Below are 144,179 nucleotides of genomic sequence, written 5' to 3'. Positions count from 1 at the left end.
TGGAAAATTTCTAAAACCTTTGTTGAAATATAAAGTGATGAATGGGAGGAAGTTTAATGTTCTTAAAGACATTTGGATGCTTGATAAATGTTTGGTAGCTTGGCCAACATTTGTGGACTGCATGGGATTGAAAGATGTAATGCTAGACCAATTTATATCTTTGAATGTTAGCTGGAACATGGAGAAACTTCATTAGTACTTTCATGAGGAACTTATATCTCTCATTTTGCAAACTCCCATCAACCACATTGCTGAAGCATGTTACATGGAAGAAATTCAGCAACATAGAGTTAAAACTATTACTGCTATGTCATATGAAAATGTTTTAAAAGGTGATATGGGAGAGAGAGATTTTGGTTTCTCGTCTTGGCTTAGGAAGGCAAAATTAAACCCTCGGGTGGAATTATTTTGGTGGAGGATGAGCAAGTTTGCTATCCCAACAAATGAGTTTCTCACATATAGGAAACTTACCAACTATGATCTATGTGCAAGGGGATGTCAACAACTTGAGAATATTGAGCATATATCTGTCCATTGTAAGTATTTAAAGTAAAAATTGTTAAAGATGCAAGGCTGGGGATTTATTATCCCAACTTTCATTCGTTGGAGGAATGCTTGATCTAACTAAGAAGGATTTTTGTTATATCCTCTAACACAATCAAGGTTTATTGTACCTCAATTTATGAATGCTAGAAAGATATAAACGGGAAAGTGCATGGCAAACCTACTCTATCCAGCTCAATGATTGTAGCCAATGTGTTATCTATTGCAATGACTCATGCTAATCCAATTCTAGATAGCTCGGGTGCTAATCTCCTTAGGGAGTTTCAAAAGGTTTGGCACCCTCCACCGCTAGATTGGATCAAAATTAACATTGATGCATCTCTGTTGAACTCTAATAGTGTGGGACTTGGTGGAGCTTTTAGAGATCACAAAGGAAGACTATTACTTGCTTTTGGGGAAAGAGGAGACCATTGGGATGTGGCACAGCTTGAAATGGAGGCTATTTTGTTGTTAAGGAAGTATATACAAAAGTGGATGTTAGATAGCAAAGGTATTATAATAGAAGGAGATAACTACAACATCATAAAGTTTATTCAAAATTCTTTGAATAAAAAGACGTGGCAAATTAGCAATTAGTATTACAAAGATTTTCTATTCTTGGCCAACTTCAATAAGGTAATTTTTTATCATGTTCATAGAGATTGTAACAAGGTAGCTGATCTTTGTGCTACTTTGGCTTTAGAGAATAATTTTTGTTTTGAGTATTTTTCTTTTGCTAACATACCTTCTTCTCTATCTAGTTTACTCAAGAAGGAATGTGAGCCTTTCCTTTAGCTTGTATCTAGTCTATTATTTTTTTTTCTTTTATAATGCATTTTGCAATTATCCAAAAAAATGAATTCACAAAAATGGAGTTCATCTCTTAGATGAAAATTCGATGCAATATTGCAACTTAAAATATTTTAGGAATTTGCACTACAAAGAATAGCTAAGTTAAAATTCTAATGATTAAAAAGAAAGACATAATATAATGCATTATTTAACAAAGGGAGAACGACCAGGGCTAATTAAATTCTAAAATACTACAATTCAATGAATTGGCATTTTACTTAAATTAATTTTGGATGGAAACATCCAAGATAACCTTATAAAATTTTGACAAAAGAAATGAGCCTACTGTATGAGTCAAAATGTAATGAAAATTTACACTCGGTATAGGCCTTTTGAAAAAAAAATGATAATATATCTTCGTTTTAATACCATATTTTTTAGTGCTTACAAAATTAACAAAGAAAATAGTCAAAAGTTTATTTAGTAGTACATAATTGGCAATTTCATAAATCACCTGTGATAAAACCGTAATCTAAATTCCTAATAAAACTCTTCTTGCCATTATTGAAACATAACAACTATTGAGGGACACAGACGATAATTATAAATTTACATAAAAAATAAACATCAAGTTCTTTAACTACAAAAATTAATCATATTCGTATCCAACAACATGAAATAAATAGCTCAACTTCATAGTAATGAGTTTATTCCACTATCAGCTATCAGATAATGATAAGTATTCGATTAGAAGATATCAAAAATAAAAATAGTAATACAGGAATCTAAAATTCATTAATTAGAATTAGAAATAGTACATATTCATATATCAACCCTAATAAAATCACAATATAAATGCCCAATAAAACTTTTTTTAACCTTTATTGAAAACCCACTTACTATTGAATGACTCATAAGATAAATAGAAATTTACATAAAAAATAAACATCAAATTCAATCAATTTTTTGTAAGTTATGAAGAAACCTATGACACACACACATGCGCGCACACGCGCACACACACACACACACACACAGATATATATATTTTTGAAATAAAATGTTACAATATGAAGAAAATTGCATAGAAGATAAAGATTTGATAATTTGCCAAATGCCATTTGAGCATGTGATTTATAAATTTAAAGAATGCAAAATTTATTATCAAATGATATTACTAGAAGATAAATTGACACATAGATGTTTATATTTTATTATCTTGAACATTTAAGACTAAATTAGTGTATAAACCAACTCATAACTTTTATATTTCAAATAAAATTGAAAAATGTCACAACAATAAAAGTTAATAAAATAAAAATTATATATATTTTTAAAATATGCTTAAAATGCTTTTGATGCTTGTGTACCAATGCCATAAGCACCTAGCTTTTTTCAATGATATAAAAGTAAAAAAAAAAATTAACTTTTGATAAAAATTGAATTATTTATTGAGTTTCTAATTGATGTTTTTTATACAAAAACAACATTAAGCTTTATCTCCCTACGTGGAGTTAGCTACATGAATCCTTTATTTTATATAATATAATCTACATAAATTGTAAGTGCACTAAGTACACATTGTGAAAAAAAAAAAAATTTGTCTGTTTATCTATTATGAGTAGAGAACATTGTAAGGAATAAAGAGAGACAAAGAGAGAGCGAGAAAGAATGAGACGTATGCAAGTTCTCCTAATTTTACTGTTGAATTTCTTAGTGTTGTGTAGCTCTGAGTCGTTTTCTGATTTCAAATTTTTCAACATTAAATCTTTAGTCTTATTATTTATTGCAAATTCTTTTTCTTATTTGTAGATGTTGTGAAGTTTATTTTCGTAACACAATCTTGTGAAGGGAAGTTTAACTTGAAACAAAAGTGCCTATTTATGTGAGAAAAGGTTAAGTGTAAATAGAAATTTTTATGGCACTTAGTGCAATTTATAAAAATGGAGTTTACCACATAGATGGAAATCTAATGCTATATTGTAACAAAAAATATTTTAGCTAAATTTTTAAAATAACAAATTGAAGAAGAGATTTGGGATAATTAGTTTTATCACACGTGTATTAAATGAACATGAATAAAAATTTAAATTTAAAAAACTATATTATCAAAATTTAAATTATATTTTCAGTGATAAAAAGTTAAAATTATTAATTTTATCCCACTAAGTAATTATAAATATTAATTATATTAGTGAAAAAAATATTTTTTTTAACTTTGATCAAAAGAAATGAGGGAGATATATTTCAAAAAAGAGAACGTATATTTTTTCTTTCTATTATAATATAAGTTAGTACTTACACAATCAATAGAGGAAAGAGTTGAAAGACTATTTAGTATCTCCATATTTTTTTTTGTAATAATGATCAGGCAAAATTAAGAAGTGAAAGTATCTGAATAAACAAATTCTTTTATTCAAATTACACATTACTCTATAATAAAAGATTAATACAATAGAATTCATCACTTTTGTACATTGGAATTCTATTATTGTCAATTTATTATATTAATTAAACATATAAATATGATCCACTTGTCAATTCATGTAATAACATACAAGCTAATCTCCTCATTAGTTCCTCTTTTGCAATGGGAAAATCATTATCAGAATGACTATACCTTTTTATGTTAACAAAAAAATATTTATCATGCCCATATGCAACAACATCAAAAAAATAGCTCGACTTTAGAATAATGAGTTGATTCTATTGTTAGCTATAAGCTAAAGAAAAAAAAAGGGTATTAATTCAGAAGATATCTAAATTAAATGTAGTATTACAAGAATCCAAAATTCATTAATTAGAATCATAAATAGTATAATTTCATAAATCTGTTGAATCTTGATTAGGTTGTTAAACCTAAGGTATTGTCCCAAGGAAAATCAAGACGGGGGGTGAATTGGTAATTTAAAAAAAAAATTCTTTTAGATTTTTTAAATTTGAAAACCTTTGATACTTAGTAGAAAGTTAATTAAGAATTTAAAAAATAAATTTTCAACCATAGTAAAAAATTTGCAGTAAATGAAATACAAAAATTAAAAGACATAAAAATTTATAATGGTTCAGTCAAAGACGACCTACATCCACTTCCTGAAGACTCCCTCTTTAGGTATTTCACTATCACCAAAGTGTATCTACTTTTTCCCCTACAACAAGGTGGAGAAGCCATTACAAATCCACTCTTTTACCAATCCCTGGTGCGATTGAGAATCGTCTTCCTTTCACACTCTCTATGTATCGGCAGAGAACATTCATCTTTTCATGCCCTCCTAGTGTCAGAAGAGAACCTTTGTCTATTCACACTCACAAAGTGTTGGCAGGGAACTATATTCTATTCACACCCTCCATGTTTCGGTAGAGTACCAGATCTTCTTTAAAGATCTTCTCACGAGCAACTAGAAATACAAGAAGAAGAGTGATAACCAAAATCACAAAGAGATCCTTATCTTTGAGTAACCTTGTGAACCTTTCACACTTCACTTACAATAAATCTCTCTCTCAAACACTCTCTCACACTCTCTCTTTTAATTTCTCTTAAAAAATTATGAAGACAAGACATTTTCACGTCAGTTTTAGTGGACCTTTTATACCAAAGACACAAAAAACCATCTAGAAAATTGAAATTTTCAATTTTGAGCATACACGATCATCCAGTACGAACATATGTTCATAAATATGAATAATTCCAAAACTGTTGAGTACAAACCAATTGTGAATCCGTAGCAAATAATTTGTACATGATCATCATCTTGTACAAACCTAGTTCGTACGATACAAATAGTTAGAAAACTTTTTATCTTCGTCAAGTGAAGAGGCAACCCATAATTTCATACCTTGCATGGCATATGAATGATGTTGACTTCGTACAATATGATCAATTCTAAAATTTTCAATTTCGTTGGGACAAAAAGGGACCCATTCAATTTGTACCCTGGATGGCTTACATATGATGATGACATCATACGGTACAAACTGTTAAGAAAATTTTCAAGTTCGTATGGACAAAAAGTCAGGATGAAAAAGGACATGTTAAATTCATACTCTGGAAGGTATGTATGAATGGTATTTCATACAGTACGATCTGTACTTAGAAAAGTTTTCTACTTTCTGTTTGTTTAATTTCTCATAGGGAAAATGACTGAACAAATCATCCAGTATGAGATGACTTCATACAGTATGATTAGTTTTAAAAAAATACAAATTTTAAATCCTCCTCCAATGTGTATGTGCACAATTACTTAATTACAATCACACTCTCTCAGACTCAATAAAATGAAAATTACAGACTTCATTTACAATAAATGTTAAACTGATCAGATTTGAAGTCTTTAAAAATCCATAGTATGATTTTTCTCAAATTTTAGTACAAAAAAAATAATGAAATAATGCATATAAAATATGTTAGGTGTAATAATAATCAAAGTAATATTATTTGGAATCATAAAAAATATAAATGTTGCAAAAATATCAACAGTCAAGAACTAAGTTACAAAAAGCGAGCCAACCACCGATGGTCTTAGGAAGAAACTTTTTGGAAGCAAAAAGAGGCTATCAAGCATTTGGTTGAAGTTGATAATAATACCAAGTACTTCCATGATTTGGTTAACAAGAACTGGGCTATTAATTGTATTCATAAAATTTCTCATGCGGATGGTTCTATTTCTGAGGATATTACTGAAATTGCTAATTTGGCTGTTAATCATTTTCAAAACAATCTTAATAAAAACTTTACTCCGTCAATTACCACCAATCCTTCTAACATCCCTAATATTATTTTTTAGGATATTACTGGATATTGATAAGGCTTATTTCATTTTATTTGGTTTTGATTATAATTTCAGCTCCCTCGTTAAGATTTGTATTGAAATACTTTTAATTCTATTACTATGAATGACAAGAGCCATGGTTTTCTTAAGGCTTCTCAGATAAGGGAATCCCATTTCCCATGCAGTTTTTATTATTGCTGCTGATTACCTTTCTAGGGGCCTTGTGTATCTTTTTGATAAATGTCCTAGTCTCTGCTTCAGAACTTTAGGTGGCATTAAAATCTCTCATTTATATTTTTCCTATGATTTCATTCATCTTTGAATGCTTAAATGAATAAGATTAATAAGATTGTGAGTTTCTTTGACTAGTTTGAGTCGGTTAGTTGTTTGGCTTTTAACTAGGACAAGTGTTGTTTTATCTCAGCTAAAAATATTCTTTGTGATCTTATTGTGGCTATTAAGAATGTTACTACCTTTACTCATTGTTTCTTTCTTTTAAAATACCTGGGTATTCCTCTTTATAATGGGAGAAAGAAGTCTTTTCTCTTTGATGACTTAATTGTTGTGGTGCATAACAAATAATCTCCTTAGGAGTCTAATTTTCTTAATTTTGGCTGCCATCTTACTCTTATTAAAAGTGTTATTTTCTCTATTCCATACTATAGCTTTCAAATCCTTCTCCTTGTTAAAACTGTGTGTTATAGAATTGATAAAATTATTAATAAATTCTTTTGGAAAGGCTCTGGGAACAACGCTAAGATTCATTGGTCACCTTGGGGTAAATGTTGTGTGACTTTGCAAGAAGGGGCTTTAGGGTACAAAACTATGTTTGATTTGGCTTCCGTTTTTTCTTTCAAACATTGGTACAACTTTAGGGCCAATATAAGTCTCTGAGCCAATTTTATGATGGCCAAGTATTATGGTGGTAAACACCCCACCTTGTGTAGTTCTAGTATTGGCCGCTCTAAAGATTGGTAATGGCTCTGTTCTGTTAAATTGGAGGTTGAGCATGCTCTTGAGTGGGGGCCTGGGTAATGGAAATATTTTCTTTTTACAAGATCGTTGGTTGAATGGGCAGTCAATTGATTCTTTATTGAATTCCTTTTCCATTACTAAGGTAAAGGTTAATTATTTCTTTTCTAATAATGGTTAGGACTTTAATAAACTTTCTGTTGTTCCCCCTAACTTTATTATTCAACTAATTTTAAAGATTCCTCTAAACATTACTTCTATGGATGTGTTTCTTTGTGCTTTCATTAAAGATCGTTTATTTAGTATTAAAGATGCTTGGCATTCATTTAGAGCTAAAAATATCTCTTCTAAGCTTTTTAAAATGATTTTGCATAAAATCTTCCACTCTTCAATTTCTATTTTTATTTGGATAATTTTACATAAATTTATTCCTTCGAATGAGAACTTCAGGCGTAGAGGTTTTATCTTTCCCTCTATGTACCAATGCTATTACCATGTTGACAATATGCATCATGTTGTCATCTCTAATCCCATTGCTATTAAAGTTTGGACTTATTTTAATGATATTTTTCATCCCAATTTCTTTAACGCTGGGATTTCTATTTATAATTTGCTTGATTATTGGTTTATCAAGTCTAAAGTCCATGTCAAAAATCTTATTCCTTCCCTTATCCTTTGGTTCCTTTGGTTGGAGAGAAATGATTCTCGTTTCAATGGGGTTAATATGAATTATCAAAGAATTATACATAAAATTAAGGATAAGGTGGTTGCCCTTTTCTCTGCTAATTTAGTCTCTATAAAGAATTTTAAGAATTTCTTTTTTACTTCCTCCAGTTTTGGCATTAACTTGGAGGTGAATTTTTGTCAAAGGGTTTCTAGGAGAAATAATTCGGTGAAGTCTAACACTAATTCCTTAAAGTTAAATGTGGCTTGTGCTAGTTTGGGCACTATTGTTGGCTATGGTTGTGTCATTAGAGATCATTATGGCATCTACTTGTTGGGTTTTGCTAGGCCGGTTGCTAATGGTGATGTTATTTATGCTATTTCTTATTCCATGCTTTACAGCTTAAATCTCTATGCTACCCTTCCTTTTTGTAATGTGGTGTTGGAGGTGGGCTGTTATTTTTATTACAATTTTATTAATTATAAGGAGGATAGGATTTTCCCTTCTGCTTTTTTTTTTTATATTCGGAGGGACATTAGGGATTTGTTGAACACCCTAAACTGATATTTTTTTGTCATTTTGGAGGATTGGAATGTGTGTACTCAATCTATTGTTAGTGTAGGTTGTGATTTAAATGGTATGACTGAGCTGGCTTTTTCTCAGCTTCCTTTTTTTGTTAAAGGCCTCCTTATAATGGACCAAATTGGTTTAGTTTATGTTAAGAATTTGTTGCTTTGTGTTCTAGTTGTGGTGGTTAAGGTGGCTCCCTTCTATTTTGTTCCATTCTTGTTGTTTTTGTTGTTTCTTTGTTTTTGTCCTATTTTTCTTGATGGGTGCCGTGGGGCACCTATGTTTCATTTTCTTCTCAACCCTTGATTGGTTTAATATATTTATTGGTTGTTATGTGGTTGTTATGTTGCTATGGATTTTCTTCTCCTCTTTGTTGGGTTGAGTCTTACTCTTTGTGTTTTTTTGCTGCTTTATTTACTGGTGGTGCTGTATTTGGTGGCCTTTTAATCGTTCTTGTCTTACCTACTCGTCATTCTGCTACTTTTTATTCAGTATCCTTGGGCCTTGGTTTGGTCTGCCAAGCTGTGGAAGGGGGTGCTCTTAGTCCTTTCGTGTTACTGCCTGACCGAGTGTTGGGGTACAGGTTTTTCAGTGTATCTTGGCTGTTGTCTTGGGTGTGGTTCCCTTATTTTCTGTGATCCTTAACTTACCTTTTGCCCTAGTTTTTTATGGTTGGGAGTTCTTTTGTTGGGGCCATGCTGGGTGTTCTGGGATAAGCAATGAATGTATTTTTTATTTAAAGCATAACATTTTTGTTGCTCTCCTTCCTCAGAACCATGTTGTGTTGATTTTTTTTGGTTGTGGGGACTTTGGGTTATTGGTTTTCTGGATAGGGTTGTTGTCTGGCCATTTGGTTGGTGGGATTGGTGGGATTGTGCTGAGGTTTTTTTGTTGTGGGGTTATTGTGTTGGTGGTGTTCTTGATGAGGTTGTTGTCCCTTTTCGGCCTGGTTGCTGGCCCTCTGGGCTTATTATGCAGGATTTCCTCTACTGGTTGTGTTGTTCTTTTTGATGGGTTGGATTTGGTGCTGGCTTTTGGGTGGTGCTTCCTTGATAGGTTTCGATTTGGCTTTATCAGGTGTTTTAGGGGGAGGTGCTGCTAGCTAGGGATTTTTGGTGGGATGGAGATAAGGTACTGCCTTGTGATTCTTATGATATTCTCTATAACCTAAGCTCTACTAGCCCATCCCCTCATTGCTTGTGCTGCTTCTCCTCTGGCTTGTGGATTGATGTTTGGTTCTCCACCTCCTTTGTTTCTTCTATGCAGGGTTTTTGGCTTTATTTTATTGCTATTGCTTTGCTCAGGAGCTGCTTCTTCCCATATACTATATATTAGGTTGTTTTTAGTTTGTTGGGATATTATATTTTCTTTTGTGTTGGCATTATTTATTTCCATTTGGTTTTTTGTACTATGGCCTATTATACTTGGAGAACTTTGGTGGTTCCTATTTTTTTGTAGTCCTTTGGTTGGTATATGATGTACTGGTGGTTCTCTTACCTCGTTTTGGGATTATTAGTTTTTGGATATATCTTGTGCTTTGCTTTCTCTTTTGGATGTTTCCATTTTATGAAGGTCTGTGCGCTTCTAATTTTTTTTGGACAGCAAGCTCGTGCTGAACATCATTTCTTTACTGCTCTCCTCTTTTGAGTGCCCTTGCTTGTGCACTGTAAATTGTACTTAAGTTGTTTTGTATTTCTAAGTAGTAGAGAACTTGAGCTCATAGGTTTTTTTTCTATTTTCCTTATAGTTCTTTAGAGTAGTAGTGTGCTCCAGGTCCCTTTAAGGACCTTAGAATTTTGTTTTTAATCAACGTGTAGGCCCCTTTGTGGGTTTCCCCTAAAGGAAAATAACTAAGTTGCAACTATCTCAACAAACTCCCCCTTTTTGATGATGGCAAAACAATTATTATTTGAGTAAAATTGACTACCCTATATTTCTCTTTAGCTCCCCCGAAAAGAATAAATATTTAAATATAAGGGAATTCTCTTAAGAACACACTTTTTTTTTTCATAAATGACAAAAACACAAATAAATTGACAAAAACACAAAAACCCTAAAAACTCTGAATGCTAAACAGAAAAACATCAAAAAAACAAAAACACAAAAAAAAAACCTTAAAACTCTAAATGCCAAACACAAAAATATCAAAACACATCAAACACAAAAAAACATCAAAACACATCAAACACGCATCAAACACCAAATAATATTACTCCACCTTTTGACAACAACAAAAATGGAACCATGTTGCGAATCTGATTTCAAGGAATATAATTTTAATGATAGCAAACATTTCTATTTTTCTACGACTGCCTTTCCTACTAACATTTCAGGTCCACAAGATCATATTTCAAATCAAACCAGTTCAACATTGGGTAGATTAGAACTAAGTCAATTTGTAATATAAATCAAGTGTCTTTTACCATTTCTTAATTCCATTGTAATATTATTGGTCCTGATGCTAAGTATCCTTACACATACATACTTAGAGGAAAATTTTTTGTCTGTTTCATTAGTGTTTTCTATTTTGATCACATAATCTGGGATGATCCCAAAATCGTCCGGGACTTAAAAATAGAAACCCTAATTAAGACATCCTAATAAAGGCGGGCTCAATTCAGCGCATCATCCTAGATGATTTTAGCATCGGCCATGACGATAGGCTCAAATCAAAAAGAATTAACCGCAAGATCTTCTTAGGCACCTTTTTGTTTTGAACATCGTCTAGGAGATCATTCTGGATGATGTAGTGCATTTATGCCAAAATTAATCTAGTAATTTTGAAAAATAAATAAGTTTTGATTACTCAATTATATCAGCATGGACGATTGCAGGATTGTCTAGAACGATCAGTTCACAAACCTTAATTCTTTCTGGATGATCAATAATTGACCTAGCTCCATTCCGGGTAATGCTCTGGATGATATGAACTGAATTGAACTAATCATATAGGGCGATCATGATATCGGCCTGGATTACTAAGTTATTTTTTCATCATCCAGACATCCATTCAGAGTGATATTCTGGATGATAATTATCATTTTGTTCTAATCTACTTGAGCGATCATGAGATTGTACTGGACGATCTAATTATTTTTCCATCATCCAGACATCCATTCAGGGTGATGGTCTGGACAGTATTCATCGAGTTGAACTAATCGTATAGGATGATATATTATTATCCTGGATGATATTTGATAATTAGTTACTAATTAGGGCTACCTAGGAGCCCTTGTGAAAAGAACTCTTATTTTCTCAAAAAAAAAATATTTTGTTGATGTCCTATCCTGAGAGAGCCAAGAGGAGAGGGAAAGCAAGGGACATAGAGATAGAAGATCTTGTGAGAGGGAGTTTATGAGGGGCTTCATAAAGGTTTCTCCAACAAAGGATTTGCATCGTCTTCTCTTATCGTCATACCTGGTTCCATGGGTGTTCTAGAGAGGTCTACTTCAGTAACTTATCTAGGTTCTTTGCCTGCTTGAGGAGGAAGAGAAAGGAGTTGGGTTCTGTTCTTGCTTCAGGAGGTACAAAAAGGAGTTGGGTTCTCTGCCTTCTTGTTGGTGGAATTTTGGAAAACAGGTTTTGAAAAATATTAGTTTTCTTTGGGGATTTTAAGATTAAGGTTGAGCTCTAATTCTAAGCTCGAATCAACTCGTTAGAAAGAGTATATCACCCCGGGGGACAAAGATAAACTTTCATAACGGTATTCAGACTTAGAAATATGTAAACTCATCTTGAATATTATGATCGGGTCCTAAAGAGAACTTCATATGGCCCCGAAGGAGCAAAGTAGAGTTCAACTAAATACCCAATTACAATATTCAAGAAGTATGATCGTCGCATTCACATCCAAAGCCTTATCGAAGAAGGATATATCTCCCCAAAGGGAAATGATAATACCATTCTACGATAATTCTTCTAATGCAACGACGACGATCATTCTTTAACTTTTCCCAAAGAAATCTAGTGAAGTTTTAAAATCAATTTTAAAATAAGGTGTGTGGGGTTCTAAATCTCCTACGAGCGCAAGCCCTCGTAGTTAATTACATCGCAGGGAGACAAAAATCTCCTACGAAAACTCCCGATTATTGTAATAATAATATTTAAATTATGTTTGCCTAAAAAGAATATGAGATTGATATCCTTAACTTGATTGAGTTATAAATTAACCTAAAACTTTTAAAAAATTAGATTTCATAATGAAATTAATTTTTGTATTACAGTTTAAATTATAACACTTTTTAGATCAATTAAAACAGGATTATCATATAAGCAAACTAGGATTATCATATAAGCAAACTTATATTTCAAATAATGATCAAAAGCAACTAAACAAAATAATACATTATTTGTTGATATAAATTTAAAGATCAAATACATTGAAACACTTTTGATATCAATTCTTAGTTGCAAAGAAAACATAACATCAATAACATCAACATAAAATCAAAAGAAAGATAGGTACACAAAGCATTGAAAACATCACTAAGATCATCACATCTGGAGAGGACAGCCAAAAATAACACAAAAGAAGTACATCTAGAACTCTAAGGGACCCTAGTCTAGAGGAGGAGGCTGGTTAAAGACAGAGAAATAGCTATTCATCATAGCTATGTCAGTATTCACCGAGTCGAATTGACCTCAGATCCAACGCATGTCTTCCTGGTACTATGCATTCTAGTGATTTAGGTGAGTCTGAATTTGATCAAAAGCATTGATCAAAATGACTCTTCAACTGGTTAAAGCGTTGGACCATTTCCTAAAAGTCTAGTCCATGAGTAGGAGTAGGTGCTCCCCCTTTTTCCTCAATATCTGCACTAGAATTGTCATTCTTCCAAAAACGTGCTCGAAAAGTGGCATCGGTAAAGTTGATTGGCAACTTAGTTGGACATCAGGATGAAAAAGATTGTACTTCTTTCTAAAATATAGGTCACTAGATATCCTAAAAAAATATTTTTCTTCCTCATATGAGAAATAAAACCAATTTCTGAAAGATTATGAATGTAATCTAGAATAAGTTAGGCTTCATCAATTGGTTGTCCAATTATGATCAGATAGGTAACTGTGGATAGAAGATGAGTAATGTTTATGTGATCACCAGCCTTAGGTAAGATTGAAGTTCTAAGGATATGTTGGATCATCCTGGAATTTTGATTTAAGGTATAAACCCTATCCAACTGACCAACATGAACAACAACTCTAAGAGTTTTGTTTATTTCTGACTATTCAAAGTCAGATTTGGAAGTCATAGTGTGTGCTATAATTCTATGAGTCCTAAATTGCAGAAAAGTTTCTAGATCTTCCTTAGTGACTTCTACCCATTTCTTTTGGACAAAAGATCTTATCCTACTTTCAACCTCACTAAAGCTCATGTTTGCTAAGAAGTGGTGAAAGGTCTCTTGATGATAGGACTAGATCAAAGTTAAAATAAAGGCAAATTGAGTTGAAGCAAAAAGGGGCATGACTTGAAAGTGGATATCTTCGTGAATTAAGGGTCTAGATAGAGTGATTTTTGCAGTGTTAAACCTATAAAATGAATCCTCATTTGCTCTAGATAGAAAGTTTTCATCTCCACTCATAGAAGAGGAACCCTTAGAGACTCTATCGCGCTTGCTAGATCTAGCCATTTCTAAGAGGAGAAGGATTGAAAGACGCTGTTGAAGTAAATGAAAAATGAATCCTAAAGCCTATATATCAAAATTGATTCATACAGTACGACGAGTATTTCATACATGATAAAAATATTTTCATTTGTACGAACAAATAAGTTCAAAATGAAAAGACTTTTCGTAATCATGCAAGTTACGAGGCATCCTTCGTACATACTTTTTGACCAAATAATCGTACAGACGAATAAGTGTTCCTCTGGGATGATTAGTTATTTAAGATTGTTTTAATGATGGTTAGGTTCATCTACCACATTGAATGACACATGGTTCATATGTCCGAAATAAAGTTTCGTACATACGATAAGTTATAATAATTGATTCTTCTCGGATAATCATCTACATGCGTAAAGACGAATGAATACAAATTATCCAGGATGATTTAAACTTCATATAGTATAATAAGTATTCGAAAAAGAAAACTTTACGCATTCAATCCAAAATAACGATTGACATGCTACAAAATTCATACGGGACGAAAGTAATTTTGTACAGTATGAATAAAACACTTTGTAAATTTAGTACAAAAGTTTAGAAATAGGAATTTCAATATGTGATAACATGTCAAAATCACACAAAACATAAAACAAAACAAAAATCTAAAAACACACACACAAAAAAAAACATTAAAAACCAAAAAAAGGAAAATACAGTGAAACATAACAAGTTTGTAGAGAATTTTGTTTAAGCATTTAGATCGATCACACCTAGCCTTGTTCTTAATGTGATAAACATATCAAAAGCTAGTGGTTTTGTAAAAATGTATACAAGTTAATTTTCAGTAGAAACATAGTTCAATTAAATTTCTCCGTTGGATATATGATCCCTAATGAAATGATTTCTTATATCTATATGTTTGATTCTAGAATGTTGAATAGGATTTTTTGAAATGCAAATGGTACTAGTGTTATCAAAATAAATTGGAATTGTGCCTATGGTAAATCCTAAATCAATCAACTATTATTTAAACCAAAGAACTTATGCCACTCTACTTCCTAAGGCAAAGTATTCAGCTTTAGCAGTAGATAGGGCTACAGAATTTTATTTTCTACTGGACCAAGAAACTAAAGAATTTTCTATAAATTGACAAGTTCCTGATGTACTCTTTTGATTAACCCTATAACCTATAAAGTCTAAATCTTAATATCCAATAATTTCAAATGAAGAGCAATATATAGGATACCAAATCTCTAAGTTTTGAGTTCCCAAGAGATATCTGAAAAATCCTTTTTACTACAATCAAATGTAATTCTCTTTTATCTGATTGAAATCTAGCATATAAATAATTACTTAACATATTATCAGGTCGGTTAGCTGTCAAATAAAGAAAAGATCCAATAATTCCTTTATATTTTTTTTTATAAGCAGATTTTGCCTTAGGGTCCTTATCCAACTGAACTGAGGAACTTATAGGTGTACTAATTATTTATCATTATCTATTTTATACTTCTTCAAGATGTCCTTAACTTATTTTGACTGACTAAGAATTATTCCCTCCTCAATTAACTTAATTCTAAAATCTAAAAAGTAACTAAGATCTCCCATTAGACTCATCTCAAATTTATTACTCATTGTTTTAGAAAAATTATCACAAATATTTTTATTTATAGATCCAAAAATGATATCATCAGCTTAAATTTATATAATAAGTGTTGAAACATGTTAATTATGAATTAGGTTATTAGACCTAAGCTTATGTCCCAACGGCAAACCAAGAGGGGGGGGTGAATTGGTAATTTAAAATTTTCCTCTTATTTTAAACTGATAAAAACTTATAATGAAATTTTTGAAAATGATTTTTCAACCACAGATCAAGAGAAGTAAAAAAATAAAAAGCAGCGGAAAATAAAAGACATAAGATTTATAGCGGTTCGATCAAATATGACCTACATCCACTCCCTAAAGTCTCCCACTTCAGGTATTGTATTATTACCACTAGTGTCTTTCGTTTTGCCTCTATAGCAAGGCGGAGAAGCCTTCACAAAAACTCTCTTCCACCACTATCAGGTGCGTAAGAGAACCATCCTCCTTTTACACCCTCCAAGTGTAGGCAGAGTTTCGTAGTCCTTTTACACCCTCCAAGTGTACGCAGAGTACCTCCTGCTATTTACACTCTCCAAGTGTAGGCAGAGAACATTTCGCTGTTCACACTCTCCAAGTGTAGGCAGAAAACCTTCCGTTGTTCACACTCTCCAAGTGTAGGTAGAAAACCTTCAGTTGTTCATACTCTCCAAGTGTAGGAAGGGAACCTTCTCCTGCTCACACTCCACGAGTGTCTACAGAGAACCAGATCTTCTTGAAAGATCTTCTCTCAAGAAATCATGAAGGACAAGAGAAAATAATGAAGTAATCACAATTCACAAATGGAGATTCTTACCTTTGAGTACCATGTGAACCCTTCAAGCTCCAGTAGTAAGAACTCTCTTTCAAACACTCTCTTTCACTCTTTCCTTCAATCTCCCTTCAGTTTGCACGAAGACCAACAGACAAAAAGATTGCATGACAGTCTTAAGTGGACCTTTTATATGAAAGACACAAAAAACCATAAAAAATTACAATTATTCAAATCTGTGCGTATATGATCATCCCGTATGATCAAATTTCATACGTTCGAATAGTATAAAAACTATTACATACGACCTTAATGTGCATGGGTATGAACTAATTTTTTACCCAATCATCATCCCATACGAACATAGTTTATCCGATATGAACAGTTATTTCCAAGGTCTGTTGGAAACAAAATGCAGGACTAATCACAGTTCAAAGAACAGAGGAGATCATCATGGGATGAAGGGGTCTATTCGCCTGGATGAACATAATAAATTGAAAATCCAGAGGAGATCATACAAGGATGAATAGGACTATTCGTCTGGATGAATAATTCAAACAAAAAATCTAGAGAAGATCCTCCAGGGAAAAATGAGACTATTCATCTAGACGAACAGTTCAAATTGAAAATCCAGAGGAGATTGTCCAAGGATTAATGAGACTATTCATCTGGACAAATAGTTCAAACTGAAAATCCAGAGGAGATCGTCTAGTGACGAATGAGACTACTCATCTGGACGAATAGTTCAAACTAAAAATCTAGAGGAGATCATCCAGGGATGAATGGAATTATTCGTCTGGATGAACATTTCAAAGTGAGAATCCAGAGAATATTGTCTAGGGATGAATGGGATAATTCGTCTGGACGATCAGGGCTTAAAAAAATTTCCTCTCTTTGTGTTCATTCCATTGCTTTCCGAGGAGTATAAAAATTGTGAATTTTTTAAACTCTCCCCCGGTGTGTGTGCTAAGTCACTTAATTATAATCACACTCTCTCAGGCTCAAGTAAAAATAAATAGACTCCAAATTACAAAATAACAAAAGAAAATCTTGATTTGAAGTCTTTCAACAATCTCGAGTATGATTTCTCTGAAATGTTAGTACTCGCAAGAGAAAAAAATAATTCTTTCCAAAATATGTTAGGAGAAGGTCATAATCAAAACAATAATATTTGGAATCGTAAGAACATACAAGTTGCAAGAATGTAAAATATGCAAAGCTAAGTACCACCTTTTTCCACAAACTCCCCCTTTTTTATGATGGCAAAATAATTATTGTTTGTATAAATTTCAAAGTCCTAAGTTTCTCCTAAACCCCCCCTAGATTAATAAACATGTGAGAATAAGGGACATTGTTGTTTAAACTTTTCATATTTTTGAATTTTAGTGTGCATCTTCTTACTTGTGTGCTTATTTTATGCCACTTTTTCAAATTGTAAACTATTGCGCATTCTTTTGATTTTCTGTACATTTGTACATTTTAAGTATATTCTTGATCTTTCCAAAATCGATAATTTAAAATTTTAAATTTCTCTAAGTATAACGATATTTATATTGAAAAGAGAAATAAAAATAAGAAAAGATCAAAATTGCAATAATAATATTAAAATTATGTTAGTCTAATAAGACACATGAGATTAACATTCTTAATTGGATCAAGTTAAAACACCACTTAAATTTTTTTAAAAAATAGATTTTTTAATGAATTCAATTTTTTATTGCAATTCAAAATATGGCACTTATAAGATCAATATTTTAGGTATTATCATATAGGCTAACACACATTTTTGAAAAGAGATCAAAAACTCTAAAAATAAGACATGATAACTTTTATTGATATCATGATAAAGGATATTACATTGATCACGATTGATATCAATAAGCATATTCTCAGAACTCATTACATAAAGAAAAATAAACAACACAATACATCACAAAAAACACAAACAACTATAACAAATTATAACATCCCATCACATCAAGTCATCACAGGTAGTTATTCATCATGGCTATATTAGTGTTGACCGATTCAAACTAATCTCTAACCCAACCCATATCCTACTGATATTAATAATCCTGCTGCTGAAGATGATTTTCAATTTGATAAAAATGACTCTCAAGACGATCAAATCATGAACCATATCCTAAAAATTTTGTCCACCAGCAGGTGCACGTGCATGTTGAGCTCTTCTTCTTTCCTCCTCAGAGTCACTACTTAATACATGTGGATCTCTATAAAAGATTGCTCAGAATGATCCATCATTGTAGTAGATAGGTTCTTATAGTTTTTGAACTGGATGGACTAGGCATACTTCTTCTCCAAAATGTAGGTTACAAGATGTCCTAAGGCAATATTCTTCTTTCTTTTGTAGGAGACATGGCCAATCTCAGAAAGTCTATAAATGTAGTCAATGATCAGTTTGGCTTGATCTATTGGTTGGCTTGTCATAATCAAATATATCACTATAGAAAGAAGAGGTGTAATATTTACTCGATCCCTAGCTTTACGAATAATGGAGGTTCTAAGAACATGATGGATGGTTCGAGCATTATGATTAAGAGTGGACACCTTAGGTAAATGAATTGCACCTCCAAATCCTCTAATAACATGTTTATAGCAATCCAGTCAAAGTTAGAGGAAGAAGTCAAAGTATGGGATCTAATCCCTTAAGTCCTTAAGTTTAAAAATATCCCCAAATCTGCTTTTATTATTTCAACATTCTTCTTAAAACATAAGACCTAATCACACATTGGTCAGAATTAAAAGACATGTTTACAAGAAAATAGTGAAATGTTTCCTTGTTGTAGAAGTGGACTAGACTCAGAATAAGCACAAATTGTGTAGAAGCGAAATGTTCCATGATTTTAAATGTGATTTGTTCTTTGATAAGGACTTTAGAAGGGGTGACCTTTGTGGATACGAACCTAGAGAAGGACTCCTCATTTTCTTTGGACAGAAAGTTTTCTCCTGAGTTTCTAGAATGGGGTCCCTTAACCAGTTCCTTTTGCCTGACTCTCTTGATTGAACTAGCCATGGAGAATATCTAGGAGAATAGAAGATTGAAAGGGTTTTAGAAGTGAATGAAGTTTGAGTTCTAAACCTTTCAATATAAAGAAAAAACAAACTTTCATTCAAACAAAAATAATTTTGTCTCGTACGATATTGTGTTCATCCGTCAAAAATTATTTCGTATGGACGAACCAATGAGTACAAAAATAAAACTACTTTTTGTAAACATGCAAGTTACTTGGCATCCTTTTATACAGACTTTTGACCATATAATCGTACATACGAACAGGTGTTCATCTGGGATGATCAGTTATTTAAGATTGTTTTAATGACAGTTTGAAACGCCCCCCATATTGAAGTGCCACATCTTCGTATGTACGAACTAAACATTCGTACGTACTATTAGAAATAAATAAACTAATCTTAACTGTATAACCATCTACATGTATACATAGGATTGCTTACACATCGTCCAAACGATAGTGACGATCGTACAGACGAAAGGTGGTATAAAAGAAAACTGAAATACTACATGCAAACCGTTCAAAATTAATTTCGTACAGACGATATTCACACAATTTTTCATATCAGGCTCAAAAATATGAATTTTGATGTGAAAAATATTTTAACATTAAAACAACAATATTTAAAAACAAAATACAAACAAATATATAACACATACGGAAAATCACAAACTTAAAAATAGATTTAACAAAAACACATATCAATGTTCCAGATACCTTTATTTAAGCATTCAAATCAGTCACACCAAGCCTTATTCTTAATGTACTGAAAGTATCAAAGACTAGTAGTTTGATAAAAATGACTGCAAGTTGATTTTTAGTTGTAACATGAATGATTTCAATTTCTCCTTTGGATACATGATCCCTTATGAAATGATGCCTGATGTCTATAAGTTTGGTTCTTGAATATTGAATAGGATTTTTAGAAATGTAAATAGCACTAGTGTTATCACAAGAAATGGGAATAGTGTCTATTGTTAATTCTAAATCAATCAACTGTTGTTTCAACCAAAGTACTTGTGCCACACAACTTTCTAAGGCAGACTATTCAACTTCAACAGTAGATATGGCTATGAAATTTAATTTACTACTGGACCAAGAGACTAAAGAATATCTAATAAATTGACATGTTTTAAAAGTGCTCTTTCTATCAACCCTATAATTTGCAAAGTTCAAATCTGAATATCCAATTATTTCAAATGAAGAGCTAAACTAAAGATACCAAATTCCTACATTATGAGTTCCCAACAGATACCTTAAAATCCTTTTCACTGTTATCAATTGTGATTCTTTTGGATCTAATTGAAATCTAGCACATAAACAAACACTAAACATAATATCGGGTCAGCTAGCTGTCAAGTAAAGAAAAGATACAATTATCCCCCTAAATTTCTTTTGATCAACAAATTTTTCCTTAGGGACCTTATCCAATTAAAATGAGGAACTCATAAGTGTACTAACATGTTTTGTATTGTCCATTTCATACTTTTTGAGGATGTTCTTAACTTATTTTGACTGACTAAGAAATGTACCCTTCTCAATTTGTTTAATGCTATAGCCTAAAAAGTAACTCAAATCTCCCATAAAAATCATCTCAAATTCACTACTCATTATTTTAGAAAAAATTATCATAAAGATTTTTATTTGTAGATCTATAGATGATATCATCAACAAAAATTTATACAATGAGTATATCCTCTCCTAATTTCTTCAAAAATAGAGTTGTGTCCACACTTTCTTTTTCAAATGATCTCTCAAGTAAGAAGGTGCTTAACCTCTTATACCAAGCCCTAGGTGCATGTTTCAATCCATTTAATGCCTTTTTCAATTTGAATATATGATTTGGGTGTTTAGAATTTTCAAAGCCTGGAGGTTGTTCTACAAAGACATCTTGTTGAATTACCCCATTTAAAAAGATACTTTTATCATCCATTGATACTATTTAGATACCATAAAACATGCAAAGGTTAACAAAACCTTAATTGCTTCAAGTCTAACTACAGGGACAAAAATCTCCTCAAAATTAATCCCTTCAATCTGATTATACCCCTTAGCCACCAATCTAGTCTTATTTCTAATTACTACTCCTGAGTCATTCATTTTATTCTTGAATACCCACTTAGTTCCAACTACACTTTGATTCCTTGGCCTTGCACTTAACTCTCAAACTTCATTTCTTACAAATTGATTTAATTCATCTTGCATAGCCAATATCCAAAATTCATCTGAAAGTGTTTGATCAATATTTGTGGGTTCTATCTTTGAAATAAAGGCTGAATGATCGACTTCTTTGTTTAGTCCACACATAGTCTTAACACCCTCACTAAGTTCACCTATAATCAATTTCTTTGGGTGGTTTTTAGAAAATCTCAAATCTCTAGGCTTCGAGTTTTCTATCTTTGAATTTTCTTCCAAATTTATTTTCTCAATCTTTTGGGAGTTAATCTCTATCTCATCCTCTTCAACAATTGGATCTTCCAAAATTCTAGATTTATCAAATACAATATGTGTGATCTTCTCAATTACTAAAGTTCTTTTATTGAATACTCTATAAGATATTTTAACACTTGAGTATCCTATAAAAATTCTTTCATCTGATTTTGGATCAAATTTTCTCTAAGGCAGATTTTCCATTGTTATGTATGAACAACTTACATCCAAAGACATGCAAATATGACAAATTAAGAGTTCTTCCCTTTAGTAACTCATAGGGTGTTTTATTTAAGTTTGATCTAACATTACCATATTCAGAACATAACATGTCGTGCTAACCGCCTCAGCCCAAAAATATTTAGGAAGTGAATATTCTGCCAACATGGCTTGAGAGGCTTCTATTAATGTTCTATTTTTCCTTTCAACTATCCCATTCTGGTGAGGGGTTCTAGGTGCAAAAAAATTATGATCAATTCTTTTCTCCTTACAAAAATCCTTAATTTTTTCATTCTCAAATTCTCCTCCATGATCACTTTGAATTGTAATTATCTCGCATCATAGTTTCCTTTGAATCCAAGTCAAAAAATTTCTAAATTCCTCAAATGATTCACTCTTATGATATAAAAATCTAAGCCATGTGAATCTAGAAAAATCATCCACAATCACAAATTCGTATATCTTCCCTCCTAGTCTGATAGTTCAAACTGGTCTAAAAAGATCCATAAGTAAAATCTCCAATGGTTTACTAGTTCTAATATCCTTATTGGATTGAAAAGAGGACTTTACCTATTTACCTAATTGACATGAATCGCAAAGGTGATCCATATTGAGGTCTAGTTTTGGTATACCTCTCACTAAGTTCTTTTGAGAAATTCTCCTAAGGTTTTTTTTGCTAGAGTGGTAAGGTCTCCTATGCCAAAGCCATGACTCATTAGAAATAGTTTTTAAATAAAAAGAAGTAGGAGTATTAATGCAATTCAAGTCTAGCATATATATATTATTTACCCGTATACCATTCAAAACAACATTTTCATTTATTTTTAATATGCAACTAGTAGAAAAAAATTTTACACAATAACCTTTATCACATAGCTGACTAATACTTAAAAGATTATGTTTCAAGCCTTCTACCAATAAAACATTTTATATAAAAAAGTTTTTTAAGTTTCTAATTATACCTGACCCTACCACCTTCCTTGTGGTGTTATCTCTAAATGTAACCCTGCCTCGACTCCTCTCTTCCAGCGATATGAATTGTGCAATACCTCCAATCATATACTTTGAGCAACTACTATCCAGGTACCATATGCTCTCATGAGGCCTTGTTTGAGAGTGAATTTGCAAAATCATCAAACGTTAGACCTGGGAACCCAAATAAGTTTGGATTCACCTTTTTGCAAATTACAAACATATGCATGTATGATATGTCTATGTTTATGCATCTTAGGTCTCCACACCAAGTGGATTTTCTTCTTCATTGTATAGGTGTGAGATATATATCCAAATAATCCATAATTATAACATTTGACTCCCGAAAATGGATTTCTTAGTTTTCTATAATTCTTCTTTCTATGTATGGATTGCATAAATTTATGATACAAAATAGGATTTGTGAAATCTTCATGTGTTGGGGGTATCCTATTATCCTCGAGAGCTTTTATTTTTAATTTAGACAAAGAATTCATATCTTCTAAGATATTTGTATAATTTATTCGATACAATTTTCTCTTTGATTCATCCTTACAAATTTTAAATTCTTTTTGAAGTTTTGTATAGGATGACTTTAAATTTTCATGGTTCTTATTCAAATCATTAAACTCATCAAACAATTTCATGTGGTTGTTATCAATTAATGCATGATATTTCCTATGGATATCTTGTTCTCTTTGTAGTTCCTCAAATTCGAAATTCAAACTAGCATGCATTTTCTTTAACTTTCTATATACATCATGTATGCGTTCTGACACATCTAAATGTTCATTATAAGTCAAGTCACATACCTCTTCTTGATCTTACTGATCAAAATTATTGGTCATTAAGAATAGATTGGTGACTTCCTCTTCCTTTTCAGTCTCCAATGAGTCTGAAGTTGAGTCTGCCAAGAAAGCTCTTTGAAATTTCTTTTTTCCCTTCTTCACTATTAGTTTCTCCTCTACCTTCTCCTTGCTATGAGTGGCTTTGAGTTTTGGGCAGTCTGAATTAATATGTCAAGGTTTCTTGCACTCATAACAAATAACATCATTTGAAACCTTAACATTTCTATTGAATTTACCTCTATTCCATTGTTGGCATCTCTTTTTTTTTCTCTTCAGAAAGCTTCTAAACTGTCTAATCATTAGTGCGATGTCATCTTCATCCTTAGGTTGTGAAAGATCACTCTCTGACACCTTCAATTTCAATGCTATGTTCTTCTCCCTTAATGGTTCACCTACATCAATCTTTCTTTGACTCACCCCTTGTTCATAAGCAATTAGTGATCCAAAAAGATTATCAATAGAGTAAATATTTAAATCTTTAAACTCTGTAATCATAGTTATTTTAGTATCATAACTAGTAGGTAAACAATGAAGTATTCTATTAATTATTTCAGCATTCGTTAGTTCCCTACCCAATGCATGTAAAGAGGTGACTATTTGTGTGAATCTTGTGTACATGTAAGAAATGGATTCATAATGTTTCATGCGAAATAGTTCATAGTCATGCAACAAGATATTAAGTCCAGATTGTTTAACTTCATTAGTTCTCACATAAGTTATACAAAGTCTATCATATATGTCCTTTCAACTCTTATAAGGGGAAACCCGCATATAATCTTTAGATTTAAGAGCACAAAAAAAAACTATTCATGCATTTAGTAATAAGTTATGCTAAGTCACATTCTTCTACTGTCCAGTCTACAAAGGGTGCTTCAACTCTTACTCCGTCAACTAATCTAGTTAGTTTTATATATCCTTCTTGTACTAAAAATACACATGCGATAATCAAGTAACTGTAAAAAAGTAGACATGCGTGTTTTCAAAAAATCAAAAGAGATATTATCAACCAAAGGAAGTCTAGTGATCAAATATCCTTCAAGTGCATTTCAATTTCACAAAGTAGCCAAGATTGTTAATCAAAAAGTAGTCTAAACTTATGATTTTGAAACTACGCTCTGGTACCACTTGTTGAAACTTATTAATTATCATTAGGTTGTTAGACCTAAGCTTATGTCCCAGCGGCTAACAAAGAGGGGTGGTTAATTGGTAATTTAAAATTTTCCTCTTATTTTAAAATGATAAAAACTTATAATGAAATTTTTTAAAATGATTTTTCAACCACAGATCAACATAAACATTAAAGTAAAAACAACGAAAATAAAAGATAATATTTATAGTGGTTTAGTCAAACACAACCTACATCCACTCCCTGAAGTCTCCCACTTTAGGTATTACACAATTACCACTAGTGTCTCTCCTTTTGCCCCCACAGCAAGGCAGAGAAGCCTTCAAAAAAACTCTCTTCCACCACTACCTGGTGCGGTAGAGAACCGTCATCCTTTTACACCCCCCAAGCGTAGGTAGAGTACCATCGTTCTTTTACACCCACCAAGTGTAGGCAGAGAACCTTCCAATGTTCACACTCTCCAAGTATAGGCAGAGAAACTGCAAGACTGATCATAGTTTAAAGAACAGAGGAGATCGTCCTGGGATGAAGGGGTCTATTTGTCTGGACGAATAGAACAAATTGAAAATCCATAGGAGATCATCCAGGGTCGAATAGGTCTATTCGTCTGGATGAGCAGTTCAAACTAATAATCTAGAGGAGATCGTCTAGGGACGAATGAAACTATTTGTCTGGATGAACAGTTCAAATTGAAAATCTAGAGGAGATTGTCTAGGGACGAATGAGATTATTTGTCTGGACGAACAGTTCAAACTCCAAATCTAGAGTAGATCATCTAGGGATGAATGAGACTATTTGTCTGGATGAACAGATCAAACTAAAAATGAAGAGGAGATTGCCCAGGGACAAATGAAACTATTCATCTGGATGAACAGTTCAAACTAAAAATTTAGAGGAGATCATCCAAGGACGAATGAGTCTATTTGTCTGGATGAATAATTCAAATTGAAAATCTAGAGGAGATCGTTCAAGGACTAATGGGACTATTCGTCAAGATGAACAGTTCAAAGTGACAATCCAAAGAATTTCTTCTAGGGACGAATGGGATAATTCGTCTGGACGTTCATGACTTAAAAAAAAAATTCTCACTTTTTATTCATTTCATTGCTCTCTAAGGAGTATAAAAATTATGAATTTTTTAAACTCTCCCCCGGTGTGTGTGCTAAGTCACTTAATTACAATCACACTCTCTCAGACTCAAGTAAAAATAAATAAACTCCAAATTACAAAATAAAAAAAACAAATCTTGATTTGAAGTCTTTCAATAATCTCGAGTATGATTTCTCTAAAATGTTAGTACATAAAAGAGCAAAAAATAATTCTTTCCAAAATGTGTTAGGAGAAGGTCATAATCAAAATAATAATATTTGGAATCATCAAAACATACAAGTTGCAAGAATGTAAAACATGCAAAGCTAAGTAGCAACTTTTTTCATAAACTCCCCCTTTTTGATGATGGCAAAACAATTATTCTTTGTATAAATTTCAAAGTCCTAAGTTTCTCCTAAACTCTCCCTGAATAAATAAACATATGAGAATAAGGGACATTGTTGTTTAAACATTTCATATTTTTGAATTTTAGTGTGCATCTTTTTACTTGTGGGCTTATTTTGAGCCACTTTTTCAAATTGTGAACTATTATGCATTCTTTTGATTTTTTGAACATTTGTATATTTTCAAGTTTATTCTTGATCTTTCTAAAATCGATAATCTAAAATTTCAAATTTCTCTAAGAATAACGATATTTATATTGAAAAGAGAAATAGAAATAAGAAAACATCAAAATTACAATAATAATATTAAAATTATATTAGTCTAATAAGACACATGAGATTAACATTCTTAACTGGATCAAGTTATAACACCACTTAAACATTTGAAAAAATATATTTTCTAATGAATTCAATTTTATATTGCAATTCAAAATATGACACTTATAAGATCAATATTTAAGGGATTATCATATAGGCTAACACACTTTTTTGAAAATAGATCAAAAACTCTAAAAACAAGATAGGATAACTTTTATTGATATCATGATAAAGGATATTACATTGATTATGATTAATATCAATAAACATATTCTCAAGTTGCAAGAATATAAAATATGTAAAGCTAAGTAAAAACTTTTTCAACAATGAATATATAATCTCCAATTTTTTTTAAAAAGAGAGTGGTGTCCACACTTTCTTTTTCAAAAGATCTCTCAAGTAGGAAGGCGTTCAACCTCTCATATCAAGCCCTATGTATTCGTTTCAATCCATATAATATCTTTTTCAATTAAAAAGCATGATTAAGATATTTTAAATGTTCAAAACCTAGAGATTGTTCAACATAAACTTCATCTTATATCACCCCATTTAAAAAAGAACTTTTAATCTCCATTTGATACAATTTAAATCCTCTAAAGCATGCAAAGACTAACAAAACCCTAATTTCTTCAAGTCTCACTACAGGGGAAAAAAGTATCCTGAAAATCAATGCCTTCAATTTGATTATACCCCTTAGCCACAAATCTTTCCTTATTTCTAACAACAACTCCTTAGTCATTCATTTTATTTTTAAATAGTCACTTAGTTCCAACTACACTTTGATCCTTTGGCCTTGCATTCAATTTCTAAACATCATTACTTACAAACTGATTTAATTTTTCTTGTGTTGTCAAAATTAAAAATTTATTCGAAAGTGCTTGATTTATATTTATGGGTTCTATTATTGAAATAAAGGAAGAATGATTGACATATTTGCTAAGTTCAAGACTAATCCTATCACCTATTTAGGTTCACCTAAAATTAATTACATAGTGTGATTTTTAGAAAATTTCAAATCTCTATGGAAAGGGTTTCTATCTAAAAATTTTCATCCAAATTAATTTTCTCAATCTTTTGGGAGTTATTTTCTATTCCATTCCCTTCCAAAATTCCATATTCATCAAATATATCATGTGTGGACTCCTCAACTGCCAAATTTCTTTTGTTAAATACTCTATATGATTTTCCAACACTAGAGTATCCAAGAAAAAATTCTTCAACTTATTTTGGATCAAATTTTCCTAAAGAAGATTTTCCATTATTATGTATAAACACTTTACATCTAAAAATATGCAAATGCAATAAATTATGTGTTCTCGCCATAAGAAGCTCATAGGATATTTTATTTAATTTCTATCTTATGTTCACCCTATTCAAAACATCATATGCAGTACTAACTGCTTCAGCCCAAAAATATTTGGGAAATGAATATTCAGCCAACATTACTCTAGCGGCTTCAGTTAATGTTATGTTCTTTCTTTTGATTACCCCATTATGGTGAGGGGTCCTAGGTGCAAAAAAATTATGATCAATTCCTTTTTCCTTACAGAAATCCTCAAAATTTTTATTTTCAAATTCTCTGTGATCACTCTGAATAGTTAAAATTTCACACCCTAGTTTCCTCTGAATCCAAGTTGAAAAATCTCTATACTCTTCAAATGATTCACTCTTATGAAATAAGAATTTAACACACGTGAATCTTGAAAAATCATCAACTATCACAAATATGTATACCTTCCCTCCTAGACTGACAGTGTTAATCGGTTCAATAAGATCCATATGAATAATCTTTGATGAATTTATAGTTTTAAGAACTTTATTGGAATGAAAAGAGAACTTCGCCTGTTTTCCTAATTGACATGCATCGCAAAAGTAATCCTTAGTAAAGTCTAGTTTTGGTATACTTCCAACTAAATCTTTTTGGATAATTTTTCATGCTAGCGTGACAAAGTCTCCCATGTCATAACCATGATTCATCAAAAATAGTTTTCAAACAAAATATATTAAGAGTTTTAATACAATTTAAGTCTAGCATATAAATATTATTTACTCATATTTCAAGAAAGACATCATTTCCATTTAGTCTTAATATGCAGTTAGTGAGAAACAAATTTGATATTATACCTTTATCACATAGCTGACTGATACTTAACAAATTATATTTTAAGCCTTCAATAAGCAAAACATTTTTTATGAAAAAATTTTGCAAGTTTTCGATCATACCTTTTCCAACAACTTTCTTAATGGTATTATCTCCTAGTGTAACCCTGCCACCATTCCTGGTTTCCAGCATTATGAATTATTTAGGATCTCCAGTAATATGCTTTGAACAATGCACTTTCTAGGTACCAGATTCTATCACAAGGCCTTGTATGAGAGCGTTCCTACAAATTAATTAAATGTTAAACTTGGGAACCCAAATAAATTTGGGTTCACCTTTTGGCAAAAAAAAACTAGATGCATGTGTGATATGACTAGGTTTATACATCTTAGGTCTTGACACTAATTGAGTTTCTTTTATCTAAAGTACAAGTGCGTGAAATATGTTCAATCATCCCATTAGAATAGCATTTAACTCTAGAAAATGGATTTCTCAATCTTGTATAATAAATTTATCTCTTCATAGGTTTTAAAAATTCTGACCTCAAAATAGGATTAGTAAAATCTTCAAGTGTTGGGGGTTTCCTTCTTTCTTCAAGAGCTTCCACTTTCAATTTAAGAAATGTGTTTAAATCTTCTAACATTTTCTTGTCAAAATTAAAATAGTGCTCTCTGCTTTCAGATTTATCCTTAAAATATTTGAATTCTTTTTCCAATTTAGCTTTGGATGATTTTAAATGATCATTATTTTTATTCAAGTCATCGAATTTATCAAGCAAGTTTATGTGGTTGTTATCTATCAATGCGTGATCAAGTGATTGTATTTAGTTGTGCTAAGTCATGTTCTTCTATAGTACAGTCAGCAAAGGGTGCTTCAACACTAATTCCATTAACTAATCAAGTTGGCCTAGTATACCCTTCTTCAATTAGGATCCACATGCGATAATCAAGTGATTGTAAAAAAGTAGACATGCTTGTTTTCCAAAATTTAAAAAGAATATTGTCAAATAATGGAGGTCTAGTGATCTAGTACCCTTCAAGTATGTTTAAATTTCCATAAGTAGCCATTCTAATTTTTTAAAAAGTATTCTAAACTTATGGTTTTGAAACAATGCTCTGATACCACTTGTTGAATCTTAATTAGGTTATTAAACCTAAGTTATTGTCCTAAGGAAAACCAAGAGGGGGTGAATTGGTAATTAAAAAAATCTCTTAGATTTTTTAAATTTGAAAACCGTTGATACTTAGCAGCAAGTTAATTAAGATTTTAAAAACTAAATTTTCAACCACATTAAATAACTTGCAATAAAAGAAATGCAAAAATTAAAAGACACAAAAACTTATTATGTTTCAGTCAAACACAACCTACATCCACTCCTTGAAGACTCCATTTTTAGGTATTGCACTATTACCAATCTGTCTCTCCTTTTTCCCCCACAGCAAGGAAAACAAGCCCTTACAAATCCTCTCTTCCACCAATCCCCAGTGCGGCATAGAACCATCATCCTTTCACACTCTCCAAGTGTCGACAGAGAACTGTCGTATGTTCACACCCTCCAAGTGTCGGTAGAGAACTGTCTTTTGTTCACACCCTCCAAGTGTAGGCAGAGTACCAGATCTTCTTCAATGATCTTCTCACGAGGAACTAGAAAGACAAGAAAAAGAGTGATAACCAAAATCATAAGGAAATCCTTACCTTTGAGTAACCTTGTGAACCCTTTACACTTCACTTGCAAGAAATCTCTCTTAAACACTATGTCACACTCTCTCTTTTAATTTCCCTTGAAAAATCATGAACATACGATATTTTCACATTAGTTTTAGTGGACCTTTTATACTAAATACACGAAAAACCGTCCAGAAAACTAAAATTTTCAATTTTGAGCATACACGATAATACAGTACGATCATATATTCGCCCGTATGAATAGTTAAAAAACTGTTGTGTACGAACTTTTCGTGAATTAATATAAAATAATTTGTACACGATCATCATCCTGTACAAACCTAGTTCGTACGGTACAAACAGTCAAAAAAATTTTCATCTTTGTCAGGATGAAAAGTCACCCTACAATTTCATACCTTATTTAGCGTACGTATGATATTGACATCATACGGTATGATCATTTATGAAATTTTCAAGTTTCTCGGGATCAAAAGGGACCTATCCAATTGATACCCTAGATGACATACGTATGATGAAGACATCGTATGGTATGAACCGTTCAGAAAATTTTCAAGTTCCTCCGGATGAAAAGTCGGGATGAAAAGGGACCCATTAAAATCATACTATGGAAGGGATGTATGAATGATATTTTGTACAGTAAGATCTGTACTTAGAAAAGTTTTCTACTTTTTGTCATTTGACTGTTCGTCGAAAAAATGACTGAACAAATCATTTCGTATGAAATGACTTCATACATTACAATTAGTTTTAAAAAATTGTAAATTTTAAACTCTCCCCCGACGTGTGTGTGCACAGTTACTCAGTTACAATTACACTCTCTTAGACTCAATAAAATGAAAATTACAGACTTCATTTACAATAAATGCTAAACTAATCTGATTTGAAGTCTTTAATAATCCGAAGTATGATTTTCATGAAATGTTGGTACACACAAAACAATAAAACAATGCATCAAAAATATTTTAGAAAAAATAATAATAATATTAATAATATTTGGAATCATCAAAAACATATATGTTGTAAGAATATCAACAATAAAGAACTAAGTTGCAACTATTTCAACAAAAAAAACTACAATGAAATCAAAATCTAAATGTCTCGTAAAACTATTCATTATATATATATATATATATAAGGGAAAATCACAGAGGGGCCTACATGTTAATCAGAAAAAAAATAATTTCATGATCCTAAAAAGGACTCAAGCTCACTAATGCTCAAAAGAGCTACGAAAAGAAAAAAAAAACTAAGATCTCGAGTTCCTTACTAATCAAAAATAGAAAAGAACCATGGTACCTTCTATGTTACACAACAATGAGCACCCAAAAAATGGCAAGCAACCAAAAATAATAGTCAGATCCAGCTTCCCCACAAATAAATCATCAGAACAATCACCTTCACTAGACACATTCTATATAACAGGAAAGTACACAAAAAAATAAGAACATAAATAATATTAATAGATAATAGGATGAAAATAGTAGTAATAAAGCCAATAAACACCAACCGATAGGCAACCAGGGTAAAGGGGAAACCACCCCATAATCCACCAATTCTGACAGCCCAAGCTAGTATTAAGAACAACCAAAGTACCAAGAAAAACCAGGCTCTAAACAAACCTAACAGCAACAGCACCCTAGCTCAAAGGACCCCAACAAAACCAACAAGGGTTAGTGATAACAGCTACCAACTAGTCCCAGATAAACAAATGAGCCACATCGTAGAACACCAGGATAAATAATTTTTAAAGTTCTTGACAGAAAGCAACATAGCTGAATAAAGAGCCCCAACCTTATCTTTAACTTTTTGGATAATTCTATGGTGGTTCATAACCCACCATTGAAATGAGAATTATTCCTATACAACCATAAATTCAAAAGGATAAGCGAAGGAATGACATTTCATATATGGCCTTTGGACATAAAAAAAAAGCAATAGTTAAGCAAAGCTTTAATAGAAGCATTAGCATTAAAGCAATTTAAATAAAAAATGTCATCAATGTAAGTGAAAGTTTTGATAGCTAAAGGACTACATAAAAAATCATGATGCATCTTATCCATATGATTAAAACTTTAGCACTTAGACAGAAGGATAAAGCCTCTTTTAGTCAAATTATCATCTGTGTGAATAAACTTGTGTAAACTTCTCCAAACAAAAATACAAACCATGGTGGGAATACTTTAATGCCAAATCATATTAAAAATCTTGGAAACCTCATGCTTAGGTCCAAAGGCGTGCAAAGCATCCTTTAATATATAGCTACCATCTTTAACAAAACACATAAGTAAACATCATTAGATTTAGTATTCAGTGGAGCTCCAAAATTTGTCAAATAATACAATCATCAAGAAAATCAGATAGTTTCTCAATATCCTAACAATTATAAGTTAAAAAAATATTTCACCTTCACAGTCACATGGGAGGAAGTATTAGTAATAAAGTCAATTGATTGGCCCCTAACCATTGATCTTTCCAAAAGAAAGTATTACCACCACCAAACCCACCCCCCCCCCCCCCCCCCAAAAAAAAAAAAAAACAAAGCTCAACAACCCATTTGACTTTGCAAACATCCTACCACAATTTAGAGTTACCTTTGTTAAAACAGAACATAGTGGGATCCGTCTCCCCATAATAATTGGCAACCATAAAATCAGCCCAAAGGCTTAAATTAGAACAAAAGTTGAACCATAACTTGAAAGAAAAAATATAGGCAAAATCATTCATAAAATTACAGCCCAAAGTCCCTTCATCCATAGCACCACAGCATTTGTCCCAAGAGAAACAGTGAATTTTAGAATTGCTACTAGCCCCATTCCAAAAAAAAATAACTTATTGAAAATCTTTTCAATCCTATTATACACAGCCCGGGTAGGAAGCATAGTTTGAAAATTTTAAACATGTATTAACAAAGAACACTTTTGATAAGAATTAAACAACCAACAAAACTCAAAAAATTAGAATCCCAAGAAATAATTCTCTTTTGCATAGCTGTAATTAAGTCATCAAAAAGAAAAGTTTCTTTTTAACCTTAAAAAGATGCACCCCAAGATACTTCAAAGGAAAAAATCCATGACTAAAACAAGTTAAATTCTTAATAGCCACAATAAGATCATTAGGGAATTTCTTAGCAAAAATAATGCAACACTTATGTATATTCAAAGCAAGACCACTAACCATTTCAAATTGGAGAAAAAACCTCAAAAGTTTATTAATCTTATTCATTAAAGCATTTGTAAAAATAATAAAATCATCAGCAAAGCATAAGGAAGATATATGAAAACAACCTAAAGTTCTATAATATCAACTAGGATACTTCTCAAAAAGATTGGTAAGACCTCTAGAAAGGTACTCAATGATAATAATGAAGAGAGCAGGAGAAATAGGATCACCCTATCTCAGCCCATGAGAGGCTTTAAAAAAGTCATTGCTCTTACCATTAACAATGATTGAAAACTATGGACTTTCAATGCAATGTTTAATAAGATTGATAAAATTTAAACCAAAGAAAAATAACTTCAAAATATTGAAATGGAAATTCTAATCCATGTTATCATAAGCCTTGGCAATATCAAGTTTCAAAATCATATAATCAATTCTAACCTAGACATCAAGATCATGATAAAATTCTTGAGCCAAAATGATATTTCAATAATAGCACACCCTTTAACAAACCCCATTTAAAAAGGGAAGATAAGTTTAGGCCAAAACACTGTTAAATGATTCATCATAATTTTAAAAAGCAATTTATAAAAAAAAATTGCACATACTAATTGGTCTAAGTTATTCCAAGTACTAACAAAGTTATTATTGGGAATAAACACAATAGAAGTAGATATAAGAAACTTAGGAATTGGATTACAAGAAAAGAAATCAATAACATAAGAAAAGAGATAATTACTAATATTAAACTAAGATTTTTGAAAAAACATTGTCGTGAAACCATCTGGCCGAGCAACCGAGTCACCATTCAAGCCAAAAACAGTCTCTTTAAACTCCTCAAAAGAAGGGTCTTTAGAAAGGAAGACATTATCATCATGAGAAATAAGGTTAGGAATGATAGATGGATTGTCAATAAGGACTAAAACCTTTATTAAGGTGATTATGAAATTGTTGAACTACTAAATTAGCAATTTCAATACCACCCTCAATGACAAAGCCATCCACATGATTAATTTTATGAATATAATTAATAGCATGTTTCCTCTTAACCAAAGTTTTAAAATAATTAGTAATGTTATCACCTTCAACCAGATATTTAATAGCAGCATTTTTCTTCAAAAAAACATTCCTCCTTAACTTGTAATTTGTAAAGGCAATCTTTAGCCTCTCTCAATAAACAAAAATTAGCTTCAGAAGGCACCAATTGACACCGAGTCTCACAAGAATTCACCTTATCTTCAACAATTAATATATTGGAGAAATGTTTCTTAAAAACAACATGATTCCACCATTTTAAAACTTTCTTAAGCCTTTTCAGCTTAAACAAAAGTCTTTGCATGCTAGAAATAGAATAATCGGGATTCAAAGGAGCATGCTAATTATCCTTACCCAAGCCAATTAAAGAATCACGAAGCAACAACATGTTTTGAAATCTAAATTGAGAAGAAAAATTAGAAGATATAGTCTTAATATTAATAAGAAGAGGAGAATGGTCATAGATGGTCCTACTCAGATACTCAACATTAATAAAGTCAAACAAATTAAGCCAACGATCATTAAATAACACCCTATCCAGCCTTTGCCATAAATGCCCACTATTCCAAGCGAAATCATTACAAAAAAGAAAAAAAAAACAATATCAATTAAGTTACAATCAATAATCATATTATTAAACTCTTCCATATATTGATATATAGGGAGCGAGCCCCCTATGCGTTCGGACGAGTAAAATATAGTATTGAAATCATCTCCAACAAGTAGTGGAAAGTTACAAATACAATGAAATTTAATGATTTGTTCCCATAACAACTTTATGGTATAATGGTAAGAATCATCATAAACAAAAGAGGCACAACAATGAAAGTTAGAAGTTTTAATATTACAATGCATAACTTGAGTAAAGTAACCAATAAGTTTTATCCAAACAAAATCTTTACAAAAATACCAAATTTTATTAGACACATTCGACATAGCATATTTAAAACCAAAATATTTAGCAGTACCAAGTAGCTTATAAGAAGAAATAAGAGGCTGAAGCAAAACCAGAATCAACACATTATAAATACGGCATAAGTTTTTAACTCGTAACTTAGTAGAAGGGCACCCAATGCCCCTAACATTCTAAATAATAGCATTAAACATAAAAACATAAGGTTAATAAGAAGTATACGAACAGGTATTTCTCAGAGGTTGTAAAATGAATCTCCTTTGCTTTCTACCTCTCTTACTACAACCATTGGTAAAACTAGTATCATTATCATCTCTTGAAAAACATTTAGCTAACATATCCATATCCTTCGTGTCAGTAAAAGCATCACTATAATATTAATCATTCAAAGGAAACTTATTTTCTTTAATCATACTTAACTGCCCTCTCAAGGAAGTCATTTCTCCTTCCTCATAGAAAAGACCATCTTCCATAATATATTTACCCTTGCCAACATTACCTTCAACCAGAACATCTTGCCCTTCCTCCTGAACAACAATAATAGATTGGTTAGTAACCATATTTGTAGAAATAGTATTAACAATCTTTGAATCCATATCAGTAAGTTATTGTTAGTAACATATAGATTAATATATGAATCTGAAATAATATTTTGATTAATATTACTATCCGATCTTTACTCTTCAATATCTTGACTCACAATGTACAAGGAAGAGGAAGAAGAATCTTCCTGATCACAATTAGGTTCAGAAATAGGAAGTTCTTTACGAATTACATCAAATTGTATAGATTTGTCAGCAACATCCTGCTCCTTATCAGCAGGACCCTCAATCACTTGAGGAATAATATTCTCAAAAGTATCCTGCAAATTAGAAATATTTCCCTTAACCATTAATTAGGGACCATATTATCAACCTCAACCGAATGACCATCATTTCAATGCATAACTTTGGTTGAAAGGAACCAAAATGTTTATGGTTAACAAAAAAATTCAAATCACACGTAAATTTGGCAGACAAAAAACAAACTTGCCAACTAAGGTGAGAGCTAAAGGCGCAGTAATCTACGACACCACAAAATCATCAAACATTAGGGCAGGATAACCCTTGAAGGAAGTATGCACGAAATAAATCTTAGCAGAAAATGAAGATGAACCCACCAAAATAACTTCAAAAGAGCAAGTTTTACCATCCGAGAATGAAGACAATGCTGGGATAGATGACATCAGGGATGTCATCTCCCATCACCCAAAAAACAAGAAAATATAAAGAGAGAGAGAGAGAGAGAGAGAAAGAGAATATCATCACAACTAATGATTGTTTTGATAAGCAAGACATACTTTTGATGTTTAATGTTACAATATTAAGGAAATTTCTTAGAAGTTAAGGATTTGAGAATTAGCCAAACACAAACTGAGCATGTGATTTATAAATTTAATGAAGGCAAAATTTATTATCAAATGATATTATTATAAGATTAATTGACCCCTACATGTTTATCTTATATTATCCCGAATCTTTTTGACTAAAATAGTGAATAAAAAAACAGATAACTTATAAAGTTCAAGTCAAGTGACTTAAATAGAAAAATGTCTCAACAACAAAAGTTGATAAAATAAAATATATTTATTTTTAAAATATGCTCCACATGCATTTAATGCTTAAGTGTAGCAATGCTACAAAACCCCTAGCTTTCTTCAATTGTATGAAAGTAAAAAATAAATTAACAATGTTTTTTTCTTTTTTCCTTTTTTTTTTTGGGGAAACCCTCAGAGGGGCCTACGCATTAATTAAATCCAAAATTACATGGTCGTTAAAGGGGCCTCGAGATCTCTATCGCTCCAAAGAGCTACAAGAAAAAAGTCAAAAAACCCTATGAGCTCAAGGTCCCTGCTACAGCAAAATACAATATAATCTAGATACATTCTATGGTGCACAAGATAGAGCACCCAAAAAGAGAGGAAGCAATCCCCATAAGCTTTCATCACAAGCTCTCCAATCAAAAAATGAAAAGTGCAAAGACCTGCAAAAAAAGGATCCTGCAAAATAGGGATGGAAGCACAATAAAAATTGCACCAAAATAACCAACAAAAATAAAACTAAAAGTTCCCAAATTGAATATTGTTACTATTATTCCAGCTCTAGTAATAGCTCAAACACCAAAGAGCAGAACAATTAAAGAAAAAACCTTTCACACAACCAGAAAACAGGAAAGCCTTCAAATTTTTGGTCCAACAAGAGGGAATAAAATAAGGAGAGCCCAAGAAGTAATAAGGCACCTCAACAAACTAGGATAAACCCTTAAACCGCACCTCCCAGCCTACAGTGACAATAAACAGAACCTCCAAACACTCCATGTAACAGCAGCAACCACAACTCTGATAGGTTAAAAACTCTCCAGCACCCAAACAAACGGAAAAAACCACACAACAATAAAACCCCAAGTAGGACAACAATTCACATGCAAAAAATGAAACCTTAGCCTATAACAGAAAAAGCTCCCTGAGCACACCTAAGGGAAAATCACCAAGAATCAAAGAAAGATCACAATAAACAAAAATCTGTCCACACAGATAAATGCAGCCATGTAAAGCCAAAAGGGAATGGGCTAGAAAAGCTCAGGAAAGAATTAAACACACCAACATCAAATAGAACCTGATGCCTCTCCATCCTACCCCAAGACCCTAGCACAACGCCACAACTGACAAGTACAGACAATGCCCCCCCAAAAGATCAACCACTTCCACCAGTAAACCACCCCCTCACAGCAACACAACCCCAAAAAATATAACCAGCCCAAGGAAACGAGCCACGAGCGTTGACAGAGTACCTAGATAACTCAAAAAAAAAAGGTTAGGGCCAACCAAACAGAAATTCCCAGAACACCAGACAACCAACCCAAGCAACCTAGGAAATAACCACATCTAAAAACCAAAGAAGCCAAGACTCCCACTACTCACAAAGTCTTTCTTATATAGAGCCAAATGGAAGAGAGCAAAAACCAGGCAACCCCTCAAAAGAGTGTTACAATCATTGCTCAACCCGAACACACCCCAACACACCCCACAAAAAAATAGAAAAAATAAAATAAGCAAGGCAACCCAGCATCAACAAAAAATACAGAATCTGACCAAACAACCAAAGCCAACCAGAGAAGCTATAAAACTAGAGCATAATAGAAAACTTGAAGAAAAAATTAAATTCTAACATAAGGAAAATAACCTTTTTCCAATCTTAAGAGACCTTTAAGAGGAGCAGGAGCATTGCCTTCCACAAGATATATAAAAATATCCTTCCCATCTCTAAAACGATCTAACCAGATAGCATAGCCATTGCAATCCTTATGGATATAAGAATTTTGGACATGATTAAAGATCATCAAATGCTTTATATTTCTAATAATATAAAAATACTTAGGGTGACAGAGCGAGTCCACATCATTAAATAAGCATTAAATATTAAAAGAAGGCTTAATCTCTATGGTAATATTGACAATATCAAGGGACATATAACTTTTTAACACATAAAGAATGGAAGAAAAAATAGCCATATGAGTATTACCATTAAAGGGACACATAAAACCAAGTAAAACATTATCATAGCCATCTCTGATGATGCCACCGCACCACATATTTTTATTCTCAAAATTAGCACTCACATTCATCTTGAAACCACCCACCTCCGCTTTAACCCAATAAACCAGACAAGAGGTAGTAGGAAACAAAGGCAACTGCAACCTGATACCTAAATCTAAAGCAACATTATAACTATTTTTTAATGGTTTCATAGAAAGTAAATTAACAGAAACCAAGCTGAGCAATTTATCCTTAACATTTTTAATAACCCTTAAAGAGTCCATTTTAATACCATTAAACAAAGAGTTGTTCCTTTCCAACCAAAGGAACCATAAAATAAGATAGTAGGTAACATTTGAAATGTGCCCTTTAGAGTTCACAAACCAAGCATTGAGAAGAGCATTAATGGACATATGCACATTATAAATATTTAAATTGAAGATATCATCAAAATAACATCAAGTTTTAACAACTATGAGCCCAAACACAAAAACATGATTCATATTTTGTAAATGAAAACAACATTGGCACTTAGAGGGAATAATGAAACCTTTTTTTATTAAATTATAATCCCTAGGAATAAATTTATGAAAAACTCTCGAAATTAAAGTAGAGATAGTAGAAGGGATGCTTTTGTACCAAATCTTCAAAAAAATGAAATTAACCTTAATCTTAGGTCTAAAATCATTCCAGGCATCTTTTAATCTAAACAAACCATCACTAGGAAACTTGCATAAAAGCACATCATTAGAGTCAAAATTGATAAGAAGAATGAGAATCTTCTGAATGATACAATCAGGAAGAACTTCAACAAGCTTATCATAATCCGAATATTTGTCATTTAATAAAATAACTATCCTTAACAATAGCAGTAGAAGTCAAATTAATAAGGGAGTCAATAGAGAAAGAGTTTAACCATTGATCCTGCTAGAAGAAGATATTGCCACCCCCAAGACATCAAGAGAGGTGAGGCTCCACTTCCCACTTCACCTTACATATCCTCTGCCAAACTTTAGAATCACCAATATTAAAAGCACAAAAAGAGGGATGCTTCCCCACACAATATTTAACAAACATAAATTTAGCCCACAAAAATAGTTTGGCATGGAAAGTAAACCATAACTTCTAAGAAAAAGCAAGGGCCAGACCAGCAATGCTTTTGGAACCAAGACCACCTTCTTTTAAAACCCCACAACATTTATCCCATGAAGCCCAAGAAATTTTAGTGTTACTACAAGTGCCTTTCCAAAAAAACTTGTTAAGGATAATATCAATTCTATTGCACACCAATATAGTAGGAAGCAATGTTTGAAATGAGTAGACAGGGAGAGAAGAGATAACACTTCTAATAAGTGTAAGTCTACCCCCAAAACTCAAAAAACTAGTCCCAAGATTGCAGTTTATTTTTAATTGAAGTAATTAAATAATCAAATAAAAAAGATTTCTTTCTACATTTAAATAAGGGGATGCTAAGATACTTAATAGGTAAATGACCATGCATGAATCCAGTAAGATCATTAATAGCCAAGATTCGATCAGTATGCTTATTATTCTAAACAAGGAAACATCATTTATGATTGTTTAAAGACAATCCACTAACAGATTTAAAATAATGAAAGAAATCCATCAGTTTATTAATGTTATTACGAGAAGCATTCTTAAAAATGAAAAAATTATGGGCAAAACACATATGAGATATAGGAAATTCATCACTAGTTTGATAATATAAACTAGGTTGATTTTCAAACATGTTAGCAATGCTTCTAGAAAGATAATAAATAGCAATAATAAATAGGGCAGGGGACATAGTGTCACATTGCCTTAAACCATGAGAGGATTTAAAGAAACCACAGCTCTTACCATTGATAATCTAAGAGAGAAAAGACCCTTCAATGCAATTTTTAATAAGATTGATAAAAATTAAGTTCAAACAAAATACATGCAATATGTTATAGATGAATTGCCAACTAACATTATCATAGGCTTTGGAAATATCCAGCTTTAGAATAGAATTACTACTCCCAACATTGACATCCAAATCACGGAAAAATTCCCGAGCCAGCAAAATATTATCAGAGATGGTATGCCCTTTAACAAATCTCATTTGAAAAGGAGAAATAATCTTAGGAAGAACATTAGTTAAATGAGACATAATAATTTTGGAAAGCAGTTTATTGAAAAAAGTGCAAAGGCTGATGAACTAGTGTTAATCTTCTTAGGAATAAGCACAATAGAAGTAGAAGAAAAAAACTTAGGCATACAATTACCAGCATAAAAATCCAAAACCGTAGCAAAAAGATCATCCTTAAAAATACTCCATGCTTTTTGAAAAAATTTAGTGGTGAAACCATCAGGGCTAGCCACATAGTTACCATTTATATTAAAAAAAAAAAAATTTTATTCCTCAATAGAAGAGGTACCAACAAGAAGATCATTATCCTCAATAGAGATGAGAGAAGGGAAAATGGGTTGATAATATTACCAGGGATGAACACCTTATTGAGCCTTATCCTGAAAGTGGTTAACAGCCATGTTGACCTTATTTTTGTATGAGGTCACTTGGACTTATCTTGACCTTAATTCAAATCCAAAATCCAGAATTTCTAAACTAAAATCCTAAGTCCAAAAGTCTTTTCCTAAAGGCCTTTTCTAAGGATTTTTCAAACACTTTGAAACCTAGTTAAATGACCTCCGATTCAGAGTCTGTCAGTTGCATACTGATGGGACATGTCTCTGGAGAAAACCCTCCAAATTTGAGCCCATTCTGAGGTCTCTAACCTAAGAAACTTAATAAAAATCCAAAGGCTGTAAAACCTTCAAATATTTACAGCCTATGCCACTGGATTTGCCATTAAGAAGATTCTGACCTTGGAGCCTTCACCAAAGCCTCTAGTCACTTCCAGACCTTTAATCTTGATATGTTGAACATTAAACTGTATTTTTCTGGGCCCACTTTGACCCCCAGTTGACCAGGGGTCAAAATGACCAAAATACCTCTATGGGGTTCAAATATTGATTTTCAACCAAATGAACTCCAAATTGAACGCAACCACTTCCAGCAAGTTTCAAATGTCATTTCAAACCTGTTGGACCCCAGCAAGTTTCAAATGTCATTTCAAATCTGTTGGACCCATTCCTGATCCTTGGGTCAACCTGGTTGACCAAGTCAACAGGTTTGACCCAAAAGGCCCTTTAAGGGTCCGAATAGATGTTTTGAACCAATTGATCTCCCCAGACCCTGGAACCGTACCCAATAGTCTATAAATATCATTTTGAATCTGTTGAACCCATTTCCAAACCCTGGACCTAACCGGTTGACCAAGTCAACCAATTTTGGCTTAAGGGCCCATTAAGGGCCCATTTAAGCCCTCTTGAACCATTTGACCCATTTGAACCATTCGAACTCTTAAACCATTTTCAAAGCATGATTGAAACTCATTCAAATTTATTTGAAGTTGATCCACCTTGATTTGCGTGGAGCCTAGTCTTGCGAGGATAGGCTGGAGTGTTTCTGAAGTGATTCAGAATCTCAAAACACTCCCTACCCTTCTTTCTTTGACTCCAGAAATAACTGTTCAGGCTTGATCCAATCCCGATTGAAAATTCCTACCCTTTTCTTCCTTTGATATCAATCTTTGAAAATCTTAAATAAAATTTTATACCGCTATTTTAATCGAGAGTTTTCGTAAGAAATTTTGATTTCCTACGATGTAATTAACTACGAGGGCTTGCGCTCGTAGGAGATTTAGAAACCCAGATCTAATTTTCAAAAATCAATTTTTTTAAAACCTTCAATTAATTCTCTTTGAGAATTCAAACAAAAATGGCGATCGTTATCTTCATATTAAAATAATCGATAATAGGTAATATCATCTTTCTTTGGGAAGATATATTATTTTATTATAGTTATTTTGATTATGAAATTAACGATCTCTTATCCGAATTATTATAGTTAAATAATTGATTGAACGTCATTTTGATCTTTCGAGGTCATATGCTGTTTCCCCTTGAGTTTTACTACGATAATTCAGATGAATTTAAAATTCTAAAATTTAAACCCATTAGGAAACGATACGATCACCTCCTGAGGTGATATATTGTTCATAATGACGTGTTTAATTTCAAAATTTAAAAATTTAATATTCTTAAAGAAAATTAATACATTTTCAAAAATAAATGATATTTTTTTAATCAAAACAAGCCAACATGGCAATCCCCTCACCATGCCCATTAACAATACCATCCTCACAAGTGATTTTATTGATCGAGTTCAAAGAACGTTTTCGTTTAACCAAGGCATCAAAGTACTTGGTATTATGATCACCTTCCAATAGATGCTTAGCAATAACCTTTTATTTCCAATAGGTTCCTTCTTCGGCATAAAGGTTAAACAGATTAGCCTTAGCCTCTCTAAGGGAAGCAAAATTGGCATCAGAAGGATCGCATAGCAGTTAGTCTCAATAGTGTTGACCATCTCTTCAGCAGCTAAAATATTAGTAAATATATTTTTAAAAATATTATGGTTCCACCAATTTAAAAGTTGCTTAAGTCTTTTTAACTTAAACCAAAGTTTATTCATACCCATAACAGAGTTATCAGGATGCAAACACACATTCCAATTATCTTGAACTACACTTAAAAAGGAATCATGCTGAAGACACATATTTTGAAACCAAAATTGAGGAAAAGCATTGACATGTATAATATTCAGAGCAAGTAATAAGGGAGAGTTATCAAAAAAAGTACGACTAACATGCCCAACATAAATGGAACTAAAGGAATTAATCCATTGATCATTAAATAAAATATGGTCCAACCTTTTCTATAAATGACCTCTTTTCCAGGTAAACTGGTTACCAGAAAAACCAATGTCAATGAGATTACAATCCATAATCATATTATTAAAATCGTCCATATAATGAAAATTAGGAGAGGATCCCCCAGAACGCCCAAAAAATTTAGCCGTAATAATTAAATTAGATATATTAACAAGGGGTTCAAATAAGACAAGAATAGAAATATCATGAATGCGACAAAGATTCTTAACCCGTGAACAAGATGAAGCAGACCCATTGTTCCTAACATTTCAAATAATATAATTAAACATAAAAAATTAAAAATTAATGAGTAGATTATGAATGGGTATTTCTACCCAATTGTAGAACAAGATTTTTACTTTTCCTACCACGTTTACCTTGAACTTTAACAGAGAAAATTTCGTTGTCATCTCTAGTAAAACATTTGGTAGAAAATTTTAATTCCTCATTATCAGTAAGAGCATCATAATCAAGATGAGAATAATAGGGGGACTTACAGTCAATATTCACAGCCTTCTCCATACCCTTAAGAGGAAGCTCACCTTCCTCCAACAATTCTTCTCCTTCAATCACAACATTATTTAAGCCAAGTCCAACATTTTTTGTTTCAACAAATTCCTTTTCACTAGGTCCAAATTATCGTCAATATTAATCCGGGCATTAGAAACAACAACTTCCTAATTAAGATTAGAGCAATGAACATCATCAACATTAACAGGTTTATTAGTATTTAAAGCACAATTCATAATGAATAAAGCATATGTATTATTTAGAGAAGTAGAGTCATTTAACCCTTGATTTTCCACAATGTCATCAACAGTCGGTGACGAAATCATTATAGTAATAATTTCAGGCTGTCCAATAGGAGAAATCTCCAAAGAGGGTGGGTCTGTTAGAGTAGGGGTCGAGTCACTCTGAACATTTAAAGAAACATCAACCACAGTTATTGGCTCATCACCAAACTTCAAATTATTTCCTTCAATCTCAACAAGATGCAAATTATCATAATCAGCTAGATCATCTTTCTATTAAGATTGTTTGCACACTAATTTTTCTTTTCTAAGGTGGAGATGCAACCTAAAACATTCATTAAATCCATGGTCATGCATTTTATAATGAGAATAGAAAATCGGTAAATTCTCAAATTCCACTTTTTGAAAATATGAATTTAGATCTGAACCAAACCACACCTCCCAGGCGCTTCTTCAAAACATCAAGTTCCACAAGAACCCGAGCTACAGATGAGCAAATTATAAAAGTAGTGGCTTGATCAGTTTGTAAGGGTCTTCCAAAACTCGAAGCAAGGCAAAAAAGAATTTGCTAGGTTAAAAAGTGATATATCAAATTAGGAAAAAGAAACCCAAATCGGTGCAATGGGTGATTCTTCCCTCACATCAAATTTTGGCGTCCACTTGAGAATACGCATTTGGCACCCTTGTATATAATATGATTTACGCGCAAAAATACAACTATAATCGTGATCATTCGTCAATTGAATAGCAACATGTAATGGATCTAGCAAACCAACATGAAATGCTCCATACAATTTTAAGCTAACAAAAAACTTACGGATAACATCCAAATTCAGATGTGGCAACAAAAATTAACCAACAAGAGTTAGGGAAAAAGGAACATCCTTTTTTTGAAATTTTATCAACATATCAAGCAATCCTGAGCTTTAAGCACACATTATAGCTTTCCAAATCTGTCTTCGTCTTCCTTGGAGAGATGACCTTAAGCTACTTTATTTGAATGCTCGCAGTCCTGTAATACTTCCACTTTCTTCTCACTTGTCTTATCAACTACGCCATACAGAGCTGAGGGCGGGCATCAAAAATTTTTTTTATCAATTTTTAAACGAGAAAGCTTATGATCATCCAGTCAAAAAGCGCCATACATACAAAAAACCAAGCAATCTACATTTACTCAATTAAGTCTCATTATCATTATATAAAGAAATAAATAAAACAATTAAAGCCCATATAAGAGTCCTCACTTCTTGGAACCCAGCCATTTGTTAGCTTTTCCGTGCACTTCTTAAAAAGCCTCCAGTGTCATAACGATGCAAAAATGTTGAGGATTCAACTACTAGAAACATTTAGCGTTCACTATAGCAAGTACGTCTCCACAACCGTTCTTCCAAACTTCTGCTGAATATCCTTGGGAGTTTCGATCTGCACAAGGACGGGTTCTTCACACCATTAGAAATTTGATACAAACAAAACTGCTCTTAGATTCATGAAAGCGGAATTGCATCATATCTCACAGCATTTAGTGCTATAAAAAGAGCCTTTATGACATTCAGCGGATTTCTTGAGCCAATAATCTGAAAATTGGATCATTAAATTAAGATGTATAACATAAAAATCACCATTACAAAGCAAGTTCTGTATCAGAAATAGGGCCTTCAGGCCATCCATGTTCAGATATGATCAGAATAGATTTTATGGGCATCAAAATAAATGGAATAAAGTCCGTCCTAATTAAATTTTAGTCAAAATATCTTGATCCAAAATTTAACAACGAATTGAATTCATTTGATACACTAACCTTAGACTTCACATTGCAAAAGCCTGCCAAATACAAGACAGTTTCAACCGTTTTGACAGCAGCTGACATCCCGCTTCTCCTTGGACCAGGCCAGAGGTATATCTAAGCAGTTCAAAAACAATTTATGAAAAAAGTGTGATTGTACCATAAAGTACATAAAAGAAGGGGAAGCTAAGATGTACCTTGGTTTTCCCATATTTGGACTGAATAGCATGAGCAATAGTATGTTCTTCATATCGCTCTACATAATGAAGATTCTGGAAACATTTCTCGTATGCCTATATTTCACAAATCAAATCTTTTCAAAATCTGCTTAAGCGCTTAATGTGATTATGACAGCATATAACTTGCCAATCCAACAAAATAAAATAAAATAAAATACCAAGCAGTTCCCACTTCATCCACAACCAAGCATCATATAATCCAGCTAATAACCATAAATAGCTTCTCAAATCCTTCGCCATGGAAGCCCAGTGCAATAAGTGAGTTAGATAACTTTTTATATAGCCACTTTAGTGATTTGACATAGTTGTAACCCAAAATATCATACTTAAATGAAACTTTTTATTTTCAAGAAAATGCGATTAAATTGGTCCATAAACTACCTAGTGCTTTCATTTTGACCCTGAATTTTCTTATTCTTCAATTTGCCAAGAGACATTGCGGGAACCAGAACAGAGACGGTGAAAAATCAAAAGAATCATATTTTGATGATTTGAGCGATCAAATTGAAGAGTAAGAGAATTTTGGTGTTAAAATGAAAACACCCAAAATAGTTGGAGACCGATATTACTCATCATATGTGATACTCGAAAGTAAAAGCCTTTCAAGAGAACATTATCACTTTTGACCAAATTCATTTACTTTGTTTATTGCAGCATGCAAAAGACAGTCGTCAAGCAACCATGCAATAATGTTAAGTTCATATTATGAACACAAATGAAATAGCGCAGTCACTAAAAAAAAAATCTATTTTTCTTCAAAAAAAAAAACATTATGGCCCATCAGTAATTAAGGAATCCTTCTGTTCATGCTATTAGCTACAACCAAGAATACCGTTAGGATTTTAATATTACTATAAGTTAACTACTAGTGATATTAACTTTTCCCCATGAAGCACGGTGCTGCTAGCCACCATAGACGCAACCGAGTTGAGATAGCCTCTGGAGACGCAACAGATTTGAGATTAAGAGGAAATGACTTAACACGCTCAACAGCAAAAATGTGATGTGCACAAAATTAAATATAGCTCTCAATTAGCGTTCAAGCTCTGCCCGTCGCAAGCTTGATGAGCTAGCAAAGATGATAAAAAGCTTATTTTATTTCTTAAATGAGCTTTGAGCCAAAAGGGCGCATGCCCATGTTAAAAAAAAAAATAGCTAATGGGACGTTTGATTAGCTCAAATAGGAATGCAAAATATATCAAATACATGGGATTTAAAAATTTTGATGTATGGTTTAATGAAAAAAAATGCCAAGTAAAATTTTGATGAATTCCATTTTCACTACATTGTTCATTTCTAATGAATTATAAACTCCAACATTTTTATTACAAGTTAACTCCGTTATCACCGTCAGCCACCACCCACCTGCCACCCACAGCCACCTGCCATTCATCATCACCCACGAACAACCGTCGCTACCACTTGCCCCAACTACTACCAACCACCCACCATCGATCGTCTGTCTTTGCTGGCTGCCCACACCTGCCATTGTGATAACGGTTGGATCGGTCCAGCCGACCGTCTGCTGGTCCGCATGCTCCCAATCCCGCCCCCCTTGGGTGGTCCACTGCCTAGGGCTAATTGTTTGAGGGTTGTTTAGTCCTTATATGTTATTTTGTATTTGCTTTAAGTATGAGTTTGTATTAGAGTTAGGGCATCTGATAATTGTGACTGAGTTTAATGTTCTTGGCGCTTGAAGTCTTGGGCTCTAGCCGCATTTAGGTATTGGGAGAGATAGATCCTCCTCTCGAATTGAGGATCAACTATATCTTGATATTTTCCTTTAGTTATCTTTGATTATTGCAATAAAATTGCTGTTTTTTTGTTTTTCCTCAGAGTTTTGTGGATATTCCCCCTGCTTTTTTTTTTCAAGATTGATAGGTCTTCACTTGAGATCTTCAAGTGTTTCCTATCACATTGCTTGCTGCCTTTCACCACTGCCCACTAGCCACCAACAACCACTATCATTGAGCTTTGCACGACACTAATTTTACTTCAAGCTAAACAAAAAAAAAATCTGAATTTCTTTTCCAGCAAACAAAATAACCACTTAATGTTAATTAAGCAAATAACCTACTTATAGACCAAAATGTTGTTCATAGTTCATAAAAATTTATGTCACTTAACATGTTCTAACCTTTTTGAAATCCCAATCACCACATAATCATTATGAATATTAAGATTTTAATTCAATAATTTCTTAAGACAAGCACAATAAAAACCACCACCCTAAACTCCTATAAATAAGAGTTCAAAAGATCAGACATTAATCATTATTGTGCACTGTAAGCCAAAAATAAGAAGCCAAATGGCAGAATATATTATTCATTGTTCTACACTTATAAGCATGCAAAACAAAAAAAACAAATTGTGAAATTATTTTCAAGCATTTGAGCATGAAAAGTAGTGACACAGCACAGATAGCTAATGGGGTTAATCACAAGGAGTCAAAGCACGAATAGGAGTGGACTCAGTGCCAAAATCATGATGAAGAGTTCGTACACTACAATGTTTTTTAGAGTTTGAGAAGTTTTATTTATATAATTTCCTTATTATAAGACTATGCTTGTTTTATTTTCATAAGAATATATGAATATGAAAATTTGAAAATTTAGATCAAATGGAATTTAAATTTTTAAGTTCAAATGGAAATTATCAAATCATGGAAAATTGGATTATGTGCATTTAATATAATTATTAATTATTAATTAATTAGAAATTAATTGCTCTAACAAAAGCCTATAGGGACCAACCAAGGAGAGAAAATTCCCTCAAACTCAAATAAGGGGCTGACCCCCTTCTCTACCTCTTCTTTGTTTATTTCATATTTTGCATTTAGGCTATATAATAGACATTTATATTTGCTTAAACGAAATGATTAATGTGAATGAATATATAATTTGGAGTTCTAATGGTATAGAGGCTTAGTGGCCAATACAAATAAGAGGAGACTTTGTAGTCTTTCTCAACCTACCTCTTTCGTGAGTGATAGTTTATATTTTATTTTTTTACTTTTTTCTTTACTTCTTGCTATGAAAATCTAAATCAACCATCCCTTCATTTCTCTAAAAATTCTATAATTATTTCTACAAAAAACTCTAACATAAATTCATCTTAATGTGGATGGCAAACCCTTATTCAAACATGAGTTAGTTTTGCCCCGCAAGTCTTTCGCTCTATCAAAACCCCTTGAAAATTTAAGATCAACTCTAGATCTAATCAAAACACATCTCTTCTACCGCTCATAAGAATTTTCCCAACATGTTCATAACTCAAACTCCTTCCCCAGAGCCAAAGATTTTCCTTAAGAATGTTGTTTAAATTGAGCTTGGCATGAACTAGTCATAGAATAAAATTTGAAAAACATATATTAAAAAATCTTCAAAAATTATTAATCTTTTTAGGACATAGACATGTCTCTAACATGTTTCCAACTAGTTTCAAATCTTAGAAGCACCTCCACAATTTATATTATAGGCCTAAAGTGAGATTTAGGGTTTTCTATCATGAATGCTATCCTCACATAGCAAAATATCTTATCGACCTTTGTTGAATATCCTCTTCTAAAAAAAATTATTTTTTTATCTTCATCCTTAATACACTTTATTTGACATAAATTTTTACTACTCTTATCTCTTAGTTTGGCTAATTTATACATACATCTTTCATCCGCTTTAGAATCTAATATATTATATAAATCACTAAAAGCTAAAATCTTTGCATCACAGATTGTTTTCTTAGACAACTTACGAAACTCTTTATATGTTTCCCAATTTTTAGAGTTTTTACATCTAAACCAATTATTATAACAAAGCTTCTTATTTTTTATATTTTCTTGCACATTTTAATTTCACCCTCAACTATTTTTATTATTAGGAGCATTTCCTTCTGAAACTTCAATCACATCCTTTGCAACATTCTTAACATTACTAACTACGTTTTTTCACATAACATTTGCTTCTTCAAGCACAGACAAAATCTTAAGATCTATAATCTTACTCTTAAAATATTTTTATTAGTGTTTTTTAAATGTCCTCGTTTAATCTTAGAACAATATTTATTATATTTTCATATTTTATCACTTAATCTTAAATTCCAAAACAAATAAGTCATATTGGGTACATAAACTTTCGCTAGGAATAACTTTAAAATTTTTGTAATCTAAACAATCTATTTTTCATAAAAGAAAAAAATCAATACGAGTTTTGTTATATTAATTCTTATAAGTGATAACATACTCATCTCTTTCTTTAAAAAATAATGGTAATTATAAAATCATAAGCTAGAGCAAAATTTAATATAATTTTATCACCTTCATTAATCACACCAGACCCATAGCCACATTAATGCCTTTAATTCTTCTATCACTCTACCAATATATCTATTTAAATCTCCTCCAATATAAACACTTATTTCAAGAGATATATTTTGAATTAATTATTCTAAATCGCTATATATTGTACAACTATCATATAAACACACCTAAATCATTTCTAGTACGACTTCTACCAGTATATCAAAATTTAAATCCTAAATAATCAATCTCCTTAGCCTTCTCTCTAACCCATTTAGTTTCTTGAATGCATAAAATATTTATCTTCCTATGAATCATACTATAAATTAATTTGCCTGTAAAAGAACCTACATTCCAAAATCTTATCTAAAATCTAATTTCATTGACTAGCCTCTTCGCCTACATCCATCCATGATGTGGGAACCCTTGCTTGTTTAACACTACAACCGAGTACCAATGCGGCAACCCATGTACATTTCTCACTATATTTAGGTCATACAGCATGTCACTTCCAGGAAACGTCATAACATTAACATAATATATTAAACAATTTATGTCATAATTATTCGACAAGTTTTATACTGGATGTCAATTACCTAACGCAATCTTCCACTTTTCTCATCTAGAACTTGGGACCTAATAATGACATTGTTAGATTTGATGCTTCGAAGGATGTTATTAAAGGTATAGTAACACTGGAATGGATTTTAGATAAGTGGATCTAGGATAAATAATAGTGGATCTAGGATAAATAAAAAGATTGGGGTCGATCAATTGATGACCAGCACCAAGGACAAAAAATCTTGTATTTGACTTCAGGCCTTTAGGGTGCTTGAAACCATTTAAAAACTTTAAGGAGATACATCGATTAATATTCTAGAAAGTTTAATAATATATTTTTTAAGATTTTATTCAAAGACTAGGTTATACAAAACCCAATCTAGACAATAGCCTGAAGGAGATGTTTGGCCTTACAGGAAAGGATTAGTGTTATATAAAGATTAAGACAACTACCATAAATGAGGGATATATTTAAATTAGATCTGGATTTGATCTCAATTTTTCAAGGGGTTTTAATGAACCCAAAGGCTTACAAAATAAAACTAAATCATGTTTGAGCAAGTGTTGGCCGACAACTTCAAGATGGATTTAGGTTTGGGTATTGTGCAGGAAAAAACATATGAATTTCATAGAAAGATAAATGGTTTGTTGATCAAAATTCTCATTACAAGAAATAAAATAAAAATAACAAACAAAAAAGATAAACTACTACTCACCAAAGAGATAGGTTGAGAAATGCCATCACGTCTGCTCATATTTGTGTTGACCGTCCACTAAATTTGTACTTGTGTTGGCCACCAAGCCTCAACACATTTGGAAGAACTCCAAAATTTTATTTTCAACAGCAATAATCCATTCATTCCAGCAAAACTACAAATATAAATATCCAATACAAACCCTAAATATAAAATAGGACACAAACAAAGATGGAAGAGGGGGAAGAGAGAGAGAGAGAGAGGGTTTAGCACTAAGGACTTATCCATCCATCCTTGATAAATTCTAGAGGCTTTAGGAAAAGTGATTAATTGCTAACTAGATAATAATTATCAATTATATTAATTGCACTAAATAACTATTTCCAAAATTTAATAATTTTCCTCTTAATTTAAAAATTTAAACTCTATTGCATTTAAATTTCCAAATCTTCTTCACATATTCTCATGAGAATAAAATACTTAAAGTCAAGTAAGAAAATTCACAAATAAAAATGCTCAAAATCAAGAAAAGTAATCAAATAAAAAGATTTTCATCATGTTCATGAAAATGGGTCCACTACTTCTCTTTCTTTGTCTTCTTATGATTGGTTCATTATGCATCAAGTAGAAGCTTAGTTTAGGACAAAATAATGAGGATTAAAGAGCCAAAAAGTATTTTTTTTTCTTTTATGTGATCATGGAATGCTATCTCAACTAGATGAAAGCACAACTGAACAAAAAAGTGTGTGAATAAAGATAAACACGCAGGATTGTATCATTGAGAAAATTTTTTAAAAAATTATATTCTTAATTAAGACTACTATTATTATAACTTTTTTAGTTATTATCTCATTTATTTATCATGAGAGTTTCAATCACCTTCAAGATAAATTACGTGTTCTTGGGTTTGGGAAAGAGTATTTTTTATGAGGACATCAGCAGGATTTTCTGACGCGTCTATCAGAGGAGGCATCATAGATCAACGGCTACGATTAGGAGTCTTTATTTGTGATGCATTTTATGTATTTCTTTTATTTATGTTCTATTTTTACCATTGTCCCTAAGAGGGATTAGTTCGTGTTGTAGCCCAAAGGGCAATTGACTCTTTGTGTCTTTTGTTCCTTGAGGCCTATATATGAAGGCCCTAGCTCTTGTATAAGATTGATGATGATTTTGAATGAAAATTTTAGTACTTGTTTTTTTTTCTCTTTGTGAGCTCTTGAGAGAGGAGAGAACCCTAAGAGAGGGCCAAGCAATTCCCGTCAGCCGGCGGTAGAGTCCGGGCTCGCGGTTTGTACCCGTTATTATTTCTAATTTCCTCTTCCTCTTTCTCTTACCGCTGGACTTGCCCACCATCTCCACCCGAACAATCGGCCTCCCTCCCAAATCCTCTCCAACCCACCAGCCAAAAGGACCCCTTCTTTCCCTCTTAGCCCCCACCACCTAGACCCCATCCTCCACCAACCCGCCGGTCGAACCCCACCCTAATTCTCTCCTAGCCGATGGCCAACCCCGTTCCCTTTGCCTCCAAATTCCAAACCCATCATTCAAGACTTTCCTTATTATAACCATCTTAAATTAGGAAGGTTTTCAAAATTAAAATTTAAATTCAATTTGAATTGAAAGTACTTTCCTGTAATAAGAAAGCATATCTGTAGTCGTGCAAAACAAAAAAGCTGTGCGGAACAGACGGATTGATGGAGATTGCAAATCAGAGTCAGCTAGTAAGATTTTTTATTGGAACAGATGAAGGAGGGGGCAGATTTGGTGGGCTCTGCGAGACAATTCGGCGGAAGCAGCAACTTCGACTTCGGGACAGATTCGACGGAAGCAGCGAATGCACCAAACAGAAAACAGAAAACCTTCGACTTCGTGACAGATTCAGCGACTTCGACTTCGAGAGTGCGAGATGTGTTCGGCGGATGCAGCAAACAGAAAATCTTTCGTGAAATTAGGGCAACGAACAGTCATTTATCTTAAAATATAAATATATTATTTTAAAAACAAAATAGATATAAAAAAATATTTATAAGAATAATGAAATATAAAAATAATTTGGCGCGTTATTTTGTGTCATGCGCCATGTGCCATGGCTCACATGTAGCACAAATAGCGCGCGCTATTTTAAACACATGTGCCGTGCCATGAAAATGGCGCCGTAGGTGCGTCATGCCGCACCGTGCGCTATGAATCGCGCTATTTTGCGCCATTGACAACTATGTTCATAGCCATCGGGTCTTAGATCCGGCAATGTTGCACTTCTCGCAGGCAGAGGGAATACTAGATTCAAGCTAGCAGGATACAACCTCGGTTGATCCTCAACCTCCCCAACAAATAACTCTTGAAAATCAACCAGAACAACGCCATATAGTCAAGAGACGCAAGACTAGTAGATGCTCGGAATCGTGGTTGCATTGCCTTGATGTTGAGGAGGGAGATGATTGGAGGCAACCCTTCATCGATTATTTCAAAGAAGGCACTCTTGATCGATAAATCTATAGCTGCACAAATCCGAAAAAATGGTGTTACGATACGCGTTTGTCAACGAAACGCTATATCGTCGAGTTTTTTTATCAAATATGGATGAGGTGCCTAGGGACCAAGGAAGCTGATAAAATGGTAGTTGAAGTTCATGAAGAACGTGGTAGTGAACATCAGTCATGTCTCAAGATGGCTGCTAAAATCAAAAGGATAGGTTATTATCGGCTGACCATGATAAGAGATTGTATTGACCAGGCCAAGAAGTGCCACGCGTATCAAATTCACGGTGATGTTATACATCAGCCGCCAAATCCACTGCACCCATTTGAATGCTGGGATACAGATATAATCAGGCCAATAGATACGTCGTCATCAGCAGGACATCGCTTCATTCTAGCCGCAACAGACTACTTTTCTAAGTTGGCAAAAACAGCCCCGTTCAGAGAAGTTACATCTGAGCATGTGATCAACTTCTTCACGTATAATGTCGTCTACAGATTTGGTGTACCACGCCGCATAATCTTAGAAAACGGTACTGCTTTAAAAAGTACCAAAATTTACAAGTTCGTTGATCGGCATAAGATCGATTGATGGTGCTCATCAATATATAACCCAAAAGCAAATAGCTTGGTAGAGGCCATCAACAAGACGGTGAAATTGTTGAAGAAGATCCTCAACAATAACAAAAAAGACTGGCATACGAAAATGACAGAAGCGCTATGGGCCTACCGTACAACCTACAAAACGCCAACCAAAGCTACTCCTTATTCACTGGTGTTCGACGTTGAAGCAGTATTGCCACTAGAAGTTGAACTACCATCACTCCAGGTAGCAATCCAGAATGATCTCACTCAAGAGCAAAATGCTCATCGAAAAATGGAAGAGCTCGACGCAATTGATGAACTCAGGTTACAAACTCAACAAAATATAGAAATCTACTACGAAAGAATGGAAAAATCATTTGATCAGATAGTGCATCCTCGGGCATTTCAAGAAGGGGAGTTGGTCCTGATGCTAAGAAGACCAATCAACCCACATCGAAAAAGTGGTGGCAAATTTGTATCTAACTGGGAGGGCCCCTTTGTCATTAAGAAGGTGAAGGAGGAGCTTATCAGTTAATCGATTTGGATGGTCAAATGCCTATGCAACCGATCAACAGTCAATATTTAAAGAAATATCAAGCATAAAAATTTCATTTTCGATGCAATATACGCTGAACAAAGTCTTATGTGCATATTTATCGATGCATGTTTATATCTACATTTTGAAATTCTCTTGTGTAGCAAGAATGCATTTCAAAATCCCTCATAAGAATAGGGATATTTTAAATATTTATTCGGGTCAACATCACGGTGCATACAGTGATCCCCAAATAAATATTTAAAATTATTAATACAAATATTCTTTCATGTTGAAGACAACGAATTCTTTTCAAAGTATATGCAGGTAATCTTTCAAAAGTCCGAGACATCACTTTCTCCAACATAACAAGGTTTAAAAGTCAAGAAATAGACTTTTGTGACTATGCACTCAAACAAGTCGAACCAGAACAGCTTGAAGTCTTTCAACAGCTCAAGCTTAAGGTTTGAATGGGTGTAAAAGGCCGAATCCAACACGCTCAAATATGGCCGGATTGCTGGCATATTCGTCTACTCAATACGCCATAAGAAAGACTGTAGTAGCGGAACCCCCACTTCGTCAACCCGTTAGTAGGGATTGTAGGAAGTATGAAGGTTAATTCGACTCGACAAATTCAAGTGATCGTATTCTACCAAATTTTCCTAATTGACAGGATAATCGAAATTTTGATGGAAAGGAAGAGTCACGAGCAACTAGCAAATTTGCGTAGGCTCTAAATTTGCAACCACAAAGGATGACTTCAAATCTACCAACTCCAGTAAAACCATCATTGGGAAACGTAATTCTCATATCTCAAGTATGAAGCCTGAATGAGTGTAAAAGGTCGGATCCAACATGCCCAAATATGATCAGATTGCTGGCAGCTCCATCTACTCAACACGCCATAAGAAAGGCATTAGTAGAGAAACTCCCATTTTAGCAACCAGAGGACGAAGAGTTATCAAATCCTAGCTCTCATAATCTGATGAACTCGAGTGACTCGGACTAAAGTATCCTCAACAAGATAAGGATCAAGATACTACCCAAATTTGATATTATCAACCGAATCTGAAACCTGCAATCCTTCAACAAATCCATAAAGCACAAAGTGAGGATCGAATGAATTTTTCTTCAACAAGTCCGCCAAAGCACAAAGCCAAGGACCAAAGAAATTATCCCAAAAGTTCATGAAAAGTTTAAAGTTGAACTAAGAGGATTTCATCATCAACAAGTCTACTATACACAAAGCTCTGAACTGATAACTTATTGTCACCGACCTAATATAAACCTAAAGGGTTTATATCACTGACATCTACCTCTTCATCAAGCCCGCCAAAATAAGAAATATAGGGAAGAAGGCATACAAATCTGCCGACAAGTTACTAAAGACAAATCACGTAATTCTCCATCAATGTCCGCAGCATAAAGCATAGGTCAGAAGAACGAAAATCTCAGTACTCAAGTTAAAATTACAAAAAAAAAAAGTATATTGGATGATATCTATAAGTGTCCCTAGAGAATGTGAGCATTTTAAATATTTATTTGGGTCGATATCATGATGTGTGTCGAGATCCCCAAATAAATATTTAAAATTTCTTGACAAAATGCAATTAAAGGAAGGAAGAATGGAAGACCCTCCGTAAACAGAATGTGTTGTCAACATATGATACAAGTTAAGCAAGATACAATCAGTTTATGAGGCAGCAAAGTCTCACCACTTGATGAATTTGCAAGAACTCAAATAAATCTCAAATAATATCAGCAATAGCCACAGAAATATTACATCTATATATGACAGAGGTAAATATAGATGTCAAGAAGTTATAAAAATGCTGAAAACCAACGAAATAGTGGTACAAAAGAAGGGCTTAAGATGACGATGCTACCTACTATCATCAATCCACGAAGTATAACTCTAGGGATCTGAATATAAAGTACTCTATCAATATCCCATAGATCTCAACAGTGTGACATCCAAATAAGCTTTTGGAGATCCGCTAAATGAAAACCTCTATGTGCATCAAGAGCAAATATCTGAATATTCACAGGATAAATCAGCATACAACAAACGTGAATCGCTCTAACCGCATATCACGTTTGTTTGGGGGCATTTGTTGACCACTGCAATGAGATAACAAAAAGAAATAAGGCTTAAATCAATATCTCGCCGAATCATGCAAAAATCCCATCGAATCTTGCCACAGCTACAGTAACAATCGCTCTACAAGCGACGTCGAAAGGTCACTTCAGCGACTTCCTGCGGCTTAGTCTCTCGCTCTAATTAAAATGGAAATGGATATGAAGCCTTCGGCTTCTTATACATTCACCTTCTCCTACCACGCAAGCTCCCAAAATCCTTCTGAGCTTCCCTCTTCAATTCATGACCACAAACCTTCCTCTGTACTCCTGCCTTAGCCGATTTATGCTCCTGCTACCGAATACCTCCCTCCGTCATTCCTTAACCATAAAGAAGTCGGACCCAATTCCACTCCAACCGAGAGTCCCACGCAAAACTTCCTCCTCTGCCTTCTTATTCCCTTCGATTTCTCTGACCTGACCGAACCCCTAGACATCTGCCCCTATTCAACCCGCAAATCAACGACATCCGACCTTCTCCCTAAGCTTGCCCAACTCCTCCATCCAACCAGACTCCTTTCCGACCCAACCGCCCTAGCTCCGACTTCTCTCCTTTGACTGCAACCCTTTTCGATCGGATCGGGAGTTATGACATTTTGAACCGAAGCAACGTTGGGAACTCGCTCACTTGGAAGTTGACTTTCTCCCTTCCCGTGAGCTTATTCGGTTCCGTTGTTGTTGTTCGACTCCGCCCCGTAAACGACTTTCCTTTCTATCGGGTCGAAAGTCACAGCATTTTGATCGGAAGGAAGAGAAGAAGCTCACTGACTGTGAAGGTAGCTTTCTTCCATTCGCACACTTCTTCGACCAAATCCCGTAGAGCCGCCGAGTGTAAGACGGAGGGTTTATTTTTATTATTATTTAGTTAATTATGATTAATTATATTATATATAATTAATTATAATTAATTTATGATTAATTATAAATTAAATATATCTGATTTATAATTAATTTTATATTGAATAAGATTAATTATATATTAAATTTAATTAATTATATTTAGTTTTAATTAATTATATGTCAAATCTTATTAGTTTATTATTAATTTTAAATGTGACGAGCCGAACAATCATTTATACACATTTTTTCTTACCGTGGTAGGAGGGAATCTGGTGCGACACATGCGACAAGGCAGGTAGGCCTAGTGCACGCTTTTCTTAGCATAGCCGAGACAACTTAAAGTACCCGTACGCGGCTCTATACCTGTGGGCGCGGCTCTATACCTGTGGGGAAACAACTGTGTTTTTTTTTTTTTTGCAATAGGTACAATTGAAGATACGTTTTTCTTAGCGTGGTGGGGGACGAAGATTTTACAGCCGCTGTGTCTGAGGACACCTATCATACACGCTTTTCTTAGCGTGGTGAAAAGGCCAAATTTTTTGTAGTTTCCCCTAAATAGGAGAGACACTGGGAGGCTACCAAAATTTTGGTGAACATGAGACCGTACCTAAACTTTATTGAACACATTTAAATAACAGAGGACTTTGACATTAAACTTGAACCCGAATCTACAATGAATTCAAATGAATTAAATCCAAACTTGAAGAAGATGCATTAAGAACTTATAATTAAATATGATAACAAGGACTTGTAGACTTGGGCTCGAATGAACAAGTTTTGGAAAATCAAACTCATGATCGCATTGGAAATGTAAAAGTGCTTACCAACAATCTTGATCGTCCAAACAAACATCAATGAACAAAACTTTGACCTAAACTTGATCTGAGGGGCAAGGAGTTATGCTTGAATGCAAATAACAAGATTTAAACTTGAACTGAATAGCATCATGCCAACTTGAACTCAACAAACGACAAAAGACTTGAATCAAATTCAACCAAGAAGAATTTGATTTAAATCCAAAGTGAGCTTCATTCAAACCATAGGAAACATGTTACAAGCCACTAAACGGAGAAGTGGATCTCAAAATGATAAATGCAATCATAATTTACAAAATAGTGAATTCCAAATCAAATGCAAATGAATGAGTTTGGGAATTGCATTTGAATAAAGGACGTCAAACATAACTTGCTTACATGCACTACTCATTCACAAGCAAATGCATCGATTTCTTGTGGAATATTTGAAAGCCAAAGCATAATAAATGGAGCAAATTATGAAATGACATGTAAAGAATGTAGCATGTCTATGAATAATGAGCTGTTACATGATATGTTCATTAACAGGGTATGAAAGTGGTGATTGACAAAGAGCAAGGATGAAATCAAAGGCTTGTCATAATACCATCCATCACCCTTCTAGCATATGTAAGAGGATCGTGAGAGATGCAATGCACAAGTAGATATAGGCGATAAGCAACAAATGTAATAACCTCTCCACTACATCAATTTGTAAACACCACAAAGAAAATTTTTTTCTCGAATGTGCTAATTCGTCAAAGAAATATTAAGTTGAAATTGAAATGTGACACTACTGCAGTCAAGGAATGTTGATTTGTATGTAAGTCCCTTGCAAAGCAATTAGGAGAGAGTTGTTGGTGTTGAGGAACAACAGTGAAATGCATACAAATGAATACAATAGCTTGCCAATGTAATGGACTTAAGGGTCATACAGTGAATAGTATGACGCTCCCTAATGTAAATAATGGTTTTGTGTCAAGCAAATGTATCAACCTCCCATAAACTGTCGTAGGAGAATCATCACATACAAGGGCATTTACAAACAGATGTAGGAGAAGTCTCTTTCATATAGAAGCCAATCAAATGTGATGATGAATGATATGCAGTGGATGTTAAACCATCTCATAATCAACAGTCACTTAATATCAGTCAAAAGCATTGATTCCCTAGAATCAGAAAGAATTCTCTATGGATACATTGACATTCTTATGAATAGAGGTAGAAGATGTGTGACAAATGCAATGACATTAACCAATGTGTTTGCAATCAAAATATGAAGCTTTCAGATAAACATTGGGAAACCTTCATGCCAACTAGAATGTGAATATCAACAAAATAATAATCACCTATAAGTGAGGAGTGATTGCAAGCAATGATCGAGGATGAATAAATTCTCTATTTCTCATCCATAAATAATAACCAACATGAATGAGATGAATGAAGGAGAGCTGAAATATGCAAGTTTCATATACATGAGCCGATATATCAGACTACAGCAAGCACACTACTGATGCCAACTAGTTTGTGAAAGTTATGTGTGATGCCTGCACATATGGAAGGGAGTATCCAACGAATGTGATTTATCTACAGTTACTAGAAAGATGGATGATGAACGAAGACAACAAATAAGTTGTAGATACAATGTCTACCTACGACTAATATTAACTGCCTTGGGGATGCATATGATAGTTCCCACAAGCACTAAAAGATACACATGCAAATTCAACAGTTCTCCAATCAGCGGAACACCTCCAGAAAATGTAAAGCACCTACAAGTTGTAACAAAGAACATGATATTACCCCTATAGTCAACTCCATCCAATGACAATTAAATACATCAATTATTTGCAAGTGGAAACAGATGATATGGAGCAAACAAAAATATGAATCTCTTGCATGCTATTGTAAGAGACCCGTAGTATATCTGTCAAATATCCAATGATACCCCCGCCCATGCACCATAGTTTTTATACACATAGGTACAAAAGGGGTAAGTGTAATCATGTACCTGCATGGGCCGCGGCGAGCGAATTATGGGTATACACGTTACGTCTAGTGATGTTGTGTGGGCTAAATGATGAATCTAAGTTCGAACCCGATCCTTCTCAACACGATTCGAACCATTAAATAAGTACGCGGTCGACAACTCAACATAGTCGATAAGGTTCAATCTACAAATAGAAATAACCCCATAATACCCTGATGATGGCCGTATTGAATTTTTATTTCAACCAAAAGGATTCACAAACACTTTCAAATGCGTCCCAAACGTCCAAATGCCCATAAAATTCAAATTTTGAAATCCCAAAAATCCAATGATATTTTAAATTGAAATCAACCACTAATTAAAGTAAAATTCATCCACCCTCCGCAATAGCTTGCAGAGGTAGACAAATTGAAATTTACTTCAGCTCACATAGAGCTAATGTCAAGTCGAAAATATCTTTAGAATCAATTCTTAAATAATCTACTCCCAATAAGAATGTGGCACTTATCTTCTAACCGGCAATTTTGACATCAAATGGCAACGCAGGATAAACGATTATGACCCGGGTCCCTCTGAACCTAGTGGTTTTGCCGCCAAATGGTACCATGAAATAGCAGTTATTGTCAGAGTCATTACGCTCCTTAACGACATCAAATCCTTGAGATATGAATCAATAGGATATAATCGATAGGGCACAAAACCCTCTATTAGCTAAGGTGGATTCAAAATTTTCCCTTTAGACAAACATTCACCCCAGGTCTACAAGATCCCCTTAGACGAAGCAAACCAAGGCTGCCGATAAGGATCCTTATATCAGGTTGGGTCGACTACCTCCTCTGACTATGTAAGCCAAGGATCACGATGTCTCAGGACGACGGAACCATGGGATCTTGATTGGGTTCATCATCCATCCCCCCACCATCCGCTTTAACTGCAAGAAGGTGAAATTTCTATCTTAAATATCAAGATTTCTGATACCTAAGTCCAGTGTTGCTACTATATGCCAGATTACACATATTTTCCATGCATCTAATTGACAACTAGCCTTAATCAAAAATTCTCTCTCGTTATCGGGAGGCATAATTAACTATAGGTGCTTGCACCTATAGGAAACCAGAACTCAGATCATAAAGTCCTCACAAAATGAGGGCGAAATCTCTCGGTAGTGTCTTATCTACAAACCCATCTGCCTTCCAAATTTTACCCCGGAACTTAATCCATTAAAATGCTCCCCATAGAAAAATAGCAGCGGGCGGAGGCCAGGGCCAAATTTACAGAGCCCACAGGTAGAAACTAAATTTTAAGAAGAAACTTGTCTTTGAGAACTTTCAGACATGCAAGATACAACTTCTTAGGAGATTGAACTTCATAAATTTTGTAAGGATATTTTAGTCATCATAAAGAGAAGAGAGATAAAGTGAACCATATGTTCAATAAGAGGTCAAAACATAAGAATTATTATTCATTATCATGCACAAATTAGCATGGAGAGAGAAGTAAAATGCACTTAATTTTGTCATGCTAGCGGCTTAAGAAGTGAAGGCTTGAAGACTAGTTTGGAAGAAAACATAAAAATTAAAGAGAGAAGAAGAGGAGAAACATGAGAATTAAGAAGAAAAAAATTTAAGTGAGCATGTAGTGTTATCTAGACATCATGCACACAAGATTGAGCTATGTGGGCTCCAAAATTTGTAGGCCAACTCTGCTAAGAGAGTTTAAGTATTTTGCGGGTAAAATTTTCATAATGCATATAAGATTCTACTTACAGATTTCACCCAATTTCTGAAAACTTTTGATCTGGTTCTATGTTTTCCATAGCCGCAAGCCTATATGATTAGTTACCTACCTTAATGATGAAAATGATGAAAGAGAACTTTATATTAAAACTGGCCATTATAAATTAAATGCTTAGCATATAGTAGCAACAAATTTAGTACAAATTTAAATTTAAAACTTTATATTTAAAACGGATGATGAGGGGAATTATGATAAACCCGATAAAGATCCATGATTTTATCATCCTGAATGTTATAGATCTTATTTTACTTAATTGGAAGAGGTGGTCAATTCAACCTAACTAAAAGATGTCTGCTAAAAACCATGTGTTGCTTCATCAAAGTGAACCTTATAGACTTCAGATTTATATTTATTTAAGGGGAGAAATTTAAGTTGAAATTAGCTAACAAAGGACTTTTATCATATCAAGTACATTTAAGATTCATTACTCAAGATTTTTAGCCATTAAAAAACTTGCCGGCTCTAGCCATGATGGTTATTTAATGGTATAATTTTGCAGTAAAATTATCTGCTCAAAGGCTAACAATTTATTTGTGGAGCTATTTGGGTGTAAAATCATTGGTTAGAATTCAGTATTTATTTTACAAACTAATAAACTATCATACGAGCAGTAAACTAAATAGTTTGTATTTTATAATGAAATTTCTTTATAAAAGGCATTAAAAACCTAATGTGAACATAATATTAAAAAACATTGTGGATTTTGTATATGTACATTAATTTGTGAGAATATGATTTATGTTGCACCATTTAAAACATACTACTCATACATCATGTGGTTCAAGTCTCGTCTTACTCCAATACTTACAAGGAGGATCAGGCATAAATTGTAGGACTCATGACTCTACCCTATAAGCAAAGTCCAACTCATGCATATAATATTGATAATTTGGTATTTAAAATTTAAAAGAGTTTAAATTTTCTGACATAATTATAGAATTTTAAAATATTTGCATGTATTTAAAGCAAAGAAAATCTAAATTTATTTCAGTTAACTTGTGTAGCCTTCTCAGACCTAGGATTTATAAATTCAATGAATTTGTCAGAGCATATGTGGGTGCAATTATTTTAAGTACTTCGATATATCACACACACTCTTTGATGTATTTGTAAAGCATATATGTACATTTTACAATGTGTTTGCATAGCACATTTGCATATTTCATGTTGTACTTGCACTACCCACTTGAATCTTTCTTAATGCACTCACATGATGCACTTGCATGCTTGCATGATCTTCGGTGCATATACATAAAGCATGTGCACATTCATTAATATGTTAACATTTTTCTTTGTGCACTTGCAATGCACAATGCATTTGCATGTTTTCAGTATATTTACTCTATGTATTTGGATAATGTGCAGATACAATTGCTTTCTATGATTTAATGCATCATGCACACTTTGTCAAAACAAGAATGCTGCAAGTAACACGTAAAAGTGTACTACTTTGTCTCATTTGGAAGATTTTGTTCAGAAGGTGTACTGCTTATTGACGAGATATATACAAATCTCCCTTTTAGTAATTAATGTATACATCGCCTAGGGCACTCATACACCCATTAAATGCAATATGGCACTCATAGAACCATTGCATGCAAGAGATTGGATTATTCCGTCTTGTTTTAAAACCATTCATGTGAATCCAATCATTTGATATGTCCAATGGTCTAACATAACGGTTGTTCACATAAATGCATTGTCATTGGAGCATTTTTTGTGGCCTTGAATTTTAAATATATCATTGCTGGCATTCTATCCCCTTAAGCGTATATTCCAGACCCAGTTGCGAATATCATGGGTTGGAATCTTTTGTATGTATTCTCAAATGAATAGAATTTATATGCGCAACTTGTACTTCACCTGAATAGAATTTATATGTGCAACTTGTACTTCACCTGGATGGACCCCACATGACATCAATATTCTTGTTACAAATGGAGGAAGCTCATTCACTTCATTTAAGCTCTCATTAGCATCACACTACATAGTCATGTGTGTTCAGTTGAAGTTATGGAGTTCTATCCTTGCACTGGAAAATTTTCAAATTTGTTGTATATGCCCAATGAGTTCATTCAATATTCATTTATTCACATACCTTCTTTTTTTTTTTTTTTTACAATTTGCATATACTCAGTTTATCCATTTTATGGGTTCTGCTTGTCAAGTCGAACACGTCCCGCTTGAGATTTTGAGGATCATCAAATTTATACCTCCAGGGAATATGATGATGAGGAAATGAAGAGGCAATGAAATTTGTAAGGCAAATATGCAAAAGTAATTAATTTTTTTCTCTGACTTTACCTCTTTAGAGGAAAAGGGGAGAGAGAAAGAGAGGGAGAAGAGAGATGGAAAGATAAAGAGAGAAAGAAAGAGAAAAGATAAAGAAAGGGAAAAGGGAGAGAAATAGAGAGGAGAGAGAGAGAGAGAGAGAGAGAGAGAGAGAACATGTGAAAGAGAGGGTGGAGAGGTCGACGATATGGTGCGTAAGAGAGATGATTAGAGGAAGTGATGGTCAGAGAGTGAGGGAGATCGAGAGATAGATACAAAGGGGTGACATACTAAGCTCAACGTGGAGAGAGGGGCTATATGAGATTTTATCTTTTTTATCTTATAAAATAGGTCAACAAACTAGAAATTTTGCAATGAATTCTTAAGAATGCCATAAGTTATCCTTTATAGAAACTTTTTAGAGGGTTATTTAAGATATGTAGTTAAATCTTGTTCATTTATTATTCCATTTGAATTATTCTTTCTTTGACATGAGAGATTTGCCCCTTTTTTGTGAGAGTAGGTAGACTATAGGTTTGGATAAGACCTTTTTATATTCTTTTTATGCATAAACCTATGGCTTCTCTATACTAGATTAGATTCTATTTTCTCTCTTGCTGGCATAAGTGTGCTTTAGTCAAATCACATAAATCTTGATATCTTTGTATAACACTTTATCTCTTTATTATAATGATTTGTTTATTGTATTCACTCCTCATAATTGCTTCAATAAAAACATTAAGTGCTTTTTTTTTATTGACAACGATTTCTCATTTTCAAATTATTTTTATTGCATGTTGTAGTCTTCAAAATCATTTCGAATAATTTCCATTCAATTAAAGTATTTTTCTTATAAGCCACTAAAATCATTATTTTAATATAATCATCAATTCATCAATCATTCCTAGTTTCTCCACACATTCATCATAACATTCTCATTAATATCATGCTTAACTATCAATTAATCTTTTATTCGGCAATGCTCAAATCCATATAACATCGTTGGTCTAATGACAATTTTATAAAATTTAGCTACAAATTTCTATAATATCTTCTTATAACACTTTAAGAACACATGTCTATTTTAACCTCCCAAATTTAACTCCAGAAGCTATATTCCCATTTATAACTCATTCTTCTTTATATTAACTCTATGATGTATAAAGCTATCTCACAAGTTTCAGTTTATCTTCTAATAATAATAGTGAATAATTGTTCTTAGCATGCCCACTAAAATTATATATCATATACCTGATTTCTACACTACAAATTCTAACCCCACTATGTTCTAAGCATTTTCTCTATTACTACAACTTTTCACTTTTTAAACGAGTGTCTTACCGAGTAAGAATATGTCATTTGCAAAGCATTCATCAACGTATGTCACTTCGAATATCCTTAAGAAACATCCGCATAACAAATACAAAAAGAAAAATGCACTCAATAATATTCCTTGTCATAATTCTATTATAATTTTTTTAAAAAAATGGTCACTCTACAACTACTTAAAATAGTATGACCCCCTTATACATGTTTTTATTATCTTTAACATACCTTCAGCATAAAAATTTCTTCATTAATGCGCATCAAATGAAATATCATAGTCGTTTCTTAAGATAAATAAAAATCATATGAAGATCCTTTTTATGCTCTCTATATATTTTCATGAATTGCCTTAACATAAAACTTTCTTTCAAAGTAGATCTTTATAAATCTCTTGCATAACTTCATTATATGACAAATAAGATTCCTCTATAATTACCTAAATTCAGTAGTTTATGACTATTATCAAGATAAAAGTAATGAACAACATTAAGATTAAATTTTCTAAAAATAGCACTTGAATATTTAAACATAGCATCAAAAAATATTATTCTATAATAAAGAACATGTCAAAATACAGTACTTTACAAGCAACAGAAATTGAGAAATCAAAATTTCAATAATAACAATAACAACATCATCAAGCCTTTGTATCACTACGTGGAGTCGGCTACATGAATCCTTTTTCACCATTGTGTCCTATTAAAAGTCAAATCCTCATTTAGATTTAATAAAGAAAAATCATTTCTAATATTTTCTAACCAAGTCTTTTTAGGTCAACCTCTACCTTTCTTAATATAAGTCAAATCTAATACCTCAACTTTCCTAACCGGGTCATCGGAAGGCCTCCGTTTAATGTGACCAAACCATCTAAGGCGACTCTCTCTAATTTTATGTTCCACTGGAGCTACTCCAACCTTTTCACGTATATGCTCATTTTGTATCCTATCTCTAAGGGTAAAGCCGCTCATCCACCCAAACATCCTCATCTCTGCCACACTTAATTTAGTATTATGCTTCCCTTTTAATGGCCAACATTCGGCACCATAAAGCATCGTAGGTCTCACCACCATCTTATAGAATTTTTCCTTAAGTTTGAGGGGGGCTTTTCTATCGCACAACCAGCCCGATGCATTCCTCCACTTCAACCATCCAACTTGAATTATGCTGATAATATCCAGATATATTTCACCATCACTCTGAACAATAGATTCAAGATATCTAAAACTTGTACTCTTATTAATGACTTGATTGCCCAAAGTCACAATCCCTTCATTAGGTCTATTACTACTAAAATTTCACTCCATATATTCAGTTTTAGATCTACTCAAATGAAAACCTTTAGACTCTAAGGTTGACCTCCATAATTCAAGTTTACGTTCAACTCCCTCTCTAGTCTTATCAAGAAGAAGAATATCATAAGCAAAAAGCATACACCAAGGTACATCCTATTGCAAATGTTTAGTGAGAACATCCATGACTAAAGCAAAAAGATATGGGCTTAAGGTTGACCGTCGATGTAATTCAACCGAAATAGGAAAATACTTGGTCAAACTACCTTGTATTTGAACACAAGTAATAGCTCCAGCATACATATCTTTAATGATTTGAACATAAAATAAATGGAGAACATAAATATTTAATCAATATATGATTAAACTATAGCTGAAAAAAAGTAAAAACTATAACAACAACAAGAAAAAGAAGAAGCTTATATCCCACTATGTGGGGTCAGCTACATGAATCTTTTTTGTCCATTGTGTCCTGTTAAGAGTCAAATTCTCATCTAAATCTAATAAAGAAATGTCATTTATAATATTTTCTAACCAAGTCATTTTAAGTCTACCTCTATCTAGCTTAACATAAGTCATATCTAATGCATCTACTTTCCTAACCGAGTCATCGAGGGCCACAGTTTTAAGAAAAACGTAAAAAAACAATAATAAGAAAAAAAAAACAAACAAACAAATCACAAAATGTTACAGAATAGCAACATGAAAATAGCTTGTATGCTTGAAGCGTATGTTGTGAACTCCTTGTGCTTTAGAAGAGAAGTGTGCACGTTGCCACTTAAAATTATGCTTTAGCTATTTTCAAGCTTTTGGCAAAATAAAACACTTGTGCTTCAAATCTTCAGTTCTAAAGCACGCACTTCATTTTGCTTCAAACAAAACTAGTGAAAAATTAGAATTGAGAAATATTTTAAAAGATGTAAGCTTAGGGTTAGCTGAATGGATATCCACTTTAATGTCATTTTACTAAATGTGAATAGTTTATAATTATCACTAAATGTGAGAAATATTTTACGAAGTGATGCATGGGTGTGTAGAAGTGATGCATGGACATAGATTAGAAGACCTACTTTATAAAGTTAAAATTGAGTGATTAAAATAAAGAAGAGCTTTAAATGCTTATGAGATAAAAAATATCGTTTATAGAATTCAATAAGAATTGAAATGTTATATGACAACAAATTCAACAATAGCCAAGTTATGCACAGCAAAAATAAGAATGTAATAAATAGGTGCAATAGCTTTAATGAGTTGGATTTATCGTGTAAAAAAAATAAGAAATAGAATAGAAGTCGGTTTTAAAATTAAAGGTGATTAAAATGAATAAATAGATGTATTATGGCATAAAAATATATCATGTATAGAATAAAATAAGACATGGAAAGCTATATAGATCAAGTATTGGGCAACTAAAAAGCTATTAAAAGTCCAATTGTGGCAAAAATAACAATATCAGATAGATATATGATAAATTTAGAAATGACGTAGAAAGGAACGAGTATCTTAGAGAGAAATCATGGTGGCATATCATTAAAATATTAGTAAAAATAAACTCAAGTGATAAGAAAATGTACAAAAATGTCCAAAATGCACCAATAAAGCAATTAGATAGAATTCATATGTAGAGATAAAAAAGGAAAAGAAAGACCAGAAGTAGCATAGCTAGAAATTATGCAAAAAGGACTTGCACCAAACAGAGAAAGCATTTAAATATAATAGCATACGAAAGAATAGGTAAGGATTATAAAGTTGTTCCCAAATAGTTAGGATGGAGGAAATAATAATGATGAATGCACTTCATCAAGGAATAACAAACAATGTTCAATCAACATGCACTTCAAGATGCCTTACTTAAAAAAAGCTCCAAACATGTTTAAGTGCATACCTTCTGAATGGCGATTTTAGCAGTTGGACCTTTAGCTTTTGCAAAACCAATGACCCCATGGAAGTTCCCTGTAGCTAGCAGTGCCATATACTTTACAATTTGACCTCCCTGAACTTGGAAAGAGGTTAAACTTATTTACATAACAAACTAAATTACATGAAAAAGTGTCACATGTAAACAGAATAGGCACCTACCTTCGTGACTTTACATGTCCGATTGACATCAATTACCTTTACATCAAAACCCTGTTAAGAATGATTCAAAAATCAAAGACAAGGAACGGTGCTTAATCAGTAAATTTTGAATGAGAATTCGAAACTATTCATATATTTGTTTTCAGAACCATACGAGAATAACAAAGATTTAAACTACAAATATGTTTGGATTTACATGCATATTTCTTCATTGAACAATAATTCCTAACAGAGACCACTTCAACACTGCAAAATATCCCTAACAGAAATTGATGCAGTACTAAATATGCTTTGAGATGAATGCAATAAAAACTTGCACAATTTGAAAGGAACAAATAATAATTAAAACTATTAGCTACTAAACGAAAATAGAAAACGTAAAAGGGGCCACTACGCTTAGGCCAAATCACATTCTAAGCACTTGAATTATCAAAACAACTTAGAATTTCAACAACATGCGAATTGAGTAATCATTCAACAAAATCCCTAATCTAACAATGAGATAAACAACATAGATAGTACACTCAAATTCTACGTTTACTAATCGGAGGCTGAGGGCAAGCACGATTCCTTGTGAATTGATCACCACCTACAAGATTAGTGGGTCGGGAAAATAAGTGAAAAGGAGAAGAAGTTCACCCTTGTGGTTGTCCGGAAACAATTTTCCATTGGACATTGGCGAGTTGTTCGTCGATGCCTTCTGAAAGTGTGAAGATGATGCGGTCCACGTACTCTTCAACATAATTATCGATTTCCGGATTGAAGTCAAAGAAGGTGGAGTGGAGGAAGTTGACATTCCCTTGCTCGCCGTAAGCGATTCCGTAGTCAAGCTTTGGATCAGCTATTCATTGGCTTTCGAAGATTGATGTGTAGCCGACGACCGTTGTTGCTCCCTTGAAGACTCCACTAGAGAGAATGAAGTTCCTCTCAAAAGTTGAAGTGGAGAAGGGGGAGATGGCCGGCCAATGAAGGAGGCAATGGGAAGACTTTGGGCTCAGTTTTCGTGGAGGAAAATTTAGTTCAAACAACTCAATTAATCCTTTGATTGCAAGGAATTAATGAAGGGGAAGAGAGAGAAGGGGCAGCGGGCAAGAGAGAGGGGAAGGGATTTATTTTAATTCCAATAGGGGAGACTCTCTCTTGGAAAGAAATTAAATAGGTGGGGGATTTCGGCCAAGAGAGTAAGTTGGGATTTGGAAATAATTCCTAATGCTATTCCATAGGGGGCCACCGGCAATAGAGAGAGGGAGGGGTTTAATGAAGCATTCAATGCTTTTCTAAATTAATAAGTTAAATTTGGAATGAAAGATTGCATCCCAATTTAATTCCAAATTTAAATAGGTTATGAATTAGTAAGTTTCGTAAAATAGGATTATAAATTATGTAGCTATTTCAAATTCAAATAGATTTGAATTTGATCATTAATAGAGTTACCAAAAATATGAAATCAAACTTAGGAAAGACTTGATGGCAAGTGGAGATGGGAGGAAGCCAAGGGGACGGGCCGGCGGTGTGGAAGTTGGTCGTGGATGGTGGTGGGTATTGGATCTAGTCGACGGGTGGTGTGCGGGGAGAAGTTAGGTGGTCGGCGGCTTAGGAGTTTGGAAGGACCTTAGGCCGGCGGCTAGGGGATTAAGGGAAAAGGAAAAGAGAGAGAGAAAAAGAACCACGAATCCGGACACTTCCAAGGTTAGTGGGTGATATGTTTCCCTCTACACGAGACTTCACTCCAAGCTCTCTCAAGCTCTCACAAGACCTCAAACATGAGGGGAATTTTTATCATCTATTCATTAAGCATGAAAAGAAAACATAAGGGCTATATATAGCCTCATACAAATGACTCAAAAATAAGAGACGACAAAGCCCTTTGGGTAAACACATGACCTCCCTCAAGGGGTAAAACTGAAAAATAACAAAAGCAAAGACATGCATAAAATAATAAAAGACAAATATAATACGACTCAAAAATACATCGACTCAATTGTGGTTGTAGATCAACGGCCACATCTCTGATAGACCTTCCAAGCTCTGATGTCTCCATCAGAAATTGTCACCTATGACTACTAATTTTAAAAATGTCAAGAGGCACAAAGAAAGAAATGCTTGAAAAGCATCTTTTTTGTAACAAGGCCATTACATACATAATTAAATAGCAAAATAGTGAAAAAGAAAGAAGGCAAGTATTTATAAGAGAAAACAATAAAATGATAGGGGTGTCAATTCGGGTCAACAGGTCGAGTTCGACCGACCTAGGTGTAAACGGGTCAACCCAAACGCAACCCATTTTTGCAAACGGGTCAGGTATTTCAATCCAGACCCGACCCGTACGGGTTATCAAGTTCATCCGACCCAACCCGTGGACCCATTTGAATAAAACAATGGGCGAGTGCTTGAGCATTTGACGGGTTGAGACGTGAGGGGCAAATCAATTTCTCTTATGGAGATTTTTCTTGCTTTTTTGCAACTAATCCCACACAATTCTTCAAGCCATCTGATCGCTCTTCAGCAACGTGCTTGACGGGTGAAAGATCCCAGACCTGAAGAGAAACTAAGATGAAAAATATGCAATATTGGCAACATCTTTTGAGGAAACATAAAGAAAGAAATGTTGGACACACTCACCAACTTCTCTTACTCAATTTATTCCTCTTAGCGCACCAAAGGCGTCGCTGCTCAAAGAAGATAAGCTTGCCGCCATAGGTTTTCAATTAATTCAGATAAGAAGATTGAGGAGGGAGGAATGTTTGAAAGAAATGATCCAGGAGGGCAAAAAGTAGGCTGTTGCATTTATCTTTATTGAGAAAATTCAAGCATAAGGAAGATGTCGTCTGCAGGAATGCAATTAGCTACTTTAGGGTGGATTAGGTTCTCTCCCGAGTTTAGACGTCCGGGGGAGTTCACCGGCCAAGCGCCAGTGCCAGCATGCCGGGCTGCTGGCGGGGTCGAATTGCACTCGAGCGAGTCGAGGTGCGAAGGGGAAATGCGGACCACGGAACACGGAGGGCTTACCAGCTTACGCAGACAGTTCAAAATCGGGTTGATTTCATGTTGTTGGGTCAACCTGAATTCGACCCAATTTTTAAACGAGTCAGAATTTTGAACCCGAACCTGACCTGTACAACAAACAGGTTGATCCGAACCCTAAATTTTCCTCTCGTAATACATGAGATATAGGCAAAAGCGGCCATAAAAAATAATATGGGTTGAATGTGGACGTTAAATGAATGCCTTATAAACAACTAGAAGATAGCTACAATAGAAAATAAGCTATAAGTTAATTGTACTTTCAGATTTCTAGGCCAACTTAAAAAAACTATCCCCTTCCTCTCATAAAGGTTTTCCTTCTATTAAACCGTTACTTTCTTTCATACTTTCAAATAGCAACAAATGGTATTTTTGAAATTCATGAAACTTATAATGCTAAGAGATGAGAGTACAAAATAAAAAATTTTATGACAGTTTTATTCACTTGGTGTGTTAAGAAAATAAAAAGTTGTGTATAAATAAATTGACAAACAGCTATCTCAAAAAGGAAACAGATTTGAAAACTAGCTTCAATTATGGAATTTATAGTTAACAATAGAATAGAAATGGAATGTTGCAATTCAAAACTTCTTGGATGGTTGTAGATAAAGATCACAAATTGTTGGATTGTTGTAGATAGAAAGTTAGTATCCACATATTGTTCAAATGTTGTAGATGAAAAGCTATTGCCCAGTGAACATTGTAGATGAAAAGTAATTATCAATAGATTTTTTATCATTGTAGATGGAAGAATGTTGGCCATAAATTTAGGATTATATCAATAATACTCAGCAAATTGGATTATATATGTTGATCATGTTAAACTGATTGATAAGATTATGAAACGTCATTCTAGAAAAACCTTGGTTAGGATAATTACAATTTGGGAGTTGTTAAAACATATTTTTGAAGGACTAGTCCATTTTTTAAATTTTTCTATGCAGAAGTGTTACTATCTCTTAATAAGTTAAGTCCTGTCTTAGTTTTTGCAATACTTATAGCAACCTAGTTGTCACAATACAATTTTTTTTTCACTTAATAATTTAGTTTTCAAAAAATCATTCTTACCACATTCCTTCACAAATACCAAATGCCACTATCATATAGCAAACTTCAATATTATTTTTGAAAGCAATTGACGCCGGAGCGTCACATACATGTATTTCTTATAGATTGCTTTGTTCAATTTCTTCCTGTAGCTTGCTCTGTTTCGGCCCTTGGTCATGTATATATATACTAGTCTATTGTTGGAATAGAGACAGAGAAGTTAGATCCTTTTTAATTTTCCTGTTCGTATGAGAATTTGTTTTCTGTATCCTGGATCCTTTTGAATCAGGTGGTGATCTACTCTCTTCCGTGCCTCCTGACAAGGAAGCGAAAGCCCACTTCTCCGGTCAAGCAAGGTAGGTGTGCCGTTTGTGTGATCTGCTCGGCAAGCTGGGTCAGAGGTGGTATCAGAGCTTAGCAAGATGCCGCCTAGGAAAAATCCACAAAAATCAGTACAAGCAATCCTCATTGAAGATCTTCAACGAGAAATCCAATAGCTGCAACAACGATTAGCCTTATTTAAACAAAAAAGATACCGCTGAACGGCAAGAAGATGATGAGGAATTCAATCCTTTTCACCAAGATCGCTCTAGTGACGATGAGGTGATTAGGAGACATCAAGATCCAGTTCGAAAAGGCTCGCGCGATGATTGTGGAGTCAAAATTGACCTTTCGGAGTTTGCTGGTCGGCTGGATCCTGACGAATTCTTGAACTGGCTTCACACGGTGGAGCACGTGATCGAATTCAAAGAAATACCCCATGATCGTATCGTTAAATTAGTTGCAATCAAGCTCAAGAAAAGCGCATCCCTCTGGTGGGAGAATGTCAAAAGAACCAGGAATCGGGAAGGATGTAGTAAAATTACTAGTTGGGCCAAGATGAAGCGAGAACTCCAACGAAAATACTTGACGAATCATTACCGACATGTTCTTTTTTTGAAATATCATCGAATCTGCCAAAATCAGTTGTCAGTCGAAGAGTATGTACCTGAGTTTGAACAGTTATCGCTCAAATGCGATCTTGTGGAACCTGAAGAAAATACCATTGTGTGATTTTTGGGAGGCTTAAACCCTTCCATCGCCAATGTCGTTCAACTACAACCTTATTGGACGTTTCAAGGCGTTGTCAGTCTTTCCCTTAAAGTAGAAAAGCAGCAGAGATTTGGAAAATCTGGACCTACCAGAGTGATCGGCCGGGATTCTGTAGAAGAAAAGACTGAATTCAAGAAAAATCCTCCAACCACTCCAAACTACAAAGAAGTTGACCGCCAAGCAAGTAGCAGTCGGAGTCCTTCAGGTCCTACTAGCTACCCAGCGCGAAAATGCTTCAAGTGCTAAGGCTTTGGCCACATTGCGTCGAGATGTCCAAATCGTAGATTTATTACGCTTATGGAGGAACAAGACCAAGAAGTGGAACAATCGATTGAACCCAAAGCTAACAATCAAAATGAATTCAAAACAACAACCACCATCATTCCACCTGATGATGGGCCCCTGCTGGTTCTTTGCCGCTTATTGAATTCTCATAAAAAAGAGCCGTTACAACGGCATAGTCTTTTCAAAACCCGTTGTACTGTTAATGGTCGTGTTTGTCAATTAATCATTGATAGCGGGAGTTGTGAGAACGTAGCCTCTACCACTATGATCGAACAACTCAATTTGCCGACCGAGGAGCATCCGAATCCGTATAAATTATCGTGGATTCAAAAAGGAAATGAGGTAGATGTTTCAAAACGCTGTTTAGTTCATTTCTCAATTGGGAAATTTGAGGAAGAGGCCTGGTGTGATGTGGTTCCTATGGACGCATGTCACCTACTATTGGGGAGACCGTGGAAATACGACCGCAAATCAATCCATGATGGGGCTGCAAATACTTACTCTTTTGTCCACAAAGGGGAGCAAATGACGTTACTTCCACTACAGGATTCCTATCCAGATTGCAAAAATGGGTTGTTAGTATTAAAGCAATCTTTATTTCTGAAGGAATTAAATAAAGCACACAGAGGTTATGTGCTGGTCATGATTGAAGCCAATGAAGGTATAACCAAAGTGCATGAAGATGACAGACCTTTGCTCCAAGAATTTAAAGATGTGGCTGTTGAAGACATTCCTGTCGGTCTACCGCCTTTGAGGGAGATACAGCACGACATAGATTTAGTGCCTTGATCTACCATTCCTAACCGCCCTCCCTACCGCCTGCGACCGTATGAACATGAGGAACTAAAGTGACAGATAGAAGCACTTATGGTCAAGGGATTCATATGACCCAAGGTTAGCCCAAGCGCAGTACCGGCTCTACTAGTACCTAAGAAGATGGGTCATATCAAATGTGCATTGACAGTCGAGCTATCAATAAAATTACAATCAAGTATCGGTTTCCCATTCCTCTCTTAGATGATATTTTTGATCATATTCATGGCACCAAAGTCTTCTCAAAAATTGACTTAAGGAGTGGCTACCATCAAATTTGTATGCGCGACGGCGATGAATGGAAAATTGCGTTCAAAACGCGCGATGGGCCTTACAAGTGGACGGTGATGCCGTTTGGTTTGTCCAATGCTCCTAGCACCTTCATGAGGCTCATGACGCATATTTTCCAACCTTTGTTATACAAATTTGTCGTCGCCTAGTTTGACGACATCTTGATATACAGTCAACATAAAAAGGAGCACCTGCACCATCTTAGACAAATTTTTAATATACTTCAAGAACAGAGATTGTTTATCAATTTGTCCAAATGTCAATTCCTGGTCCCACGCATCTCCTTCTTAGGATATATTATATCAGCTAAGGGAATTGAAGCAGATCCAAGCAAAGTGGAGGCAATTCTCAGGTGGCCTGTACCTCAATCTTTTACAGACATCCGAAGGTTTCATGGGCTTGCATCTTTTTATAGACGTTTCATACGAAACTTTAGTACGGTGGCTGCTCCCATTACTGAAACCCTGCGAACTGAACCTTTTCTTTGGACGGATGCCGCCCAAAACAGCTTTGAGCTTCTAAAACAAACTATTGCTACAGCCCTGGTACTAGCTCTTCCAAATTTTCATCAAGCCTTTGAAGTAGAGTGTGATGCTTCCAACGTGGGTATTGGAGCAATTTTAAGCCAAGGAGGACATCTGATCGCCTTTTTTCGGTGAAAAACTGAATGACTCAAGACAAAAGTATTCGACCTACGACAAGGAATTCTATGCCCTTGTGCGAGCATTACATCACTGAATTCACTACCTCCTATCCAGTGAATTCATCCTATTTTCGGATCATGAAGCTTTACGGTATATCAATAATCAAAAGAAATTAAAAAGTCGTCATGCATCCTGGGTTGAATCAATGGCAGCGTACCACTATGTTCTCAAATACAAGTCGGGACAGCAAAATAAAGTGGCGGATGCGCTAAGCCGGACACCCCTGCTATTACAGGCATTACAAACTCAGGTAATTTGTTTTGAAATTCTAAAAGAATTATATGTTAATGATGCAGAATTCAAGAGCATTTGGGTGCAATGCCAATCGGGACCTCATCAACTGTTTCATATAGAAGAGGGCTATCTTTTCTGAAGCTTCCAACTGTGCGTGCCACAATGTTCTCTTCGGCTGGCACTTATGGTCGAATGTCATGCAGGTGGCCTTGCTGGTCATTTTGGTCGCGACAAAACACTGGCTTTGATCAAAGAATTTCTTCTAGCCCACAATCAAACGAGACGTAGAGAGATACATTCGAAGCTGTTGTGTCTGTCGGGTGGCCAAAACACAGGGCACTAACGCCGGACTTTATACACCACTTCCGGTACCTGAATCTCCATGGGTTGACATTAGCATTGATTTTGTTCTGGGTTTACTCCGCACACAAAGAAGTAAAGATTCTATCATGGTGGTGGTAGACCAGTTCTCAAAATGGCGCACTTCGTTCCCTGTACAAAGACGCTTGATGCGACCCATGTAGCTGATCTTTTCTTCCGAGAGATAGTCTGTTTACATGGTCTTCCTAGGACTATCACATCTGATCGAGTGTAAAATTTTTAAGCCACTTTAGAAGACTCTCTGGAGTAAATTGGGAACTTGTCTACATTTCAGTTCAGCCGCCCACCCACAAACGGATGGGCAAACTGAGACCGTTAACCGCAGCTTGGAAAATATGCTCAATTGCTTCGTTGAATAAAATATTCGGCAATGGGATTTAGTCTCCGCAAGTTGAATTTGCCTTTAATCAATCACCTAAACAAGCCACCAACCGAAGCCCATTTAAGGTCGTTTATGGATGTAATCCCCTTACCCCTGTTGATTTAATTCCTATAAATCAGTCAACTACGTTTAGTGCAGATGGAGCTAAACGGGGAGAAGAAATTCAAAGACTACATCGTAAAGTAAAAGAAGCCATTGCTAAACAAAATTGCAAATATCAAACAAAGGCTAACAAGACCAGAAAAAAAGTTGTATTCAAAGAAGGTGATCTTGTATGGATCAGGCTATGTAAGGAAAGATTTCCTCAAGGAGCTTTTGGAAAGCTTAAGCCACGAGCAGACGGCCCATTTCGTATCAAACGAAAAATTAATGATAATGCATATCAAATCGACCTCCCATGTGATTATCAAATTTCTGCAACTTTTAACGTAGCCGACCTCACTCCCTTTTATGAAGAAGACGTTCCTCCTACCCCAGGGGAATGACGCCGAACCGTCACATACATGTATTTCTTATAAATTGCTTTGTTCGATTTCTTCCTGTAGCTTGCTCTGTTTCGGCCCTTGGCCATGTATATATATACTAGTCTATTGTTGGAATAAAGACAGAGAAGTCAGTTCCTTTTTAATTTTCCTGTTCGTATGGGAATTTGTTTTTTGTATCCTGGATCCTTTTGATTCAGGTGGTGATCTGCTCTCTTCCGTGCCTCCTGGCAAGGAAGCGAAAGCCCAGCTTCTCCGATCAAGCAAGGTAGGTGTGCCGTTTGTGTGATCTTGCTCGGCTAGCTGGGTCAGCAATATTATTTCTTATCCATGTAAACTAGGTCTCCATAGACAAAAGTATAATAGCATAAGGTGGATATTCAGTTTGATGTATTTCAAACACAATCAGCATATGTAAAAATTTTGATTTATTTATTGAATGACTTTTTATTCAACCGGCAATTTCCTAGTGTCATCTTGAGATGCCAATAATGTAATAAATAGCTTCTCATATGGTCTCTGATAGGGTTGTTCGTGTATTTGCCTACAACTCTAATACTCAATATTAGAATAGGTTAGAAAGTCGTTGATGAGTTTTTCTAAAAGATGTTGATACCAACATTTATCAACAAGCGTATTATTAATGATGATCCCAATTTTATTTGTTAGATCTGTTGGAGTTTCTGTGGACTTGCATCCAAGGAATACCTTTCTTGAACTAGATTAAGAATAAATTTTATTTGGAAAACAATGATACATTGTTTTGATCATACCATTTCAATATAAAAAATGATAATTTAGATTTCTCAAGTCTTTAATCTTAAATTTTATTGCTAGAAATACTATTAATCTTAATATAATATAATCAGCATGCACAATTAGAATAATTTTTTTAGGGGAGCATTTGAAGAGATAGTGATTAACATGGCATACAATATACCTATACTTCTTAGCATATTTAAAGAATCTATATATTAGGCTTTAAATTTATGCACACATTCATCTACTTAATAATTGATTGTAAAGACCCATTAAAATTCAACAGATTTTCCCGGATGGAACTTCAAAAATTTGCATTCTTTTCTAAGGACTAAATTTCTTCTATTACAGCTTTTTCTAATCTTTGGTTTTGAGAACTTCATGAATATTATTTGAAATCAATATTATATCAGGAGAAGGGACAAAAGCATAAAATCTAGGTGAAAGTTGTTTATAAATCATGAAATCATTGATTGGGTGTTTAGCACATGAACTAAACCCCTTCATTAAAGAAATGAGATAGTGGAGATATGTATCACCATCTATGGATTTATTCTCACTAGTTTTTATTTCATTGATCACTGAATAAATTTAACTTCTTGGGAATGCTAGAGATACATTGATTACACTCTTTAATTTTTATTTTCCCTTCTAGTATAAACATGAAGCTCATTCTATATATATTGGGTGCAGGTGCATTGACAATGTGATGAGGGAGTCTTTAGTCCTAGTGAGTCTTAAGTAGTTTGGATATAATATTAAAGTGATGAGGGAGTTTGCAAATTTTGTGAGCCTATAGTAGATTGAATGAGTAATGAGAATTGTTCATAATCTATGGATTTGATGAGAGACGATCGTAGATGACTAAATAAGTTATGACCAACAAATTCTTATTTTTTTTAATTTCCTCTCCGTGAACTTCAGGCTAGTAGTATTAAGGTTGTGGTTCAAATAATATTTCATACATGAAATTACAACTTCTTTTAGTTACCTGAGAATAACAGTTATATCCTTTTTAAATTGAGAAGTATCCAATTAAAATATATTTGATAGATTTAGGGCTTAATTTTCTCATGTGCTAAGATGAATGTGAATGAAGACCAAAAACCCAAATATTTTTTGGTAAACAAAAGAGAAGATTTTGATGTTGAAAAATGAATAGAGGACTTAAAAAAGGGTTTGAAATTTAAGAACACTTGAAGGCATTCTATTGAATGAGATATGTAAACATTATGATAGCATGCCCATAAATATTTAGGAGCAATTGTGGAAAATATTAGTGATAGAGCCACCTCCAGGAGATTTATACTTTTTCTTTTAATAACCTCATTTTATTGAGAGGTATAGGCATAGGGGTTTTGGTGAATAATGATGTGAAACCACATAAGAATTGCACGTAGAAATTTATAATGATTTAATTAGGCGTCGCAACTTAAACTTAATGTTTCACTTTGAAAAGATTTTACGAATTTAAAATTGTTTAAATTGATATGGCAAGTAACCACACAATAACAGACAAGATCTCAAAATAATATCAAGATTATAATGAAAACAAGTAGTGTAACAAACAAACAATCCACCACATAACAAAGAGAGAATTCACCTCAAGTTTTCCTCACTCGCACTCTTTAAGGGTTAGCGGAAGAAGAATCGCCACAATCCGGAAGATGCCACCATGAAGGAGAGGAAGCCGGGGTAGAGATCCAACGAAAGTTAGCTGAAGGAGGGGCTATGTGTAGACGACCAGTGATCCACCAATGTCCGAAGGGAAAATGCTTGACTTGTTTTCTTGCAAGAGAGCTCATGGGATGAGAGGAATTCCAAGGAGGTGGGCAAGCAAGAGGACTGGCCAAGTGTGGAGGTAATTAGGGTTTGTGGGGTCTAGATTTGGGGTTATCGAAAGAACATTAAATCTATAATTAATTTCAGATTTAATTAAATGAGGGAAAAGAATTTTAAATTCAAATTCAAATTCAAATATAGGTTAGGAGAATTAGGATTATTAAATCCTCTGTAGAATTAATTACCAAGGAAAGTAATCACATTAAGAGAATTAATTGAGGGTGGAGGGAATGATTAGAATTCAAATTTTGAATTCAATTGGTCGGATGCTTAGGAAGAGAGGAGATGGCCGGCGGTGGTGGGAGGGAAGATAAGGTGGCAGGTGATAAGGAAAGGAAAACGAAGAACCGCGAGTCCCGAAATCTACCGGTGGCTTACGAGTGTTGCAAGGCCTTCTCCTAGGATTTCTCCTCTCAAGAACTCACAAAGAGATCAAGCAAGAAAATTTGAAATTTCATTTCATAATCATCATCCAAATACAAGACCAATGACCTAAGATATAGGCCTCATAGAGAAAGAAGATAAATGACTAAAATACCCATAGGGCTACAACTCAACTCAATAGACAAGCAAGGGTACAAACTTAAATAAAGAAAATATGAACTAATAAATAAAATATCAAATATATATAAGCTCCTCATCGTAGCCATCGATCTATGATGCTTCCGGCGGTAGACATTCTGGAATCTCCTACTGATGTCCTCATCAAATAATTTATTAAAGGAGATAATTTCCTAAAATGAATTCAAAATATTCTTTCATGTTATCGCTTTTAGGAATTGGATTTTAAACTGAAATTGAGTATAGATCACGATGTTAAAATGTTTAAAATGTATCCCCCTTCAGATTTTTCTTTCATAAAGAAAAACTAAGTGAGACAAGTATGAGCATTGATGAAGAAAATAAATCATCTAGCTCTAAAGATAATTTTCATCTAGCAACATATATATTTTTTTACTCTTGATGATCTCTTAACATCATTATGTACTAAAACAAAAGGTTGGTAAGGTTTATAACTTTAACTGTATAAAAACTATCAGTATGTTTAGCTAGATGGTAAATTTCACACTAAAATTCTTTTGACTTTTTGTTGATGAATAGAAAATGAATTAATTTTGTAAGGCAAGTTCGGTGTATTAGGAGATAGTGCCAAAAGGCCCAAAACCAAGTATCACTACCATTATTTAAATGTGTTTAAAATTCAAGTAGATTTTTGGTTGGTTCGCAAACCTTTTATTTTAGCTCATACCTTAGTTGAGAGATCATTCTTTAGAAGTTATCTCCATTCTACCAATCACCCACCCTGAGAGAGAGTAGGTCTTCTCTTTTTTCTTTAAGAATAGGGTGGTATCTACACTACCCTTAATAAAAGCTCTATCTAAAAGGAATGTGCTCAGCCTTTCATACTAGGATCTAGGTGCTTTCAACCCATACAAAGTCTTCTTTAGTTTGAATACATTATTAGGGAATTTAGAGTTCTCAATGCCTAGGGGTTGCTTAATATAAACATCATCTTAAATTGCTCCATTTAAAAAAGCACTTTAACATTGCTTTGATATAACTTAAATCCTTTAACACAAGCAAAGGCTAAGAGCACTCTAATGGCTTCAAGTCTAATTACTAGGGCAAAAGTTTCTTCAAAGTTTATCACTTCAATCTGATTGTACCGCTTAGCTACTAATTTAGCCTTATTTCTCATTATTATGCCAAAGTCATTCATTTTATTCTTAAAACCCCATTTGGTTCCTACAAAACTCTTGTCATTAGATCTACTCACTAACTCCCAGACATCATTTTGATATGAAATACTTGAGTTCGCAAGTAACCCTAGTGGGAAATACTTGAGTTCGCAAGCAAACCTAACAATAATCAATAAAACAGCAAGAAAACTGAAGAAAATATGGTGAAAGAACAATCAAATGATAAATAATCTCATATAAAGCTAAGCAAAACAAGATCGAAGAAAAGATACAATTGATCCTCAATTCGAGAGGAGGATCGTTCTCTCCCAATCTCTAGAAAAGAAGCCTAGAGCCCAAGTAGCCATGAAAACCCTAATTCCAATCAATCAAGATATAATCTCCCCCTAATCCTCTCATGCTCTTTAATACAAAAGCTTTCCAAAACTAATTTCCCTCCCCAAGCCTAGCCGCCCCCTCCTTTTCAATTTGAATTCTATTTGGACAAGTGGGACCCTCACTAGGGCCAATCAAAGCCAAGGGAGACGGATTGTTTTTGCCTCCTGGAATACAACTGAGCCGGTCCTTGGGCCGGTTCATGGTGAACCATCCTAACAATATCGCCCTCCCAAAGAATCACCTTGTCCTCAATGTAAAAATTAGGAAACTGATGTTTCACTCTCTCGAACGGCTCCTACGTGGCCTCATAGTCATGAAGGTTCTTCCACTTGATCAACACTTCCTTAGTTCCATCTTCTTTTCAGCGAACCCCCATCAGCTCTAAGGGCCTGAAAATCATCTTCCTACTTGATCAACGGCTCCTACGTGGAACAATCATCTTCCTTGTTGTAGACTAGGATGTCATCGAAGAATAACATTACAAATCGTTTGAGATAAAGATTAAAAACCTTATTCATAAGGGCCTGAAAAGTGGCTGGAGCATTGATGAGGCCAAAAGGCATCACCAGGAACTCATAGTGTCCCTCATAAGTTTTGAAGGCAGTCTTGGGCACATCCTCCTTCATTCAGATCTGATGGCATCCTGATTTCAAATCTATCTTGTTGAAGATCATTGTTCCACTCATTTCATCTAACAGCTCGTCAATCACTGGTATAAAAAGCGCTGGCTGTATAATCATCAATGGACCTTCTCAGCTGAGATACATAAAAAATCGGATGTATAGTAGTTGTTGGTGGTAATTTCATCCGATATGTTACTGCTCCGACCTTAGCACTTCATAAGATCCAAAGTACCTTGGAGCAAGCTTTTCATTCCTCCTGTTGGCGACTGTATTCTGTATGTATGGTTGGAGCTTCAAGAACACCCTTTCCCCCACTTCAAAATGGATGTTCTTCGTATGTCCATCAACTTGTTTCTTCATAATTTGTTGGGCCCTCAGTAGATGTCTCTTCAACTCCTCTAACACTCTATCTGTCTCCTCGAAGTACTCCATTACTGAAAAAATTGGTGTATTGCTACTCCTAAAGTACACCAAGTGGGGAGGATCTTGTCCATACAACACCTTGAAAGGGGTCATCTGAGAAGCAGAATGAAAAGATATATTGTCCCAGTATTCAGCCCAGGAGAGCCACTTGGCCCATAGCTTGGGTGTCTCTAACACAAAGCATTTCAGATAAGCCTCCAAGCTTCTATTGACCACTTCTGTTTGGCCATCCGTCTATGGGTGGTAAGCTATGCTCCTCTTCAGAACTGTCCCTTATAATCTAAACAACTCCCTCCAAAAGTGGTTGAGCACCTTATCTCTATCTGATAGTATCGCCTCTAGTACCCCATGCAATCTGACCACCTCTGATGAAAACTGAAGCCACTGTCACTGCGGTGTAAGGGTGTCGAAGGGGGAAGATGTGAGCATACTTGCTCAATATGTCCACCACCAATAGAATCACCATTAAACCTTCTAAACGGGATAGCCCATCTATGAAGTTCATGGATATCTCCTCCCATACTCGTCCCGGTAGAGCCAACGGCTATAGTAATCCTCTTGGTGACATAGCCAAGTATTTGTTCCTTAAACATACCTCACATCTGACCACACCATCTCCTCTACATCTTTATGCATTCCCTTCCAGTAAAGCTCTGAAGCAAGCCTCCTATATATTTTATGCACTCCTGAATGGCCCTCAATAGCGCTTCCATGAAACTCCTGGAGTAAGTTTGGGATGTGGATCGAAGTCCGGGGCATTACAAACCTCCCCTAATATAGCAGTCTGCCACCCTCCAATGAGTACCCTGGGTGGCTACCCTCTTCGTCATTAAATCTACCCTGATCTTCCCCATATCCTCATCCCTAGTACTTTCCTCTATGATGGCCTCCCAATCTAACGTCAAAGGTACATATAGTTTCACTATCTGCAGCTCCCTCATATATCTGGACAAGGCGTCTGCCGCCTTGTTCTCTACTCCTGACCTGTACAAAATCTCAAAATCATACCCCAGCAACTTGGACAACCACCTTTGATACTCCTCTGTCACCGTCCGCTATTCTAGCAAGTATTTCAAGCCCCGCTGATATGTCCTGACAATAAAATGCCTCCCAAGTAAGTAGGGCCACCACTTCTGGATGGCCAAAATGATGACCATTAACTCTCTCTCTCGTAGACTGACTTTAGCCTGGGTCTAGTAGTCAATACCTAGCTGAAATAGGCAATGGGCCTATGACTCTGCATAAGCACTGCACCCAACCCACACCAGGACGCATCTATCTCCACTATGAAAATCTGAGTGAAATCGGGTAAAGCTAGGACCAATACCATTGTTATAGCCTTCTTCAAGCTCTAAAATGCTAATGTGGCCGCCTCCCCCCATAGGAAACTATCCTTCAATTGCTCTATGAATGGTCATGCTATGGTGTTGTATCCCTTAACAAAAATTCTATAGTAACCTGTCAGTCCTAAGAATCCCTCAACTCCACCAGATTTTTAGGCACTGGCCATTTTAGCATTGCCTCAATTTTGGATTGATCTACTGCCACCCCTTCTTTTGATACAACATGGCCCAAGTAATCTATATTGGCTTGTGCGAAGCAACACTTCTTCAAGTTGGCTCTCGGCTGGTGCTCATGCAACACCTCTAACACCCTTTTTAAATGTTCCTAGTGCTCCTCTTTTGTCTTGTTGTAGACTAGGATGTCATCGAAGAATACCATTACAAATCGTTTGAGATAAGGATTAAAAACCTTATTTATAAGGGCCTGAAAAGTGGCTGGAGCATTGATGAGGCCAAAAGGCATCACCAGGAACTCATAGTGTCCCTCATAAGTTTTGAAGGCAGTCTTGGGCACATCCTCCTTCATTCAGATCTGATGGCATCCTGATTTCAAATCTATCTTGTTGAAGATCATTGTTCCACTCAATTATCTAACAGCTCGTCAATCACTAGTATAAAAAACTTGTCAGATACAGTTTTCTTGTAGAGTGCCCTGTAGTACACACAGAATCACCAACTACCATCTTTCTTCTTCAATAATAAAACTAGACTGGAGAAGGGATTGACGCTAGGTCTGATGATTCTTGCCTCCAGCATCTCTCTAATTAACTTTTTAATTCATCTTTCTAAAACTGAGGGTAGCGATAAGGCCGTATGCTAATGGGTGACACCCCCTCCTTCAAAATGATTGTGTGGTCCTGCTTCCTCTGCGATGGCAATCCTTGAGGTGGCTAAAACACCTCTTGGAATTACTGAATCAATGGTTGTATGGAGAGTGGTATATCCCCACCCTCTTCCACTCTATCCCCCTTCAAACTGTGTATCTCCACCAAGTATCCTCCACCTGCTAATTGTATATCCCTCACCATAGTTTTAAAAGAAACTATGAATTTGGATAGCCCTGCATCTCCCATAATCATCATTTTCCTTCCATCTACCATCAACTCCATCGTGAGTGCTCCCTAATTCACATTGGTGTCTCCCAAAGTTTGCAGTCATTTCATCCCCAGGATGACATATGTACTCCCTAATTTCAGTGGAAGAAAATCTTTCCTCACCTGAATTCCCTGGATAGTCAGTATCAATCCTCTACAGATAACCCTGTAACAATCGGTGTCCACAAATCTCACTCTCAATTGGTCAAAGACTTGAGTGGAAATGAAATTGTGAGTAGATCCACTATCAATCAGCACCACCACCTCCTTATCCTCTATCTCCCCCTTCACCTTCATGGTATTATTCGTAGTGAATCCTACCAACGAGTTCAGGGAAACCTCGGCCAGATCCAAATGCAGATTCTCTTGCATCTCCTCCTCACCTCCCTCCTCAGTTTCCTTGTCATCGCAGATGGTGAGAACCTGAAGAGTTCGATCCTTGCACCGATGCCTGGCATATACATCTCATCGCACCTAAAGCACAACCTCTTAGCCCTTTTTCCTACATCTCTTTCACTGTCAGCCGCTTAAAATTTTCCTCACTCCCTCCTCCTACTGTCTTCCCTATTGGCCTCCCAAGTTCCTCCTGTTGCAGAACCTTTAGGTGCTAGGTGGGTGGCCATCATCCTGTAAGTGCCCCCTATACTGCTACTCTAGCTCCCCTCTCCAGATTTCTCTGATTTTAAACTATATGGGACAACTTCATGGCCTCCCCCAAGTCATGAGGAATCAGAACCTTCACTGTTGCTCGGATCTCTGCCTTCAACCCCTTAATGAAATTTCCCTCCAATACCATATCTAATAATCGCTCCACCCTACTGGCTAGGTGCTCAAATCGCTTCCGGTAGTCTGTTACTGATTTCTTGCGCCAAAGCAAAGAATTGTTCATAGAAATCTCCTGCCAGCTCAGTTTAGAAGCGTTCTATTATACAGTCCTTGAATACCCTCCAGTTCATGAAAGGACTCCTCAGGTCTCTCCACTGATACCATGACATAGCCTTTAATTTCAAGCAAAAGCCTGCCGCTATCAAATTCTCCTCCGTCAACCCATTGATGGCGAAGTATCTCTCCACCTTATAAATCCGCCCATACGCATCCTCTCCTTCAAATATGGGCATCTTCAGCTTCATAACCTTCTGATCGCCACCATTCCCCCTTATTCTTCAATAACCTCCCCTCTCCCAAGTGCTTGGCCCTGCCCACGTCTCCCAATCTCCCCTTGCCCTTCCATAGCACAAACCTCCTTCGAATCCCCCCTTCTTTCTTCAAAATCAGCACCTCAACAGCCATAGCATCCCTCCTGGCATTCCCCATATCCACCTCCTCTTTCTTCCCTCTAGACAAGCTTCAGATGGGGTCTTCTTCTTTCTCCTTCCATGATTTCGACCTCATCTTCCTCTATGAATTTCAGAATTTGTGCTTTTCCCTTCCACACCTTTTGCCACGGAAGCCACCATTTAGTTTTGGATTTCCAACATTTTCTTTATCATGTCCTGGAGATCATCTACTTATCCATCAGTGGAGGAAATCCTTTCCTCAACCGTTGTCTTGATTTGATTCATCTCCCTTCAAGTCTTTCTTCCAAAGCATCCACCTTATTGGCTGTCATCACTATCAAGAGTTCGTAGATTCACAAAATCTGAGTTTGGGTCTTCAAAAACAACAAATTCCCTCTTTTCCGGACCAAAAAGCAACTATTGAAATTTGTCAAAAATAGCGCTCCACCGGCCTCAACACTTGCTCTGATACTAATTTGATAGGAAATACTTGAGTTTGCAAGCAAACCTAACAATAATCAGTAAAATAGCGAGAAAATTGAAGAAAATATGGTGGAAAAATAATCAAATGATAAATAATCTTATAGAAAGCAAAGTGAAACAAGATCGAAGCAAATATACAATTGATCCTCAATTCAAGAGGAGGATCATTCTCTCCCAGTCTCTAGACAAGAAGCCTAAAGCCCAAGTAGCCAAGAAAACACTAATTCTAATCAATTAAAACATAATATCCCCTAATCCTCTCATCCTCTTTAATACAACAGCTTTTCTAATCTAATTTCCCTCCCAAGCCCTAGCTGCCCCTCCTCAATTTGAATTCTATTTGGACAAGTAGGGCCGACCAAAGACAAGGGAGACGGACTATTTCCGCCTCCTGTAATACAACTGAGCCGGCCCTTGGGCCTATTGGGCCAATTCAGGGTGAACTGGGCTAACACATTCCTAACAAACTGATTTAATTCTTCTTGCATTGGTAGAATCCAGATTTCATCTGCTAGGGCTTGATCTATGTTGGTGGGTTCTATCATGGAGATAAATGTAGAATGACTAATCTCCTTTCTAAGTCCATGCCAAATTTTAATACCTTCAGATGGGTCTACTAAGATCAATTCTTTAATATGACTAGATGAGTATTTCCATTCTTTAGGCAGGGGCACCTGAGGTTCTACTCTATCTCCTAGGTTAATAACTTCTACCCTTGAATTACCTCTACTTCTTATTCTTCTTCTAGTTTAGATTCAGAGGTCCTATATGATTCATCAAACACAACATGGGTAGACTTTTCTACTACTAAGGTCCTCTTGTTGAAGATTTTATAGGTCTTATCTACAAATGAATAACCTAAGAAAACTATATCAGAATTGGGATCAAATTTTTCAAAGGATGATTTACCATTGATCAAGACAAAAATCTACACCCAAAGATATTTAAGTGAGAAATATTGGGTGTACTAAAAGAAGTTCATAGCATGTCTTATGTAACTTGAATAGAACATTTACCCTATTTAAAACATAACAAACAGTATTTACTGTTTCTGCCCAAAAGTTTCTACGAATAGAATATTCAAGCTAGCATGGCCCTAGCAGCTTCTACCAAAGTTCTACTTTTCCTTTCAACTATTACATTCTGCTGAGGGGTTCTAGGGGTAGAAAAATTATGTTCTATCCCTATCTCTTACAAAAAAAATTTAAAATTTCTCATTTTTAAATTCTCCGCCATGATCACTATAAATGGTTGATATTTGACATCCTTATTTTTTTGTATCCAGGTGGAGAAGGTTCTAGACTCCTCAAATGATTTACTTTTCTGTGCTAGGAATCTAACCCAAGTGAATTTAGAATAGCCATCCACTATTACAAATTTATATATTTTTCCTCTTAAGCTGGCTGTACTAACTAGTCCAAATAGGTCCATATAGAAAATTTCTAATGGCCTAGAGGTGTTGATGTCTTTGATTGAATGAAATGAAGGCCTAACTTGTTTTCAGGCATCGCATAAGTGACCTTACTGAAGTCTAACTTAGGTATGGCTCTAACTATATTTTTCTGGGTAATGCTACTAAGCTTCTTCATGCTTGCATAAGATAGTCTCCTATACCATAGCAAGGATTCATCAATTATAATTTTCAAACACATGGAATCATAATATTTAATTCAATTCAAATCAAGTATATAAACATTATTTACCTTATTTCATTCTAAAACAAATTTGTCATTTAAGCTAATCATATATTTTATAAATAAAAATTGTACGTCAAAACCCTTGTCACACAATTGATTAATGCTCAGTAGGTTATGCTTTAGGCCATGAACTAATAAAAATATTTTTAATGATAAAATTTTTAGAATTGACAATTAAACTTGAGCCAACTACTCTTCTAGTGGTGTTGTCCCCTAATGTGACCTTGCCTCTTGACCATGCCTCCAGTGTGATAAACTGCTACAAATCAACAATCATGTGCCTCGAGCATCCACTGTCTAGGTATCACATTCTCTCACTAGGTCTTTTGTGATAGCTTCCCTACAAAAATATTAAACATTAAATATGAGAACGCAAGTGAGATTGGGTTTCACCTTATGCATTAATGAATGAGATGTTTATATACTATGCATTGATGGAAGTAGGTTTGGCCTTCACACTAGATGTGTCCTATGATGGATAGTGAAAATACAAGCTATGTGTCCTAGCATGATACAAGAGTAACATATAATATAAGGAAAATGATTTACTAATTTATATGGATTATGGTGCCTCTTCCTAGGGATATATGATGCATGCTGTGATAAGTTATGCCAATATGCCAGAGTAGTTGATGGTCTTTGTGTTGAAGTGCATTTATTTTTTTTCTTGTAGGAGTTTATTTGAACTTTCTAGAATGGATACTTATATTTTTAACGCATTCTCACCATCATCTATCTCTGTTGCACATACCTCTAGTTTCTTGAATGAATTGTCTAGTTCAAAGTACGATATTTTCAAGGAATAACATGCACTAGATTAATTAATATGCTTCTTATTTAACGCATTATATTAATCAAGTAAAGTCATGTGATCATTATCTAAATTCGAATGCTCGACAAGCTCTTTTTGCAAATTAGAAAATTCAGTATTCAAGTTAGCATACAACTTCTTTAGTATTTTATACGAATCATGAATTTTTTTTTTAAATAATAAACAATTCATTAAAGGAAAGTTGGCATATCTCATATTAATCTGATTGATCAAGATTATCATTAGACATAAAATACAGGTTTACTACCTCCTATCAAGCTTCTAGTTCTGATGATTTTGAGGTGGAGTCGGCCCAAAACGCCTTCTATGTCTTGTTCTTCACCTTCCCGAATTTCTCATTTTTTTACCCTTTTCCTTGATCAGGTGAGTCTTCAAGTTGGGCTTTCTATTTGGAGATGTCCTGCTTTCCTGCATTCAAAACATATTGTTTCAAAAGACGCTTTGAAATTTCTATCACTTTTACCTTTGTTCCATTGTTGTTGATGACACCTTTGCTTCCTCTTTAGAAAACTTTTGAATTGATGGGTCATCAACGCAATGTCGTCATCCTCCTCCGCTACAAAAATGTCACTGTCTCAATCATTTTCTTTTAGAGCAACAGTCTTCTCCTTCCTTGTATCACTTGCATCATTTAGTCTTTGACTCACAACTTGCTCGTAGGTAATGAGCAACCCAAGCAAGATACCAATAGAGCACACATTCAAAGCTTTCGACTCATAAATATCAGTAACTTTAGCATCATAAAAACTAGATAGGCATCATAAAATCTTATTAACTTTTCCAGAATTAGAAAGTTCACTACCTAGTGCATGCAAAGATGTCATTATTTGGATAAACCTAGTGTACATTTCAGACACAATCTCATTAGATTTCATGTGAAAAAGTTCGTAGTCATATAGTAAGATGTTTAGCCTATACTATTTAATTCCACTAGTTCCCTCATATTTAATGCACAATCTATCTCACATCTCCTTTCCCATAATACAGGTAGATACTCGAATATAATCCTCAGATTTCAAAGTACAGAAAAAAATATTTTAAATATTTAACATTTAATTATGTGAGTTCTCTATCCTCATAACTCCATGCAGTAAAGGGAATACCAATTTTGATACTATTAACTTCATGCGAGTTCTCTAGCCTAAGATGGTCCCGATTATCCCCAGTCCTCCAATTATTGGTAAGGGAAAACAAATTGCTGAGGCTCATTCCTCCATAACTCAATTGTTAGAAAAATTTAAATTGAATGATTGTGAAGCTTCTTCTGTATCTAGTATGAATTTGATTGTGAATAGATTTGGTAATTCAATGCCAAAAATTACTCTAATTTCATAGGGAGGTCCTTCGGTTCAAAACATTGGTGATGGTACATCAACTGCTTGCGATTTTGTTCATAAAAAAATTCCAGAAGCTGAGGTTCAGGAAAATTTAAGTAAAGAAGCTGGCGTTCAGAGAGGAATATATGGAGATAATCATTGGTCGAAGATGCCTCATATTAAAATCAATTTATCTAAAGAAGAATCTTTTCTGACTGATGATGGGATAGCTGTTAAATTACATAATCCAAATGTGACTGCCAATTCTGAAAAACTTCAATTTGTTGTGGTTGTAAAGGTATTTGGCAAAGATGTCCCTGTCCATTTGGTTGCAGGAGAGTTACGACAGCAATGGTCTCATTTGGGTAAATTTCATCTCAACGTACTTGGTATGGGTTGGGTATTATGTTCTTTCTCATCATTGGAGACAATGGAAAATGTGCTATCGGGGGGACCTTGGTTTGTGAATGGACATATAGTCGGTCTTGATAAATGGAGCTCAAAATTTTCTCCTACATTGAAAGGCTTAACATCGCCGGTGTGGGTGAGAATGCCTAACCTTCCTCTTTATTGTTGAGATAAGATCAATGTAGCTAGGCTTGCTTCTTTGTTGGGTACTCCTCTTATTCTAGATGGTAACATGTTTCAATGGGGGAGGGGATTTTGCAAGGATATGTGATCGTATGGAGCTTGATAAGCAATTGACTTTGGGTGTATGGGTGGAAGGTTTGGAAGGTCGTTTTTTTCAGAAGGTGAAGTATGAAAAAATTTCCTCTTTTTGCTATAAATGCGGGAAGATTGGTCATTTGAATTATGCTTGTTCAAAGAAGGAGACGGATGGTGGTGATACAAGTAGAGAGAATGTTGTCATTCCAAAGAATTTTTCACACAATCATGGTTTTGTGGATAAGGCTCAACTAACAAAGGATTCAAATGAAGATTTATCTTATGGACCTTGGGTCCATCTCAATTACAGCAAGAAAACAAAGTTTTTGGCATTCCGTAAGAAGAATATTTATGTCCCTAAATTTGTTCCTGTTCACACAGCAACTTCCATACCAGAAGTTTCAATTGGCAAAGCTGTAGTGAAGGAAGTTGTTGGCAATGCAGTCGAGATGCAAGAAGAAGATGTCCCCTTATCAAATTATAATGTGATTGAGGAACAAGGAGTAAAAGAACGTAAGACTCTTCCTGGTGACCAGGGATTTCGGTCGTGTGGAAGCAACAGCCAAAGCCTTCATCTCCTTAGGTATTTAACGTCGCGAAAGGCGTCTAGTTGGCACGCGATTTGGGCAGAGTTTCTGGAGAAGCAGCGCAGCGGCGCCGAGCTACAGGAATTCAGCGGGATTTCTTGCTGGATTTCGGGAGGGATTACGGGATCCATCGGGCAAGGTATGATTTTGAGCTCATTTTTTTGTTTTCCTTTGGATATGGTATGCAGGTCAACAAAGAAGAAGATGTCCCCTTATCAAATTATAATGTGATTGAGGAACAAGGAGTAAAAGAACGTAAGACTCTTCCTGGTGACCAGGGATTTCACATGGAATCTAGTAAGACTGATCTCTTTTCTGGTTGTTTAGAAAATAATAAGTTCAGTTTGCTTATCTCCTTAGGTGAGGATGGAGAAGACTTTAATAAAACTATAGTCCCCATGTTGGATGGAGGAGATATAGAGGAGGGTGAGATTGTGATTCCTGCGGATGATCATGCTTCTGTGGAAAAATCCTTAACTGCTCATAAGGTTAATGCTACTGATGCAAGGGCTGAGGTTGTTGAGACTGTGTTTAACTCCACTTCAGGAAGTTCCAAACCTAAACTGTCGAAGGAGTTGAAGTCCCTTGGTCCGTTGGACCATTCTTTGAAGAGCAGGAAGATGGAAGGTGTGAATAAGAGTGGGGGTCCTTCCCCCTCTGTGGCTAAATGGCTTCCATTGCTTTTAGACCTGTAGAGAGGCAAATAAGAAGGAAGCCTCTCGTTATTTGAAATAAGTTGTGAAAGATTGGGAGATTTTTTAATTGGCATTGTGGAGACTAAAATCTCTTTTGTTGGTAAGAGAGATTTTTGCGAATTCATGGGTAAGGAATGGGATTTCTTTATTTACCCCACTGATGAGTTGTCAGGTGGAATAATGGTTTTGTGGAATTCTAAGCTGGCTTCTTTCTCTGTTCGGAATAGCTCTCCTCAATGTGTCATTGGTGAATTGAATTGTGCTAAGGATAATAGATCTCCACGGTATATGGCAGCAGAGATGTGTACAATGGGAGGTTGTGGGAAAGTTTGGAATTGTATTCTAACTCAAGCCTTCCTTCAGTCATAAGAGGGGATTTCAATTGTATCTTGTCTCAAGAGGACAAGAGGGGAGGAAAGAAGTTCAAATTTTCAATTGGTCCTCAATAAATGAAATCATTTATGAATAATAATTATTTCCATGATGTGGGATTGGTTGGTCCCAAGTTTACTTGGTGTAATAAAAAAGTTCGAAGTGCTCATATTTTGGAAAGGCTTAATAGGTGTTTATTGAACTCCAAAGCACTTCTGCTGATTCAGTAAGCAACCACGAGGCAATTAGTAAGAATTGCATCTGACAATTGCCCAATAGTGTTGAATATCTTTAATTCTGGTTTGCAGAAGAGTAGGCTTTTCAGGTTTGAGGATATTTGGATATCTTACCCAGCTTCTGCTGCAATTGTGCAGAGGTCTTGGATTAAATCGTCGGATGGCAATCCAATGGAATTTCTGAACAGGAAATCTCACAGAGCTTTGAGATCATTATACTTCTGGAGTAAAGCAAAAGTTAAAGATTTATCTAGTCTTAAGGATAAATTGAAAATGGAGATAGCGGATCTGCAGCTGGAAGAGTATAATGATGGCTGTTTACCTGATGATAAGCTATTCGTTCTGAGGTGCAAAGTTAATGAATTTAATACAACTCTAGCTCGATTGAACACCTGGTGGAGACAAAGGGCAAAGGTAAAATGGTTAGAAGATGGTGATAAAAATTCCTAGTTCTTTCATGCAATTGTAAATGGAAGGAATTCCAATTTCATTAATCAAGTGAAAGATGAAGAGGGTAATTTGGTTGATGATCAAAGACTATTGAAGATATCTATTTCAAATTCTTCTCAAATAAATGGAGGGAGAGGGAAGGGTTGCTGAGAGGTTGGTCACCATTCCATAACAAATTATGTCAGGAAGATTGTAATCTTCTAGATGCCGATATCTCCTTTCACGAAGTGGAATCTGTGATTAATTGCTTAGGTAAGAACATTTCTCCTGGAATTGATGGCATCACATATTCGTTTCTCAAAGCTTATTGGAATATTATTAGTCAAAATGTTTGGCTTGCTATACTTCGTTTTTTTTCTTCGGGGGAAATGTGTGCTAAGTGGAAGAAACACTTGTTATTCTAATACCCAAGATTAAAAAACCTGCTCTTCCTTCCCACTTTCGTCCGATTAGTTTGTGTTTATCTATTATAAGGTCGTGGCAAAGGTTTTATTAAATAGATTTATGAATGTTATTCATATGTAAAAGTGGCATTCATTAAAGGAAGAACTCTTTTGGATAATATTCTTCTTATTCAAGAACTCTTCAAAAAGTTTAGACATTCTAAATCTAAAAAGGGTTTGGTGGCGAATAAAATCGATATGGAGCAAGCTTATGATAGCATGGCTTGGTCAACCCTCAAGCAAGTTTTGGAATCTTTCGGTTTTCCAACTTGGTTTTCAAATCTTGTGATAAAATGCGTAGTTGATCCTCGATTCTCTGTTCTTATTAATGGTAATAAATCTAAATAGATTGAAGCAAAAAGTGGATTCAGGCAAGGATGTCCACTTTTGTCATATCTATTTATTCTTTGTTCACAACTTCTATCAAATGCATTTATTCACAAGGGAAGTCATTTGGGAATAAAAGCAGCTCCTAATTCTCCTAAAATCAGTCATTTGATGTATGAAGATGATATTCTCATATTCTCTGAAGCCAAAGTAGTTTATGTGAAGAGAATCAGGAGAATTATTGTTGATTACTGTCTATGGACGGGCAGGTTGTCAACATACAAAAATCAAGCATTATTTTTGGGAAATCTATCAATCGGATCAATAAAAGGGCTATTTTGAACTTGGTGAATTGCAAGGAGGTCAAAGAAATGGTTTATTTGGGTATTAAAATGGCATTAAGAAGAATGTTATCTGCTGATTTCTTATTTCTATTCAAAAAAACTGCTAACAAGTTGAGTGTTTGGGGGAACACATATTTCTTTAGCAGGGATACTGATTTTGATCAGATTAGTTATCCTATCTATACCGGTTTTCTTTGCTTCACACTCTCCGGTACCTATTAGCATCCTGAAAAAGGTGGATAAGATGTGTAGGGAATTTTTGTAGAATAAACAAGAAGGCAACCATGGGTTACATTATGTGGCTTGGAATGAGCTTTGTAAATCGGTGGATCTGGGAGGTCGTGGATTGCATTCAGCTGAATCTATTGTTGGCCCTCTACAAGCAAAGTTTGCGTGGAATTACTTGAAATATCCTGATTCTCTTTTAAACAGAACACTGGAAGCGAAGTATGGGGATTTCTGGGATGCTGAATATCGGAGAAATAATTCCAATACCTGTAAAGTAATTTCAAGTGGGATGAGAGCTCTCCAGCCGGTGGTTAGATGGAATGTGGCTTCAGGTTCATCTATAAACGTTCTAAAGGATGTGTGGATCTTCGATAAAAGCTTGGTTAGATCACCAACCTTTATAGCTGTGTTGGATGAGGATTTCCAGTCTCTTGAGACGTTCATCGTTGATGGATGTTGGAATAAAGCTGAGTTACAGAAATGGTTTGGTTTAGCTTGATTGAGGTTATAGCTCAAATAAAATTATTTCCAGAGAATTCTCAAGATAATTTGGAGTTTATTTATAAATTTTCTAGTAAATCCATTGCTTCCTTAGTCACTAGAACAAAGTTGGTGAATATGGAGAAAGCGGATTATGGGAGATGGATGAAAAAACTGCACTTATGTTGACCTCTGTTAAGTAAAAGAAAACAAAAAAAAAAATCAAGTCAAATCCTTACCTGCTCTGCCCTTCATCCCGCACGTCGCATGTTGTAGCCACGCCGTTCGCACATCGGCGCCATTCCTCTGTTCGCACGTCATCGCACGACTCACCCTTGTCAATAAAAGGGGGACGAAACGGGCCTTCGGCCTCCACACACTCGCTCGGCTCTCTCGCGCGAATCCTTTGCCTCCCGCTCCCCTTGCTCTGCTCGGTCCAACCCAGAGAGAGAGGAAGAAGAAGAGAGGGCTTTCTCTCTACCCGACCTCTCTTCCTCGCGACTAATCTCTCCCGCTCTCTCCCTTCCTGTGGCTTCTTCAGTCTCCTCGCTGTAGCTCGACTTCGCTTCTCCAGCAACATTCCCTGCCTGTAGAATCGGAAGTTACGGGAGTTTGATCAGAAGCATCCATGGGAGCTCGCATGCTGTCGAGGCAACTTTCTCCCTTCCCACACCTCTTCGGTCGAATCCCGTGAAAGAGAGAGAGAGAGAGAGAGAGAGAGAGAGAGAAGTTGCAAAGATCCCCTCTCCTTACCTCGATCAATGATCACTCCTCCCCTTGCCTTGGTCCACGAGCCTCTGCCGCCGGTCCCCGGGTCCCCAAGGTATAATCTAAACTTAGATTTCTGTTCTCGACGTTCATGTTGGGCCAACAGACCACCTATGCACGCCTTTATTGAGCGTGGTAGGAGAGAATCCGGTGCGACGCCTACGACGAGACGGACAGTCGCCTAAAATGCCTCTTACCTCGACGTTCGTGTCGGGCCGGCAGACCAGCTAAGCAAGCCTTTGTTGAGCGTGATAGGAGGGACTCCGGTGCGAGACCTACAACGAGGTAAGCGAGCGACCCCTCACCATCCTGCCTCGTCTTGCGTGTCGAGCCAGTAAACCACCTATGCACGCCTTTGTTGAGCGTGGTAGGAGGAAACCCGGTGCGACGCACACGACGAGGCAAGGTAAGCATGGTGCACTCTTTTCTTGGCATTGCCGGAACAATTCATAAGTACCCCCGAGCGGGGGGAAAGCAAACTGCTCTTTTCTTATAACAGGTGCCGTCAAAGACCCCATGCACGCCTTTGTTGAGCGTAGTGGGAAGAAAGATCACGACCGCAGTGTCCTCGAAAGAGGGCACCTACCATGAACGCCATTATTGCGCGTAGTGGGAAAGGCTCAGTTTTTTCAGTAGTTTTCCCCTAAATGGGGGAGACGCCGGGAGGCTGCTGAAATTTCAGGTGAAATATTACTCTACTCGGGACCTATTTTGAACTCAAAAGGATAAGAGCCTAAACTCAAATAAGAACGAGCAGAGGACTTGTGGACTTGAACCTTAACAAAACCTAAATGATTTCTAAAGTTCAAATTCAAATAAAATAAAATCAGACTGAAGCCGAATTCAAATCAATTTGAACTTATAATTGAACACTTGAACTTGCAAATACTCCAGAAGACTTTCAACAATCAACTTGAACATGTACTCTGAGCTCGTACTTGAACTCGAGCTATACGACATTAAGTGGGGACTTGTAAACTTGATGAATTCAAGTTTGAATGAAACTGAATTTGGATTCAAACACATGTAAAGAACAAAACTTGAATCACACAAGAGGAAACTCAAACTACAAGACCTCAATGCTTGCAAGCAAAGAATGTAGTGGACTCTTACAACAGTCTCTACGAGATCGGGTGCATCGTACCTGCAAGAATGAAATGCATGGGCGTCCCTCCTATATGCACTATTGAAACATCCAACACAAGTATCAATGTCGGTAGATTGAGATGGCAATACTGGAGACCAGCAATCAAAGGACCACCCTTACAAGAAAATAGAATCACCGAACCACCTGAGATTAGTGAAAGGTGGACATGGTGCAAGGACAATGGTTCTTCTACAAATACTTCCAGGAGGTCATAGTGGATACAGTGATTCCCTGCAAATGAATGCTTATGGATAACAACTGTGGGTATATTGCAGATACAACGAACCACTGTGAGCACAAGTACATATATCACCTATGACAATGGTGATTAAGACCTTCAAGTACGTCGAGTACAAGGGAGACTATATGTACGAAAAGGAAACCTCCTGGTAGAATGGAAGAGATGTTTGAGCAAACTCGAACTAAACTTCCCGATGTTCCAAACTTCCTTCTTGATCCTATACTCAGGAACAAACCAATTCTGATATCTACAAATATCAGAGACAACAAGTCCACTACACTAAAGAACCTGAAAATAGCTCTTTTCAAGGCAGCAGTCACTGATTTCAAAGTTCAGAAGAACTTCCCCGGTGAATGAGAAAGGGGGAGTCTACAATCTACAACGCACCGCACCGGATCCGCAATACCCATACTAGTGGACATAAGGCATGTATAGGCTCTCAAATGAAATTGTGTGCATCCAAACGATAGTCATATACACGCCTACAATTATTTCAAAATACCCCTGCACGTGCAATGTAATTTGTATACACATAGATACAGTAAAGGGGAAAATACAATCTCGACCCGCATGGGCTCCGGCGAGCGTGTTATTGGTACACACGTGACATCTAGGGATGCTGCGCGGGTTGATAAGTGAATTCAAGTTCGAACCCGATCCTTCTATGCAGATCAATAGGAGTTGACAGGGTTCAAACCTTCAGACAAATACACAGTTGTGGCGACCGGTGTATTTGTTTTAATACATTCATATTAGGCCGGCAAGGCCTATAATCAAGAGAATTCACTAACAAAGTCACGAAGCCTACGAAACTCAATCCTCTTAAGCAGGTAAATGACCCGGAGCCCTCTGAACATAGTGGTTTTACCGCCAAATGGCACCACGAAATACCAGTTATTGCCAGAGCCAATACGTTCCTTAGTGGCATCAAAACCTTGAGATATGAATCAATAGGATATGATCGACAGGGCACAAAGCCCTTTGTTAGATAAGGTGGATTCAAATTTGTCCCCTTAGGCAAATATTCTCCTGAGGTCTACAAGGTCCCCTTGGACGAAGCAACCCATGGCTGCCGACAAGGATCCTTCTATCAGTTGGGTCGACTACCTTCTCTGACTAAGTAGACCAGGAACCACGATGGCCCGGGACGACAGAACCATGGGATCTTGATCAAGTCCATCATCCATCCCCCCACCATCTGCTTTAAGTAAAAGATGGTGCAATTTCTATTTTAAATATCAATTTTCAAAATCTCCAAATTCCCAACTTCCAAATTTCATACCCAATGCTGCTACTATATGCCAGATAATACATATCTCTACTTATCTGATTGATGACTAGCCTTAATCGAATGTTCTCTCTCGTTATCGGGAGGGGTAATTAACTATAGGAGCTAGGGCCTATAGGAAACCAGAACTCAGATCATAAAGTCCTCATAAAATGAGGGTGAAATCTCTGGGTAGTGTCTTATCTACAAACCCATCTGCCTTCCAAAATTTACCCCGGAACTTATTCCGTTAAAATTCCCTCGCAAAAGTAAAAGCACAAACACAGTCAGCGCGGCGGGGAGGCCGGGGCCAAATTTTTGGAGCCCACAACTTATCTCCAAAGGTGGATTGTTTTTTTGTGGCGGGAATTTAAGAATGCCATTCCTACAAATGATTTTTTACTAAATAGAAGATTGGTGGATTAAAATTCTTGTTCAAGAGGCTGCAATGAAGTTAAAAATTTAGATCATATTGTGGTTAATTGCTCTATGGTTAAACAAGCTATTGTGTTGTTGAACAGGTGGGGATTTCTTCTTTCGACTTTCTCATCATTCGTGGAGTGTAAGAGAAGATTGGAGGAATTTTCATAATGCAATCAATTTATCTGTATTGTTCTTTGGTTTTTCTTTTGTGGGGAAATAGGAACCGTATGAAGCATATAGATAAGGAATTTGGGTTGGGCTATAATGCATTATAGGCTATTAGCATTGCTTCAATTTCATTGAACTTTAAGCTATTTTCATATCACTGGGGTGTTAACCAGCTCAGGCTGTCTTTGAATTCTTGGCACCCTCCTCCCGAATGAATTAAAGTGGATATTGATGCGACTCTTTTACAATCTCATAAAGATGGTATTGGCGGTGTTTTTAGGGATCACAAGGGCAGGTTCTTAGCTGCTTTCGAATACAAATGTACTCATTGGGATGTTGGGTATCTAAAATTGTTAGTTTTTTGTTCCTTGAAGGAGGTCATTAAAGATTGGATGATGGAAGCTAAAGGTATAATAATTGAGGGGGATAATTACAATGTTATGAAGTATTTGCATGAATCGGTTGGCAAAACTTCTTCGGAAATAAATAAGGAAGAAATGGAGGACTTGTCTTTTTCGAAAGATTTTGATATTTTTTTATTTCATTTCATATCTAGGAATTGTAATAAGTTAGCGGATTGTTGTGCTAACTTAGCTTTAGAAGGTGATTTCTTTTGAGATGAGCTAGATTGTAAAAAGATTCCTCCTATTTTTCTTGATTTGTTAAAGGAGGATTGTGATAGTTATTCTATCATTTAGTAGTTTGAATTAGGCTTCTCTTTTCAATTTCAATGCTATTGGCATTTCTCAAAAAAAAAAAAAGAAGATTTCAAAATTTAAATTTCAAGACTCGCTCTGATACCAATTGAAAGTTTGATAAGAATGTTAAGCCTAAATGAACTTGTCCCTAGGAAAACCAAGAGGGGGTGAATTAGTGAATTTAAAAACCAATTGCTTAATTTAAAAACAACGACAATATTTTTGGATTTTTCAATATTTGAAAAAAAAACTAACAATTGTCACTTAATGCGAAAGTGATAGTGCGAAAGTGATAATATTTATCAAAGCATCTAAGCAATGATGATGATATTTTAATCAGTAGGAGGAAGCACTGAGCATGATTTTCACCAAGTAGTAATAACGAAATTAAAATGCAAAAAAGTGAAAATGCGAGAATAAAAATCAGAACGAACACATCAGAGATTTATAATGGTTCGGTCAAACAATGACCTACATCCACTCATTGGAGTCATCTCCGACTATTGGACTCATATTAGTACGGTACAAAGAGCTAGATGTTGTACGATCAGTTCAAAGAATTGAGCTGATTGTCCAGGACAATTTAGAGCATCGTCCAGTATGATTAGTTCAAATGACTTGGAATATGGAGAAAGATGGGCTTACCATGTTCCATCAATAGCACCTAACCTATGCCGATTTTGGCGGACCGTGCTCCACCCCGGTGAACTCATGCGGTTCCGACGTGCCCAGAGGCCAGAGGCGAATCCGTTCACGGTCCGTAGGACCAACACCATTCGAAGGTGGATGGCCCGCCCAGAATAGGAATCTTTGACTGGGCTTACACACATTCGCTCACTTACGCTGTCCCCCCTCAGCTCACCCTAGCCCCGGGTACGTCGTCTCCAAGGCTTCACACAAAATATTCACTGACAACATATGCATGCTTTAGTAGGGTCAGGCAGAACCGTTGTTGCCTGATGGGAACTTCCCCCATATTGCTATCAATGTCTTCATGTCGCACGACCTCTTAACATTACACCACTGAATCCCCAATCCTTTGCTTGCTGTGCAGTGACAGATTGGCGACGATAAATTATTGTCCCATGAAGGAATCGGGTCGTATAGTGCAATTGGTCAAATCGTCCTATATGATCTGACTGGATAAATTAACCTAAAATTGTTCCCTAATCACAAGATTAATTTAGGCAAAATTTAATTACATCGTACAGAATGATAAGTAAAAAATTTGAATTTTAAAATATTTTTTAAATTGTGACTTGTGGCTGGAATCTTGATTTCAACTTATCATCCTGGGCGATATTCATCTTATAGTACAAATAATTCATCTTGCATTAATTATCACACTTAGCCATTTTAAAGTTTTTTTATCAGCTAATCGTATAGTACGATTAGTTTAAAAAATTCAACTTTTGATATTATCACCAACTCACTCCCTTGAGTGTGTATTCATGGTTATCAAGCTTAGTATTCACCAGATATATGATTTATCTAAAGAAAGGTAAAAATACATAAGAATTAAAAATACAGACATTTCACGACATACTTAACCCTAGTCTACCCAATCTTGAGTTGATTAAATATAAGGCCTCACAAAAAGCCCTAAATTCAATTCTGGCGACTCTGATCATACAGTACAATCATGAATCATCTAGTACGATTAGTTAAAAGTACTCATGTTAGCATTATACCAAGAGATAAATCATGTACGATCAATTCAAAGAATTGAGTTGGTATTCCAGTAGGATGATTTAGAGCTTTGTACAATATGATTAGTTCAAACGATTTGAATTATCATCCCGTATGATTGACGATGATAAATAATAATCCCATGCAATAATCGGGTCATATGATTGGTCAATTTTTCTTGTACGATATGACTGGATGAATTAATATAAAATCATTCCCTAATCATAGGACTATTTTAGGCAAGATTTAATTAAATCGTATAGTATGATGAGTACAAAATTTGAAATTCAAAATATTTTATAAATTGTGATTGGCGACTGGGATATTGTTTTCAACTGATCGTCCTGTATGATATTCATTGTACAATACGATTTCAAAATACTACAACACTGAAAGTTAAAGAGTGAAAGTTAGAGAGAGAACGTCTGAGTAAATCGTTGGGATTTCACGGAATTTTCAAATTTTCTTCTTCGCAGGAGTTGCGGAGAACCCATGGTGGCGGATGTTCGCCGGCATCCTATGGCCGGCGGAACACAGGAGGATAGTCGCTCTTCTTCTAGGGCTCTGGCTGCCCCAGCTCTTCTGTTGTCTTCATCGCCGCCTACAATCGGAGATGGAAAGTCTGGGCTGAATCAAATCATCAAAACTAAAGGAAGATTTGGTATGCCCTAGTTCTCAATGAAGGTGGTTTTATACCAAAGAAAGAACCGGAATTTTTTGGCAAAGGGAAGAATGTAATTATTGAAGGCAAGTTTAAGAAGTTCAAATCTGGAGTGGCATTGACGCCGAAGGAAGGGTTTGAGGCATCCCCTACCTCAAGACCACTGATTGAGAAAATTATTCCAGTTAATGGAATTCCTGCTTGCAGGAAGATGGATATAGCAATTCCAAGCTCTGCTGAAGTTTCCAGCCCGGATGAAGAAAATGTAACAGGGAAACTAGAAGAGATTTCAAACAATGTGGAAAAGTTACAGGAACATGTCCTACAGAAAAAAATGTTGTTTTCGAATCTACTGATTACAGTATAACTTAGGACGAAAACGGCTTCACCAATATTTTACAATCAACTTTCTTCGATGTGAATCCAAGGATTGATCATACCGTTGAGGACTACTTGGAGCGTATTCTGGACACCTCGGTGGAAGCAATCGACGAGCACTTCGTAGGCGTCGAGTGGAGGATCTCCACCACTCCTTGACGAGAGGTTCTCTTTTCTCCTTTTTTATTATATTTCTCTAATCTAACTCTATCTTGTGCTTGTTTGTAGTCACAAAGGACGACTCTCTCTGCTACTGCTAAGCTTAGTAAACATAGGATTTTGGAGCGTGCCTTTAAGCTTACTACTTTTCATTGTTAGATTAGGGATTATTTTGAAACTACTGCTACGGCGTTAAGTGATTTACTAATTATTTTGAAAGCTTTTCCCACTCTCTGGATATGTAATTTAGCCTAAGCGGGTGTGGTCCCTTATTTGTTTTGATTCGTTGTTTTGAACTGCTACTAATCTTGTTCTATGATTATTCTAATCAAGAGTTGCGCAAATTTCATATGAATTAAGTGCATTCATATTTAGTGCTGCATCAACGTTGTTCTGGGAACAATGAATAAATCTGATACATCAAAAACTTTTGATGTTTCAGATTCTAACATCCTAGATCCTGATGCAAATGGAGTTGAAACATCACGGGCTGTCAGCAATGCTTCTCCTAAGGTTTTTGTACTGGATAGGAGGGAGAGTATTAATATTCCATTAATTGAGAACAGAAACAATGTACTAAGTGACCCGGTTGAAGATGGGAAAATTATTCAGAGCAATGGAGATGATAGGATTATTAAGGAAGTACCACTTGAGGAGAATAAAAGTGAAATCTTGACCCAAAGTGCAGATTATGCGGCTAGATGCAAAGAGGATGATTCCAATCTTGCCAAAAAGAAGAAGTCAAAGAAATTGAAGGACCTTTGGCCAATCAACAACAACCCGAGGAGTAGAAGAAAGGAGATGGAGATGAAAGGTACAATGGGGAATTCTTCCCCTCTTCTACACCAATGAATTCTTTAGCATTTTGGAATTGTAGAGGAGCAAGAAAGAAAGGTGTTTCTCTATTCATTAAAGAGTTTGTTAAGTTGCGTAGTGTTCTCTTTTTGGGGTTGTTAGAGACTAAATTGTCTTCCTTTGATATTAAAGAAGTCAACTTGCTTATTGGTGTGATTGGGAGTATGTTATGGTACCTTCGGATGGGTTATCAGGTGATATTATAGTCTTACAGAATTCTAATTTGGCTGACTTTTCTATGGTTGATTCTTCTTCCCAATGTATCATTAGTGATCTATCAAATATCAGTAAAGGCAAATGGAGGGTTGCTTCGGTATATGGAAATAAAGACATGCGTAAAAGAAGAGAGCTTTGGGAGATTTTGGAATTGCATTCTACAGAAGATTATCCCATGGTGGTAGGAGGAGATTTCAATTGTCTCACTTCCAAGGAAGACAAAAGAGGTGGGAGAAGGTTTCTATTTGCTCAAGGGCCGAAAGAAATGAAGGCTTTCTTTGCTAACAATGGTTATCATGAGGTAGGATTTATTGGCCCTCAGTTTACTTGGTATAATAACAAATCTGGAGGGGCTCGTATCCTGGAAAGATTGGACAGGTGCTTCCTTAACTCTATGGCTTTAAACTCTTCTTCTCATTTGGTTGTTAGACACCTGGCTAGAATAGCTTTTGATCATAGTCCAGTTATTCTTAACTTCCTCGACTTCAAACCACCTTCTAAGAAGATCATTAAATTTCAAGATGTTTGGGCATCATATCTGCCCTCTTTATCTATGGTAAGGAAGGAGTGGAACAAATATTATGTGGGTAATTATTCCCAAATATTGTATTCTAAGTTTAAAAGAGCATTAAAATCTCTTTCTTCTGGAGTAAGACAAAGCTGAAATTTTTGAATCTTCTGAAAGAAAGCTTAATGGAAGACATTTTGAATTTGCAAAAAAAGGAATCTGATATGGGATGGCTAACGGATGAGGAGTGTTGGATAGTGAAAGCCAAGGTGATTAAGCTCAAGTCTACCATGGCTCGATTGAATAAATGGTGGAAACAAAGAGCAAAGGTCAAATGGATAATTGATGGTGATAGCAATTTAAAGTTATTTCACTCATTTGCTAGTGCAAGAAGGAGCTCGAATAATATTGTTAAAATAAAGGATGATAATGATAATGTGTTAGAGGAGCTGGATCAAATTGAAGAAGTCCTTCGATTTTTCAACCAAAAATGGAGACAAAGGAACTATACAACGGAAGGGTGGCCTTTGCCGGGGAACACTTTGAATGATTATGATAGAAGATGACTAACAAGGGAGTTCTCGGTGGAGTAGATTGAGGTAGTTCTTAATCAATTGGGGGTGACATTGCCACTGATTGTGATGGCATTACTTATTCATTCATCAAAGCATATTGGAACATTATCAAGGTTGATTTTGTAAATGCTATTAATCAATTTCTTTTATTGGTGAGATGGATAAATATTGGAAGAACACTTTAATTGTTCTCATTCCAAAAGTCTCAAATCTTTTGCTTCCTTCAAATTGTAGACCAATTAGCTTGTGCAATTCAATATACAAGGTGGCAGCAAAATTGATTTTGAACTGATTAATTTCAGTTATCCCTCAACTCATCTCGGAAGAACAGGTGGCTTTTATCAAAGGCAGATCTATCTCATATCATGTGTTAGTGGCTCAAGAGTTGTTCCACAAATTCAGGTATTCTAAATCAACCAAAGGACTTGTTTCTTTTAAAATCGATATGGAGCAAGCATATGACTCAATGAGTTGGGTTACTCTTAAAGGTGTTTTAGATTATTTTGGATTCCCTGCTATGTTCTCAAAGCTTATATTGGAATGTGTGGTAGAACCAAGATTTTCTTTGATCATTAATGGTAAATTATCTGGATGGATAAAAGCTAAGAGTGGCTTCCGTCAAGGATGTCCCTTGTCACCTCTTCTATTCATACTTTGCTCTCAACTCCTGTCTAATGCTTTTGCTCAAACTTCTATTGGGATTAGCATTTGCCCGAATGGTCCACGGGTATCACATCCATTATATGCAGATGACGTTATGATTTTCTCTGAAGCTAATAAAAAGGTGGCAATTGAGATCAAGGGCATTCTCTCCAATTTCAGCAAATGGATTGGGCAATGTATCAACATTAACAAATCTTCCATTCTTTTTGGTAAGATTGTTAATAGAAGGAAAAGGAAAACTATTACTCGCATTATGGGGTTCAAAGAAGTAAAAGAGTTTTCTTATCTTAGTATAAAGATAGCCTTAAGGAGATTGGTGGCCACTGATTTTTATTTTATCATTGATAAAGCTTTAAGGATGCTCAATATATGGGCAAGCAAATTTTTATCATTGGCTGGCAAGTTAACCTTGATTAAATCGATCATTTTATCATATTCGAATTTCTACAGTACACATTCTCTTGTTCCTATCCGTGTTCTTAAAGATATTGACAAATTATGTAGAAGTTTTCTATGGAATAAGTCAAATGGAAGGGTGGGAATTCATTATGTTAGTTGGGGTGAATTATGCAAGCCGTTAAATTGGGGAGGATGTGGTTTGCATTCGGCTAAATCTAAAGTGGCACCTCTTAGAGCTAGATTGACTTGGAGGTTTTTGCAAAATAAAGGTTCACTCCTACATAAAGTGCTGGCTTCTAAATATGGCAATATGGTTGGAATTGAAAACAATAAGAAAAGTTCCTCTTCATCATGGAAATTAATCTGTGATGGGGGAAAAGTTCTTATTCCATTTTTAAAATAGAGCATTGCAAATGGATCATCTATTGATGTCTAAAGAGACAAGTGGATTTTGGATAGAAGCATCAATGAATGGCCAACTTTTGTAGTGCCTCAATGTGATGAGGTTTTAATGTTGGACAGATTTATTGAAAATAGAGAATGGAATGTTGTTGAATTGATGAAGATGTCTGGGAAGGAATTGGTGGAACTTATACTACAGATTAATATTTAATTAAATCAACGGGATGACGAGCAGGAGCTAATTTTCTAGAATTCATGAAGGACTATTTCTGGAATGATTTTTATATCAATGCAACAACCTCGAGGTGATTCCAAATTTTGGGAATGTATAAAAAAAGCAAAAGTTATTCCTTGGGTAGAGGTTTTTTGCTGGAGACTATTTAAAAATGCTATCCCAACATATCAATTCTTAGCTCATAGAAGATTGCAAGTTAATGAAATATGTCCAAGATGCTCATTTGGCATTGAGGATGTGGATTATATAATTGTCAAATGTACCAAATTAAAAGATGTGATTTCATCGTTAAACAAGCGGGGATTTGAAGTTCCTGTGTTCAAAAGTTTTGAAGATTGCTGCTCATGGATGGAGTCAAGTGCAAAACATAATGGTATGCTTCTAAACTTATTTTGCAATGTTATGTATCTTTCATGGAAGGCTAGGAAACAATTGTTACATGATGGAATGGTAGAAAGTGCAAATTCAGTTGCTGCAAATGTTGTCAGCCTTTCATCATTTTCCAAATTGGTTTTTAACTCAACTTCGGAAAGATGGGATGTTAATCAATCTTTTAGGCTGTCTAATATTTGGCATCCCCCTCCACCCGATTGGTTAAAGATCAATGTAGATGCTTCACTTGGTTCTTCGTACAGAGCTTATTGGAGGTGTGATCCGAGACTGCAAAGGAAGGTTCTTGTTGGCTTTCGGCAAATCTTGCATTCACTGGGATATTTCTCAGAGCTTTTAGCCATCAAGTCTTTGAAATGAGTCATCAAAGATTGGATGTTCAAATATAAGGGAGCAATCATTGAAGGTGATAATTCAAATGTAATAAGGATTCTTCATCATGCTATGCTTGGCGGCTTCAAGGAGATGGAAGACTTTGAGTTCTTTAATGATTTTAATTATGTGATCTTCAAATGTATAGATAGAGGTAGTAATAAATTAGCTGATATATGTGCTAATCTTGCTCTTGTTAGTAATTTTATTTGGGAGGATTTGCGTTTAAATAAGATTCCTACTTCTTTTGTTAGGTTGTTGAAGGAGGAATCAAAATTGTAGTTTGCTTCTTTTTATTCTAATAATGCATTTATCGCTCTTTTCAAAAAAATTGTACAATACAATTAATTAATCTTGCATTAATTATCACAATTAGCAATTTTAATATTTTTTTGATTAGCTAATCGTATAGTATGATATTGATCGTACATAATGATTAATTATGAAAATTCAACTTCTGATATTATCACTAACTCAATCATTTGAGTGTGTGTGCATGGTCATCAAGCTTAGTATCCATCAGATACATGATTTGTCTCAAGAAAAGTAAAAGTACATAATAATTAAAAATACAGACATTTCACGACATATTTAACCCTAGTCTACACAATCTTGAGCTGATCAAACTTGCACGTGTACGATGGACCTGAAATATTAGTGTATAGGAAAAAGCAAATATGCAATAAAAGCAGTTACCAGGAGATTACATAGTAAAGAATAAAGTAATGTTTATTATCATCAAAATCATCAGAATTTTGATTCCATATTTGCAAAATTTTTCACACTTCATTTTCTTTAAATCATCTCTAACTTTAGTTTTACTAATACGCCGATAAAAACAAAAAAAAAAAAATTTCATTTAATGTGCTAAGGTTACTAAAGTCAATCGTATTCTCATAATCTTCAGTAAAAAGTTTAACAAAATATCTGATCCACCATTGTTGAAGATCATCATCTAATAAAAGTACTTTTTGTCTTTTTGATCTTCATCCTCAATACATTTCACATGAATTAAATCCTTACTACTCCTATCTCTTTGTTTGAGTAACTCATACATATATGTTTCAACTAAACAACAAAAAAATGTATTCTCAGAAAGCCTTAGCATTAACACAATATAATAAATGATTTATGTAATGATTGTTTAATAAATTTTACCTTGGTTGTCGACTACCTAATGCAACTCTCCACTTTTTCTATTTTGAAATAAAAAGAAAGAGTAAAAATATGAGATTTTATGATTAAATTGTATTCCCTTATTCAAATTAAAAAAAATATGAAGTTGTACATAATTAGGTGGAGAAACAACTACCTCAAAAAAAACAAATATAAAACCAATTCTAAATTTTGTCATCTAAATCCAACTAAACAACAAAAAAGGAATGTTATTGTTCACAAATTTTTGGATTGTTGTAAATAGAATGTTGTAGTCCATGAATAGTTAGATTGTTATGAAGAGAAAGTTGTTATCCACATATTGTTGGGTTAATGTAAATGGACAGATTTTGTCTATAAATTATTAGATATTTGTAGATAGAAAATTAATGACCGTAAAATTAAGAAACAAATTGAATGTATGCTACATTTTTGTCACGATAATACAATCACATGACATTAATAGAAAGAAAATAACTTATCATGGAAAAAAAAGAAAATCAGAGAACGACTCCAAAACCACTATAGTTAGAGAAATATAGGGAAAAATATGACCTGAAAAAATATAATAAAGGAAATATATGCAAAGTGGCCATGGATTACATTTCAATCATTATTGCTAGACAAGAAATTTATAGTAGAAAAGGAACAAACTAGAAGAATAGATCTAAACAGGAGCAATCAGTTAGGCAAAACAAAACATAAATTGAATGCATTAAGGGATCTTTTACTTGGAATAAAAAATATTAAAATGGTTGGCTGTCTGATCTCACAAAGATGATTGTGATTACCTTCCTATAGAGAGGTCTTCTTTTCTTCTCAGTTAGAGCATTTCTCTCCTCCACTAGCTCCCTAATTTCCTCTTCCAAAACTCTACCCTTCTTACCAAAGGCATGGTCAAGCTGTGCTAACTTCTCTTCAAGTTTCTTTTCAATGATGTTAAGTTTCTCTGTATAAGCATCATCTTGCTCCTTTGATTCACTAAAATCTTTTTCATCTTCATCCAGACCAGAACCTTGGATCATTTGCCTCTCTTTCTCAAAGCCAGCACTATCTACAAGATCATCAGGTGAACCAACTTGCTGGTGTTTTATGAGTCCAAAGTTTGCAGGATTGTTCGGGTCATAGGCTTCCTTGATTTCCATCAACTTCACAGCCCGATTTAGCTTTTGAAGCAGAATGAATCTTTCCTTTCCCATGGATTCCTTCAAACGGTTCATCATATCTCCTATAACCCTATATTCCAATGGCAATTTCAAATGTCTCTCCTCAAATTTGTCAATTTTAGTCATCCACTTATGTGCATCATCAAGCGTTTCTGTAGCAGGTAATAAAGAGATAATTTTCATAATGAAAGCAAACAGCTCATAACATAAAATGCTCTTTTACAAGTTGGAGAGGACTAAGAACATGTAATAGTACGATAAAATAAATTTCAGTGTCTCTAATAATTTCAAAATGCCCTAATCTTGAATTGCAAATGCAGTGAATTGTCAGTACAGTTATATTTCAAAAGAGATTGGAGAGAAATGGAAACAAAGCATAACGATTGCTATTTTGAGGAAACATGAACTGATCGTAATGCTGGCTTCGTTTGGAATGACTTTCTTTTTACTTCTTAAAGCAGCTTTCTAGTATAAAAATTTCACCCCCAACCATGCTTTTTATTAAAGCAATACAGGCAGTACTTAAATCTAAAATAACCAATAATTCAAGCTATCAACTTTAAACCGGAAATGCTAATAATGAAAATAAGAATTCCAAATGTATCTTACTGAAAATGAGGAGGTATAACAAAGAAGAAAAAAAAATTTAAAAGAAAGGTACAAAGAATTAAGCTCCAAAGAAAACGGATATTGCACAAGCATTCATTCTAAGATGTTTAAGGCTGTGAAGTCTTGAATATATCAGGAATTAAAAGATCCAATAACCATGATTCCACACTATCAAAGCAATAATAAATACCAGCTTATGTAAAATGAAGCTTTACCAGCTTCAGCGAAGTTCTTGAGCAACTCAGCGTGCCGCTTGCACTTTTTTTCGAAAATATCTACGTTCCTCTGTAGCTCTTCCGGGGAGTACCGCTCATCGTCCTCGTCGCTGTCGGAATCAGTGGGCTCCCAGAACTGTTCGATGTTTTCGAGTTCTTTGGTCTTCCTTCTCTCGAGCTTTTCTATGAGAGGCCCGACCCCCATGTAATCCTCATTTTCATCATCCAAGGGCTCCAATCCCTTCTTTCTCCGCTCCTCCCTCTCGAGCTGCTTCTCTCTCTCCACCTCAGCAAGAAGCTCTTGGACGATTCGATCTCCCATGATGGGATTAGCAGAAAAAGTGCGAGAGAGGAACGGGAAATCGAGATTGGGAAGCGAGAAGAGTTTGACGGAGTGGATAATTCGTGGTTTGGGGCCGAGAGAGGTGAAGAGATTTCTCGTAGGGTAGCGGGAAAGAGAGAGGAGATAAGCCCACCGAGCCTTTGATGGGAAAAATACAGCCGCCATTGGCGGCAGCAAAGCCGAATGCTGATGAAAGAAAGGACAGGGAGGCAAGTAAAGAAAGAAGGAGATTTCAGTTATGAGATTATCCCAACAAGTACGCCGTTCCTCTCTCGGACGCTGTTTCGGGCCAAGGATGCCGGTCGGCGGTTGGCGGTCACCATAGTAAGGAGTTTATGATTGGGTTTTGTATTTATATCTTTTTTCAATATTAACCTAATTTGGGGTGTCAATTTTTGACACGACTCGAAACACAATCCGAATCTGACCCGGAAAAATCCAGGTTAGGGTCAACCTGGATCCGAAACGGGTCGGGTTCTGGTTCGACAAATCAACCCGTTTTAAAAATCGGGTCGGGTTCGGGTTGACCCAGCAACCCGAAATTGACCCAAAAATGACCCGAAATTGACACGAAAACTCTTATTTGACCCGAAAACCTGAGATTGACCCATTTTTTTCATCCGATTTTAACCCGAAAAATCGGAGATTGACCCGATTTTGACCCGAAAACTAGCAATTTTAGGTCAACTTCGGGTCATTCGTGCCGGGACGGGTTGACCCGGACCCGAATCGGGTCGGGTTGACCTGGACCCGAATCGGGTCGGGTTCGGGTTGACCCAAACAGTGTCGGGTCAATTTCGGGTTCGACCCGAACCAGACCCATTGATCCGAATTGACACCCCTAAACCTAATTAAGATTAATATATTATTATACTAATTAAGGATCAAATATTATATATATATATATCATAATTTGGATTATTATAACTCTTATATTTTATAAGACCAAATATACTTAATTTTATTTTAGAAACAAAATATCATTATATTAAAATGTTACGTCCTATTCTTGTTAATCTTCAAACTATCTTCATGCGCAATTCTTTTACTTGAAACTTCCTAGAGCCACCGATGCCATTGAGACTTTCTAGAGCTCGGTGGCTTAAATCTCATGTTTTTCCTTCCAACACTAAAAAAATGAGTTTTAATATTTCTATTTATGTTAGATCCATTTATCATCCCTTACAACACAAAAAGTCTAACATTGCTACCATTTATTGTAAAAGAAAAAAAGAATAAGAGCGTTGAACTCCTAGTTAGAACCCTAGGTTCAAAAATAAACTTTAAACTAGTTCACAAAAAGGTTATATTGTGGTTTGAAGAAAAGTTTGAACTTGATTTGAACGCACACAAAACTTGGTTTGAATTTTATTTGAATCTAGTTGAAATCATAGTTTAGGTTCAAAACTAATATCATATTGTATGTGATAACCAAGTTCAAAATTATGTTAAAAAAGAAAAAAAAAGATTCAAAATTATGTTTCAACTTAAAGTTCCTCATATTATCACTGAAAAAGGGCTTCGAATTTTTGTTCAAACTAGTTTCATAGCTTGTTTTAACCCTACATTGTAGATTCAAATCAAGTTTAAACCTAATTTGAACTTCTATTTTGAACCTAAGGATTGAAGGAAAGCTTCAAAATAGAGGTTGAAAATTAGGTTCTAATTAGATAATCAAACAAAGTATTATTGTGTGGTTCAAACACATTTATCTTGCATTGACTTGCATTCATAAACTTTAAACTAGTTCACAAAAAGGTTATGTTGTGGTTTGAAGAAAAGTTTGAACTTGATTTGAATGCACACAAAACTTGGTTTGAATTTTATTTGAATCTAGTTGAAATCATAGTTTAGGTTCAAAACTAATATCATATTGTATGTGATAACCAAGTTCAAAATTATGTTTCAACTTAAAGTTCCCAGATTTTCACTGAAAAAGAGCTTCGAATTTTGGTTCAAACTAGTTTCATAGCTTGTTTTAACCCTACATTGTAGATTCAAATCAAGTTTAAACCTAATTTGAACTTCTATTTTGAACCTAAGGATTGAAGGATAGCTTCAAAATAGAGGTTGAAAATTAGGTTCTAATTAGATAATCAAACAAAGTATTATTGTGTGGTTCAAACACATTTATCTTGCATTGACTTGCATTCATTTTATTTAATTTGCTATTAATGCTTATATCCTTATTTATTAGTTCTATGGAGAGGAATTACATTGCCCATATCACATATAAAGTTGTGGTGCTATGGAAAACATTAACAAATAGTTTGAAAGCTATGATCTATTTGAGAGGGCTAAGCAATTTCCCTTTAAGTAATTTTTTCATGGTCACGAACTACGATTTTCTGGGAACTTGATTCATCGGCTCTTTTTAATGAAGGTTTATGATTCATAAAATGTTGATTAGTTCATTTTGTTATGTATTATCGATAAGAATATGAGATCTATAAATTTTAATTAGTTTTGATAACTATGTTAAACATTTGTGATTATCTTACTAATGAGAAACTGAGCATATAGTTGAACACAAAAAGCTAATTAATAATTATCTATATGGTAACAATAACTTCAATAATGCTAATCTTAAAGAATGCTTTTATTAAGTGTATCATATTAGATGATGTATGAAAGATGGGTTCATTTTCATTAATGATGGACTGTTGCTCAATCATAAGAAGAAATGTACTATTTTTATTGTGATGTGATAAATCAATGATGATTTTTTTTAATATCCATAAATGAAATTGTCATGTGAGAAAGAAGTAAATGTGCTCCTTATGATATGGTACACATTGAGAGAATGTCTAGAAGTTAGAGAAGAAGTGGTGTGGACTAGGGTTAGTCCTTTAAGAGGTCCTTGATTTGGCCTTGGAAGACTTATAAAAGATGTTAAGGATAGTATATAATCCCCTAGAAAGGTTTGAGAGTAGTGTTATTAAATTCCAATGCAAAATAAGTAGGTTATGAAAGGAAGAAGGGAATTTAGTAGAATTCTACTACTTCGACTTTAGGCTTTAAGAGTTTCAAATTTTGGGAATTTCAGGCCTTAAAAACTCTTGAAAAATGAAGAGGAGTGTGTCTAAATAAACTCTAAATTGTTTTATAAATTAATTGATGTGGGTTCAAAAAATTCAACCTTGCTTTTATTCGGTGGATTTTTAACGGAATTAAGTTCCGCAGTAAATTTTGGGAAAGCAGATAAATTTGTAGATGAGACACTGCCAGGATATTTTGCCATCATTTTACGAGGACTTTATGATCTAAGTTTTGGTTTCTTATAGGCTCAAGCCCCTATAGTTAATTACCCCTCCCAATAACGAGAGAGAAATTTCGATTAAGGTTAATCATCAATCATATACGTAGAGATACATAGTATCTGGCATATAGTAGCATCATAGGTTTGAAAATTTGAAATTTTGATATTTAAAATATAAATTTCACCATCTTCCACTTAAATCTGATGGTGGGGGGATGGATGATAGACCCGATCAAAATCACCATGGTTCCGTCGTCCCGAGCCATCGTGGTCTCTGATCTACTTAGTCATTGGAGGTAATCGACCCAACCTGACAGAAGGATCCTTGTCAGTAGCCATGGGTTTCTTCGTCCAAGAGTACCTAGTAGACTTGGGATGGGCATTTATTTAAGGGGTAATTTTGACTCCACCTTAGCTAATAGAGGGCTTTATGCCCTATCGATTATATCTTATTGATTTATATCTCAAGGATTTGAAGCCACTAAGGAATGTATTTGCTCTAGTCATAACCATAATTTAATAGTGCCATTTGGTGGCAAAACCACTTGGTTCAGAGGGCCATATGTTATAACTCTTTATCCTGCAGTGTCATTTGACGGCAATACCTCTGGTTAGAGAACACGTATCATGTTCTTACTAGAAGGAGATTATTTGAGAATAGATCCGAGTAATATTCTTAACCAGACATTAGCTTTTTGTGAGCTGAGGTTATTTTCAACTTTGTCTACCTTGGTAAATTATTATGGAGGGTGGAAGGGTTTTGTACTTTAAGTATTTTAATGATTAATTTCAATTTTAAATATCTAGACTTTGGAATAATTTTTAGATTCTTTAGAGCTTTAAATTTCGTAGGTATTTAGGTAGCATTTTGAGTTTTTGAAATTAACCCTTTCGATTGAGATTTTCAATTCAATACATCCATCATTATGGTGTTTGGGGATCATTTTCATTTGTGGATTGAACCTTATCGACTTTATCGAGTTGTCAATAATGGATCAAATTTTGTAAGCTTTATATTTTGTTAATGAATTTCTTTATTAGAGATCTTGAAGGCCTTATATGAATGTATAAAATAGATATTTTGGTTAATACATTCATCATATATCTATTTATTTGTTCAAGCTATGCCGACTCATATCCATCCATATAAAAGGATCGGGCATGAATTGTAGTTCATTTATTAACTTGTGCATTATCCCCAAACATTATGTGTGTACTATAACACACTAGTCGAGGGCCATGCAGGTGTTTGGGGGAATTTTATAATTATTTGTTGAACCTTGTCGACTCATACTTATCTGCTTATGAGGATTAAGTTTAAATTTATTGGCCCACACAACATCCTTAGACGTTACATGTATTCCTACAATATGCTTGCCGAAGACTATGTAGGTATTTGGGATTATACTTTCCCTTTTTGGTGTACATATGTGTATACATATTATAGTATATATGCGGGGGCATTCTTGGAAACAACATTCTATTTCGATGCTTGTACACTCCTTCTGTCTGCTTGTAAGAATATTGCAGCTCCGGTGGTGTGGCATTGTACTATGATGATTTGTCTATTTTGTATAAGTAGACTGTCATGCACTACTTAGTGCTTTCTACAGATGGGTTGTAGTGCACTAATGAATCTCCTGCTATGCATTTATAGATGCTTGTAGATGGATCATTTCGTGTATAATGGACCTTCTACAGTCACTTGTAGGCACATTATAATTTCTTCTAGCAACTATAATTTTTCATTAGTATTTGCACATAGATGTAGTAGGAGCTATGATGTTTTCTTGCGTGAGTGATATGAAGATTGATGTCAATTCCAATTTCTTTACTTGTAAGGTTGAATGTATCTACTTGTATTTTAATGTTTCTTATGGAGCATTATTATAGAAATATGCACTACAATCCTATGTCTTAATCGATAGGTGCATTCATAATGTTCATTGCTTGCAAGTAGGCTATCATACTCATTTACAAGTTACTTAACATCGACCATAGTAGGTTGTATTCATTGCACACCTTCCTATATTCGTAGGAGTTTCGATGTATACTTATAAGATAACTAATTGAAGGGATTTCATCACACTTGTAGCTCAACTACTATTGTATGGTTCAATTATCATTGTCATTTGCAGATAGAGTATCACATTTTTGCCATTCTTATTGGCTGCCAATTATAAATGAATCATGTTTCTATGATTCTATGATCAATCTATGTCTTCTAAAATTACATCTAAAAATTCTTCATCCTCTTAGGTTCGTTGCAACATATATATAGATGATTAGCTTGGCACTGTTAATGTTAATATTTGCGATCCAATTGAAGGGATGAGGCATGTTTAACATTGTGAGTGGGTTATCATGATTTAAAGGCAACTATAGCTCTATGATCAAGCTCTTTCTCCCATGACCTTCTTTACTTAAAGATCACATCATACTTACAACATGTATGATGAACTTGGGAATATCCATGTTGATGCTTGCTTGCAAACCCACCATTATATGTATCAACTTCTATTATTTGCAAGAGGGCAATCTTGTTTGCTTGTATGATTGCTATATGCATCAATTATCATCATCTTTATATAATTCATGAGATGTTCTTTTGAAATCATTTACATGATTATAACTTTTGACTTCTTCATTTATATCATGATTTTATCAATAAAAAGTCCAATACTCCATTAATTGTTTGAATTCAAGTCCAATTCTTCATTATATTCAAGCTTGCAAGTTTTCTTTTTAAGTTGCTCAAGTTCAAGTTCAACATGCAAGTTCAATCCAAGTCCAAGTTCAAGCCAAGTTCTTCTTGGTTGAGTTTGATTCAGGTCTATTGTTCTGATGTTCATGCTCAAGTCCCATTTATTTCGAATTTTGGACCCTTGCTTATTCGTTGATCTATGTTGAAGTTCTTTCAAGTCACATTAAATCTTTTGTTATTTACTTAAGTTCAAATTCATTTTAAATTTTAGTTCATTTTTAGTCAATTGTATCCAATTTAAGTCGAAGCTCACAAGTCCCCAGTTGTCCTTTTCATTAATATCAAGTCTCATATTCTTTGTTCATTTGAGTTCAAATTTGGTCCTCTGTTTGTCCAAGTCCTTTGCATTTTCAGTCAAATTTTTGGCGGTCTCCCGATGTCTCCCCTATTTAGGTGAAAACTATGGGAGTCTGGGCCCTCCAATCATAATAATAAAATCGTGTATGGTAGGTGTCCTTAGACACCGCAGTCCTAGTATTCATTCTCACCATGCGCAATAATGACATGTATGGGGTCTTTCAACAGTACTTGTCTGAAAATGCAGTTGGCTTTTATTGAAACTTGTTCAATATGAATTAGGCTGTTAAACCTAAGCTTATGTCCCAGTGGCTAACAAAGAGGGGGGAGGGGTGAATTGGTAATTAAAATTTAATCCCTCTTTTAAAATTTAAAACCGAGAAAATTAACTTTAGTGAATTTTATAAAAATATTTTTCAATCACAATTTTGAAACAGTAAAATAAAAAAATAAAAAGCAGCAAAAAAATAAAAGACAGGAGATTTATAGTGGTTTGGTCAAACTTGACCTACATCCACTACTCGGAGACACCCACTAAGTATTACACTAATACCACTAGTGACTCTCCTTTTGCACCCACAGCAAGGCAGAGAAGCCTTTACAAAACTCTATTCCACCACTACCCGGTGCGGCTGAGAACTGTCTTCCTTTTACACTCTTCCTAGTGTTGGCAGAGAACTGTCTGTCCTTTCACACTCTCCCGATGTAGGCAGAGAACCCTTCATCCTTTCACCATCTCCTAGTGTGGGCAGAGAACCCTTCATCCTTTCACACTCTCCTAGTGTGGGCAGAGAACCCTTCTTCATTTCACACTCTCCAAGTGTGGACAGAGAACCCTTCATCCTTCCACACTCTCCTAGTGTCGGCAGAGAACCAGATCTTCTCAACAGATCTCCTTCACAAGAAATCTAGAAGGAAGAGAGAAAAGAGTGAAATAAACATAAATCAAAAGTAAAGATTATTACCTTTGAACACCAAATGAAGCCTTCATGCTCCAGTAGTAAGAATCCTCCTTCGAACACTCTCTCACACTCTATTGACTCTTCTTTCAATAGGCACGAAGATCAGTAGGCAAAAAGATCAAGTGACAGTTTGAATTGGACAATTTATATGAAAGATAAGAAAAACTGTCCTTAAACTGTAAATTTTCAAGTCAACTTGAAGTTGATCGTCCCATATGATCGTGGATCGTCTTGGACGATTTTACTTAAATGTGTGGAAATGAACCAAATGTATACTGGTACAAACTGAAATCATACCCGAGCATCGTCCCATACAAACTAGGTTTGTTCAGTACGAACAGTTATACCAAAAATAGCAGGACATCGCCAAAATTTAAAGAGTCGGTTCAGTTCGTCCTGGGAAGAATATGAGTTCGTCCAGACAAAATTTTTACAGAGAACATTTCATCCTGGGATGATTTTGCATTCGTCTGGACGAAAATTTTCCACAGAGAATTTCGTCTTAACACGAATATGAATTTCGTCTGAATGAAAATTTTCCAGAGGACATTTCATCCTGGGATGAATTTGAGTTTATCTGGATGAAAATTTTCCAGAGACTATTTCGTCGTAGCACGAATATGAATTTCATCTGAACGAAAATTTTTTAGAGAACATTTCGTCCTAAGACGATTAAATATTCGTACTAGATGATCAGGACTTAGAAAAATTTTCTTCAACTCCTGTTAGTTCCATTGCTCTTTAGAGGAGATAACTGACTTAATCATCCCGTACGAACTATTTTTGTCCCGTACGATCAATATAAATTTTTAAATATCTCCTTAAGTGTGTATGTGTGTGTGTGTTTATTCACTCAATTACAATTACTCCCTCCCAAACTTAATTCAAAGAAAAGTACAAGCTTCAATTCACAAAATCTCTCATGCTAAATTTGACTTGAAGTCTTCAGTAGTCTGGAGTTTGATTTTCCTGAAATGTTAGTTCACGCAAGAGGAAAAATACATCTTCCAAAAAGTGTTAGGAGATATCAATACATAAAATAATAATATTTAGAATTATCAAAACATACAAGTTACAAGAATGTAAAACATGCAAATAACAACTCTCTTAATAATCTCCCCCTTTTTGATGATGGCAAAATAATTATTATTTGTATAATTTCAAATTCTAAGAATCTCCTAATTAAACTCCCCCTGAAATGATGAACATGTGAAAAATAAGAGGCATTTGAATCATAATTTTTTTGTTTTCAAAATTTTTAGAGATACAAAATAAAACAAACACACATACGATACGATAAAACAAATACAAAATAAAGCAAACACACATACGATACGATAGAACAAAAAATTTCTCCCCCTTTTTAACCACATCAAAAAGTGAAGAAGAAAAAGACTTGAAATGTAAGCAGTCTTATGAAAATCATTTGATAATTGAACCTTGAAAGTGATTGAAATAAGTTTTGCAAATAAAATCAAAACATTAGATAAATCATAGTAATTCATAGAATTTAAGAAAAGAGATATAACATAGATAATAAAAAAGTATTTATAAAAAACATGAGTTAATTTAGACACTAAGATAGAGAAAATCATTGCAAAAAGGATGAATATAAAATTTATATATTTCAAATTTCAACACGGAATATAAATGTATAGAAGATCAATTTAAGTTAAGAGATTAAAAGATAATGGAAAGAAATAACTACCACAAGTGGCGCTTTGCGCATCTTTTTCAAATTTGTAGTATATTTTTGTGCATCTTTTTACTTGTGGAATTATTTTGTGCCTCTTTTTCAACTTGAAAATCATTGTGCATTCCTTTTGATTTTTGTACATTTGTACATTTTTTCAAGAATAATTTTGATCTTTCCAAAATCAATAATAAAAAATTTTAAATTTTATAAGTACATAAATATTTATTAATAAGTGAAATACAAAATAAGAAAACATCACAGTTGCAATAATAATATTAGACATTAATGTAGTTTAAATAAGAGAAATGAAATTTACAATCTTAATTACATCAAGTTATAAGCAATAATTAAATTTAAAAAAAATAGATTTTCTAATGAATTTAATTTTAACTTGTATTTCAAAAGTATAACACTTTTAAGATAAAAAAATTATAACGATTGTCATATAGATTAACACACATTTCAAAAACAAGATTAAAACCAAAACAGGATAACTTATATTGATATCAAAATAAAAGATATTATAATCTAAGAATATGATATCAATACATCATAAGATTTAAAAACAAAACATCTAAGGAAAAGAAAGTACAACACATTTTCCTAACCCACAAAAACGAAAACAACAACTAAAGAAACACATAAAATCTTGTACGAGTGTCACTCAAAAGGACCCTGATCTGGAGAAGGAGGAGCATCACCAAAGATGTTAAAATAAGTACTCATCATAAGCACGTTGGGACTAATATCATTCATTTGTTCTCTCATAAACCCCATGTCTTGAGCATGCTGTACATCCTGTTGCTGCATATGAGCTTCAATTTGATCAAACCTTTGATCAAAGTGAGTCTCTAAACAATCAAATCTTTGAACCAAATCCTGATAATTTGGTTCATTAGGAGGTGCAGGTACAGCTTCATGTTCTTCCTTAGTATCACTAGTGACATGTGTTTTACTTGGTTCATCTTTATTGAAGATTGCTCTAAATGATCTGTCGTTGTAGTAGAGTGGTTCATCAAACTCTTGATCAAGATGAACCAAATTGTATTTCTTCTCCAGAATGTAGGCAACTACATGTCCTAAAGCGATGTTCTTCTTTCTTTTATGCTCGACATGACCAATTTCAGAAAGTCCATAAAGATAGTCAAGGATTAGTTGGGCTTCATCTATAGGTTCTTTTGTCATGATAAAAAAGGTTACCATAAAAAGAAGAGGAGTAATGTTTATTCTATCACCAGCTTTAGGAATTATAGAAGTTCTAATAACATGCTGGATGATACGAGCATTACGAACGAGACCAGATACTTTAAGCATATGCTCGTTAAAATTGATTCCTCTAATCACAGCATTAATTTCATATCATTCATAATTAGAAGTGGTGATCAAGGTATGTGCTTTAGCTCCCTCAGTCCTTAAGTTTAAAAAGGCTCCTAAGTCAGCCTTGGTGATTTCAACTTTTTTCTTAAAGACATAGGAATGGATTATAGAATGATCAGTGTTAAAAGACATGTTTGTAAGGAAATAGTGGAAGGTTTCTTTGTTGTAGAGATAAACTAGGGTGAGGATAAAGCCAAACTGAGTTGAGGCAAACAAGTTCATTACCTGAAAAGTTAGTTGTTCCTGGATAAGAATTCTAGAGGGTGTGATCTTGGTGGAGACAAACCTAGGAAAGAATTCTTCATTGGCTTTAGAAAGGAAGTTCTTAAAAGAATTCTTAGGTGGACCCTTGGCTATAATCTTTTGACGCTTGCTTCAACTTGCCATTGATAGGATCTAAGGAAAGAGAAGATTTGAAAGTGAAGTGAGAGTGTGACTTTTGAGTTCAAAAGCCCATCTATTTATTGAAAAAATGATTGTTCGTACCAAATGAAATCACTTTCATCCCGTAAGAATTTTAGTTTGTCCCGTACGAAAAAATTTTGTTTGGACGAACTAATGATTCCAAAATAAAAAGGGTTTTAGTAATCACACAACTTATGAAGAGTCCTTTTGTACAGACTTTTGACCAAACTAATAGTACAGACGAACTCGTATTTATCCCTGGACAATCAGAACTTATGATTTTTTTAATGACAGTTGAATTCGTCCCCCACATCGAACCGACATGTGTTTGTCCGGACGAACCAAAGGTTTTTACGTACAAAATATAACATTAAAAACTACCTTATCCGTTTAACTGACATTCAATCGTCCCAGCATTTGAAAAAAAAGTTTGTCCTGAATGATCATACAGATGAAGTGAAAATTAAAAATTAAAAATTGCACGCTAACAGTTCAAAATCTGACAGTTTGGCACACTACACAATTCGTCCCGTATGACAAAATTTCATCCCGGATGATTATCACTCAAAATTTTTAAATCATGCACCCAATCAAAACTAAAACACAAACACAACAAAAAATGCATAAAATCATAAAAAAAATCAAATATAGAAAATCACAAACAAAAGATAAAAAACTCATAAAAAACACACAAAATATTAACAAGAAACACATATCAATATTGCAGAAAATATTTTTAATTAAACATTCAAATCAATCACTACAAGCCTTTTTCTTAATGCACTGAAAGTATCAAAGGCTAAAGGTTTTGTAAAAATATTTGCAAGTTGATTTTAGTAGAAACATGAGTGAGTTCAATTTCTCCTTTGGATACATGATCCCTTATGAAATGATGTCTTATGTCTATATGTTTGTTCTTGAATTTTGAATAGGATTTTTAGAAATATAAATAACACTAGTGTTATCACAATAAATTGGAATGGTGCCTATAGTTAGTCCTAAATCATTCAACTGTTGTTTCATCCAAAGTACTTATGCCACACAACTTCCTAATGCAATGTATTCAACTTCGGCAGTAGATAGGGCTACTGAATTTTATTTTCTACTAGACTAAGAGACTAAAGAATTTCCAATAAACTGACATGTTCCAGAAGTGCTCTTTCTATCCACCCTACAACCTGCAAAGTCAAAATCTGAATAACCAATTATTTCAAATAATAAGTTAAACTTAGGATATCAAATTCCTAAGTTCTGAGTTCCTAAAAGATATCTTAGAATCCTTTTTACTGCTGTCAAATGTGATTCTTTTGGATCTGATTGAAATCTAGCACACAAATAAACACTAAACATGATATCGAGCTGGCTAGCTGTCAAGTAAAGTAAAGATCCAATTATCCCTCTAAATTTCTTTTGATCAACAAATTTTCCCTTAGGGCCCTTATCCAACTGAACTGAGGAACTCATAGGTATACTAATGGGTTTAGCATTATCCATTTCATAATTTTTGAGGATATCCTTAATATACTTTGACTGACTAAGAAATGTACCTTCCTTAATTTGCTTAATGCTAAATCCTAGAAAGTAACTTAAATCTCCAATTAGACTCATCTCAAATTCACTACTCATTATTTTAGAAAAATCATCACAAAAATTTTTATTTGAAGATCCAAAGATGATGTCATCCACATATATTTATACAATGAGTATATCCTTTCCAAATCTCTTCAAAAAGAGTGTTGTATCCACACTTCTTTTTTCAAATGATCTTTCAAGTTGGAAGGTGTTCAACCTCTCATACCAAGCTTTAGGTGCCTATTTCAAACCATATAATGCCTTTTTCAACTTTAAAATATGATTTGGGTATTTAGAATTTTGAAATCCTGGTGGTTGTTCTATAAAAATATCTTCTTGAATTACCCCATTTAAAAAGACACTTTTTACATACATTAGGTATAATTTAAATCCTCTAAAACAGGCAAAACTTAGCAAAACTCTTATTGTTTCAAGTCTAGCTACAGGGATAAAAGTCTCCTCAAAATCAATCCCTCCAATCTGATTATATCCCTTAGCAACTAATTTAGCCTTATTTTTAATGACCACTCCGGAGTCATTCATTTTAACTTTGAATACCAACTTAGTTCCAACTACACTTTGATCCTTTGGCCTTGTAGTTAATTCCCAAACTTTATTTCTTATAAATTGATTTAACTCTTCTTGCATGGCCAAACTCTAAAATTCATTCAAAAGTACTTGAACAATATTAGTGGGTTCAATTGTTGAAATAAAGGATGATGATTGACTTCTTTATTTAATTCACGCATAGTCCTTACACCCTTACTAGGTTCATCAATTATCAACTCCTTTGGGTGGTTTTTAGAAAATCTCAAATCTCTTGACAAAGGGTTTTCTGTCTCCAAATTTTCTTCCACATTTTCTTCCAAATTCTCTTCCAAATTTATTGTATCAATCCTTTAGGAGCTATCCTCTATCTCATCTTCTACAATATTTAGCTCTTCCAAATTTCTAGATTCATCAAATACAATATGCTTGGTCTCCTCAATTACCAATGTTCTTCTATTGAATACTCTATAAGATTTTCTTACACTTGAGTATCTAATAAAAATTTCTTCATCTGATTTTGGATCAAATTTTTCTAAGGCAGATTTTTCATTGTTATGTATAAATACCTTGCAACTAAAAACATGCAAATGTGACAAATTAGGTGTTCTTCCTTTTAGCAATTCATAGGGTGTTTTATTTAAACAAGATCTCACATTTACCCTATTCAGAACATAATATGTAGTGCTAACTACCTCAACCCAAAAATATTTAGGAAGTGAGTATTCTGCCAACATTGCTCAGGCGCCTTATATTAATGTTCTATTTTTCCTTTCGACTACCCCATTTTGTTGAGGGGTTCTAGATGCAGAAAAATTATGATCAATTCCTTTCTCCTTACAAAAATCCTCAAATCTTTCATTTTCAAATTCTCCTTCATGATCACTTTGTATAGTCATGATTTCACACCCAAGTTTTTTTTGAGTCCAAGTCAAAAAATTTCTAAATTCCTCAAATGATTCATTCTTATGAAATAGAAATCTAACCCATGTAAATCTAGAGCAATCATCCACAATCACAAATCCGTATACCTTCCCTCCTAGACTTATAGTTCCAACTGGTCCAAAAAGATCCATATGCAAAATCTCTAATTGTTTACTAGTTCTAAATCCTTATTGGACTGAAAAGAGGACTTCACTTATTTTCCTAATTGACATACATCACAAAGGTGGTCCTTAGTAAAGTCTAGTTTTGGTACACCTCTCATTAAGTTCTTTTGGGTAATCCTTCTAAGGTTTTTCATGCTAGAATGATAAAGTCTCCTATGCCAAAGCCATGACTCATCAGATATAGTTTTCAAACAAAAAACAGTAGGACTTTGAATGTTATTCAAGTCTAGCATATAAATATTATTAACCCTTTTACCATTCAAAACATCTTTACCATTTTGGCTTAATATACAGCTAGTAGGAAAAAAATTTCACACATTATTTTTTATCACATAGCTGGCTTATACTTAATAGGTTATGCTTTAAGCCTTCTACCAAAAACACATTTTCAATGTAAATTTCCTTAAGATTTCCAATCATATATGTCCCAACCATCTTCCTTGTGATGTTATCTCCAAGTGTAACCTTGCCTCCACTCCTAGCTTCCAGCAATATGAATTGTGAAGTATCTCCAGTCATATACTTTGAACATCCGCTGTCCAGGTACCATATGCTCTCGCAAGGTCTTACGTGAGAGAGACCCCTGCAAAATTATCAAACGTTAGAACTGGGAACCCAAACAAGTTTGGATTCTGATTTTGACAATTTATAAAGAGATGCATGCATGATATGTCTAGGTTTATGAATCTTAGGTTTCCACACCAAAAAAGTTTTCTTCTTCAAAGTACAGGTGTGAGCTATGTGTCTAACCAATCCATAATTGTTACATTTGACTTTTGGATAAGGATTCCTAATTCTTCTACCATTCATCTGTCTTTGTAGGGATTAAAAAAATTTAGGATACAAAATAGGATTAGTAAAATCTCCAAGTTTTAGAGGTATCCTATTATCCTCGAGAGCTTTTATCTTCAAAATATAAAATAAATTCATATCTTTCAAAATTCAATTTGTATAATTAGATCTATAAAGTTTGTTGTCCGATTCATCCTTAAAATTCTTAAATTCTATTTCTAGTTTTGTATAAGATGATTTTAAATTTTTATGATTTTTATTCAAGTCATCAAACTCATCAAGTAATTTCATGTGGTTGTTATCAATCAAAGTATGATCTTTCCTAAAGATTTCATGATTATTTTGTAGTTCTTTAAATTCTATACTTAGACTAGCATGCATTTTTTTCATTTTCCAATATGCATTATCCATGTGTTCAGAAACTTCAAAAAGTTCATCATAACTTAAGTCACATACCTCTTCTTGATCTGACTGATCAAGACTATCGACCATTAAGCAAAGATTAGTGACTTCCTCTTCTTTTTCTATCTCTAACGAGTCCGAAGCTGAATCTGCCCAAAAAACTCGTTGTGCCCTTCTTCACAAAAGGTTTCTCCTCTACCTTCTTCTTACTAGGAGTGGCTTTGAGTTTTTGGCAATCTATCTTTATGTTTTCAGGTTTCTTGCACTCATAGCAAATAACTTCATTTGAAACCTTGGCATTTCTATTAAATTTACCTATATTCCATTGCTGACATCTCTTCTTCTTCCTATTTAGAAAACTTCTGAATTGTCTAGTCATCAATGCGATGTCGTCTTCATCCTCAGGTTGTGAGTGTTCACTCTCAGACTCTTTCACTTTCAGTACTATGTTCTTCTCCTTTCGTGTTTCACCTACATCAATATTTCTTTGACTAAATCCTTGCTAGTAAGTAATAAGCGAACCAAGAAGATTATCAATAGAGTAAATGTTTAAATCTTTATACTCTATAATTGCAGTAATTTTAGCATCATAAGCAGTAGATAAATAACGAAGAATCTTATTAACCATTTCAGCATTCGTTAGTTCCCTACCCAATGAATGTAAAGAGGTGACTATTTGTGTGAATCTTGTGTACATATCAGAACTGGATTCATTAGGTTTCATGCAAAATAGTTCATAATCATACAACAATATGTTAAGTCTATATTGCTTAACCTCATTAGTCCCCTCATAAGTTATATAAAGTCTATCCCATATGTCCTTTCTACTCTTGCAAGTAGAAACCTGTATGTAGTCTTCTAATTTTAAAGCAAAAAAGAAACTATTCAAGCATTTGAATTTTAGTTATACTAATTCACGTTCTTCTACTGTCCAATCCATAGGGGGGGGGGTGAATTGGTAATTAAAATTTAATCCCTCTTTTAAAATTTAAAATCAAGAAAATTATTTTTAGTGAATTTTATAAAAAATAATTTTCAACCACAATTTTGAAACAATAAAATAGAAAAATAAAAAGCAGCGGAAACATAAAAGATACGAGGTTTATAGTGGTTCAGTCTAACTTGACCTACATCCACTCCCAGAGGCACCCTCCGAGTTTTGCACTAATACCACTAGTGAATCTCCTTTTGCACCCATAACAAGGCGGAGAAGCCTTTATAAAACTCTCTTCAACCACTACCCGTTGCGGTAGAGAACTGTTGTCCTTTTACACTCTTCCTAGTATTGGCAGTGAATCGTCCATAATTTCACACTCTCCTAGTGTAGGCAGAGAACCCTTCATCCTTTCACACTCTCCTAGTGTGGGAAGAGAACCCTTCATCCTTTCATACTCTCCTAGTATGGGTAGAGAACCCTTCATCCTTTCACACTCTCCTAGTGTGGGCAGAGAACTCTTCATCCTTTCACACTCTCCTAGTGTCGACAGAGAACTAGTTCTCCTTGATAGATTTTCTTCACAAGAAATTTAGAAGGAAGAGAGAAAAGAGTGAAGTAAATATAAATCAAAAGTAAAGATTCTTACCTTTGAACACCAAGTGAAGCTTTCATGCTCCAGTAGTAAGAATCTTCCTTCGAACACTCTCTCACACTCTCTCCTTGACTTTTCTTTTAATAGGCACGAAGATCAGTAGGAAAAAAGATCAAGTGACAATCTAAATTGGACTAATTATATGAAAGATAAGAAAAATGTCCAAAAACTGTAAATTTTCAAGTCAACACAAAGTTGATCGTCCCGTACAATCGTGCATCGTCCTGGACGATTTTACTTAAATGTGTGGAAATGAACCAAATGGATATTGGTATGAACTGAAATCGTACCCAAGCATCATCCCGTATGATCTAGGTTTGTCCGATATGAACAGTTATACCATAGGTCGGTTCCCAAAAACTGCAGGACGTCGCCAAAATTTGAAGAGTCAGTTCACTTCGTCCTGGGACGAATATGAGTTCATCAGAATGAAATTTTTACATAGAATATTTTGTCCTGGTACAAATTTGTGTTTGTCTGGATGAAAATTTTCCAGAGAGCATTTCGTCCTAGCACGAATATGAATTTCGTCTGAACAAAAATTTTCCATAAGACATTTCCTCCTGGGATGAATTTGAGTTCGTTTGGACAAATTTTTTCTAGAGAGCATTTTATCCTGGCATGAATATGAATTTCATCTGAACAAAATATTTCCATAGAACATTTTGTCATGGGATGATTAAATATTCGTCCTAGACGATCAGGACTTAGAAAAATTTTCTTCAACTCCTATTCGTTCCATTGCTCTTTAGAGGAGATAACTAACTTGATCGTCCCATATGAACTATGTTCGTTCCGTACGATTAGTATAAATTTTTAAAGATTTCCTTAAGTGTGTGTGTGTGTGTGTGTGTGTGTTTATTCACTCAATTACAATCACACTCTCTAAAACTTAATTCAAAGAAAAGTGCAAGCTTCAATTCACAAAATCTCTCATGATAAATTTGATTTGAAGTCTTCAGTAGTCTGGAAATTGATTTTCCTGAAATGTTAGTTCACACAAAGCAAAAAAAATCCTCCAAAAAGTGTTAGGAGATATCAATACATAAAACAATAATATTTGGAATCATCAAAACTATACAAGTTGCAAGAATGTAAAACATGCAAATAGCAACTCTTAATAGCTTTTCCCTGCTCAAAGGTACTTAAGAGTAACCCCACCTCGCCATAGGTGTCGCACCGGGTTCCCATCCCACCACGTGCAATAAAGGCGTGTATATGCAGTTTTTCATTTCCCTTGTAGTTTTTTGTTGCTAGCACCGCGACGCACTTCCTCACACCATGCTAACAAAAGTGTGTATAGTGATTGTTTTGCCGTGTTGCAAGTGTCGAATGTAGGCTTTCGTAGTTTGCAAAATGCACAAATTACAATTTTTTTTCTTCCACTTTTTTTTTTGGAGAAATCTTTTTTTTTTAATTATTTTTGTTTTTTTTTTGCATTCTTTTTTTTCTTTTTTTTTTTGGTTTTTTTTTTTTCTTTTTTTTTTTGGCTTCTTTTTTTCACTTTTTTGTTGAGCTTTTCTCTCACTTTTTTTTCAAAAACTTTTCCTCCCCCCCCCCACACACATATATATATAGTACAAATAAGTATATACATCTACATGATTTTATAAATACTTACATGTAAACCTAGTGATAACACTAATAATTATTATTATTATAACTATCACAATAATCATGATTAATAACTAAAAATAAAAGAAATATATACATAGAGGTTGGGTTAGCTTGGTTTCAAATGGCTTGCTGAGTGAGATCAAAAGGAGGTCGAAGGTCTACCATTATGAGAGGTATTTGGCTAGGTGGAGTTGGATTTAACCTCAGTAGATGAAGGCTAATGAGATTGATCAAGTATGTGAGGAGATCGAGCCTTAGATGGGGCAAATTATTGCATCCGATCACCAGACATGGAGAGAGGTTCGGATATTAATAAATTATTATTTTAAATTAAGCGCATCAAAAGCGCAGGTAAAGTGCAGGTATATCGCAGGTATAGCGCAGGTAAAGTGCAGTCAAAAGTGCAGTCAAAGCGCACCTAAAGCGCAAGTCAAAGCGCCGTCAAAAGCGCAGGTGACATGGCAAATTTTTATTGGATGTCCGAACTTATTCTCCTCGTTCGGTGACCAGATGCAATAATTTTCCCTTGGATGGTGAGCAGATTGCGGGATAGAGGGCTTGGGTTGGAAGGCTTGAAACAGGATGCTCGGCTAGGGCAAGTTGGTGGAGATTAGGTTGAGGCCAGTAGTGAGGTCTTGGCTTAATACTGGAGGAAGAAGGAGGTTGGTTGGGTTGCTTGCTGCTTCGGGCGTGGCTATAAGTGGAGGTCGAGGCAACATCGGTTTGTAGAGTTTAGGAACAGCTATGAGAAGTGGAAGAAGAGGAATGGGTCTCGTGGATTTTGGCATGGGTAGATCGGACGGGACAGGGAAGTTCATTTGGTTGGGAAGGAATGTAGTTTGGATGTTGGCTGGCTTCGGTAGAGTTAGGAGCGACTGTCTTTGGGAGCATGGGAGAAGCGAAGAGGCAAACAAATGAAGCTTTGGTTTGGCTCTTGTTTTAAAGTTGCGAATGAGAGTGCAGTTAAGGCAAGATTTCAGGAAATGACACGATTGACGTCGAAGGAGCAATAACTGAGCAGAATTTCAGGTGGGATTCATGGAGATTTTCGACGGGATAGGAGGTTTGATTTTTTTTCTTCTTCTTTTATGCTTTACACAGAGGTCAATAGCTGACTTGGATGGGTAAAAAATGGTCTTAAACCAAAATTAGGTCAAATTCAACTAAAAGCCTTTATCAAGTTTTAGAGTGGATTTTTATGTGAAAGTGATGGACAATTGTTAAGAGTTTTATAATAAAAGGTTGATAGGATTTAAGGATCTTAAGTACTTTCCACTCATTAAACCAGTATAGCTTGAAGGAATCTCTAAATCCCTTCAAGTTTGAGGCCGACCACCAAGCCCCTACTCCTTTGGAATAAACTACAACTTTATAAATAGATCAAAAGCTCTTCATTCTAAAATAAAAAAAGCAAGTTTTTGATTTAGCTTTACAAGTAACTTATTTTAGATGCATATATGATTTTGTTCTACTAGTAAATAAGTCATGGTTTTACAAGTAAACACATTTTTAGTTTAATTAAAACTAGTTAAAGAAAATTTTATAAGGTAATAAAATATTTAATTATATATAATAAAATATCAAAATAAATATAGAAATGGATAACCTGCCTAAGAAAATTGAAAGTTGATGTCCTCCTATCTAGTAGTTGGTGTGTGCTAAAATGTGAGTTGTCAATTTATTATTCTTTTGGTATTTCCTCTTCATTTTTTAAATTATACAATTTAATTTAAGAGTGATTTCAATTAAAGTTCTTATTGATTTATATATTTTTGTTTGGGTTTAAAGATTTAGTGTTTCATTTTTATTTTGAGATGTTAAAGAATGCCATAAATATACAGCTTTTATCCTAAAATAAACCATTTCATGTAGTACATCCTAAACATACCAAGGTTACTCCGAACTAAAGATAAGATGGGAAACTCTACATTATATTAAAGGCAATTAATTTTTTTTATGGATTTTTATTATTTATGACTTATAGACTTAATGAGAGAAAATTCATTTTAAGCATGATAATATTTAAATTATTTTGATTAATATTATTTATATTTTTTTGAGTGCGTATAAATATATTTATCATTTTTCTAGTTTTTCTTTCATTATTTAAAGGTTATAATTCTTGATTATATTAAATTGGGATTTATGCAAATATACATGCTATGTGAAGTAATAAAGTAGTGAGCAGAATATCATTCTCACAAGGATAGGTATTACTCTAAGATCAATCTTGTATTGTTTATATGAACTAATTAATTTATCTTATCTGCAAAGTTATCAAGGGGTGCAAATAGAAACATTCAACTAAAGTTTCAAAAAGGAAAATTTTGTGTCAAAGGTGGCTTTGAATTTATAATGGTTAGAGATTCATGAATGAAAAATTCAAAACTCTCCTAATTTTGTTATGAATTAGAGTGGATATACTCCTAGTTTTTGTTAAGAATATTGGAGTGTATAGCTAAGTTTTCACTAAATTACTATGATTAGGTCTCTTAAGACTCTAGCCATTATATGTCTATGCATGACAAAGTTTAGTTTTAAATCCCCTAATTGTTCCACTACTCCATTGAGGTGGTAAATCACAGTAATTTTTAAGTTCATGAAAGGCCCATGCATGAACTAAATTAAGTATGAGGGAATTAAAATAAACACTCAAATGATTCGTTGAATTAAGATCTAATATTAAGTACACTAATGAGGACACTAATGTGGGTTATTTCCATTAATGTATGCTTTTGCGTACTTAAAAATAAATCCCTACTAAAAATTTAAGTGCACGTGTCGATCAAATAATAAAAATGTTTATGTGAGAGTGTTGATCTCACAAGGAACTATTTTGCTTCACACAATTTTTCTAGTACTATCTACTACAAGAAATAAAAATTATCCTACACAATAAAATCACGTTTGTATGTTGTCTAGAATGAGAATTACAAAAGAAAAGTGAAGATACCAATATATAAAGTATTTTGGACTAATGACATTGAAATATGCTATGCTTTCCCAAGTATACTCCCTTAAATTAGTTGTGAATTAATGTATGTGCATTCTTAGATCTTTATTGAGCTTATAAGAATGTAAAGAAACGTTATGACCTTCCTATAATTATTTTATCTCCATAGACCCTTGAATACTAAATATCTTATGTCTAGGCATGCAAGTATTCCATTCAAATTCTCCTAATTATTCCAGTATTCCTCCGACGAGGTAATATATCATACTAAATTTTTATTCTACAAATGACAAATGCATTGATTGAATTAAGAGCCAGAGATATTAAAAATGTCCATCCATAATTTAAAGAAAAAGATTATACATTAATAATTACTTAGATTTTCATAGCATTAGTTCAAAACTATGAGTTTAGTTGGCCATATAATAAAATAAAATAACACAATTTCCATTATTTTCTTAAGAAAGTTAGAAAAATTGAAAAAAGTAAAAAGATATCACCTAAAATGAATGATACCAAATTGAGCTGCAAGTTTAACCCTCCCATAGTGTATCTCCCCTTACAGCATTGCTCTTCACATTCCTTTCCTCCAAAAATACTTTTTTTCTCAGTATAATATTAGCCAGTCACTCTAAAGTATGTTATCTTTCTCCCATCTGGCCTATCCTCTTAGAAATCTATTCAAAACAACAACACACTTACACATAATAATAGAAAAAATATTTATACTTATTATAGATTGGCTCAAGTGATATGATGCTCAAACAAGGGTGGCATCCTGGTGCTATAAAATGAGCTAGCACCTCAGTGCTACTAATGGTTCTCCGTTACAGCACTAGGCTAACCCAGCATGAATTTTTGCTGATCTGACATGACTGTTGATTGATCCGGCATAATGTTAACAACATTATGACATTAATTCTTCTATTTCTATAACATTGTTTCAATACTTGTGAATTTTCTACATTTCATGAGAAATTTCAACATGCACTGCATTAACTAAAGACAAATATATTCACTAGAATTTATCATAATAAAACATTACAAAATTTTCATTTAACACACAAATGGTCTAATGCTTTATAAGCCCAGAATAATATCTTAGCTAGCCATGAAATTAGAATTAAGTAAAACACACTTCATTTAATTACAAAATAAAAGTATAATAGATAATTCTAGGATAGTTGTCACAAGGAAGTTCTTTACAACTTGATACAAACTCTTCTTGCCACTATAATAGACTTCTTGTCTTTGTACTTACTCCTTCACTCTCTCTATACTATTTCTTAGACTATTTATGAATAAAAATATGGCCAACCCCTTTCATAAATTTGACAAAAACTATTTAAATTTAGTACTAATAACTAACACAAGCATTATGGTTCTTCTCGTGCTAGTGTTGTGATGCTTATGAAATGAACTAATTACATACTGCTCATGTACCATTATGGTGCTCTAACTGAATTGATGTATCGCTTCCTTGGGGTAACCAACTTAATTGTTGTACTATGGCATTCAGGCAATTTGGGCGGTGTATTGGCATTATGGCTTGGCATTTCCTTTATTGAGGTGCTTTGCTCTCTATCTTTTTGGTCAAATTTAAGGGTCAGCCACCATGGCGCTCCATGGTGTGGCTACATGGCGCTTGTGCAATTTTCTAAATTTTGAGACATTTTTATGTAATTCCCCAGCATAAAAGCTTCAAGTGATATCCTTTCACAACAAAGATATCAAAATAATCACACAAAATTACACTAATAATTATTAATAAATTTTCTAATTTCTAAGTTTTTAATTATTCTTTTATTATTTTTATAATTTAGTAATTTTAATTTTTAGTTTACATGATATCAAAAAATTATGAAATAATTACTTCAAGTTTGGGACAACCACAATACCATCTCATTAAATTTTGAATTATTATTTTTTTAATGTCTATTTTAATATAGAGCTGTGGCTTGTGATTCTTCCCTTAAGTGATCCTCCCAGTTATTTTTTATATAAAATTAATCTCCATATTAATATTTCACCCCTCTTTAAATTCTCCCTCAATTTATTTTTTCAATTCACCTTCTTCTCATGTTTGAAAGAGTCTCTAAAAGGAACTTCTTCACCTTCTTCTCTTCCTGTTGGATTGTTAGTTGCTCGAGCTCCACATGAAGAAAAATGTTGAACAAATATTGGTTTTTCATGCTTCTTATGAACATTTATTATCCTTCTTTTTATAGTTCTGAAGCACCATCACCCCATGATATACCTAAAAAACCTGATAGACTCATCAGACTCACCTCTTCTTTTGGTGACTACTTCTATATTTTGACCCCTTTTATCGATCAATTTATTGAGTGGAATTTTTTATTCTTTGTTTAGGGTATTGATCAGGTTCAGTAGGTAGTGGAGTTCAGGCAAGCGATGCCTCACGTAGTTTCTAAATCACCTTCAAACAGGCAATTAATGCCTTGGTACAATTTCTTGATCACCTTCATTAACCCCTTGCTTGTCATTCATAGGTATAACGACAACAATCGGAGTAGATCTCCATATTTATATTGTTGGATGAGCCTATTAATTGCAAAAGCTTTGTTATTTCCTTCAATGTTTTACATATTGTTATTTATGTATCATACTAATATATATCTTACAATTTGGGAGCTTGACCTTTTATTTTGATGATTATATATGTTATTAGATATCAAATTTATTTTCTCCTATTTTATACATTGCATATATTTTTTCTATGCACTATTGATATTTTAGGTTCAACATATACAAAACACCATCGAAGAATTAGAGCACAAGGAAGAAATGTGTTATTCAGTCTTTGTTGAAAAGAATAAGTATTTTACTATTCTTGAGTCTATATTTATAAGAGGTGTATATTGACTTAGCAATTATGTACACTCACACAAGGAAGAATGATATTAAATATTTTAAGTTGCTTGAATATTATACTAGACGATCTTGATCGTACTATATGATCCGTGAAATTAGAAATTAATTAAAATATTTAATTAAATAAGATTAATTTACAATGGGCTATAACTAATCGTACTGGACAAACATAACATCATACATGATGATCAAATACATTTAGTATATTCTCCATCATTTAAATTAGGCAATAATTTGAATTTTGAAATTTGTTGTGATTGTATTGTATGAACTAGTTTGTACTATACAATATTTAAAAGTCATGCCAAATTGAATCCCTATAATTAGACAATCAAATCAGGATTAATTAATTTTGATGATGTATGATATAATAATTATTATACTGGATGATCGACAAAGTGGCATTCTAGATATTAATTTGTCATCCCAAGGTTCATCTAGTATGAACTATTATTCAATTGAACTAATCATATCAGACAATCTTAGATCATACAATAGAGGATGAACTAATCATACTGTACAGTATTAGTATTGTATTGTATGAACAGAAGCGACATAATTAAAAATTAGCTTTTTAACCCCTCTACATAAATCTTGTTATAGCTTTAGTGGAGTCTTTGGGTAGTTAAGGGTTTTGTTTCTTCTATGAGAGAGCATAAACAAAGACAATATTGAAATCCTTATGTGATTCAAGGGAGTGTGAGAGGAGTTTATAGATGGTATCTCTACCCAACCTACACCTGAGTTCCTTTAGTTATGTTAGTGTATCTCTTAATAAGAGTTTTGTGAAAGAAATACTTTGAACTTTGTTAAGTGTAATATGTATTATTTATTCTATTTAAATTTCAATGAAAATGCTTTCATACTGGAATGTTTTGAAATGGCAAAAATTACTAATATTAAACTGCACCATGGCACTAGCCCATATAACACTATAACGCCAAGTTCAATCATTCTGAGGCTCCCATTATAGATGTTGCAGCGCTAGCCTTCTCTATTTACAAGCATCACAATGGTACCATTATTAACGTCGTGATGTTACACAACATCACTACCCCAACATTCAACACTACAACACTTGTGTCTTGAGAAAACGAGTATTGCAATTCCATACCTTTCCACGCCTCAAACTTTTGGAGCGTTGTGACAGAGTAGTTATCAACATATGAAGCCATGTTGATTTGACAAAAGATATGCTGATTCGGTAAAAAAGACATGCCATTTCAATTATAAACCATGCCACATCAGCCAATATCTAGCAAAGCAGACTTTATAGTAGGTAGGTGCTAGTTCATTTTTTCACCACTAGTGATACCACCTTATTGAGCGCCACAACGCTTGAACTTTACCCTGTACTTACCATAAATAGTTTTTTAGTTCTGTTATTTTGGGAGTTCTATCACTTGAGTGAATTCTTATAATTTTTAGTATGTTTCTTTAGTACACCCTTAGAGTAAAGTCTAAAGGAGGCTAGAAAAGTGCAAGATACTTTCATAGTGGAGAACATAGCCCATTTGTATAAGCAACTCTATGATTAATGGAAGGAGTTTAGAGAAGATCATTTGATCCTTCTAGATTATTTCTTATTACTTCACTTGCATCTTTTCTTTTAATGAACATAATGAAGATGAGTTTTGTTGTGATTTCCTCCAAATCTAGCTAATTCTATAGTTTTGGGCTAATGATGTAGAAAGCATAGTATGTACTAATATATACTCTAATTTTGGGCTAATGATGACATAAATAATTTTTTGTAGGAAACATTATTGTGCTAAAACTGAACTAGTGTTTGGATTGTAAACATCGCAACATTCATTCATTGAGCGATATGGTATTTAAAGCTAGTACCACGATGACGATAAGAAAATCACTTGGTTAAACTATCGCAATTATGTACTCATGAACATTTCAGTATTTATATATCATATTGAGGGCCTAAACACTACATCATCAAGCATTGCAACATCAAAATAGTTATTCCAATAGTTATTTTATTTTTTATGTCAACGAACCATATAAATCATAATGTTTTCATTATTAAGAGTTGGTTAGAACCATCTGTTGTTGATAGCACCACGATGTTAGGTTAAAATCACCATTATTAAGTTAGTTGTACAACAGTGGACCTCCGTCAGCACACAGTGCTTGTACATGTTAAAAGACACAGTGGTTGCTCAGTCAAAAGTTGATGTTTCATTTCCCATAGTGGTACGCCACATGGATTGAACCATTGTAGTGTTTTTTAGTTTAACCTTGCCTATCATTTTGTGTTTTGAAGTGCTGCATCACTGAGCCCTCCAATGCCATAAAGCTCCATTTATTTAAAAATAATTAACTCGTGATTCCAAAATCCTAGCATCCTTATCATGAGACTATTGTAAGTAAGGGTTGGGTGCATTTGTGTGAAGACCCCTATGTTGTCATTGTTAATGTTATTAGGGGGGTTTTTTTTTTTGCCAATGGGAAAGAGGTTATTTAGAAAAGATTTCATGTTAGGGGTTAGTGAGTTCCGTATGATTTTGTTGTAATTAACAAACCCTAGAATCTTAAAGATTTTTAATTTGAGTGGCGCACTGCATTTTCTAAGACCTCCATAGATCCTAAGGATATTTTGAGAGTTTTATGTAGACCCATTAGTGGGACAGCCTAGAAGAAGAGAGAAAATAAACTTATCAATTTCCCTACATTATATCTTACTCAAACATCTAATGATTAGCATTATTTCATTTATGCTTGCCTTCTTCTTAGCAGGAATATTAGTGAAGTGATCCGGGATCGTGCCATATTAAATTATGCCATTCAAATGGGTTATTCCATAGATATAGGAAAACTTATTTTCTCTTCTTTGACTTATATCATTAGGGCTACCACTTCAGTAGGATGGGGACATCCTTTTCTTATCTATGCTTTATGTGTAAATATAGGTGTAAGGGGGGACCAATTTGAGGAGAACTTATTCCCTATCTCGGCTCTTTCCAAAAGAAAATTTTTGAGTTTTAAGTAGGTAGTAGGAGGGGATATTATGGGAGGTCCTAGTGAGCCCATATCATCTAATAAACCCAACAACAATAATGGTAGTAGGAGTCCGAACAGTCTTAAATCTTTTAGATAGTAGGAGGCTGATTCTAGAATTTAGATGGATGGGGTGTTGGACTTATGTGATGATGTCAAGGGGTGGCATGATGAGATGAAGATGAGAGTGGCCCATTTCATGTACCATTAGAAGAATAGCTATAATTATACTTCTGGATTCAATAATGCATTATTTGGCATGTTCAAGAGTAGTTCATCTGTAGAGCATCGTGATCAGCTGCAGTTCCATTCAACACCCACTTATGATACTCTTATTTGGCACCCATCGACTAGAGATAATAATGATAATGAAGAGGAAGAAGATCTTGATTATGATAGTTAGGAGGCATTATAGTTTTATTTTTCCTAGATGTTCTTGAGAGAGAGAGAGAAAGAGAGAGAGTGTGTGTGTAATGATTGTAGCTATTATTATGTGTAGTTCTTTTTATTTCTTAAGGGGCATCCTCATGTTGATATTCTGATGTTGTCCTTCTATAATGTTAGGGTGGATGTTAGTGCCATCTTTGATGTCATTACATGTGGTGCTCTAGTCACTGGTTATCTTCATTAGTTATTTTGTTGAATGTATCACATGTTTTGTGCCTTTTTATCTTTTTTAAAAAAGCATGTGTATCTCTCATCAATTTATGCTTTTTTTATTTTGTAAGGTGTTATTTTATTTTTATTTGACTAAATTCTTTATGCTTAAATTGTTGTAAATTGTCCTCTAAAATTATTTGCACTTTGATTACTTTGTCAAAATACAAATTATTATTAAAAATTATATAAAATTAGGATAATTTAAAATTCTAGCTGATAATTTGCAATAACATTGCATAATAATTCGAAGTTCAAAAACTTAACAATTAACTAATCTAGATCATTTAAGCTATGGACTTTATTTTGAATTTAGAAACTATACAATAACTCATTGACAATTGAACTAAAAAATGAATAATTTAGTTTAAGGGTTAGTTGTAAATAGCTTAAATTAGGAGGATCTAAATAAAATTGAAATTAGAATTAGTGATCTTATTAAATCCTTATGTCCTATGTCCTGGATGAGAAAAGTGGAGGGTTGCATTAGGTAGTCGACAGCCCATGTAACAATTGTCAAATAATTATGACATGAATCCTTTAAGAAATTGTATTAATGCTAGGGCGTCCTCTGGAAGCGACGCGTTGTATGGCCTGAATATAGTGACAAGTGTGCAAGGGCCGCTGCACCGACGCCCTTGTGCAGTGTTAAATAAGCAAGGGTTCCCACATCAATGACGGATGTGGGCAAAGAAGCTAGTCCATAAAACTAAAATTAGGATAGGAACTTGGAATATAGGTTCCCTTATAGGAAAATTAATGGAATTAATAAATATTATGATTAATAGGAAGTTAAATATTTTGTGCATTTAGGAAACTAAATGGGTTGGAGAGAAGGCTAAGTAAATTTTTAGTTTAGGATTTAAACTTTGGTATTCGGGTAGGAGTCGTACTAGAAATGGTGTAGGTGTTATTATAGATAAGAGTTTAAAGCATAATGTTATAAATATTAATAGGATTGGAGATAGAATTATAACTTTAAAGATTGTTGTTGATGATAAGATTATTAATTTTATAAGTGCTTATGCTCCTCAAGTAGGTTTGGATATGAGTTCTCAATTAAATATTTGGAATGACTTAGGAGAATTAATACCAAAGATACATCTTGAAGAAAGAGTTTTTATGGAAGGAGATTTAAATGGACATGTTGGTAGAGAGGTAGATGATTTTAAAAGCATTCATGGTGGCCATGGATTTGGAATGACGAATGAAGGTGGCAAGACCATATTGGATTTTTGTTTAGCTTATGATTTTTCAATTGCTAATACCTTATTTAAGAAAAGGAATGAGCATCTCATCACTTATAAAAATGGATATAGTACAACCCAGATTGATTATTTTCTTATTAAAAAATTAAATCATTTAGATTGCAAAGATTGTAAAGTTATTCCGAGTGAAACTTTATGTACCCAACATCGATTATTAGTTTTGGACTTTAAGATAAAGGGGCATAAAATAAAAAGACTTGGTTAGAAAATATTAGGAATGACCTTTCTTTATTAGATTTAAATGAGAATTTGACTTTTAATAGGACACAATGGAGAAAAAGGATTCATGTAGCCGACCCCACGTAGTGGGATAAAGGCTTGATGATGATGATGTTGTTGTTGTTGTATTAAATCCTTACATTAATTTAATAGGATTGCAAAGAATTGAAAGCAAAAATTGATATTCAAATCTTTAAGTATGTACTTCACAAATAGTAAAGAAAACATAAATGAGAAAAACTTAAGATGAAATATTACAAAAAGAAAAAAAAAATGAGTACATTAAAAATTATTATTAGTTGTAGCTTAAATTCAAATGCTTCCCACTTAAATAAAAAAAGATATAAATAAGTGAACTAGTACCTGTCATGGTGCACGAATAAAATTTTTATTTAACTATAAACACCACTAGTTCCTAGGTTATACTTTTTATTTTTATATAAAAAGTCAATTTTATACAAACATAGTGAATATATTCAAAATAAGCTAAAGCAAGGTTGACTGATTCAGATTATTATTATGACCTTTTGAAATTAAAATTATAAATTTATTCATTCCAAATTAATTTTAAACTTTATTTTATTATCCTATATTTTAGTAATTTTAAATTATTAATTTTTTTACTTTGGTTATTAAGTGATTATGGGTGAAAGTTATTTTTGCTTTAGGATAATCAAGAGTTTAAGCTAGGAAAATTTATTAAGTGTAAATTATGTATTATTTATTATATTCAAATTTTAGTGAAATGTATTATTTTAGTTTTATTTGTATATGAAATAATAAAAAAATGTTAAATAGTGCCATGATGGTAGCTCATATAATACCTTAAAGCCAAGTTAAATAACGTCGAGGCACCCATTACAAACATTGTTGTGACACTCTTGTCTGTTTACAAGCACCACAATTGTACCATTATCAGTTCTGTAGCATTACGCAGCACTGATGCACTAAAATTCAGCACTACAGTTCCAGTTGTCTCAGGAAAATGAGTGCCACAATGCCATGCCTTTCTATGCCTCAGCATCGGATTCCTAATTTGAGCACCACAGTGCTCAAAATTATGGAGCACCATGGAGGAGCAATTACCAACATATGGAGCTGTGCTGATTTAGTCAAAAAAATGTACCGATTCAGTAAAAAAGATACACAATTTTTATTAGTGACTGTGCCATTAGCTAACATCAAAGTGGAGAAGACTTTACAATGTTAAGGTGTTAGTTTTTTTTTATAATCATGATGCCACCATATCGAGCGCTGCATTTCTTAAACTAGACCTTGTACTAAT

The 144,179-nt window shown here is 34.4% G+C and overlaps 1 protein-coding gene and 1 long non-coding RNA gene across 3 annotated transcripts in view; one reads left to right on the top strand and one right to left on the bottom strand.

Moving 5' to 3' along the window:
• Positions 1–45,463: 45,463 nt before the first annotated feature.
• LOC110097146 lies at positions 45,464–113,826 on the bottom strand. 2 transcript variants are annotated; one of them, XR_002303172.2, is made up of 9 exons: positions 113,164–113,826; positions 111,965–112,491; positions 70,475–70,525; positions 70,281–70,388; positions 46,761–46,856; positions 46,579–46,680; positions 46,295–46,354; positions 46,025–46,202; positions 45,464–45,845 (listed from the first exon to the last, which is right to left on the bottom strand). XR_002303172.2 is itself a non-coding variant. In XM_020823398.2 (8 exons), the coding sequence occupies exons 1-8, from the start codon at positions 113,669–113,671 to the stop codon at positions 46,137–46,139; spliced, it is 1,518 nt and encodes a 505-aa protein (XP_020679057.1). In that variant the 5' UTR covers positions 113,672–113,826; the 3' UTR covers positions 45,464–46,136. The 2 variants fall into 2 exon arrangements, 1 of the variants encoding a protein (XP_020679057.1); XM_020823398.2 differs by having other exon boundaries at positions 45,464–46,202.
• Positions 113,827–132,424: 18,598 nt separating this feature from the next.
• Positions 132,425–144,179, top strand: part of LOC114579390 — an 11,997-nt gene continuing 242 nt past the window's right edge. The window contains exons 1-2 of the long non-coding RNA XR_003700332.1: positions 132,425–132,956; positions 143,861–144,179. The exon at positions 143,861–144,179 is cut by the window's right edge and continues 242 nt beyond it. This is a non-coding gene — a long non-coding RNA (uncharacterized LOC114579390). The remainder of the gene's footprint in view (positions 132,957–143,860) is intronic.

Source organism: Dendrobium catenatum, unplaced genomic scaffold (assembly GCF_001605985.2).
Source record: "Dendrobium catenatum unplaced genomic scaffold, ASM160598v2 fragScaff_scaffold_368, whole genome shotgun sequence".
Classification (NCBI taxonomy): domain Eukaryota; kingdom Viridiplantae; phylum Streptophyta; class Magnoliopsida; order Asparagales; family Orchidaceae; genus Dendrobium; species Dendrobium catenatum.
This window is presented reverse-complemented; position numbering and strand designations above follow the sequence as displayed.

Bases quoted from the DNA above. Each gene is read 5' to 3' on its own strand.
- LOC110097146 (XM_020823398.2), bottom strand. From the start codon at position 113,671: ATGGCGGCTGTATTTTTCCCATCAAAGGCTCGGTGGGCTTATCTCCTC. The intron at 112,492-113,163 runs GTAAAGCTTCAT...TACCTGCTACAG, and splicing joins CAAGAACTTCGCTGAAGCTG to AAACGCTTGATGATGCACAT. The intron at 46,681-46,760 runs GTACATCTTAGC...TGAACTGCTTAG, and splicing joins CCAAATATGGGAAAACCAAG to ATATACCTCTGGCCTGGTCC.